The sequence below is a fragment of the Musca autumnalis genome, unplaced genomic scaffold, assembly GCF_047663935.1.
Source record: "Musca autumnalis isolate F117 unplaced genomic scaffold, ASM4766393v1 scaffold_1, whole genome shotgun sequence".
Lineage (NCBI taxonomy): Eukaryota > Metazoa > Arthropoda > Insecta > Diptera > Muscidae > Musca > Musca autumnalis.
Genome location: NW_027411644.1, coordinates 186,171,355 through 186,296,422, shown reverse-complemented (window position 1 = coordinate 186,296,422; position 125,068 = coordinate 186,171,355). Strand labels below are relative to the sequence as shown.

At 37.0% G+C, this 125,068-nt stretch overlaps 4 protein-coding genes across 8 annotated transcripts in view; 1 reads left to right on the top strand and 3 right to left on the bottom strand.

The window, feature by feature from the left end:
* Positions 1-4,072: 4,072 nt before the first annotated feature.
* LOC141390987 (lon protease homolog, mitochondrial-like) lies at positions 4,073-7,068 on the bottom strand. 2 transcript variants are annotated; one of them, XR_012409540.1, is made up of 3 exons: positions 6,903-6,979; positions 6,397-6,824; positions 4,073-6,330 (listed from the first exon to the last, which is right to left on the bottom strand). XR_012409540.1 is itself a non-coding variant. In XM_073963903.1 (3 exons), exons 2-3 carry the CDS (start codon positions 6,540-6,542, stop codon positions 6,294-6,296), a joined length of 183 nt encoding a protein of 60 aa, XP_073820004.1. In that variant the 5' UTR covers positions 6,543-6,824; positions 6,924-7,068; the 3' UTR covers positions 5,812-6,293. The 2 variants fall into 2 exon arrangements, 1 of the variants encoding a protein (XP_073820004.1); XM_073963903.1 differs by having other exon boundaries at positions 5,812-6,330; positions 6,924-7,068.
* A 6,596-nt stretch (positions 7,069-13,664) lies between these two features.
* Positions 13,665-68,525, top strand: LOC141388813 (methylthioribose-1-phosphate isomerase). 3 transcript variants are annotated; one of them, XM_073959207.1, is made up of 6 exons: positions 13,665-13,883; positions 37,504-37,716; positions 67,077-67,312; positions 67,376-67,584; positions 67,646-67,809; positions 67,873-68,525. In XM_073959207.1, the coding sequence occupies exons 2-6, from the start codon at positions 37,585-37,587 to the stop codon at positions 68,200-68,202; spliced, it is 1,071 nt and encodes a 356-aa protein (XP_073815308.1). In that variant the 5' UTR covers positions 13,665-13,883; positions 37,504-37,584; the 3' UTR covers positions 68,203-68,525. The 3 variants fall into 3 exon arrangements, with proteins under 3 accessions (XP_073815308.1, XP_073815307.1, XP_073815310.1); XM_073959206.1 differs by lacking the exon at positions 13,665-13,883 and adding an exon at positions 27,587-27,775; XM_073959209.1 differs by lacking the exon at positions 13,665-13,883 and adding an exon at positions 27,699-27,984.
* An 11,508-nt stretch (positions 68,526-80,033) lies between these two features.
* On the bottom strand, positions 80,034-81,131 carry Loxl1 (Lysyl oxidase-like 1). Its single transcript, XM_073961724.1, has 2 exons — positions 80,339-81,131; positions 80,034-80,272 (listed from the first exon to the last, which is right to left on the bottom strand). The coding sequence occupies exons 1-2, from the start codon at positions 81,129-81,131 to the stop codon at positions 80,034-80,036; spliced, it is 1,032 nt and encodes a 343-aa protein (XP_073817825.1).
* A 14,612-nt stretch (positions 81,132-95,743) lies between these two features.
* Positions 95,744-125,068, bottom strand: part of Gprk2 (G protein-coupled receptor kinase 2) — a 581,675-nt gene continuing 552,350 nt past the window's right edge. The window contains exons 5-14 of one of the 2 annotated variants that reach the window (XM_073959204.1): positions 116,442-116,537; positions 115,077-115,197; positions 114,283-115,005; positions 110,582-110,687; positions 110,271-110,460; positions 102,112-102,357; positions 101,879-102,036; positions 101,604-101,807; positions 101,273-101,536; positions 95,744-95,984 (exon numbers count right to left, since the gene is read on the bottom strand). In XM_073959204.1, the coding sequence (XP_073815305.1) occupies positions 95,892-95,984; positions 101,273-101,536; positions 101,604-101,807; positions 101,879-102,036; positions 102,112-102,357; positions 110,271-110,460; positions 110,582-110,687; positions 114,283-115,005; positions 115,077-115,197; positions 116,442-116,537 (2,201 nt within the window). In that variant the 3' untranslated portion in view covers positions 95,744-95,891. The remainder of the gene's footprint in view (positions 95,985-101,272; positions 101,537-101,603; positions 101,808-101,878; positions 102,037-102,111; positions 102,358-110,270; positions 110,461-110,581; positions 110,688-114,282; positions 115,006-115,076; positions 115,198-116,441; positions 116,538-125,068) is intronic. The other variant, XM_073959205.1, reaches the window with a different exon arrangement.

The following is a 125,068-nucleotide window of genomic DNA, read 5'->3' as shown; positions in this document are numbered from 1 at the left end:
GATCAATTTGAAGCAACCAAAAATTCAATCCACCCTTCAATTCAATATTAAAGATTTTGTCGCCTTCATCGAATAATAATAAACAAATCGAAAAGATCGATCGAATTCTTATTCAAACACACAGCAAATACTCAGTACACTTGTCCTCTGACTTAAAGTAAAGCAAAAGAACCAAACGACATACACACAAACATATAATAAAGCTATCGTGGCTGCTGATCCAATGCAAAGCAAAAGGAACCAAACGACATACACACAAACATACAATAAACACAATGCCTCAACGATGGTCAATGCTTCATAATTAGATCAATCAACAGACAGACGGACAAACGAGACCACCCACATTGATTATGAACACGATCCAGCATGCTTACGGACAGACGGACGGACAAACGATGCCACCCACGTTGATAGTAGACATGCTTCCCCCCCAGCATAAGGAATTCCAAGAATTTCCCACGGTCACACATACATATCTTCTCAGTGTACCACCACAAACGCTATGCCTCAACAATGGTCATCGATTTCTCATTTGTACACATTGGTTCCCCTTTCCCCCTTAACTCTCTCAATCATATTTGCATACATATCCAAATCCATTGCAAAGATCAATTTGAAGCAACCAAAAATTCAATCCACCCTTCAATTCAATATTAAAGATTTTGTCGCCTTCATCGAATAATAATAAACAAATCGAAAAGATCGATCGAATTCTTATTCAAACACACAGCAAATACTCAGTACACTTGTCCTCTGACTTAAAGTAAAGCAAAAGAACCAAACGACATACACACAAACATATAATAAAGCTATCGTGGCTGCTGATCCAATGCAAAGCAAAAGGAACCAAACGACATACACACAAACATACAATAAACACAATGCCTCAACGATGGTCAATGCTTCATAATTAGATCAATCAACAGACAGGCGGACAAACGAGACCACCCACATTGATTATGAACACGATCCAGCATGCTTACGGACAGACGGACGGACAAACGATGCCACCCACGTTGATAGTAGACATGCTTCCCCCCCAGCATAAGGAATTCCAAGAATTTCCCACGGTCACCCCATCTCATGGTATGCTGTTTGTTTACTTTATAAATGAGTCTGCCACCCTTTTTACCCCATTTGTTTACTTAAGATATGTAATTTGATACTTTTAATTACTATATGACTTGTAATTTGAGTTTTTTAATGGATTTTGAATCCTTCTCAATACTCTACTCACACACATACAAACAATAACGTTCTGCCAAAGTTAAACTTTTTCAACTTACAAAAAGTATACGCTCGACGTATTTCGGTAGTTCTCATAAGAATACATGTGTTCTACTTTTTCACCACACACACCATGGGTATACGTCCGTATATAGGTATGGGCCTTAAAATTTCATCTATCAGTATACAATTACATATACACTGCACCCCGGTTATCTACCTCTCTGTTTAACTACCTTTCCCGTTTAATTGCCTCGCAACCAAAATCCCCAAAGTTTTTTCATATAAATAAGTTCAAACTGTCCCGGTTAATTACTTTTCTATAAGTACCCAATTCGGATATTTGCCCGTCAAATATTTTCCACAAAAGGAACATTTAATAATACTTTTATCGGTTTATTACCCGCACTGGTGTATTTCTGAGATAATCAATTTCGATGACTACCTGAATTGTGATGAATATGTCCAGTGCATGATGAAATAAGAAGGTGGCGTAAAATTACCAGATGATTGGTTTCAATCTGTCAAATTTTTTGTTATTGTGAATAAATTGTATGAAAACGTAAACAAACGTTTTGACATATTGAAGAACTTTTGGCAAAAACAGAGTTGTATTTGTGCTACTTACGTGACCTGTTAAATAGATCTTGGTCCAGTGCTATATTATGCTCACTGGTGACTAAATTTCTTATGCCATGTTTACACTTGCGCCCCAAAATCCACTGGATTTCACGAAATCCTGAAATACACCCCGGTGTTTACACTTATTTTTTGTTGATTTCAAACATATCACAATGATCAAGGTAGATGCATATGCGCAGCTGATCAAACATGAATTTTCAAAACAAGTTGTTGTAAATTGAATTAAACATCAGAAATATACGACAATATAGAACTTTATAACTTTAGCTTTGTTCCTTTACCTTTTTAATGGTAAGGGTGGTAAAAGAGAAAAATGTCAAAATTGCTCAAAATTGCTCTCTCATGAATATTTTTACCAGAAAAGTAAAGGAACGGAAAAATGGTAGATGTGGCAGCAATGTCAAAAAGAAACATAAAAAATCAATTTTCGTCTTTTATTTCACAGTTTTTCACATGGTAGAACAAATACAAGGTAAAGTTAATACTACAACAAATACAACTCGAACAACAACCACAAAGGAATTTGTTTTTGTTTGTAAACCTTAGTGTCAACGTAAATGTAAACAAAACAAGGAAATGTCTATAAATTATTGGAATTTAAAAAAACTAATAATTTTTCACATTTGATTGAATATTTTGGAAAACATGAATGAAAACTCGTTACATTTTCAATTTGAATGTTTCCATATCATTCCACTAAATGCATACTTTCTCGCAGAAAGTAGAATACTTGCAAAAATGTTTCGGGTCGCTGGTAATTCATTGAAAAAAGAGAAGCTGTTTCAATCATTTGCTTTTGAAAACAAAAAAGCACATGTTTATTAGGGCTTAATTCTTTTCAAGTTTAACAAAATTCCACACATATTAACAAATATTGTACCGCATCTATAAGCTGTGCTTTAGTGTGCGGCATGTCGTTCGGACCTGGCATGTCGTTCAATGATATGAAGCCGTCTTTATGGGAAATAGTTTTTTTTTCTGATGAATAAATTTGTTCTTCAAAAATATATATCCCTAATATACATCGAACATAGAAATAAATACATAAAATGTCGAATGGAATTTGACACTAACACTACAACCCAGTTCAGTCAGCTGGGTATTGCTGCTACCTTTTCTTGTTCTACCATGAGTTTTTCATTAGTTTTGGCAGCGTTCGACTCAAAAGTCGAAAAATCAGTTCTGCCATTTTTTACCTGCAGAAATTTTGCTGGTAGCCTGTGGTAGAAGAGAAAGCCATTCTCGCTCTCTCTCCATTCTCACTCTCTTAAAAATTGCTTCCAATTTTGCCACTTTTCGGGGTTAAGGAACGCTTTGCAAGTTAAAAATGGTAACAAATGGGAAAAATGGTAACCTCAAGTAAGTAAAGGAACACAGCTTTTATTACGAAAATTATCGTAAAATTATCTATATATCGTATTAATTGTGTATAGTACCAAAAAATACAAAAAAAAAATGATTTTATCGTTGAGACATCATAATAATAAATTTTGATAGATAAAAGTTGTGCTCAGAACCTGCAAAATATTAGTACTTGCAGTAGTTTTCCCGTTTAGTGCTAAAAATGCGTTCCGTACACCGAAATCTAGCAAGACTCGCAATTCTCTTTAGCGACGAATAACACCCTCTTCTCTTGTTTTCTGCCATAAAATGTTGGCCTAGTAGAAAACAGCAGCAAACATGTTCATTGGTATCTAATATTGTAACTGATACGTTGATTTTGACATTTCTGCTGGAGTTTTTGCAATTTCCGTCATTTTTCCGTTCCCGTATTTTTAAGGAAATTTGTATGGGGAAGCAATTTTTGACAATTCGCTCTATTTTCTAAAATTACCATTAAAAAAGTACGGGAACACAATGAAAAATAGCATTGTAATGTTTGGTTTACATTCGGCTTCGTTTCGTGATTTCAAAGGCTTTTCGTGATTTCAGCGAAATCAACATCGAAATCACAGTACACATGATATACAACCTTGCTTTTGCCTAAAAAAGTACCAAAAGTTGCAACACTTTTCACGTATGACAATAAACAAGGTAGATGTGCGAATTGCTGCAACAAAAAATGCATGATACAATGATACAAGGTAACCTCACGCTCACAGTACACAGAGTTGTATTCGCTTTGCCGTCCCTTCATTGACAAAATGATTTTGACAAACTTTGTATGTATATGTTAAAATATACATATGTATGTCAGTTTTATTTACACTTTCAATCTGATAAAAAATTTTATTATTTCAAATTAAATTTTTAAAACAATTTGGAATCGATTCTTCCATTTGGACTGAAGCTTAACTCTCGTACGGATCAGCCGATGTGGCACAACTTTGGGTATTTTCTGTGCTGTCGAGAAAAACGTGCAATTGTTTATTTACTTCCTGTTGTCAAAAAAATTCTTTCTTCCAAGGTCCTTTGGAAAGAATACCGATGATATTCAACCCCATAGCCAAGAACGATAACAAAAAGAAGAAAAATAAGGCAAAATCCACTAATGACGCACCTACTGGGGGAAAGGGCCACTCGAACCACCTTCTATGCCTATGGAATCTGATAAGGATGAAACAATGCAGTCATTGTAGGACGGGTTAAGGAGGGAAAAGAAGGAAAACAAACACAACAGCAAAAGCAGCACTAACTTTACTCGAAGCAGCTAAAGGCTCTTTAATAGAGGATGCCGAAGAAAAACAATTCACATCTTTTGCTGGACTGATGCCTTCGGCACATACGATCCGAGAACAAAGTTGACATCACTTACACATTATTTGTGTAGTTCTTGTTTTCGACGCGGAACGCGACTCATAGCCGACTGTATGTGCCGAGGCCTTAACTGCTTTTGAGGCCAAGTTTAAGGAACTACTAATGAGAGGACGTTCCGTTTCTTCAATGAACAACTATAGACTATTAACAGTAAGGAGGCAGGTACCTCAGAAAGTGTACTCCATGGATTTGATTAGTTGTCGAGATTATATAATTGCCTGTGATATGGTCAGCACACCGCTAAATACAGACTCTTAACATGTGACAGTCTATTTTTTGTATTTGATGGGTACAAATTTGAAGGATTACCTGCTGGAGGCGAATCGTGTACTGAAAATGGATGGCATGATGTATGTGGTCGAGATTCAATCACGTTTCTACAATGTCAAAGATTTTGTAAGACAACTAGACTCTTGGTTTCCAGTTGATAAGGAAAGATGTTGGTCAAAAAGTTTTTAAAAGGCTCGCAACGTTTGCAAAGTGGGCAATGTATCAGTACAGAAAACGATGAATCTATATGCTGTGCATTTTGGATTACATTAATGCTTAGGCATTTAGTTTAGAATGTGTATGTATATCGGTCCAACACAAAATTGTTGGTGCAGTTTGGACACACGTTTTGGATTGCTATAAAATTTTTGCAGCATTATTTCGTAGGCAAGTACATACTTCTTGAGATAATAATCCAAAGGTTCAAAAAATCCGTGACGGCCCCAATTAAAGTGACTGATGAGCACGATTACGAATATGGTATCCGCTTTGCCCGAAATTTGCACATCGAAAAGTTTTTGCAAACTTACCACAATTCAAAGAGGATGCTTACATCGATTTGAATTTTTTCCAAAGGTATTCCTTGTGATCCTTGTATTATTCTTAAAGGTAGAAACAGATTTCCATATAACGCATACACATTTTTTTTGTAATTGGCCAGTTATGGCGAATACGATTTTTAAAAATATATTTTATTAATTTCTTGTTGGAGCTATGCTGAATGGTCAATATGTTTTACAAATGGAAATAAAAATATCAAATAAAAATATCTTGTTTTCTTTTCCTTCGTTTCGTACTCAGTGTGGAAAAACCAACCAAAGCAACAGCATCCTTGGCCACAACCGAAGTAGAGACATTCAATTTGTTGGCATACGGATTCATGTTCATGGGTAGATGAACATTGACCAGTGGATTGGGACGGCGTAAGATCTTTGAACTCCTTTCCTTTAGCCTTTAGGCACACCTGGCGGAACAATTCGGTATTTTCACCATAGGTCATCTTTTAGGTCCTGATTCCAACGGTGTCCCGGAAATGTATACTTTCCGAGATATAGGCCTCGAAAGTTCCGCAAAAACCCTAACATGAACTTAAGTTAAACATATGCACTAATCTCGAATCCTTAGACATTTTGTTACAATATACAATATGTATGGGGAAAGTCCACAGAAATAGGACTATGGACAGGTGCCAATCTCGTGGATGGAAACAAAATTAACTTTTAATTGTAAATTTGTCTATAAATAGCCAGCCTTCGGCCGGGGTTTAGCCTTCCCCATACATGTGTATTGTATACTGGTTTGCTCAGGAGGACAATATTTATGTGCCTGTAATAAACAATTTTTGACACGGGTTGAATTTAGTAAATACGTTTAACATAAGTCCAAGTTGGAGTTTAGTTGGAGGCTGAAATGGGATCTCCTTCATTGCCACTGAAAGAAAGGGAAAATTGAAATAATAAATATCTATTTTGGGAAAAGTGGGAAAGTTTGTCTTACCATTCAATTCTATCGACCACATCAATAACTACCAGAGGATTCACAGTCTTGGTATTCTTAACACATGGTACCTTCCTAAAGGAAAGATAACCCAAGATCTTCTTGCATGGGTCACAAAGACGAGACAAATCGGAGTTTTTCATCATGCGTTGAGAAAGAGTTATTTAAGGCGAGCAATTCAGATTCGGTCGAGCCAATTTCACAAGTTCACCTTGTCAACATTCATAATTTCAATGACGGGAACGTTACAGAAGGCACAATCAAAACATTGGAAGGCGTACGATGGGAAATGCGACGACGATCGATCATGGTACAACGGCCAGTACGGTGGATTCAATTTTTTGATCTTTGTGCGAGGAAGAACTCGTTGCCGTGACCAGGGCGAACAGAAACCTTATACACTTCCTTGATTTCTATTTTTCTAAAATCTGTAATACCGCAAATAACGATACAACAACTTTCATGTTAGAACTCTTTTTACGGATTTTCACAGAATTTCGACATACATGTCCACACACACCGCTTACCATGTAATACATATTTTGTTCCAAATAGAATAGAACACCGAAAAAGTAAACTTTCCCACATTCTCGCGATATATGTAAATATTTATAAAAATATTAACAAAAAGTAAACAAATATGTTGTTTTGTTGTAATTGACATACAACAACAACATCTTTCATATTGTTTCGAATGCATGGTTGTATTTGGCAGCTCAAGGACGGTTTTTTCAAATGAGATTACCTTCTTATTCTGCCATGCAAAAAATGTTAGTATCAAAATTTGTAAACAATGTGAAAAAATATTAAACTACTTTGTTACAATGTTATTTTTCATTGTGTTCACGTACTTTTTTAATGGTAATTTTAGAAAATAGAGCGAATTGTCAAAACTTGCTTCCCCATACAAATTTCCTAAAAAATACGGGAACGGAAAAATGACGGAAATTGCAAAAGCTCCAGCAGAAATGTCAAAATTAACGTATCAGTTATAATATTAGATACCAATGAACATATGAACATGCTTGCTGCTGGTTTCTACTAGGACAAAATTTTATGGCAGAAAACAGGAGAAGAGGGTGTTATTCGTCGCTATTTTTGTTTAAAGAGAATTGAAAGTCTTGCTAGATTTCGGTGTACGGGAACGCATTTTTAGCACTAAACGGAAAAACTACTGGAAGTACTAATATTTTGCAGGTTCTGAGCACAACTTTTATCTATCAGAATTTATTATTATGATGTATAGATAATTTTACGATAATTTTTCAAATAAAGTTGTAAAGTTCTATATTGTCGTAAATTGTTGATGATTAATTTAATTTACAACAACTTGTTTTGAAAATTCATGTTCGATCAGCTGCATCTACCTTGATCATTGCGATATGTTTGAAATCAACAAAAAATAAGTGTAAACACCGGGGTGTATTTCAGGATTTCGTGAAATCCAGTGGATTTTGGAGCGCAAGTGTAAACTTGGCATAACAAAGTAATTTAATATTTTTTTACATTTGGCCTGTTCCCGTACTTTATGAAGTGGTAAAAGTCGTAAAAGTTGTAAAAGTCGTAAACGATTTTCATATAAATTTTGTGTACGGGAACGCAAAATGTGTAAAACTGGTAAAATTTGTAAAAACTTTTTAGTTCTGGAACAGAGCTATTGTTTACAAATTTTGATACTAACATTTTTTGTTGCAGCAATTCGCACATCTACCTTGTTTATTGTCATACGTGAAAAGTGTTGCAACTTTTGGTACTTTTTTAGGCAAAAGCAAGGTTGTATATCATGTGTACTGTGATTTCGATGTTGATTTCGCTGAAATCACGAAATGAGATGATTTCATTTTTGTATGCGAAATCATGATAAATTTTGCTTGATTCCGCACGAAATCACGAAACAGCTTCGAAATCACGAAACGTGGCCGAATGTAAACCAAACATTATTGGTAAAATAATATAACTTATATATTTTTGGACTATAAATGAACTATTCTACTACACATCATTTTGTTTTTCGACGATTATGTTCTAATTGGTGTCATTTTTCGTAAGTTTGAGATGAAATTTTTATAAATACTCATATGAGCATTATTAGGTAGCTATGCGGGTTTTCCTAACTACCTTTCCCGCATAACTGCCTCATTTCTTTGGAATTTTATAGAGAGGTAGTTAACCGGGGTGTAGTGTATATAATATATTACATTTTTTGAGATAAAACTAGAAGTATTGCAACAAATAGGTACTTTTTATATTTTTAGAGAAAAACGATTTAAGGCAAAAATATAGGAAAAGCCTTTTAGAAAGCAAAAGAGATATATTTATATTAAATACACACACAAATGTATTAATATTTATATTACAGTATTCTTATTTAATCATGCAGATTTTTTAGCAAGCGATAATTGGAATTTCTATTATGCTGGGTACACATTGTCAGTTTTGAATGACAGGTTTGTTTTTGCTTGCTAGTGTGGCCGTTCATTTTTGTCATTCATCATGCAACCACAAAATGTTTTGTGGTTGCTGGACGGTTTGACATTTATCGATAATTGCGAAATATGTATCGACATTCAAAACTGACAATGTGTACTGCGCTTTACGGAATTCAAAATTATTTGCAATTTTTTCAATGAATGCGATGATCCTCGTGGAACCTTTGATGTAGATGTTAAATAGAATATCGTTTGTTAAGATCATATATTATTTTTAGATTTTTATTTTGAATCATCTGCAACTTTTTTACATGTGTTTTGAACATAAACCATACCACACAGTATTGCCATATTAAAAATTTTAAATGCAGTTTAAATTCAGTTCGATTCTGTGCAATAAGTCCTTGGTCACACTAGATGGTTTCATTAAAACAATTTCATGAAATCCAGGGTTCCTAGGTCGATTTCCATACTAGAGCAAAATCATGAAGTTGCTGTAATGGGGAAATCGAAATCCCTAAAAGTTTCAATGAAACCACTCTAGTGTGACCTTCGACTGAGAATGTGGATAATGCAAGAAATAATTTGAATTAAGGGAGTTAATGCAAATTAACGCTGCCGCATGTCTAGGGTATAAGATTAAATGCAAATTAATGCTTGGTTTACATTTACGAAATCCACTCGATTTCAACTGTCAAATCCATAGGTTAAACGTCAAATGAAATCCAGATGAGATTTCATTTGACGTTTGAGCTATGGAATTGACAGTTGAAATCGAGTGGATTTCGTAAATGTAAACTTAGCATAAGGCTGCCGTCTGTCTATGCTATTAAGGCCGCCATCAGACCATCTGCTTTTTCACATGTATGGCATCAGCTGTTCTGTATATTAGGATACCCAAATTGACAACATACATGTGAAAAAGAAGATGGTCAGGTGGCCGCCTAAATAAAATTATTCCTCCCGCCCATAATGCTTTTTAATAGTAAAACTTGTAAAAGAGAGAAAAATTGTTTTCACTCAAAAGTTTTTTCAAAAATTTCGGGAACGCAAAAATGACAAAAAAAAAACATCAAAAAAGCTGGAACAAATGTCAAAGTCAACGTGCCAGCCAATCAGACGCCGGCAAACATGATTTTTTACACGCTCAATTTGTCGAGTAAAAAGTTTTTAAAGAGAGCGTCATTGAGCGCCATTTTTGTTTAAAGAGAACGGGAACGGGGTTTCGGGTAAAATGTGTAAATGTCGTAAGAATTGTAAAAACTTTTTAGTTCTGCGGCTGGATTCTTGTTCTATGAAAATTTAAAATGAAAAATATTTTCTTTAGGGCGAAACCTATAGCTGTGCGTGTTGCGTGTGCGTTCAAAAATACAAAATACATGTATTTCAAATTGAAAACAACAACAAATACATGTATTTTGTTTTTGTATTTTTGAACGCACACGCTACACGCAGAGCTATAGGTTTCGCCCTTATAATATTTTTCATTTGACAGTTTTTCCCTTTATAAAATTTTTCATTTCACAATTTCATAGTCCCGGGCCACACTATAGTAATTTCACTGAAATTTTGATATGAAATTATGCGTCTCTAGATCGACGTCCATAGTAGAGTAAAATCATTAAATTGCTGTAGAGGGGAATTCGATTTAAGAACACCTAATTTCATGAAATTTTTTAATGAAATTCACGCTAGTTTGGACCGGGACATAGAAACAGAATTGAGCCCCTGGAAAGGCCGCGGCACATACGGTCCGTTGAGCGTCGCGTTACAACAACCACATGAAAACTTCAAGAACAAACTTGGCATCACTAACAATTTTGCATGTGGTTGTTGTTATTAACGCTTGACGCGACGCACAACGGACCGTATGTGCCGGGGCCAGAACAAAGCTAAAAGCTTTGTTCCTTTACTTTTTTAATGGTAAGGGTGGTAAAATAGGAAGTGTCAAAATTGCTCTCTCATGAACATTTTTACCAGAAAAGTAAAGGAACGGAATAATCGTCATATAAAGGTCGAAAAATCAGTTCTGCCATTTTTTACCTGCAGAAATTTTGCTGGTAGCCTGTGGTAGATGAGAAAGCCATTTTCGCTCTCTCTCCACTCTCACTCTCTTAAAAATTGCTTCCAGTTTTGCCACTTTTCGGGGTTAAGGAACGCTCTGCAGATTAAAAATGGTAACAAATGGTAACCTCAGGTAAGTAAAGGAACACAGCTAAAAGCTCTGTTCCTTTACGTTCAAGAATCTTCAAGTTTTACCCCTTTTTACTCGGAAAGCGTTCCTTTACTTCAGACACAATACAATTCGTATGGGAGTAGTTTACAACTTTTACTACTTTTGCCGGTTTTGCCATTTTCACAAGTAAAGGAACAGACTAGACTAGAGTTGTACAATCTAGTTCATTTAAAAGATCTAGTTCAATAGCTCAGCTCTTTAAACTGAACTAGGTCAGTAATCTAGTTCATAGATAGTTCACTATCCAGTTCAATCATTCGGATAAAAATCGTTCACCGGCTCTTAATCGGTCGTTAGATGAAAACGTATACATACACCAAATACAAACAAACAAAAGACTAATATAATTTAACTACTTCATAACAAAAATATTACATTTACATAGTATTATTGCATTCTTAAAGAAAGATTAATTAATTTTAGAAAAAAAACATCCCCTTCATTTAGGTGGCTGGCAAAAAAATCTTATGTTGTGTGTGTGTGTAGAAATTGTCATTGCGAAAAAGTTTTGTGCGTGTGTGTTTCTTTTTATGTTTTCCCTTTTTTCTATCCAAAAAGGCAGATTCATTAGGTAATCGATTCGACATATTGTAATATGTTATGTCTCGTATGTTTTTGTAGAAATCGTAATTTTCGGACAGCTATTCCATGTATTCCATGATGATAAAGAAATCCGGTGCATTAGAAACTTATACTGGCAGCAAACTGCACAGATAAATGTCAATGGAAGTCTGACAGATGAGATATCAATATCGAGAGGAGTCAGACAAGGATGTATTTTATCTCCACTCCTATTTAATATATACTCAGAGAGAATTTTCCAAGAATCCACTACAAATATCCGGGAAGGAATACAAATAAACGGCACCTTTATAAACAACATTAGATATGCAGATGATACTACTATAATCGCTGATAGTATATCAGGACTCCAAAAATTAGTAACCCAACTCACCTTATGTAGCGAATCATATGGACTAAAAATTAATACTAACAAAACAAAGCTAATGATTGTTAGTAAGAAAAATCAACATAATGAAGCTAAATTAAAAATAAATAATGCATATGTCGAGAGAGTACATACCTTCAAATACCTGGGTGTACTTATTAATGACCAATGGGATTGCTCGAAGGAAATACGATGTCGGATAGAGATGGCAAGAGATGCATTTTTTAAATATAAGAAAATCCTTGTCAATCATGATATAAACATCGAAACAAAAGCAAGGTTTATAAAATGCTACATCTGGTCAGTTCTACTGTATGCCGTGGAGACGTGGACTATTAAAGCTGCTGATATACGACGATTGGAAGCCTTCGAAATGTGGGTCTACCGCAGAGTTTTAAAAATACCATGGACTGCGCACGTGACAAATGCCGAAGTATTGACAAGAATGAATCAAAGAAGAGAACTCATAGCTACAATCAAAAAACGAAAAACCTCATATCTGGGACACATCATGAGAAATGTAAAATATAGATTATTACAAAAAATCCTGAAAGCAACAGTTGAAGGTCGGCGTACCAGAGGCCGAAAAGAGATGACCTGGCTAAAGAATATAGAAGAATGGACAAAATATAATAATTCGGCAAACCTTCTAAATGCGGCAAGAAATAGAAACACTTTTGAGATAATTGTTAATAATTTATAAATATATAGTACTAAATAATATCAAATTTAATATGTATATAAATAAGTAAATGAAATGTACCTCGATATGTATTGTATTGTATGGTCGCTTACATTCGAAAATCGAATTAGCAAATAAAGAAGAAGAAGATTCCATGTACCTTGATCCAAAACATAAACAAACTGATCACCAGCGTACATAAAAATACTTTAAATAACATTTCCAATCGTTTCGTTTCGTATTTTCCATAGGAACAATACAAAACGAAACATAACCCACGTTGGTCGAGCTCGCTGTTTAGTTTTGTTTTGTTTACATTCGTGAGTGCGAACAAAACGAAAAGCGAAAAGAACTCAACTCCACAAGAGCAGATAGAAAACGGAATAGTACTAAACACATGTGAATAAATCAAAAACGTTTGGTGGTTGATAAAATTCACTGTGGTATGCTGATTGGTGGTTGATAAAATTCACTGTGGTATGCTGATGCTAACTCATAGGGCTGTTAAGCAATCACATGTGTGTGTGTGTCTGAGTGTGTCATTGACAATACGCACGGCAAACGTTTCCCAAAAATACTTCTTGTTTCGGTGGTGAATGAAACAACTCAACAAAGCATAGCCGAAGTTACATTTCAGCAAAATCTCATCTGGATTTCATTTGATGTTTAACCTATGGATTTGACAGTTGAAATCGAGTGGATTTCGTAAATGTAAACCAAGCATTAGACGCATAATTTCATGTCAAAATTTCAATGAAATTACTCTAGTGTGGCCCGGGACTTGATCGTACGGTCACCGACTGATTATAGTTCAGTGAACTATTGAACTATATCGACTGATCTAGTTCATACGCTCTTTTCAATGAATCGTTCAATTGAACTAGTTCGTTCATGAACTATACAACTCTAGAACAGACCAAAAGTTTTTAATTTTTTAACTACATATGGCAACTCTATGTGGTATTAACAAACATATGATATGATGAGTAATCGGTACAAAATTGCAAATCAAAACAAAATATGCCGGTAATGAAGTAAACAAAGGGATGCAGCAATAAAGACCGGATAGAGTGAAAAAGGACACACATTCATTAGAACAACAGCAGACTACACAATTAATTCAATAATAATTCAATAAAATTCCATAGGAGAAGTGGGTCAAGCACTCTGTCCATTAGCAAAATAGCTCAGGTAAGTAACTAAAGGTGCTTGAAAATCTATAAATAAAATATACATTCATTGAGGTACGCCGCACAGTTTGACATGTTCTCATTAAATCGTTGCGTTCTTTTTTCTTCTGTGTGTGGTAAATGGAAAGATATCATCCATATCCCCTTGTCACCCACTAAATTTCAAATATTTTTGGCATTGTTCCATTGAACGTCACAGTAGAGAAAATACATACTGACATACCAGCTACAATATGGGAGAAGTGGAAACGCTGTTCAGAGAATGCACATACATAACGTCGTATTACAACTGCTTGCTATGGTGCACTGAAATGGTATATATTGCACTTTTCTGTGATGTGTGCATTTTCTCTACAACCACCAGTTGATTCGCATGTCAGGAGGATTGCTTGTGTTTTTAGTTGACGACGTCAACGTCAATTGTTAATGTAATTTGTTATTATTTGTGGTGGGGTTGCTGCTGCTGACTACTGTTGTTTGTTTAAAAATAAGTTTTTGCACATTTCATGTCTTTAATAGGTTCATGTTGACCATCAATAATTTCTTGGCGTTGTCATTAATTAATGTCGATATATTTCATTTTACCACAACATCAGATTTGGTGTGACACTATCGTTGATGCTGTTGGCTGCTGTTGCAAACAGCGAACCAATAAATCCCTTCCCCAGATCTTTGTATTAACAAAGGGCATAGCGAAAGGTAAACGTGTAAGCGTGTTATACCATTTCAAATTATGTATTTAGATGTTATAAGATGCTGCATTAGTTATATTTTACACTATTTAAATATCAAGTTTTAATTCAGTTACATTGCAGATAACAGATATTAATACATAAAAGCTCTGTTCCTTTACGTGCAAGAATCTTCAAGTTTTACCACTTTTTACTCGAAAAGCGTTCCTTTACTTCATAGACCATACAATTCATATGGGAGCAGTTTACAACTTTTGCTACTTTTGCCGGTTTTACCACTTTCAAAAGTAAAGGAACAGACCAAAAGATTTATGGGCCGATTCCGTATAGCGAGGCGAGTCGGGTCGCGTTGTCAAATGCAATTTTTCGATTCCGTATGGCAATATCGCCTGACGTCGTCAAATTTTGTCGCCGAAATGTTCATTTTCCGGCGACAACAAATTAGCTGTCGCCGTACATTTTTACTAACGAATAAAAAAAAAATAAAAAAAAATAAAAATAACTTGTTATCGACGATTATTTTCTATCGCTGTACGTAGTGCATTTTTTAAATTTTGTCACAGAGACGATAGACGACGCGACATGACTCGCCTCGCTGTACGGAATCGGCCCATTAAAGTGAAACAAAGATATTATCATTTAATATACATAGACGTTGCTTTGGTTAGCGCAATCACTTCATATTTTGATCTAGTTAAATGCAATCCTTGGCATAAAAACAATTGTAGTTTTTAGCATGCTTTAATTCCTGTGTAGTCTTAGAGATCTTCTCAGAAGCCGGCCAAACCATAAAGTGTAAAGATTGTTTCTGACACTCTTGGCCCAATTGGCGGAATTCGGACAAACTGAATGACAAAAGGCTTATATTTCCTTTACCGACCCACCGCAGAAAATTATGAAAATTTTACTTCAGATAGTGCTTTTCATATTGATTCAAACGACGTATTACTTTTGTTGCGAGATATAGGCCTCCAAAGGTCCGAAAACTCTATTGTTAACATGGAAAAAATTTACGATTTAAAAGAAATTTTGTTCGCGTTGCCGAAATTTGCTCCTGTCCATAGGAGAAAGCTTTAAATCCCCGGCCGAAGACCGGCCACTTAAGAAACCTTACGATTTAAGGGAAATTTTTGTATTTTTTTCTGCGAAGGATTGGTAAAGGAAATTTTTTCTATTTTTTGTGATGCACAAAACTCATAAAAATACCGTCGCTGAAGGGAATTTAACACTTTTTTATATATTTCCTATCCTGTAGTTCAATTCTCTAACTCATCTAGTTTGTTTTCGGTAAGTAATGACATTTTTCGGGATGTTGGCGACCAAAATTATGTCGCTAAACTCTACTTCCAGCAACTCTTTTTATTAATTTTTTCATCATTATTATTAATGATTTTGAGTCTCAGAATAGCACTACCGATTTTCAAAATACGAACAAAAAAAAAAAAGATTATGAAAATAAATCTATCTGTTCAAAAATTACAGAGTTTCTATTTTTCTTTGGCTGGGGAGCCGCTTTTCCAGTTCATTTTTTAATTGTTTTCATTTGATTCTTTAAATATTATTGATCTCTGCTTTGCACTATAGGTAATTTGGACAACTTTTTTGAGTTATATCACTTTTTTGTAGGTGCCCTCCTTGTAGAAAAAAATATTTTCTTTTTTGGCTTTACCTAATTAATTGCGTGTGCGTACAAAAAAACAAAATACATGTATTTGTTTTTGGTTCATGTATTTTGTTTTTTTTTTTTAACGCACACGCAATTGATTGTGTAAAGGTTTGGTTAAGGAAATATTAAGGCAAAACCTACATATTATAATAGGGTCGTTCTAAAAATTTTCTCAGGAAAAAAAAAAATAAATACATTTTGAAAATTCTCTAAAATATGCTCAGTCTCATGATGTCTGAATGAGATCGTGTTATTTTGTGTTCGTTATATCTACTTTGCATAGCTGGGTTAATGAAATATTGTTTTTCTTTTGGTCCATTTTGTATTTTCTTTAATAATTTATTTATTTTTATTAAAATTTGTAATATGTATTATGTAATTTGTAATAATATTGGTCTGTTCCAGTACTGCAAGAATCTACTAATTTTTACTATTTTTTCCGATAACATAAAGGGAAAAATTCTATCGTAGTAAAAAGTAGTAGCTTCTTGCAGGTTCTGGAACAAAGCATATATTATGAAAATTGTTTGTATTCTTTTTTATGAGTAGTCAGCATTTTCGTGTGTCTTTTTTTAGGAAAATAATTTTTTTTTGCATTATCATGTATTTATTAGATTTAAGTTCTAATATAAGATTTGAGTGTAGTTTGTGTTAAGTTTGTTTTTGGCTTGGTTACCAATCTTGAAAATAAATTAAATTAAATGAAATAGAAAAAATTTAATCAAAATGTAAATATACAGAATTCAGAACTGTCGTAGGTAATTTTTATATACGTTTAGGACGAAAAGAATTTTTTATGGTAGCAAATTTCGAAGTTCAAATTTCATGAGTATACCCTATTACATTTTGAAGACCAAATTTCCAAAAAAGTAAATATACAGCTGATTGTAACTTCTACCTTATAAAAATGTGCCTTGACTGGGACGGAATGAAAAAAAGAAATAAGAATAGGGGGTAGGAACAACAAAAGTTGTTCGTTATATCCGACGTTCGTTGTAAACGTGTTCTTCTGTAAAATTCTTATTTCAGTTTACTTTTAAATGTTATATATTAAAATATTTTGAACCGTGATCAAATTCGTCGATATCTGCTTGTTCTCAGAAGCAGGCCTGTAAATACTAACAAATTGTAAAAAATTCTACTAGCGGGGTTTTTGTTCGTTATAATCGTGGTGCGCAAATCTTTAGGAAAATTCTATGGAAACAAAAACTTTGTTCGTTATAAGCGTATTTTCTTATAAGCGATGTTCGCTATAACCCAATTCTACTGTATAATTCTTTGTTTTAGTCCACTTTTGTATATAAATCATTAAAAATATATAAAAAGCATATAAGTCCACCGTTATTAATTTTTGCCTCAAAAACAGGCCAAATTTGTAATATGCTGTTTATATTAGAGCATTTTGCCGGGTTAACCTTCATTATCAGGATTTGTTTGACGTATATGTAAAGGAATTGACATTTTAAACCCAGTGGGGTTGTTAAATCCGGTTATATATAAACGTACTATTAGCTTTATTAAACATAAGTTTTAATTTGTATATGAAATTTAGGTAATGGTTATAAAATAATCAGCAAAAACAGCAAATTTTAGGTCTGTAAGACTTTTCGTATTCCAATGTATGAAATATAAATAAATAAAATAAAATAAAAAAACGATTCTGAACCACTGAGCGACGTAGCCAGTAGGTCCTTTCCCTACCGAAATGTTACAATCCCAAATCCCACTGTACTCATTCCGAACTGGTGTCCACATGTTTATCTGGTTACATCGTCTATGGCGTTAAATAGTGTTTTTATGTCTGCTTCAGTTTACATTTTTGTTTTAATATATTTTTTTACAGATAAGAGTTTATTTTTGCTCCATCATCGCCGCAATCATTGACAACAATGAAAGTGTTTATAAAGCAGCAGCAGTAGATTATAAATTTAGTTAATTCGTTGCTCAGTGTAAGGCTAAGTGTCCACGCGCTTCAGGCTTGATGTAATATGACTAAAATTCTGACAATGTTGATATTCAAACAGTTTAAATGGTATAAGACAAATTATTACTTCAATATACCGGCAGTAATTTTGTTCGTTTGTATATGAGATCCACTATAGAAGACATTTTATTTAAGTCAACAGTATAGTAGGCGATCATAAGGGGGAAGTGTCTAGATATCCTGAAGCAGTGGCAGATTCGAAAAGGTGCGTTTGCTATTTTAACCGGCAATTTATAGAGGATTAGAGGAGATTGCCACAGCTCGCCAGATACCACCATTGTGGCACCATGTCTGATAAATGACGTACCCTGGCAAAGTGTAATTTTCCTTGGCTTGGACCACCTGCCTATCATAGTCTCCGTAAATAGATCACCCGATTTCATAACTTTTGAATGCCGTACTTTGCTGAACAATAGGAAAGTTGATTGGCAAGGTTTGAGAGAACTTTCCCGGACATCAACTCTGCAGCAGTCGCACGCTACATATCTGCTGGTCGAATACCCGAAATAAGACCAAAATTCGCAGCAGAGGCGACGGGACTAGCAAATGAGCGTGGTGAGCTTCGTCGTACGAACCCTGAAGACCCGAGACTTGGAGAGCTTACTCTTCAAGTCAACAGGGTAGTTGGCGAACATAAGCGGAGAAAGTGGTTAGACCTAAAGCAATGCAACATTGGAATTGTGGGCAACGGCTGATACAACAGCTATTACTTTCAACGATGTGACAGTAACTAGCTCAAAGCGGTGCGCGTGTTATTTTAACCGGCAGTTTATAGAACACCCCGAGAGCGATAGGGCGAAGAGGTGTGCTACGCCGTATAAAAGCCCTCACAGCCCAGGATGTACAACAATTTACATTGACATTATAGAAATTATTCAAAGCGTGGGACCCACACGGAATCTCAGTGGTAATGCTAAGCAGTATTTGCTTATTGAGTATTTGACTTCAATCTATCGTTAGCCACCCATATTGTACCAGCAGTCGGACAGGGTGGCCCCGCTATTGATGCTAGCAGAGGCAAATCGTACAGGCCTATCTCCCTCTTGTCCACATTTTAGCAAAGATTCTAGAGGCACTTCTCCTCCCCATGATGTAAAGCAGTTTTCCTGTTGCCCAATATCAGCATGGATTCCGGAAAATGCACAGCACCACGACAGTATTACACGCCATATTCACATATATCGGTCGAGGACTGACGAACAGAACAGACCGTGTGACCGAACAGTTATGGTGGCTCTTGACCTATCGAAGGCCTTCAATACCGTCAACCATGCCAAGCTTTTTGTGGACGTAGTGAAGGATTCCCTCTAGCCTGTTTAACATCTATCTTTCTGATATTCCACAGGTCCCCGACGGCATAGCTATTTGCGACAAGCCGCCCACCTAGTTCCCGAAGTCTGGAAAATGGGAAGGTACTGAAGATTCCGGTGTTGTCGCCCATAGCAAACACCCTTGATTGTGGCGCTCGAATTATCAAAAACATTTGATATTGTCAATCACTCCACGCTGTTTATGTACAGTGTTGGTCACAGAATTAGCACACCCCTTTGGGGCAAAATGATTTCAGTCAGCTAAGAGTTTTGATAGGGTAAATTGAAATATTTTAGTAAACAAAATCCTTTTCTATAATGTATTTAACAGATTTAATGATATAAGTGAATAGTATTATCAGTGGTTTTTTTAAAATAAAAGTTTTGTTAAGACGCCCAAATTTTCAAGGGGACATATAATTAGCACACCCTATGATTTTTTAATTTAATTCAATTAATATACAAAAATTAATTTATATTGAAGTTAATTCATATTCAAAACGCATTGAACAAATCATTTTTTCAAAGAAAAAATAATTTATCACCCCGGAATCTCAAAATATATCCCAATAGCGGACCATTTTTCGTAATGTACACCTAAAGGTCAGAAAGTGGCCAAAACTTTAAAAACAAATGTACAATTGGATCTGAAATTATTGGAATTGTTAACCGATTACTGAAATTTAAATATAAAGTGCAAAAACTTTTCAACAAGTGTTTAAGGTAGATAATTCATTCAAGAAAATTTCCGATTTGGAAGGGGTTTATAGAATGAAAATCAATAAAATGCACCCTTATGTAAAGAAGGATCAAGTTATAACACCATTTGTTATTCAAAATTACAAGTCTGAACAACACCAAAGACTTATCACTACAAAACTGTCAACAAAGCGCTAGGTGAACACGTAGCATATGAGTATGTTTAAAGGTATAACCTCTTTCTAACAATAAAGGATTTTGAGGTTTGCTGAAATTGGTCAGAATCCATGAAAGTAGGCGTATACCATTCAAGATAAATGTTTTCTGGATTATTGATTTTAAATTTAATCGTTTTAAGCTCAGGGAAACATATTATCTTGCGGTCTCACTAGACTATCTCCAGTTTGCCTTATGCTTACAAAATTATTGAAATTTGCGTAGGTCCCATAGAGATGAAAATAGGTTTATCGTGGCATACATCACGACATATGGGTAAAATTAAGTCCAGATGGATAAGTATTTATGAAATCAATCGCTCAAACTATCATTTTACAGGTTTTTAAGGAACATTTTTGTGTCAAACGGACTTTACAAATGAACACTGCTGGTGGGTATATCCCACTATTCGCAAATTTACAAAGATGAACAAGAAGATGATGTTTTATTTGATGTTTTTGTGAACTACTTGCCTCATTGAATTTGTTTACATGTGCAAAAATCGATAAAAACACTAAAAAAACTGAAATTTCCATCAGTCCTTGGGACCCAAGGTGTACCCCATATAATTCCCTTCTGACAATGAAATTTCGGAGACTGGTGGAGAGTATAACTAGCAGACTGGAACTTATTCCCAAACGAAAGGTATTTAAAACTGAATATGGACGAACATATTGAAACTATTCACAATATTAGTGATTCTTTTAAGGTGTGCTAATTACGTGTCCAGTGAATTTAGGAAATTTTTTACATTTTTGGGGGTTAGTCAAATTGACAGTTATGCTTCAGTTTCTGTATTGCGTTGTATTCTTTAAGCATACTACTGAGTATATATTCGTACAAATACTTTATTCAATACAACTACTTTTGAAGGTCTTTTTAGGCAAAATAAATGTTGGTAGTGGGGTGTGCTAATTGTGTGACCAACACTGTACATTGAGCAGACTACCTTCTGGCCGAATTTGAAACGTTTCATAATAAACTATATTTAGGAACAAGAAGTTCAAGTCCCGTAGAGTGAAACAGGGAGTTCCTCTAGGTGAAATGGAGATATCACTGTTAACCTCTACCTCTCCTCTATCTCACCCGCTCTAGACGTAACGTATACGGATAATTTTACGATCAGGGCGTCGGTTATTTCACTGATGTCATTTGTGAAAGGTTGAACCACGCGAGGCCACTCAGTTCACCACATGGACGGCAGAAGTGAGCACTGAGTTGAATCCCACGACGGCCGGTTCTATGTACCGGATTGACCCGAGGAACCATCTTCTCGGCCAGGGGCCGTCACCTCAGCAACTACTTGTTCGTGTTCGTCTTTATTTGTATTTTGGGAGCGGCATGTCCCGGAATGCCTGCTTCGGATTCTTTTGGTCCGTGCCGGGATTGAGAGTAACCCCGGGCCATGGTTCTGCACCGTTTGTCAACGTCTCATCCACCATAGGTCGGTGTCAATGAGATGCAACGGGTGCCAAGGATGGGTGCATTTCAGAAACTGTTCAGGCCTCACCTACCTGAGGGAGTATTTTTTTTTCCTTTATTATTCCACTTGGGAACATAGGGCTTCTACAAGATTGTTCCAACTTATTCTATCGTTACATAATATTTTGATATCATCTAAAGTTGTGTTTGCTTTCTTCAGCTCTTTTAGTATGGTTCTGCGCCATGTAATTTTTGGGCGGCCAGGCGTCTGCTTCCTTGTGGGTTCCATTCCAAAGCCATCCTGGAAATGCTATTGTGTGGTTTTCGCAACGTATGCCCTATCCATTTCCATTTTCTCCTTGCAATCTGCCGGGCGATAGGTTCTTCATTTGCCATCTGGTATAGTGCTGGGTTTGAGATTTTGTTGGGCCAAAATATTTTGCTTACTATCCGGAGGCATTTGTTGACGAATACCTGGAGTTTTTGTGTTATGGCGTTTGTTACGGGCCAAGTTTCGCTTCCGTAAAGCAATGTGGATTTCACACATGCATTAAACAAACGCAGTTTTGTTTTATACGATATTTGGTTTGATCGCCAAGTTTTGCTGAGTCTTCCGAATGCGGATCTAGCTTTCTTAAGTCTATTGTCAACATCCTCTTCTACACCATTTTCTGATGACATAGTATTACGACAGGGTTTATGTTGCCTCGTGCTGCGCCAATATAAACCCCAGTGAGTCTTCATCATCAACATCATCGGATTATGAAACTCCCCCGCAATCTCCCAGACAGCAGTATCAGCAGCAGCCGTTAACACCGCGTATTGCTGTCCCAGTTCCTGAGGATGTGACATTCTTGCAGTTTAACTGCGATGGTCTTCGAACCAAGATCAATGAGATCGTGGACTTTATGAGTCGGAGAAATATCATGGTCGCGGCGATCCAGGAAACGAAGCTGAGCAACAACTGCAGTCTTCGGAGTTGTGATGGATACAACGTTCTTCGCCAGGATCGTAAGAGAAGTGGGGGTGGAGGGCTTGCATTCCTACTGCACCAGGATTTTAATGCACATCACGAGTTATGGCATTCAGCTCTAGGAAATTACCAGAGAGGTACAGAACTGGCTGAGCAAATAGATAGCTCCACATTCTGCACTGCGAACGAGGACGCACCCACCAGGATTAGAGGAGACTGCCACAGTTCGCCTGACATATCCATCGTGTCACCTGGTCTGACGAATGACGTGACATGGCAACCCGTTATTTCCCTTGGGTCGGACCATCTCCCAATCCTCATCTCCATAAACAGACCACCTGACTTCATAACCTCTGAACGCCGCACTTTCATTAATCATGGAAAAGCGGATTGGCAAGGTTTCAGAGAGTTCACTAATCAACGCTTCAGAGAACTGCCCAGTCCCTCTGATGTTCGGGTAGCAGAGAGGAAGTTCCGAGACATCATCACTGCTGCAGCCGCTCGCTTTATCCCTGCTGGTCGAATACCTGAAATAAGACCAAATTTCCCAGCAGAGGCGACGGGATTAGCTAATGAGCGTGATGAGCTTCGCCGTACGAACCCTAACGACCCCAGAGTCAGGGAACTGACAATGGAAGTCAATAGATTAGTCAGTGAACACAAGCGGAAAAAGTGGCTAGAACATCTGAAGTGCTGCAACATTGGAGCCGGCTGTAATAAATTGTGGACAACGGTTAAGGCGCTATCGAACCCTGGTAGGAGAGGCGATCGGACATCTGTCATGTTTAACGGCGTGGCTGTGACAGATCCGAAGAGGTGCGCTGGCTATTTCTGCCGACAATTTATCGAGCACACCGATAGCGACCGGGCGAAGAGGAGTGTTTTGCGTCGTTTGCGATCTCTTCCAGCCGAAGAAGAACCGCCACAATTTACGATGGATGATGTTGCAGATGTTATCCGAGGCGCAAAGTCATCCAAAGCGCTTGGACCTGACGGAATTTCTATGGTGATGCTAAAACAGCTGGATGGTTCCCGATGCCTGGAAGATGGGCAGGGTGGTCCCGCTGCTGAAACCTGGCAAAGATACCAGTAAAGGTGAGTCGTACAGGCCGATTTCACTTCTATCACCAGTAGCAAAGATACTCGAGGCATTACTCCTCCCCAGCATCAAAACGTGTTACCCAGTTGCAGATCATCAACACGGGTTTAGGAAGCAGCACAGTACCACAACAGCACTGCACGCCATTTCCACATATATTGGACGAGGGCTCAACCAGGACAAACCATGTCACAGAACAGTGATGGTAGCATTGGATCTGACCAAAGCGTTTGATACGGTCAGCCATGCTAGGCTGTTCGAGGATATCGAGAATACTACCCTCCGGCCTTGTCTGAAACGCTGGGTCATCAACTATTTGTGTGGTCGCCAGTCATACGTGGAATTCAGAGACGGGAAGTCCAAACCCCGTAGAGTGAAGCAGGGAGTTCCCCAAGGAGGGGTGATATCTCCGGAACTGTTTAACCTCTACCTCTCTGCAATTCCACGCCCTCCCGACGGCATTGAGTTAATTACGTACACGGATGATTGTACACTAGGACTATAACCAAAAAAATACCACCACATAGCCGTGTAGAGCATGGACAACTATTATGAAATGCGGTGTCAATTTTTCTCTATCGCGAAAAAAGTTTCCGCACCAAATGCACGGAAGTTCAGAAATGCATTTTTTAATTTTATCTGTTATAACAACATATTTGTTTTTCATTAAAATTTTTATTTTTTTGTAGTGTAATTTCAAATCATTATCAAAGCGTTCTGGACCAATTTGATCTCAAATCGCGCCATTTCGGAGCATATTAGGAATTTTTGACACTATTGCAATTTTTGGTTTTTCTTTATAAACTCGTGCATTTTATGTTTATATTTTTTGTACCTATCGGACAAGAGAATTTGGGGTCATTTGCAACGAATTCGCGAAAGTTACAGACTGTTTTTGTTGACCTTGCCTGTGAGAATTATATTCGTTTTCTACAAAAATACAACACCAGTACCATGTGGGGAATTTTGTCCTAATAATGAAAACGCGTTTCTAAGATCGATTCGATGAAAAAAGTTTCAGCACCGACCACAATTACTAAAACCCTTTTGGTATTTTTTCTACTTATAATTTTAAATTTGCTTTGTTTGAATAAATATTTATAGACAAAAATAAATTTCTCACAGGCAAAGTCATTAAAAACGGTCTGTAACTTTCGCGAATTTGTTGCAAATGACACCATATTCTCTTGTCCGATAGGTACAAAAAATATAAACATAAAATGCACGAGTTTATAAAGAAAAGCCAAAAATTGCAATAGTGTCAAAAATTCCTAATATGCTCCGAAATGGCGCGATTTGAGATCAAATTGGTCCAGAACGCTTTGATAATGATTTGAAATTACACTACAAAAAAATAAAAATTTTAATGAAAAACAAATATGTTGTTATAACAGATAAAATTAAAAAATGCATTACTGAACTTCAATGCATTTGGTGCGGAAACTTTTTTCGCGATAGCGAACAAATTACACCTTATTTCATAATAGTTTTTCATGCTCTACACGGCTATGTGGTGGTATTTTCGATATCTGCAAAAAAGTGCAAAAAGTTATATCCCTATTGTACACTCATGGCGTCAGGTCCCAATATCGGTAAAGTTTGTGAAAGGCTAAATGCCTATCTCATTGATCTTGTAGAGTTTTTCCACGCGAGGAATATGAAAATATCCAGCACTAAGTCAACAGCCACACTGTTCACCACATGGACGGCGCAAATGAAGCTCCCACTGAATGTGCAGGTCGACGGTGCAACTATTCCGACCACAAACTACCCCAAAGTCCTAGGGGTCACATTCGATAGCATGTATAAGTCGTCCCAGCATACTACAGTTATCTGCGATAAGCTGAGAAACAGGAACAAGGTCATCAAGTCCCTAGCCGGCAGCACTTGGGGTGCGGATAAAGAAACCTTGTTAACCACATACAACGCGATAGGCCGGTCTGTGGTAAGCTATGCGGCGCCAGCGTGGTTTGCTAACGTAAGTGATACGCAATGGGATAAACTACAAATCTGTCAGAATGCTGCCCTGAGAACAGCTACAGGGTGTCACCTCATGTCTGCAGTGGACCATTTACATGAGGAGACAAAGATCCTTCCTGTGAGTCATCACAACAGGATGTTGACGATGCAGTACTTGCTTGGATGCTATAAGCAAGACCACCCAAATCACCATCTGGTGGATATGCCTGAACCCCCCAGGCGAGTAAGGGAGGATTATAGAGATCTAGAGAGAGAGGTCCAAAGATATAAAAGAGAACCTCTAGATCAACGTGCATACCAGGCAGGTTTAAGAGACATTCATACTGATGCGGTGGCAGAGGCTCTGGCAGCCTACAGTGTGAATATAGTCCTTGAAGATCATCCACCACCCGTGGCAGCGGAAGAGCAGCAGCTGCCAAGACAAACGAGAGTCGTGTTGGCGCAACTTAGATCCGGTTGGTGCAGCCGCCTTAATTCTTAGTGGGCCAGGATTGATGGCACGCGGAATATCAGCCCAGCATGTGGCACCGGTCCGCATACTACGCAGCACCTGTTTAACTGCCCAGCCAACCCGACGGACTTAACTCCTCTCTCTCTTTGGACTAATCCAATTCAGGTGGCGTCCTTTCTGAGCTTGGAGCTGGAGGCAGAGCCGAATCAATAAAATAAAGATTTACATGTACTTGTAGAAGCTGATACAACAACAACAACAACTGAGTTGAATGTCATGGTCGATGGTAGCAGAATTCCGACATCCAACTAACCCAAGATTTCTGGGGGTTACATTTGACAGCATGTTAAAATCCTCAGTGCTTTTCACAGCTATCTGCGACAAGCTGAGATGTAGGAACAAAGTCTTTAAGTCTCTAGCCGGCAGCACTTGGGTACAGCTAAAGAAATGCCGCCCTGAGAACTGCAACCGGGTGCCTTCTCATGTCTTCGGTGGACCATCAACATGAGGAGACAAAAGAGAGGTCCGACGTTAAAAGAGAGATCCCTTAGATCAGCAAGCCTATCAAGCAGGTAGAATTTTCTGGAACTGATTGCGTCCATACATACATGGGGTCTAAGGCCATGTTTATATTATAGCCTTTTGCAGGGTTAACCTTCTTTTTGAGGATTTATTTGAAATATAAGCAATGGAATTGACATTTAAAATTCAGTGGGTTTGTTAAGTCCGGTTATATAAAAACATACTGTAAAGCCTTTATTTCGATGAGGCACAATTGTGGTCATATCATGGTGTATATACCCTCTTTATCCTTAATGCTGAGATTATAATAACAACAAAGTGAGGATATAAATCTGTCGGCAAAACTCACTGATACTTGTTTACCATGTTTTTCCTTAAGTGTGGATTTCAAACATGGTGCATCAACTCAACTTTTTATTTTCTTGAATACAAGTTGCGACAGTAGGAATCCTTCCCTTGAAGAAAGACATCCTGTTGTATAAAGAGCAATGATGAATGGATGTTAATTTTTATTAAGAAACGAATTCAGCTACAAATTGTACGTACATTCTTTGAAAAGCCAAAAAAACTCAAAACAAATTTGAAAACATTCAGTCGATGAGATTTCTTACGAGATTCCCTCACATCACAAAATGAATTGAAAGTGTAACTATCTGCCTCTTTTGGGGGATAGAAAAAAGCCAAACAGACAGACAGCTAAGTCACTTGTAGTGAGAGCGATGTGTTTATTATTTTTCTGTTATCTGCAATAGAAGAAAAAACACTTTCAAAAAGTGACAACAAATCAAGAGAATGTTCTTTTAGTTGTCGACAAAACGTTCAACGAGCGGTACAAAAAATCGCGCGCGATTTATTTTCATTTAAAAATCTCGTTTCTCGGTATGAAACAATTTTAATCAGTTTCTTTTTTTACTGACGAAAAACATTTAAAAAAATTTATTTAAGAATTTTTAATCTTTTGTCGTCGCCGTGGTTGTTATTGTGTTTCAATTGTTTTAAGAATATTTCAAAAATTTGTTTCACTACCGATTAGAAAATAAGAAAAAAATCAGAAATAAGAAACATAAAATTCTTGGCCATTGATCTCTGTACGTGATATGGAAGAGGGGAAAGTGTTGTTTGTTGCCGTCCCGTCCTGTATTTTCATTCAGGCATAACACTGTTCATGGCTTGGCATGTTTTTAATTATCAATACAAAAATATCAATGGGTCTTCTTCTTAAGTGTCTGACTTTGCAATCGAATTGACTGACTGTCGCTCAGTCCGTCTGTCTGGGGCTGCCATACGTTCAATGATCAACAGCAGCGTTTATAGGGCGCAAATTTAAAGCCAATAATCATTAATGCCAAAATATTCATGTGAAAGTGTTTTTATTTCAATTTAATTTGTTTTTTTTTTTTTTTATTTTTCATTACTTTTTGGCACGAAATTTACTTGTAGATGCAGCTACGCATGTTTAGGTCCGTTCTTAGATTTTTCCTTTGAAAAAAGAATTTTAGAGAAACAGGTTGTGTTGTTTATAACTGCATTTTTAATATTTGTGGATATTTGTATTTTTTTTTTTCTAAAGAAGGGAATGTAGTTCTTTGCTTGGAGAGGAGGCCAGATTGGATGGACCTTACAGATAGGTTCGTTGTGTCAAATCTGGCTGGCATTGTCTCGATATCTTTGGTCCAAATGCCGCATAAAATGGTACAAGGGTGGCATGATCAAGTTGTCGATTTCTATATCGGTTGACTCCGATACTCAGCAACGCACCAGTTCATCCGACATTTCATTTCCTTCGATGTTGTAACGACCCGGGACCGAACATAAGATAACGTTCGATTTTAGCGCTTCCAATGTGTTTTCTTTCAGACTTGATAGAGTGGGATCTAAGTGATATAAGGACCGCTTGACTATCTAATTTTCGTTCTCTCTCTCGTTCAACCAGAAGGAAGAATAAGTAAGAATTGAGCGTACTATGATCGTGAATGGAATTCCTGCACGAATAAATGACTATTAGACCTCTCTTGGAACATTCTTCGAGATTTCTTTTCCACGTTAATTGGTGGCTCAGGACGTTGTCGAGGTACTTGGCTTCCAAAGAGAGCTTTAGGGTGACTTCATCAAGAGTTGGTAGGGTGAATAGTTTGATTTTTCTCTTGTTCGTAAACAGAAGCAGCTCCGTCTTGGATGGGTTCATTCCAAGACCATTGTTTAGAAAATTTTGTTGTTGGCGTTTTTTTATTGTTGGACTGCAGAATTTTACATCTTTGTGTTTATTTCAGCTTGAGTCCATATTTTGTTGTAATTCAATTGTTTGAATAACAACAAAATATTTTAAAGTGGATATGAAATTGATTAGTTGCGGGCGAAGGGTAGGGAATATTATAGTTTCAGTTGTCACCAAACAACTTCATCATTTTATTTAAAATATTTTTTTGAAAGTAAAATTATGATTTTTTTTGCAATAATTTATAGTTCATTGCTTCAAATATAAGAAAATAAAAAGTTTTGACACGGTATACTGCTTTAAAATTTAATGGTCAAAACATATGCAATTGAACCATATCCTATCCAAAAATCTTCAAAATTTTGTAAAATATTATTTTTATATGATTCAAAGCATTTGTTTTTGTTCTGGGAATATTAAAAGTGAATTAAATTTTAAATTGTTTGTATTTTTGAACGCACACGCAACACGCAGAGTTATAGTTTGTGCCCTATGACAAAAAAGTTATTTATTGTTCGAAAAATAAAAAATACATTAAAAATTGCCAGTGGCGTGGATCGAAACTAGTCTTCCTTGCCGTACCCCTTGGCGAACAATGCCAAACCTTCTCCACTAATAAACTTGTTGTTTTAAATATTAAAACAACAAAAGGGATTAAGCCAGACTATTTTGAAAAATCAAAATTGTAACAGCTATCCCAATTAAATAAACGCCACCAATGTTCTAATTGTCAAAAAGAAATTTTGAAAAAAGAAAACATTGTGTTTGGAAAGAAATAAAAAATGTAAAGTTCATTCGTTTTTAGAGGAAACTTTGAAGATTTCGGTTGTTATTGTGTTCGTTTTGAAACACACCCAGCTAGCATTTGGAAGATTGTTTTTTTTTAGATTGATTAATACCCTAGACGGACGGCAGAGTTAATTTGCATTAAAAATGTTCTAATTTGAATTAATTTTTCACCCTGACAGACGATAGTATCTGCATTTATGAAACAGCTGTTTGTGTTGTTTGTTTGTACCCAGCAGACCATTTCATAAAGCTTTACAAAAGTTCGCCAAAATATGCGAAACAAATACACTTTCTACCTTTGATCTTTTCACCACGATGAACCAAAAATAAATTTACTTTATTCGCGATATTTTTGAGTCTTTTTAATATTATAAAAATATTGCAAAACTTTAAAAAACATTTGAGGAAGATATAATTTTCGATAGAATTGGTATGGTGGGTAATGAAATTTTCTGTGAAAATAAAAATTTGAAAAAGAGATTTGTTAAAAGGCGTGAAAAACGATTAGCTGCTATTCTACTCGCGAAAGACCACTACTTATTTTGAAGAAACGCGAAAATTGCTGATTTGCTTACCCTTTTTATTTTCTTAAACATGGAAATTTGACAAAAGACAATTGATTTTCAACAGCATTGCCATATTGAAATTGCTATATTCAGTTTAAATTTCCTTTGATTTTGTGCATAAAGAATGTGGATAATGCACGAATTAATTTGAATTAAGGCAGTTAATGCAAATTAACGCTGCCGTCTGTCTAGGGTATAAGTCGCTTGTATGATCAGAAGAGACTCTGAAGTGACTCCCTGTAATGATTAAAAAGAGTTCAATTTAAAATACAACAGCAAATGTGTAGGAGTTACAAATAAATCATTGAGGCGTTTAAAATGTGACTATTTTTTCGTTATTTGTTGTCACATTTTGATCATCTGATTGAAAAATGGTTAATCAAAAAATTATGTATCTTCTGATCATATTTTGAACAGCTAGGTTATTAAACACGGCTCCGCCATTAAATTTGTCATTCCGTTTGTAACACATCGAAATATTCTTCGGAGATCCTATAAAGTATATATATTATTGATCAGCATAAAATTCTATGTCGATTTAACCATATCCGTCTGTCGCAATTTTAAAGATAGAGAGTCAATATTTGGTACAGAAGTTTCTATTACTTGCAGGATGGTTGGTATTGAAAATGGGATATATCGGTCCACGTTTCGATAAAGCGTCCGTCTGTCGCAATTTTAAATATAGAGAGTCAATATTTGGTACAGAAGTTTCTATTACTTGCAGGATGGTTGGTATTGAAAATGGGATATATCGGTCCACGTTTCGATATAGCCCCCATAGAACGGTACCTCCCGATTTTCGGTATTTTTAAGGTTTTAGCTTCATTATCATACCAAAATGGCTGAAATTTGGTACGTAGTCTTCTTGTCGGTATCGGTCCACGCCTTCATATAGCCCCCATAGAGCGGTACCTCCCGATTTCCGGTATTTTGAAGGTTTTAGCTTCATTATCACACCGAAATGGCTGAAATTTGGTACTTAGTCTACGTTGGTGGTTTAAAACTTTCCCCCTGAACTTTGTCGGTATCGGTCCATGCCTTCATATAGCCCCCATAGAACGGTACCTCCCGATTTTCGGTATTTTGAACGTTGTGGCCTCAATATTCCACCGAAATGGCTGAAATTTTGTATTTAGACTTCGTTGGGGGTACTCAAACTTCCCCTTTAAATTTGTCGTTATAGGTCCACGCCTTCATATAGCCCCCATGGAAAGGTATCTCCCGATTTTCTGTGTTTTGAAGGATGTGGCTTTGGTATTTAGTCTTCAATGTGATACAAAACTGTTCGCCAGAAATTTGTCTGTACAGGTCCTCGCTTTCATATTGCCCCATTTCCTACTAAAATTCGTCGGTATAGGTCCTCGTTTCGATATATCCCCCTTAGAACGGTACCTCCCGATTTTCGTAAGACAGAAGATTGTTACGTCAATATCCCACCGAAATGGCTGAAATTCGTTATTTAGTCTTCCAAGAGTTATAAAATATTCAAGAAGAGTATTATCAGTATAAGTCCACGTCTTCCTATATCCCCATAGAAGCATACTTCTTGATTTTCGGTATTTTTTTAAGTTTTAGCCACATTCTGTTACCGAAACATAGGAAATTTGGTATTTAGTCTTCTTTGAGTCTAAAAACTTTCCGTCAGAAATTTGTCGGTATAGATGGACGTTTTTAAATAGCCCCTATAGAACGGTACCTCACAGATTTTGCCAAGTGAAATGAAGAAAGTGAATGAAGAAACAGTATACGAAAGGGATAAAAGTCACAACAAAGCAGAAAAGAAAACAAAACAAAGGAAAGGAAAGAAAAGAAACAAAAAACAATGAAGAATAAAAAAAAAACTAATGCGGCCCATACACTGTGGGCATGCAGGACAGCATTTGTAATAGTATTAGTAAATTTTGAAGTTTCTGTCAATGTATGTATGTAGGAGTATTTTTAGCTGGATTGAAATCAAAATAGTTTTGATTTTGTAAATGAAACGTTTTCAATCCGATGAATTTTGTTTATTTTCCAAGAAATCAAAAAACAGTTTTTGAAAATAATAAATATTGATTGTGACGAAATTAATTTTTTTATGAAAACTTCAACTAAAAGTCGCTTTTTTGAGGAAAACTTATCATTTTTGGAATATGGATTGAAGGAATGCCACACATTATTCAATCACACACGTACACAAGGGGTTCATCGGCAGCAGCAGCTTGGCAGTAAATGTATGGGCCGCATAAAGATTCATAAACGATTATAAACATGACTCAAAAAAGACTCGAAAAAGAGTAACAAATTAATCACCAAAAAATGATTAAAATACGACTCGAAAAAGACTTTTGGTCTGTTTCACTAAAATGATTCGAATACAAATTCGTTCGAACTACCACCAAACATATTTTTTTTTTTTGAAAAATATTTTAATTTTCTATTTTCAATCAAACAAGCATTTCCTACAACAACAGGAGTTTGATAGTAAATCGAGCGATTTTGAATTCGAATCTTAGAGAAACAGGCCATTTATATACCATCAGAAAATGGGCAAAAATGTGGAGCAAGACTCATTTGTGATTTGTTTAGAAGAGTCACCTGAGGTTAGGTTTTCCTCCCGACAAAGAAGTCATTTACACAGCCAGCATTTTTTGAAATTTTTAATCAAATTTGAGTATTTTTTGATCCAACTGCACGATTAAAAAGCTGGAATATGAGCTCATTTTCTGATCGAGCTCATATTCCAGCTTTTTAATCGTGCAGTTGGATCAAAAAATACTCAAATTTGATTAAAAATTTCAAAAAATGCTGGCTGGGTACACACACCGAGTGCACATGGGACCACTGCTGCTATAAAACAATGGTTAACCATTCAGACAAATTGGAGTCGATTTAGTTCTGTTCGTCTGTCTGCCTAGCTGACAATATTTTGTCCAAAAGTATATCAAATTCGAATATGGACAATATCGGTGCACTTCTTCGGGTACCTTCACCAAAAAAAGTTCAACATGATTGGCAAAATGGTACGCTTGTTACTCTCGAAGGGAGTTCAAACATTCGAATATGAACTATATTGGTCCAATCCTTTGGGTACCTCCCACAAAACATTTCCAAATTTTTAGGAAAAGTACAGTTTATTATCACCTCATGGATAGTTGCGAAATTTTCACAGCAGTTAGTCCTCGCGTCCGCTATTACAATGGTATATTTTTTGGGACAAGTTCATACTTCCTGAGATAATTATCCATAATCCGTAAAAAACCGACGGCAGCCTACTAAAATGTTTCGTGCACAAGTTATCTCTCTATTGTAGTACTCAGTTTGGTCCGAACTTTGCACAGCGTAATAATTCATCCAAACATACATATAATTCGAAGAGGGATTATATTGGTTCACTGCTTGAGGTACCTCCCTCACAGAATTTCAAACTTTTAGCCAACCGAATTAGCTGTTGATTGGACAATGTTTTAGTGCAGTCCCCATTAGCCAAATTTTCAATCGGCTTTTCGAGTTATCTATGGGGAGGTAATATCTCTATCAAATTTTTGAGAAAGATTCACATTAATTCGGAACGTCCACAATTTTCAGATTATGACCACAAAAGTTCCAAAAATACCATTCTAGAACAGTGTCTATAAAAACCATGGAATTGACAGAACACCTTTGATAAAAAAACAATCCTACAAAAATTTGAGAAAATCAGGTTGGATTTTTATTTTAGCTAAGGTTAATGGGCTCTGGTGAGCACTAAATGTTTTGGAAGATTTTCCTTTTGGTACTGTCGTTTCGTTTTTCTGGAAGTATCTATATGGTAAAATTCAAATTTCCTTTACAATTCCATCGAGAAAAAAATTAAAAAAATGTTGACAAGCACATTCACTATTTTTGTTACATGGGTTAAGAAAAAAATCGTGGTTTCAAATATGTTCGCGTTCACAAAATTGGATGCTGCGCCCAAAAGTTATGGGGGGTTTTATTCCCTTATAAAGAAAAAATATTTAAAAATTACCTTTGTGTTGCAATACCAAAATGTATATATAAATCGGTAACAACATTTAATATCTATCCGTAGACGCCTAAATATTAGCTAAATTTATTTTTATTTTCGCGGAAAATCAAAAAATAATGAAGGAATTTTGGAGTAAATTTTATTTATTCTTACTCAGAGTCCATAAAAATCTCTAAAAAATAAACTAAAAATACGTACAGAATCTTGACAATGTCCAGAAAAATGTGAGACCAAAATTTTATTGATTAGGATTTTAAATTGCATATTGCAGCTACAACAAAAGACAAAAGTTTATTGTTGGAACATTATTTCAAGAATATATTTTTTGGTTTAATACGAAAAATTTTAGAAAATTTTTTGGAGTTATTCTACTATTTCGCTAAATTTCCTAACAAAACCTGAATTATTTTGCTAAAACCTCTTCAAGGAAAATAGTTTATCATCGTGAAAGTATATTTGCATAGTGTGATAAGCAATAGAATTAGGAAATAAAGAGTGATATTGATATTACAATCAAAGAAAAAACATAAAAGTTTAAAACCGTATAACGCGCGAAATAGTTAAAATCAGTTGAGGCGCATGTGCTTTTCGCATAGAGCGAGTGCATCTCTGTCAATATGTTTGCATTTTTCCATGTTTCATTTAACCGCAAAAGTGTGCCATCAGTTGCATCTTACTACACCAAAATGCTTCATGTGGGTAAAAATAACGCGATGTTCATATGATTATAAGGCGCATCCGATTTCAGTGACCCCCTGTTAAAAATACGTCAATAAGACAAATTTTATACAGATTCGTCAAGAACCGCGGATGTGCTACCTGATTCTATTTTTGGTTAAATACGAATACTACTCCCGAATCTCTGAAATTCAAGACACACCTTTTTGACAAATATTATAATCGTGTATAAAGGATTCCATTTATGTAAAAAAATTTAAGGGCAATCGCGGTTAAGTATGCGGATTAGTCAAAATAAAATTTTGCTTATTTTCCTATTTTCAGGGTATCTATATCAGCGGTTTTAGTGGATGGATTCGATCGCGGTAGGGCTCAGTGAATCCGGCGCGGAAAAAAACTAAAATCACGCGGGGTTCAAGGGTACCTGAGTCATAGTTGTAAATTTTGAAGCCAACAAATAGGTTTTTAAAGAAAAATTACACACCAAAAATTCGACTTTGGACTCCTATTACTAGGAAGCTGTGGGGAGCACACTCATGAGATATACATCAAACGACGTGGAATCACGAGTTCTACAATCCAATAAATAGATTAGGTCGTTATCTGGTTGCGCCCTCCAATTATAAGAAAAATTCAAAAAACCCCGATTTCAAAACTTCAAAATGTCAGCATCGATTTAAGAGGGATGCACTGTATATATCGAGAAGTCACACATTAGCATCATGTTGCCCAAGGGGTATTCTTCAATCCTATCTTTGAGCTCAGGTCTGAATTTTTCCTCGTTTGACCAGAAATCAAGAAAAAACACAAAAAAGCTTGCTAACTTCAACACATTTTTACCCAGTTTTTTATATTACCACCAACGCAGCTTCCACGAAAATTATTTGTTATGGTCCATATTATAAGATCGTGGCTAAAACACTTCAGTTCATGTAAATATATTCATATTTTATAAAATATATTAACAGTTCGCGACTTATTAAATGGTGAACCTCAACTTCAACGATTGTAAAACATTTTTGAATATTACCATATACTCAATGTATGTGTTTAATTCTAATCTGATAAGCTTTCTAAAACTTTTTAAATTCGTATGGCAGTAATATTGACCTTATATTTTTCAAGTATACCTGCCAGTGCGTAAACTGCACGTTCGCAGATCATGGACTTCGCGAATAATAGACTTACAAGTTTGAGGGGGTGCTTTTTTGTTTTTTTTTTTTCGTAGTATGTATTTTGCTTTTTGGAGGTATGGGTTACTAGCCCAACGCTCAACATAAGTTGTTAACGTTCTTATGAGTGAACGCGCGGCACATGTTAGCTGACTACCTATAAAGGCGCTCCCCAGGTGTCAACACGGGGAGGTCAATATCCACTTGAGATGAAAGAGGCATCAGGGCCGTTGCGTAGTTATGCTAGTTGCTCAAAATCCGACAAATTCTTGGCATAATCTTCAAAAATCTCCCCTAATTTCGTGTATGCAATTTTATGTTACACTGTGCAATATATCCCCCAAAATATGTACGACATCAATAAACACACCAATATAAATTTGTTATTTGTTGCTTAATTTGTAATAATTTCATTTTAATTTCCATTCCCACATAATTTTAATGATTTATTAAATTGCTGATAGCCTTCTCAATATAAATGTGCAATCCTACGCGCATAACGTATGTATTTGCATTTACATACATTCATACATATTTGTTTGTACGTTTGTGATGTAATCAGGTGGGTCGAAAAAAGAAATTTCGATGTTTCACTTAATAAAAAATGTTAGAAGCCGAATTAGCACTCCATTCTTTTATCTTCCCCTTTCTTTTATCTACGAAGAATGTCAAACAAACCAAGTACCGCCTTATAAACTTGTTCATGTAGTCGTGGTCGTATCACTGTATTGTAGAGTGTAAAATTTGCCTGACGAAAGAAGCATCTGTTGTTCAATTTTATTCTTCTTTGTTGTATATATTTCGACATATACGAAGTCATTAACTACCTCAAATTTGCAGTTACCAAATTCCACAGCTGCGCATTACATTGCGATTTTTACAAATTATACATTTATGGTAACCTCAGGACTCCATTGTTATTATCTTCACACTAGATTATTTCTAGTAGTCATATTCAAGCAAAGGTTATGGCTATTTATCGTTGGTTTAAACCTAAAAAAATACTAAGTACATTTTCCGAGTATTACCGGTTTGTATAACTTCTCTAAATGTGGTTTCGATCTTCGGTTATCTTTTACACAATGTTCCGATATTCCATTTAAGCTTACCAAAATTGTTTTCCTCGTCTAATGTATCCAAATGCCAACAGCAATTTATCTAAAATAATATTTGTGTATATGTGTGTTTTTTTGCAGTTTATATTGACTATTCGGTGTGTAAATAGTGTAAACAAATCAAAAGACAACAACAACAAGAAAAGCAACAAAATTGTAAATATGTCTTTACAATCAATTAAATACTCAGTCGGAAAATTGGAAATATTGGATCAGCTACTACTTCCGGTACAATCGAAATATGTAGCTGTTAAAGGTGTGGAGGATGGTTGGAAAGTTATCAATAAAATGCAGGTGAGTAGTATTAATTTTCTGCAAGTAAATTTGCTAAAGCGGATAACTATAGCTTCGTTCCAGTATACATTAAATGGTAAAAGTGTCAAAAGAGCAAACATTCGATTTTTCCAAAATCTACGGAAACGGAAAAATGACAGAAAAGTAAAAAAACTGGAACAAATGTCAAAGTCGGCGTGTTTTTGCTCGCCCAAATTTGAAGTGTAAAAAGTTTCTAAAGAGAAAGCTATTTTGTTCAAAGAGAAGTGAACATTTTGCAACTCTTTTGGTGTACGGGAACGCATTTTGGGGAAAAATGTGCAAAATGTGTTAAATGTGTAAAAACTTTTTAGTTCTGGAACGAAGCTTATATAAAATATTCCTAATTAGAAACTTGTTGTTTTTCTAATATTGGTCGTTCCTCATGTCGTATGAGAAATCTACATTTATAATATTTATGAGAATCATACGCACCATCGATCTACACCGTGCGTCTTAACTAACTTTAAATGAAAGGTGCTTACACATGGGAAATTTTTTGCGGATTCTTAAACAATGTTCATAGTTGAGAAAAATCAGAAAAGCAAAAAAAAAAAAAAAAAAATCGCCGGAGGGATTTTCAAATAAATCGCGGTCAAAGTTCATATTTTTAGATTTTCACGATTTTAGGACAATGCAGTGACTGTATAAAAAATGTCATGTACGGTGCGCCTTAACTAACTTTAAATGAAAACCGCTTACACCTGGGAAGATTTTGTGGATTTTAAAACAGTAATGTTCATAGATGAGAAAAATCCAAAAACAAGAAAAAATCGCTGAAGGAATTTACAAAAAATTGCGTTCAAAGTTCAAATTTTTGGTTTATTCTAGGTTTTCGGGATTTTGCTTGGAAGCGGCAAGTCCTATTGAAATGGGACTAAAGAAAATGTTGTAGATGATTTTCATATACATATTCTTTAGAGCCATTTTGATAGGATTTTCCGCTTCCAAGAAAAATCCAAAAAACCTAAAATAAAACTAAAAACGCGAACTTTGACCGCGATTTATTTAAAAATCCCTTCGGAGATTTTTATTTTTTTTTTTATTTTTCTCATATATGAACATTGCAGAATCATTTAAAGTTAGTTAGTTATGGAGGCGATACAGTCGGTGCATTGCACAGTGTCAAATTTTACGAAAAACCTGGCCAAAACTCTAAAACTGAATGGATTTTGACCCAACCTTGGGTCCTTATGTTTTTCGGTTCGCTGGTTTCATTTTTCATATTTTTTTACCCCTCAGGCGGTCATCAAAGGGGTCTTTTTGCCACCTTCTCCTATAAAATGGGATCGTATCAGATCAAAATATTCAACAAATTTGTTCGCCATCAATTTTATTATAGGTCCTAGAATACACGAAAACACTATGTCTTACTTAAACTCCAGAAATATGCAAAATTAAAAACACATTTTAGGGTTAAGGTCGTACTTCATGTGAGTTTTGGCACAATTGTAATACAAAATGTCATTTTAGAAGGACAGCGTCAGAGACAAAAATGTTTTCCGCTAAATTTCACTATAAGTCACCAAATAAATGAAATCTCTATTTGCATTACATACCAACGAAACATCGGTATCAATTTTGCCAAAAAACCAAGAAACTAAAATGGGGGTGCAAGCTTCTACCATTTCTACAGTTTTGGAAATAATTGAGTTAATATTACTTTAAAATCCTTGCACTTTAAGTATATAGTGTCTTTGGCAACTTTACTGACAAGAATGCGAGGAATATTTTTCTTAAAAAAATTAACCCTAACGGGATTCAAAAAGGGTCCGTTTTGGTCCCTTGCTCCACAAATCGCTAAAATTTCCTATAAAATGTGATCGTATCGGACCAAAATATTCTAGAAATTTGTTCGCCATAAAATTTTACTATAGGTCCTAGAATACATCGAAACTCTAAATTTTACCTAAACGCCAGGAAGTTACCCTATACTATATTCTGACATTCTGAATCAACGAAAATATGTATGTATATATCTGCAAGACAAAATGTCACATACCATCTTTTATAAAGGAAAATATGAAAAAAACCAAAAAGTTGAAACACAAAAAATGCCATAACGCATTTATTTTTCAACGGATTTCGTTGGTTTTCCCCATTTTGGAAAGCCAACTAAATTTGCTACTGGTTAAAAGTAAACAATTGTACTGTTAGGTGTCGTTTACGCCGCCTAGAGCATAAGGAAAAACATTTTGCTGTTTTTTAATGCGTTTTTGTCACACTTAAACCACTATTACTTAGCCATTTGGTAACCGATTTTAATAATCTATGGCTTGTTCGAAAGGCATTACTCTCCCCTTTATAATGAAAAAGTGTGTGTGCAAATCGGTTGTGGAAAAAAGAAGTAATGTCCGTTTAAACTTGAAAATCCAAGAAAGCCCATTTTTCACTACATTTACCGTTATAAAATGAAAAACCGAAGTGACCCAAAGAAACCAAAGGTATTTTCGTATCCTGTGGACTCCCACAAAACCGAATTTATGCATTAGAACCCCTGCAAATTTTCACTGTAGCACAGTGTTATTAAAGAACGCACACTTCGTTGGCGACACTGAACATTTTAAATACGTTTCACATACCTTTCATTAAAATTACCAAAATATTTACAACCCGTTGTTTATTTTATCATCATATCATTATCATAGTTTTATAAACAACTTAAATATTGAGACAACAAAAAAATCCAAATAGGGTCAATTTGACCAGTTTTTATACCCACTTATTTCATCCCACTGTAGTGATCCTATAAAAAATATTTAACCATATTTAGTGTAAATTGATAATTTTTTTCGATTTCTGGCCAGATTTTTCGGAAAATTTGACACTGCGCATTGTCCCATTTTGAACTTCTATATCTCAAAAATGGTAAAACCTAGGAAAAAGTAATGAAGGTCAATCTTGTAGAGAATTTCGCATTTTGATAGTATTTGCAGCTTCCAAGCTAAATCGTAAAAACCTAAAAAAACCTAAAAAGGTTGAACTTTGACCGCGATTTATTTGAAAATCCTTTCGGCGATTTTTCTTTTTTCTCATCTATGAACATTGTAGTTTCAGAATCCGCAAAAACTTCCCAGGTGTAAGCACCTTTCGTTTAAAGTTAGGTAAGGCGCACCATGTCCATCAATACCTGTCTACTAAAATTGTAATTTGGAAATACGCTGAAATGTTTCGTGTGAAATGTATAGCCCAGCCAAAATAGACATGCGTATAAAGGGGAAATAGCAGAAGTTCCCACAAAGCTGAATTTTGGTGGGGAGCTAGGGTTTGCCATTAAAAGCAAAGTCCCCATCGATTCCATGAGTGCAAAAAAACTATTCGGGGAAAGGCCAATTTTTGGAGCCTTATTCAGTTTTTTTATTTTTCTCAAAAACGTCTTACCGTCTATCGTTCAATTGAACGATCCGGATCACTAACTCGTTCAATGGACACCGGTAATTTCTTTGACAAACTGCGTATACTTAATTTCACACGTTGGTTTTTATGATGTTACTCATTCGTCTTTGAACGAGGACAGTGATCCGGATCGTTCAATTGAATTGAATTGATTGCCCAACTCTACTGAAAACATGAGAAGACGTCCCTGTTACAGTTCTCAGGGCGTCATTCTGACAGATTTGAATATTTTTCCATCGCATTGAACTTATTTTCGTGGACCATACTGGCGCCGCATAGCTTACCACAGATCGACCTATCGTGTTATACATACATACATACAGTTTATCAACTAATGAATTGCAAAAACATTGTAACAGATTGCATATTAATTGTACATTTCTGTTCATTATGTAAAAAAAAACAAATTATGTATAAAACTATATTATAATTCTTCCACAAAGATCCCAGAAGGGACAAGGGAGGCTTCTCTCATACATTGAGTGCACCCTGATTCATATTAGCTCAATGATAAGAGATCTACTGTTTATCGCCGACTCCGAACGGCGTGTATTAAGACACGACTTGTAGAGAAGTTTTACATGGATGAAATGTCGCCAACATTACTGAGGGGTATTTTGCCACCGTTGAAAATTTGATGTTATTTGGCCTGGGAATCGAACTGCAGACCTTCTGAATGAAAGGCGCGTGTGCATACTATTGCACCGCTGCGGAACTCAATATTCCGTCAAAATATACTAAGTTGATTTACTTTGCCATAAATGAACAATTAATATGCAATTTGTTACTATTTCGGTTTTTGCAAAACATTAGTTGACAAACTTATGTGGTTAACTAGGTTTCTTTATCTACACCCCAAGTGATGCCGGCTTGAGAACGTTGTTCCTGCATCTCAGTTTGTCAGATCAGTCAAAAATAACTTCAGCCTTTCACTAATAACATCAGGGAAGTTCGTACAATCATCCACATATGTTACTATCTCGACGTCGCACAATGTTGCCGCGTGGACAAAAATCAAAAATTGTGATGTTAACTTTTACATATGTTTATGATTTCTTCTTACAGTAAACACATCCCATACAACGAATCTGAAAGAATTTTGTCGATATGTGCATCCATAATGAAGTTATAGCCCTTTAAATATGAAAAATATTTCCCAGGTAATCTAAAGCGGTAATCATATGAAAATTAGACAATTTTTAAAATAACATTTTCTGAAAAGTTTGTTGATAAAATTAAAAGTTTTGGATGGGGATTTGATGGGTGGGGTATAAATATAAAATTTTAGTACAAAAAGTTGACATCAACTGCACATGGGCAATGTACCGTTATCAAGAAATCAAAACTTAAATTTGATAAAAAAATCAAATTCTTATTATTTAGTAGAGCAGATCTGTTGATTGCCACCTATTGCCACCTCGGCTCTTGTTTTCCGGTTATTGGACATCTCTTCCAAATAAAAATGTACAAAAACGTTCTGCCCATCCCTCCAACCTTCTGAGATATATCGGTTCAGATTTTATATAATCCCCATATATATCTTTTCCCAATTTAGCTATAACTTGTTCAATTTTGATCGGATATCCTACAAATTTAGTACGTGTTATTTTCTTGGGCCCCTGAATAGCTACACCGATTTTCACAAAAATCGGTTCAGATTTGGATATAGCCCCCATATCTATCTATCCCCGATTTTGCTATAACTCGGTCAATTTTAATCGAATAGGCTTCAAATTTCTTCTTAGGCCCCTGAATAGATTTACCGATTTTCGTAAAAATCGGTTCAGATTTGGATATAGCCCCCATATATAACTTCCCCCGATTTTGCTATAATTAGCTCAATTTTTGATGAATAGCCTTCAAATTTAACATGGGATGTTCCTCAGGCCCTGTTCAGTTTTACCGTTGACTTAGGTTAATGAATGTTTGCACAAGTACTTATGAGGGCACAGGAATGAAAGAAATAAACTTTGGTCCATATCGGTTCAGGTTCGAAAATGGCTTCGATATATAATTTCGCCCGATGTCACTCAATTACGAAAAATTACGTCATATTTTCCGAATTTAATCAATATCTCACATACATTGCGTGTTTAGTGAAAATATATATGAGAGCTATATCCAAATCTAAACCGATTTTTGTCAAAATCGGTAGAGCTACTTAGGGGCCTAAGAAAATATTACATATTAAATTTGAAGGCTATTAGACAAAATTGACCGAGTTATAGCAAAATCGGGGAAAGATATATATGGGGGCTATATCCTAATCTGAACCGATATGGACCAAAGTTGAAATTTTTCATTCCTATGCCCTTATAAATACTTGTGCAAAAAATCATCAGCGTAGGTCAACTCCTTCTATTTTTGTCCACATTTGTATGGAAGCGGCAACACTGTGCGTCGTCTGGTGGTGGTGGAATACAGGGGAGATATAGTATAAACAGTTCCGGAGATATCACCCCAACTTGGATTTTATTGTTCCTGAATTCCACGACAGACTGCAATCCACACATATAATTGATTATCCAACGTTTTAAACTTGGCCGGAGGGTAGTCTGCTAAATGTCCCTAAACAGCGTGGAGTGCTTGACAGTATCAAACGCTTTTGATACTATCGCACCGTGTCCTATCGCACCGCTTGCTCTGATTGAGTCCTTGACTAATATGTGTGGAGATAACGTGCAGCCTGTTGACGTACTGCGCTTCTTACGGAACTCATGCTGATGATCGGTAACTGAAAAAAGCGAAATAAGTTTGTATGATTCGGCGTGTTTTTGCTCGCCCAAATTTGAAGTGTAAAAAGTTTCTAAAGAGAAAGCTATTTTGTTCAAAGAGAAGTGAACATTTTGCAACTCTTTTGGTGTACGGGAACGCATTTTGGGGAAAAATGTGCAAAATGTGTTAAATGTGTAAAAACTTTTTAGTTCTGGAACGAAGCTTATATAAAATATTCCTAATTAGAAACTTGTTGTTTTTCTAATATTGGTCGTTCCTCATGTCGTATGAGAAATATAAATTTATAATATTTATGAGAATCATACGCACCATCGATCTACACCGTGCGACTTAACATTAAATGAAAGGTGCTTAAACTATAATGTTCATACATGAGACAAATCGGAAAAACAAAAAAATAATAGCCGGAGGGATTTTCAAATAAATCGCAGTCAAAGTTCATATTTTTAGGGTTTTTTAGATTGTCACGATTTTGGGACAATGCATTGACTGTATCGCCTCCTTATAAAACAATGTCATGTACGGCGCGCCTTAACTAACTTTAAAGGAAAACCGCTTACACCTGGGAAATTTTTGCGGATTTTGAAACAGTAATGTTCATAGATGAGAAAAAATCCAAAAACAAGAAAAAATCGCTGACGGAATTTTTAAATAAATCGCGGTCAAAGTTCACATAAATGAACAATTAATATGCAATTTGTTAGAATTTGGGTTTTTGCAATACTTTAGTTGTTGTTGTTGTAACAGTGTTTATTATTATGTTTGTATGTTCGTTCTTCTGTTCAATCTGGCTCTGGGTCTACCTCCAGTTGCAGGAAATGGCTGCTTCGATGGGATGTAGCCTCAGATCTACTGAGCCAAAACTACTCTGGTTTGTCGTGGCAGGTGACGCATGCTCCTCAGCTGCGATAGATCGGGGATGTACTCCGATAACTTTGTTTACAGTATATTTGCTTGTGGCCTTAGCAACTGCATCCGTGTGAATACTATTTAAAACTGCTTGTTGATCTAGGGGTACTATATTGTTGGACCTCCCTCTCTAGAGCATGAATATCCTTCCTGATATGCCTGAATGTGTCGGGTCTAGCCAGCAGATGGTGATTGGGATGGCTCTCACGGTAACACCCAAGCAAGTACTGCAACGACAGTATCTCATTGTGTTGCTTTACTGGAAGAATTTTTGCCACCCGATGTAGATGGTCCACTGAAGACTTGTGGAGGCACCCTGTTGCTGTTCTCAGGGCGGCGTTCTGGCAAATTTGAATCTTATCCCACTGCGTGTCACATAAATTCGGGGACCAAACTGGCGCCGCATAGCTTACCACAGACCGACCTATCGCGTTATACGTGGCCAACAAGGTTTCTTTATCTGCACCCCAAGTGCTGCCGGCAACGGACTTTGAGGCCCTTGTTCCTACTTTTCAACTTGTCGCAGATAGCTGTGGCGTGTGTGCACGACGTGAATGTAGTGTCGAATGTGACCCCTAAAATTTTAGGGCAGTTTGTGGTCGGAATTCTGCTACCGTCGACCATGACATTAAACTCTCGTCCAAACTGCGCTGTCCATGTGGTGAACAGAGTGGCTGTAGATTTTGTGGCGGAAATCTGCATATTCCTCGAGTGGAAAAATGTGGTAAGATCGGTTAAACAGGTGTTCAGTCTCTCACAGATGTCATCAGGGAAGGTATCTGACGCCAGGATCGTGCAATTATCCGCATACGTTACGATCTCGATGCCGTCTGGAGGGGGCGGAATACAGGAGAGGAAGAGGTTAAACAGTTCCGGATATGTCACCCCACCTTGGAGAACTCCCTGTTTTACTCTACAGTGTTTGGACTTCTTGTTCCTGAATTCCACGTACGACTGGCGTCCACACATATAATTGATTATCCAACGTTTAAAACGTGGCCGGAGGGTAGTCTGCCTTATGTCCCAACCAGCGTTGAGTGCTCGACAGTATGAAACGCTTTTGATAAGTCGAGCGCCACCACCGTGTCCTATCCCACGGATTGCTCTGGTAATATGTGTGGAGATGGCTGTTGTTACGGAACTCATGCTGATGTTCGGTAACTGAAAAAAAAAACGAATCAGGTTTGTATGATTGCCTGGCTTCAGCACCGGAACCACCTTGCCCATTTTCCAGACTTTGGGAACGATGTGAGTGGTTAGACACAGGTTGAGAACTTTGGTGAAATACTCTACTCCCGGTTCATAAAACTGTCTCAGCATTATTATGGGCAACACCCCAAGCTCCTAACGCTTTGTATGAGTTAGCGTTCCCGATGACATTCCCAATATCATCCATTGTGAATTGTGGTGGTTCTTCCTCAGCAGGAAGGAATCTAATGCGTTCCTCAACAAACTGCTGATTAAACTGCTCCTCTTTGGATCAGTCAGCGTAATGTGATAAAAGTGATCCAATATTGCAACTCTTCAGATGATGTAACCACTTGTTCCGTTTATGCTCACCGACCAACCTGCTAACATCCAGTGTCATCTCCCTGACTCTGGGGTCACTGGGGTTGGCACGACGAAACTCATCACGCACATATGCTAATCCCATCGTCTCTGCTGGGAAATTTGGTCTCACTTCGGGTATTCTTACTTACTTACTTAGCTGGCCCATTACAGAACATTTGTTCTATAGGCCGAACTAAGAAGAGATCTCCATTCCTCTCTAATTGTTGCTTTGCACTCTGGAATACCGCGCCTTTTCATCTCATCATCCACTTGCTTGCGCCATCTATTCCTTGGCCTGCCAATTCTGCGTGCACCGCCATGTGGCATGTATTCATACGCCTTTTTAGCGGGTTCATCATCGCTCATTCTTATGATATGGCCTAGCCAACGCAATCGCTGCATCTCGATACGTTTAACAATATTGATGTCGTTGTATAGCAGATACAGCTCGTGGTTCATGCGACGTCGATATTCACCGTCAACGCAGATTGGTCCGTAGATCTTTCGAAGAATTTTTCTCTCAAACACACCAAGCACTGCCATGTCTGCTTGCGCAAGTACCCAGGCTTCGGAGCCATACATCAGCACGGGTAGTATCAGTGTTTTGTAGAGCGTTATTTTTGTTTGACGAGATGTGGCTTTGTTTTTAAACTGCTTACTTAATCCAAAGTAGCATCTGTTGGCCAATACAATTCTTCTTTTTATTTCACAACTGATGTCGTTTGTTGTGTTGACGGAGGTGCCGAGGTAGACGAAGTCTTTTACTACCTCAATATTATAGGAACCAACTTCCACAGTCGGTCCGAGCTCAATGGACGCATTGCGCGTCGACACCATCAACTTGGTCTTCTCACCGTTTACCGCCAGACCCACTTTAGCAGATTCTCCTTCGACCTTTATAAAGGTATCAGTTACCTCTTTTACTGATCGACCCATGATGTCTATATCATCAGCATAAGCAAGTAACATGTGACTATTGGTGTAGATTGTGCCACTTCTTTTGACGTTTGCCTCTCGTATAACCTTTTCTAGCAGGATGTTGAAGAGGTCACACGAAAGGCTGTCTCCTTGTCTGAAACCTCTTTTGGTACCAAACTCTTCGGAGAGGTTCTTTCCTATTTTAACTGAGGACCTCGTGTCAGTTAAAGTCATTTTACAAAGCCGGATGAGCTTTGCGGGAATACCAAATTCAGACATGGCTTGGAATACCTTTGAGCGCAGCGGACTGTCGAAGGCTGCTTTATAATCGACAAAAAGGTGGTAGGTGTCGATCTGCATCTCTTGGGTCTTCTCCAGGATTTGCCGCAGGGTAAATATCTGGTCAATGGTGGACTTGCCAGGTCTAAAGCCGCATTGGTATGGTCCAATAATCTCGTTGACCATTGGCTTTAGTCGTTCGCACAATATCCCTGACACGATCTTGTAGGCAATAGGGAGTAGACTTATGCCCCTATAGTTAGAGCATACAGTCTTATCTCCCTTCTTGTGGACGGGGCACAGGATACTCAGGTTCCAATCGTCGGGTACTCGTTCTTCCTGCCAGATGGTGCTAACTAGCTGATGAATACACCTTATCAGCGTGTCGCCTCCGGTTTTGAACAGCTCCGCTGGTAAGCAATCGGCCCCTGCAGCCTTATTATTCTTCAGCCGATTTATTGCTGTCTTTACCTCATCTTGGCTGGGCGGTATACATTCAATACCATCTTCTGGGATTGGGACTGTGGTATCTTCGTCGTCTTCGCTGCTATTGGATACCAACAGATTTGAAAAATGTTCTTTCCATATCCTGAGTACACTATCTGTATCAGTTACCAAATTACCTTGCTGGTCTCTACAGGAGGATGTGCCTGTACCAAAGCCATCAGTTTGATGCTTGACTCTTTGGTAGAATTTTCGGACTTCATTCTGGCTTCTGTACATCTCGATTTTTTCACACTCCCGCTTTTCCATCTCTCTCTTTTTCCTGCGGAAAAGACGTTTCTCCTCTCTCCTTTTCTCCCTGTATCTCTCTCGTGCGCTACGCGTTGCTACGGATTGTAAAGTAGCCTTATATGCCGCATTTTTCTCTTCGGTGGCAGCACGACACTCCTCATCATACCATGGATTCCTTGGTGGAGGTCTCTGGTATCCAAGTATGGATTTTGCGGCTGTTTGCATGGAGTGGGCAATGCTTTGCCATTGCGCTGATATGTTATCGGGATGAGGATGGCTTTGATTAAGCAATTGGGCTAGTTGAGTGGAATATGCTGTGGCTATCTGTTGTGATTGCAGCTTACCGATGTCTAACTTTCGTGTTGTGTCTGTTCGTACTTTGTTTGCTACGTTTAAGCGGGTGCGTACCTTTGCTGCAACAAGGTAGTGGTCCGAATCAATGTTTGCCCCTCGGAACGATCGTACATCCAACACACTCGATGAATGTCTTCCATCTATCACAACATGATCAATTTGGTTTCTTGTTTTCTGATCTGGAGACAGCCAGGTGCCCTTATGAATATCGAGATGATTAAATCTGGTACTGCTAACTACCATGTTTTTTGCAGCTGCAAAGTCTATCAGTCTCATACCATTGTCAGATGTTTCACTGTGGAGACTGAATTTCCCGACTGTTGGGCCAAAGATATTCTCCTTTCCAATTTTGGCATTAAAATCGCCTAGAATGATTTTAATGTCATGGGCAGGGCAACGGTCATATGTTTCTTCTAAGCGCTCGTAAAATATATCTTTGGTCTGTTCGTCCTTTTCTTCAGTGGGAGCATGAGCGCAAATAAAGCTGATGTTGAAGAATTTAGCTTTTATTCGAATTGCAGCAAGTCTTTCATTCACTGGAGTGAAGCTGGATACAAGATGTTTTAGTCTCCGACTAACTACGAATCCACAACCAAACTCATGCTTTACGTCATGGCAGCTATAATACAGTGCGTCACCTTTAGGTGTTGTTGTGACGCCTTTCCCAATCCATCGTATTTCCTGTATGGCAGTAATATCGGTCTTGTACTTTTCAAGTACGTCTGCCAATGCGAAGACTGCACCTTCTCTATAAAGAGTGCGAATATTCCAGGTGCAGATTCGCAGATCATGGTCCTTAAAACGTTTGCGGGGTTCGTCAACTTTAGAGGGGTTTGTTTTTCTTTTCTTTCGTTTTTTCATAGTAGGCTGTTTTTTCTAGGGGAGGGTTACTAACCCGACGCCCAAACCCAAGTTTTTAACGTTCTTATGGGTGAACGCGCGGCACATGTTAGCTCACTACCTTTAACGGGTGTTAAAGGCAGTTCCCCAGGTGACACCACGGGGAGGTCAGTGTCCACTTGGGATGAAAGAGGGACCAAGATAAATCCTGGGCTTTGCCATGTTAAAACCGGTCAGGACCGTTCCTTGGTATCTTCCATCCCCTACGTCACCAGCATATATATGTCAAGCAGCTGCAGCAGTCAGTGATGATGTCTCGGAACGTTAGGCAAATTAGCTTTCGCATGATTGGTGAAAGTTCGACGTTCAGAGGTAATGAAATCGGGCGGTCTGCTGATGAAGACAATTATGGGAAAATGATCTGACCCAAGAGAAACGACGGGTTGCCAGGTGACGTCATTTATCAGACCACATGACACGATAATTATATCTTGCGAACTGTGGCACTCTTCGCTAATTTTGGTAGGGGCGTCCTCATTGACCGTGCAAAATATAGATATATCAATCTGCTCAGCCAGGACTATACCCCTCTGGTAATCAAATAGAGGATTAAATGCCACAATTCACGATGAGAAAAATGTCACCCAAAAGACCTATAAGCTGGAGTACAGCTATTTATTGTCGGAATTATACGTTCAGCATCTCTACCTTGGAAGTTCCACACCTGACTGCTACCCCCATACATTCCATGAACGGGTCATTAGAGCCAGGCTCAAGAGAGAATAATCTGTATTGAACAGACTGGTGCAATAAGAAAGCTTATCCCCCACCTCCACTTCTGGTGCGATCCTTCCTCATTAAGTTGTGACCAATCACATCGTGGTAAGCTGCAGTTGCAAGTCCTGAACAACCCCTTAGATGCACCCACTTCCAACATCTATTGGATCTCACCGTAGCTTGGATGCGGATGTGACAAACCGAGCACAGAAAAACGATACACTGAGGTGACAGCCGCTGGCCGGAACACGGTTGTTGAGTGGTTCCGGATCAATCCGGTATCGAAGAACCCGCAGCCATGGGACTGTTGTTCCCGTCCTTGTCTTCGGCGGGATCATGGCCTCAGATAAAACTGATGTTGAAGAATTTGGTTGAAGAGCAGATGTTTTAACCTCCGACTAACTACAAACATTACAGGTGCAAATTCGCAGATTAAAGTCCTTAAAACGTTTGAGGTGGATTTCAACATTAGAGGGGTTTTTCCATAGTATTTAGAATGTTTTTATAGGGGTGTGTTACTAAACCGACGCCCAACCAAAATTTGTATCATTTATATGAATGAAAGCACGGCAAATGCTAGCTCACTACCTTTAAGCGGTGTTAAAGGTAGTTCCGCAGGCGATTCTTTGGCGAGGCCAGTGTTTACATAAAATAAAAACAAGTAAAATGTCAGGCATTGCCGAAAGAGATATAACCTCAGTCTCGATCGAATACCGTTTATACAATCGAAATCCTATTCCCTCAAAATTATGTATTCAGGGGATTTTCAGAATTTTGTGGCCCTTTTTGGACGTATGAACTTTCGGACAAAAATAAGGATTTGGATTAAAGGTTAAACGTGTTGCGTAAGTGGTACCTGAAGAAATAGACCAAATTGTCTATATTGGAAGTGGATCTTGTTTTGGGAGTCATTCCTTGCTATAGATACTGTTGGTCACTGTATAATTTAGAGCTTTTGGACCATTATATCAGTAAGAATGGGTTTGCTAAACAGGACCACAACAACAATTTTGAACTTTTGTGAGGGAGGTACCCTAAGGAGTGGCCGTATATGGCCCATCTTCGAAAAATATTTCGAGATCCAAAGATAGGACCAAATTGAAATCCGGTTTGAAAGTTGTCCTTTCAAGAAGTATGGACTTGCTCGTCAAAAAACTTGTACCCTAGTGATAGGGGCCTGGAATACAACCTGTTGCAAGAAAAATAAAAACAATTCAAGAGGAGGTTTTAAACTGGACTTTCCGAAATTTTGTGTGGGAAGTTCCAGAAGGAGTGGACCGATATAGTTCATATTCGAACCTGATTTACATATGTCTGGTAGAAATATTACGATGCGCAATGTATGGACCAAATCGATTACTCCCTTTTGACAGTTATCGTTCGCACCATTATAGCTCCAGCCAGACAGACAGAGGATGGACTCCAAATTGTCTGAAACGAATTTCCTCCAAACATACCTGGTGTATAAAACTATTATTTCTATGAGGCACATTTTGGTTGTATGAAAGTGTATATACCCGTTTTACCTAGAGGCAGAGGGTATATAGAGACCATGTTAAAGCCGGTCAGGGCAGTTCCTTGGTACCTTTCATTCTCTACGTAAAATTTATTGGTTCTGGGAGAAATAGGAACCAACTTCAAAGTTTTTAAACATAATAGCCGTTTTATATTTTTTGAAGTATTCCGCCACAATCATGGCGTCGCATAAGGATTGGGCGTCTTTTTGAAGCTGTTAAAATTTGGTAATCGGAATGAATCGTAATGTATGCTTGATAGCATGATGTTAAAATTGGCAGTTACAAAGTGCTGGGTTAAAGGTAATTGTAGGACACCTCATCAGGACACCTCAGGTCATCGTGTTCCATAAGTTGCATCTTAAATAACGCCACATTCCCTTTAACCGAACAGTAAAGGCAATGAAGGGTACCACGTAGCAAAATAAAATCCCTAGCATCATCTGCACTGTTTAGACTAGCCTCGCTAATTGTCTTGCAATTGTATTTAGAGTGTCATCACTTATGTTTTGACGCTGATTATGATGTATTCACCATCAAAATAAACATACCAAAGAATAGATAAATAATATCAGATATGAAGATGAGCAATGACTTGACATGTGTTGTGGATGATGGCGTTGAAGATGATGAGGTGCTTTGGCCTGTGTTGCTTATTGTGAAAGTGCTTTTTATTTTCCTGCTATTTTTGTTCTTCCCTTCCCTTTACCCCATAATTTGCATATTGTTGGGTAATTAGAAGGTAAATTGATTATTTAAAACAGTTTACAAACAAATTATAATGTATTTTGCATAGCGTCTCTAGGTATTCAATTCACAGTGGGTTTAAACATACATAGAATATATTTCATATTTTGAACTAAGAATCGATTTCTTAGTTGTGTCTTACTTTGCCCTAGTTTTCAGACGTTCCCTTATGCTAAGTTTACATTTACGAAATCCACTCGATTTCAACTGTCAATTCCATAGCTCAAACGTCAAATGAAATCGCATCTGGATTTCATTTGACGTCTAACCTATGGATTTGATAGTTGAAATCGAGTGGATTTCGTAAATGTAAACCAAGCATTAGTTTCCATTATGTTAAAGAATTTCTGCTCTAGTTGTAATATTTTTAAAATTGCTCTCACCACTGTGCATTGCACATATGTATGTATGTACCATCCATCACATTAGTAAAGTTGCCATAAATACCGACAACAATGAAGATTAATATTTATTGTAGAGGTTCTTTGACTTGGCGCTATTTCTTCTTCATACATGTGTATATATTAAACAAGAATTCAAAATATGTCAACCAGAAATATAAAGAAATGTCAGCGACAGTTTTTTTTCTATTAAACAATTGCATATTGTTTGATAGAACAAATTCAAACGTTATATTTTTAGTAGCATTTCAAATACAATTCACATCAAACGAAATAAAAAATCTTTTTTTAGTAACCAGACGACAATAAAGAAAAATGTTTCTATGCCAGAAAATAGATTGTTGTTGTTTGTCTGTCTGTCTGTCTACGGACGAACGAACACCCGTTCATATAACAATTAAATGAAGAAATATGATGACGATGATGATAAATGTGAATGGGATTTGAATACAATCTCATATAAGTGGGGGATATTCGAAGATGGCATACAAATTAATTAATTGCTCAATTGTTGAGTAAAGAAATGTGAGGAATTGGTCATTTAAGTGAATGATTCAGCAATTACTTAGCGTGACGAAATAAAATATGTTGGGTATTTAAAATAAGTATTTGAAAATTAAAACAATGTGGACAAAAAATAGTTAAGAAAATATTATAAAAATATTAATTAATGAATCATGTAATTTATTTATTTATCTCATTTAGTCTAGAGAACAGAGTTCCTTACAGACTAAGCTTAAATATAATGGCTTATTGTATATATAAATTAATAAACAAATATAGTTCATATATAATTAAGAAATAAGTTGTTTTATATTATCCTTATATGACTGCTTTGTTGCCCTAAATTCAATAGGAGACAACTGATTAAGTGTATTGAAATTTATTAGTACCCTAATAATAGGACCATTTAAGACATAATTGTTGCGATAGCAATCACAATACATACAATAAAAATAAATGGTGTGCTTTTAGAACCAGTGTTTGAATTTGCTACCAGCATGGCACTGAAAACGCCAAAAACTGTTGCTGTGCTGGAAAACTGTTACCCATTTGTTAGATATTCACAGTACAGCAGTTAGTCACAGTCATTCGAAACAATAACAAAAACTGTTGCTATGATGTGCTGTTATGGATATGAAGTGCTTGGTATGTACAAATCATCTATGGAATCGGGCAAACGTAAAGATCACAGACGATTACACATTGTATTATAGCTGCCATAAAACAAAACATGAGTTAGGTGTTGGATTTATTAAAAAATCGGAGGCTTGAGAGGCCAAGAAAAAATATTCTTTAAAAAAAACCACACATTGAAGGGCCAAGTAAAAATATTCTTTAAAAAAATCCACACATTGATGGGCCAAGTAAAAATATTCTTTAAAAAAATCCAGGCCTTGAAGGGCCAAGTAGAAATATTCTTTAATAAATCCACGACTTGAAGGGCCAAGTAGAAATATTCTTTAATAAATGCACGACTTGAAGGGCCAAGTAGAAATATTCTTTAATAAATGCACGACTTGAAGGGTCAAGTACCAATATTCTTTAATAAATGCACGACTTGAAGGGTCAAGTACAAATATTCTTTAATAAATCCACGCCTTGAAAGGCCAAGTAAAAAATTCTTTAATAAATCCACGCCTTGAAAGGCCAAGTAAAAAAATTCTTTAATAAATCCACGCCTTGAAGGGCGAAGTAAAAATATTCTTTAAAAAAATCCACCGCCTTGAAGGGCCAAGTGAAAATATTCTTTAAAAAATCCACGCCTTGAAGGGCTAAGTAAAAATATTCTTTAATAAATCCAAGCCTTGAAAGGCCAAGTAAAAATATTCTTTAATAAATGCACGACTTGAAGGGGCAAGTAAAAATATTCTTTAATAAATCCACGACTTGAAGGGCCAAGTAGAAATATTCTTTAATAAATGCACGACTTGAAGGGCCAAGTAGAAATATTTTTTAATAAATGCACGACTTGAAGGGCCAAGTAGAAATATTCTTTAATAAATGCACGACTTGAAGGGCCAAGTAAAAATATTCTTTGATAAATCCACGCCTTGAAGGGCCAAGTACAAATATGCTTTAATAAATCCACGACTTGAGAGGCCAAGTAAAATAATTCTTTAATAAATCCACGCCTTGAAGGGCGAAGTAAAAATATTCTTTAAAAAATCCACGCCTTGAAGGGCCAAGTAAAAATATTCTTTAATAAATCCACGCCTTGAAGGGCCAAGTAAAAAATTCTTTAATAAATCCAGTGTTTGAATTTGCTACTAGTTTTTCACAGCATAGCACAAGGTCTATGCTGGTGCTGTGAAAGTGACGCAGCATAGCACATATCACAGCATCAAAAATAAAAACGAGTGCTATTGCTATGCTGTGCTGTTTTCAAAAACAAAATCGAAAACTGTTGCTGTGCTATGCTGCGAACATAAACGTAGCATAGCACAAGGTCTATGCTGTGCTTCTGAAATCTTCACAGCACATAGCATAGCATAGTCATCAAAATCAAAAACGAGTGCTATTGCTATGCTGTGCTGTTTTCAAAAACAAAAGCGAAAACTGTTGCTGTGCTATGCTGCGAACATAAAAGTAGCATAGCACATAGCATAGTCATGAAATCGAAAAACGATTGCTGTGCTCTGCTATGCTGTAAACATTTCTACATAGCATAGCATAATTAATGTTAACCCAGCATACTCACTAACGCCCATTATTATAAAGCCTTCTTTGGTTATAGTTTGGATTTTTCGATCATATTTTTTAGCGTTCCGGTTAAAATAATATTAAAAGGGATCATTCAATTTCAAGGAGAACTTTCTTGGCATTAACTTATAATGTGAAAATTATATTTTTAATGTCTTCAAATACGTTTATTTTGCGTTTTCAAATACATCCAATAGTAAAAGAAAACTTATAATAATGGCCCTATGAGTTGTTCAGTGTTGTTTATTGCTTACAAGGTACATACATGGTACTTTTTTTATCGATTTGATAATAAATGTGGTCTATAGAGTGATTTTGTGAAAATTGGCCCTATAAAATGGGGACCAATTTTAATTTTAATTTGTATTGGCAAATTTTCACAAAATCACTTTACAGATCACATTTATTTTCTAACGGATGAAAACAGTTTACAAGTTCCTAAACAAGTAATCCCACAAACATTTTTGAAAATCGGGTCAGATTTTAATTTTGGCTATATAAAGGTCCATGGAAACTTTGAGGCCCCAGTGGCACGTGTTAACATACTCCGATTGAGCTCAAACTCTGACAATCTTAATTTTTAACAAAACTAAAAGTTTTAGGAGGGTGCCGCATAAAAAATCCGATATCGATTTTTAAAACCACTCTAGTACATATATTAAAAAAGGTACAAGTGGCAATAACATGCATTTAGAAACTCGAAATTCGCTTTATAAAGGAAAAGTGTCAACATTTCAAAAATAGTAGACTGTTGCAGGTTGCGGTCAAAATAATAGTAGTGTGTTAAAAATATCGAAATGTGCAATTAGTCATGGTTTCACAGCTCAATAACAAATTCTGTTATATTTCAAATACATACTTCTTTGCCATCAAACATTTTTCTGGGTTATGTTTGATGCTATGCTGTTGATTTTGTTCACAGCACTGTACAGCAATAGTTTAGCTGTTAAAATGTCTGCAGAACAGCATAGCAATAGCATTCGTTTTTGATTTTGATGACTATGCTATGCTATGTGCTTCGCAGATTTCAGAAGCACAGCATAGACCATGTGCTGTGCTACTTTTAAGTTCGCAGCATAGCAACAGTTTTCGATTATATTTTTGAAAACAGCACAGCAGAGCAAGTAAAAAAAATTTTTAATAAATCCACGCTTTGAAGGGCCAAGTAAAAAAAATCTTTAATAAATCCACGCTTGAAGGGCCAAGTAAAAAATCTTTAATAAATCCACGCTTTGAAGGGCCAAGTAAAAAAAATCTTTAATAAATCCACGCCTTGAAGGGCCAAGTAAAAAAAAATCTTTAATAAATCCACGCCTTGAAGGGCCAAGTAAAAAAAATCTTTAATAAATCCACGCCTTGAAGGGCCAAGTAAAAACATCTTTAATAAATCCACGACTTGAAGGGCCATGTAAAAAAAAATCTTTAATAAATCCACGCTTGAAGGGCCAAGTAAAAAAAATCTTTAATAAATCCACGACTTGAAGGGCCAAGTAAAAATATTCTTTAATAAATCCACGCCATGAAAGGCCAAGTTAAAATATTCTTTAATAAATCCAGGCTTTGAAGGGCCAAGTAAAAATATTCTTTAATAAATCCAGGCCTTGAAGGGCCAAGTAAAAATATTCTTTAATAAATGTACGACTTGAAAGGGCAAGTAAAAATATTCTTTAATAAATCCACGACTTGAAGGGCCAAGTAGAAATATTCTTTAATAAATGCACGACTTGAAGGGGCAAGTAAAAATATTCTTTAATAAATCCACGACTTGAAGGGCCAAGTAGAAATATCCTTTAATAAATGCACGACTTGAAGGGCCAAGTAAAAATATTCTTTAATAAATCCAGGCTTTGAAGGGCCAAGTACAAATATTCTTTAATAAATCCAGGCTTTGAAGGGCCAAGTAAAAATATTCTTTAATAAATCCAGGCTTTGAAGGGCCAAGTAAAAATATTCTTTAATAAATCCAGGCTTTGAAGGGCCAAGTAAAAAAAATCTTTAATAAATCCACGCCTTGAAGGGCCAAGTAAAAAAAAAATCTTTAATAAATCCACGCCTTGAAGGGCCAAGTAAAAATATTCTTTAATAAATGCACGACTTGAAGGGGCAAGTAAAAATATTCTTTAATAAATCCACGACTTGAAGGGCCAAGTAAAAATATTCTTTAATAAATCCAGGCCTTGAAAGGCCAAGTAAAAATGTACGTATACATCCCGTAGATATATAGCTGTACTCCATATATAGACCCAACATTGCTTGCTCGGGTGTTACCGTGCGAGCTATCCTAATCACCATATGGTGGGTAGGACTCCCCACCATGACATGACAGGATGGATGTTCATGGTCTAGAAAGAGAAGTCCAACGTTAGAAGTTAGAGTTGTGTCAAAGGAACTAGCTCGTTCACTTCGCAGTTCCAATGGACCATATTTTTTCTTTGAACATACTGCGTATACTTAATATCACACGTTATATTTCATGATGTTACTCATACGTTTTGGAACTAGTACAAGGAACTAGGAACTAGATTACCCAACTCTATTTATTAGATCAGCAAGTTTATAAAGCAATTTTGAATAGCATTCACACAGGTGAAGTCGCAGATGCCACAACAACTATTGTGTGAATGCGGTCCTCAATCGCAGCTGAGGAGCGTCAGCTGCCACGACAAACCAGAGTAGTTTTTTGCCCAACTACGCCAGGGGTGGTGCAGCCGTCTAAATTCCTATTTGGCAATAATCACAAAACATCTGACAAGGATGCGGCGCAAGCCCGCACGACACTCGGCGCCTTTTCCACTGCCCTACTAAACCTACACAACTAACTCCATTAGCCATGTGGCTACAACCCATCGAAAAAACTACATTTCTAGAACTGGAGATAGACCCAGAGCCAGATTAAGCAGAAAAACAAACACACAAACATATAATAAATATACTGTTGCAACAACAAAAATGGTAGTGAGCAGGACCAGTTTCCAACACCTGGAAAAAAAATTGCCACGAGAATGTCCTCCGATGGAAAAACCGATTATATTGAAATAGACGGAAGACACTCTCCCAGTGGGTTAGGTGTACGATCGATTCGAGTAGCGAACATCGATTCGAACAATTTTTTTGTAGGATCCAAGATACCCACTTGTCTTAAAGTTGCGCAAAAGTGTGACCTAACACAGGGCGGAAGCTGGATATCGAGAAGCTGCAAACACAAGAGATAGTACACGCCTACTTCGCTCAACTTAAGCACATGCTGGAAGACGGCACTCCTTGTCGCGATAATGTTAAAATGCATTGGCGAAGAACAGCCCACTCTTTTCAAACAGCCGCAATATTTATACTTTGGTACCAAAAGCTACCACCTTAAAATCCATGGTCTGATTAGGAGTGTTGTGAGACTACTGAGGAAAAGAACCCGAAAAAGCAAAGCCACCTTTCGTCAAAGAAAGGCTGACTTAAATGCAGTATTTATGTACATTGCAAAAAATGACAATATCTCAAAAATATGAAGTAAATATGTGTGGCAACACTGACATTGTCGAAAAAGAGACGTGTATTTTGCTGCATTCATTAACACATTGCTTTTTGTAAAATTCCGTTTTTTTTTTAATTATTATATTGAATAATTACCAAAAATCCGCCATTTCTAATAGTTTCCTATGTATTTTTCCTATTTTCTTTGCAAATGTCAGTTGGCATAACAGTACTAAAGAAATGTCAATTGTTGTGCAGTCCACTTGGAAACACTGCACAAATTCGGAAATTGCTGCGCAGTGTGATGTGTCGCATGACATTTATGAAGTCGCGACGATGTCAATAAAAATACATGCTACATTTATGAAGTCGCGACGATGTCATTTGACGCATCATATTGCATTTATGAAGTCAGCCTAAAATCCCACTTTGGCAGACACTGATACCAAATTATATTAAAATTCCGTGAACAAATTTTTGGTAACCGCAAATCGTGGATGTTTTAAAGAATTTTTCAAGGAGACTTGAGACCGCAAACGTATATTTTTAACAACTTTTTCAAGGAGACCTCAGACCACGAAAAGTATATATTTTAAGATTTTTACGTAGACTTCAGACCACGAATCGTGGATCTTTTAAAAACTTTTTCAAGGAGACCACATAACGTGGATTTTTTAAAGATTTTTTCAAGGAGACCTCAGACCGCAAAATGTGGATTTTTTCAAGGACACCTCAGACCACGAATCGTGGATTTTAAAGAAGTCCTCCGACCACAATGCGTGTAGGGTATCACATGATCGGACTCGTTTGACTAAGGTCCTCATTTACTTGTTTTTTTATTTGATTTGTTCTCATTTATCATTTCATTTCGTTCCAAGAATATAGAAAATAAATTATATCTTATCTCTATTCTCCTCTGGTCGCATGCCTTATATAAATTCATCTTATTCGGTATATCATTTTCATTAGCATATAATATCACATGGATGTCATATATTACACCCTTTCCCAGTGTACAGTATCAGAGGTGTGTGATGGACAGTTTCTTCTTTTGCTGACTGTGAGATTTATTTATGGTTTGATAATGTTTGACATTATCTCTCTCATCTTTATTTATTTAGAAATTTGTATTTTTTTAATTTGTTGAATATATTTTTTATATTTATATTTTTAATATGGAATGACTCATGAATTGAACATGGTTGATAAATTATTACAAGACTTGGAGCTGTTGGCAATTATTATATAACTTTTTTAGAGTCTGTAGTTAAAACTATTGAGGACGTCGTGTCGTAAAATTATTGCACTTTCTAATGATGACAGCAATCATAAAGGAATCCTCAAGAGATTTGATGAATTCTTTATATTTTATTAATCAATTATTTTACCCCACCACTTATCTGGTAAGTCTCATCTTGATTAAAGAAATATAAATCAAGTTTTTCCAGCGCAAGCTATTTTTATATCGTCTGTAGTTTTTGTTATTGTTTTCCACTGGTCTATACTGCACTTTTGCGGAAGATAGTAAATCGAAATTCGAATAGGTTTCTTTTTTTTTTTTGGCCTACAGCAGCCAAACCATTGAGATTTTCGATCCAATAATAACACTATACAACACTGAAAATGCAAACAACTTCTAGTAAGCATTTTTTGAAAGCTCATATTGAGACTACAAAAACCCTAGTAGGATTTTGTACTGTCAGATCCATTCTGAAATTCTAAAATGCTTACTTCATATTGTTCCAGCGATATTTTGCATCATATCTTTTACAACACGTATTTCAAACACAGTTCACACCAACAGTTTATTCTTGCATTTCGGATTTCACCACATTATTGACATATTTATTAAATCGTCGTTGAAAAATATACTCAAAACAACGTGATAGATGCACTTTACAACAATGACATGTTTTGAAGAGTTGTGCATTACATTCCAGGGAATATTTTTCCAAAAGAAAACATTAAGAAGAAATTAATTATTTTTGAAGATATGGTGCGAAATGTATACAAATTATGGCAATTTTCGATTTTTATCCAATTTGAGGCAATAAATGTAATTTTTCGAGTTCATTATTTCTCGAAATGTGTATTCTTTCCCATATCTACAAATTTGCTTCAGTGGTCAGATAAAGATGAACATGTGTTTCAGAGATATAGCCTAGAATTGCTTTAAAAAGTCAATATTTAACCATATTTAGATGGGGCCATAAAATCCAATCTGGATCTGACACGACAAAACCCAACTAGGGGTTTTGTCGTTTGGGTCTGAACTTTCAAAAAATCCTCAGTTCAAATTGTTTGCACAAGATTACCTTAAAAATGTTGCACAGTGTAATAATTGTTCCACAACATCCCAGAAGGGACAAGGGAAACTTGTCAATGAGTGCACCACGAATCATATCAGCTCAATGATATGAGACCTACTGTTAATCGTGTAGGTGACTGCTTCACCTAACTTATCGAGTGCAAGAAGGGAGGTCGATCTATGTCGATGAGAGATCATAGGCCAGATGCCGATGTACATACATTAACGACTGGCAGATTCATTAACTAGTAGACCGAAAGACTTATAGCCACCTAAAGCTAGTTCATTTGCTAATTCGTTTAGCATTAAATTACTATGTTTTGGAATCCAGCAAAATTCAATGATACACATATGACCAAATAATAAGTACAACATAGTTTATGTTTGATGTTGTGCTTCATTTTCAGTTTTTTTTTTCTGTAGAAAGATGGGAACTGCGTTAAATTTCGAAACTTCTATTTGTAACCAATGATGCAACAAGCATTGCTTGGCAAAAAAATAAATACATTTTTGATTTTTTTTTTTATTATTTACCAATAATCGAGTAAATGTTAATAAAAGTTGGTTACTAATTTAACTGTGCTAATAATATTAAACAAAAATAAAATAAAAATTAATTGATGGATCGAAATAAGCACTATTACCCTGAAGAGAGGAGATTGGCGTCAAAATTAAGAAATGAGGGGAAAAAATCTTCGACAACACTGTACAACAAAGAGGACCGAAAAAAAGAAGACACGTGTATCGGCGTTTTGAAAGTTTACGTCGGGAAGTAACCTAAATAGGCGTGGCAAGTTCCGCCCATTTGTACAGGTTTTGAAATATTCGACATCAGATTCCTTGGAATCCTTGCATTTTAGGTATAAAGTGTCTTTGGGAATATTACTGACAACAATACGGGGTATCTTTTTGTGTAAAAAATTTTAAAAAAATTCCCTTTTGTTAAAAACGTTTAAAACCTCGTTTAAAATGTGATCGTATCAGATCAAAATATTCTACAAAATTATTTGTCATAAAATTTTACTATAGGTCCCCGAATTCACCAAAACTCTAAATCGTACCTTAACGCCAGGAATCTGGCAAAAGTAAAATCACGTTTTAGGCTTAATGTTGTACTTTATCTGAGTCTATTAAGTTTTGTCCCACAAATCTTCATTCTAGATAGAAAACGTCAAAGACAAAAATAATCTCCATAATATTTCAATATAAGTCGCCAAATGAATTAAATAAGTATTTGTAATATATATCAAGAAAATATCGACACCTCCAAATAATAGTATGCTAAGTCTAAAAAGTGAGTTTTGCAGGAGAAGCTCTCAAAGTGTGGAATTTTTTTTGAACTTCAGTACTATGCTAAGTCTATATTTGTTTATAACTTTTGTTCGGATTGACCGATCATTACCACAATTTGACAGAATTTAATTTAAAGGACGTTCGACACTTCCAAATAATAGTTTGCTAATTCTGAACAGTGAGTTTTGGAGGACAAGCTCTAAAAGTTTGGAAATTTCTTTGACCTTCAGTACTATGCTAAGTTAATATTTGTTTATAACTTCTGTTCGGATTGTCCGATTATTACCAAAATTTGACAGAATTTAAGTTAAAGGACGTTAAATATAAAAATGTAAAGAACTTGAAAACATGCTAAGTCGACTTAGCATACTATTGTTTTTAGGCGTCGATATATGTATACATCAAGTTTTCCAACAAAACACCCAAATATTTTTTGAATAAATTTGTTTCGTTCTTTTTTCGAGTTGATGCATGAAAGTAACATGAAATTTAGTTTTAGACGAAAGGTGTTAAAAGGAGAAATATTCTACACAACATTTCATTGTGTCCTAGAACAAACTAGGGATAGGTAATGGAAGGCAATAACCGATTTTTCGACTTTTCGATTTTGGTCTAAAACTAAAAATGCGATTTTTCGGTCTTGCGATTATTTCAGTTGTTTTAAAACTCGACTTTCGACTTTTTCATAACCGCAGAAAATCGATTATAATCGACTATTCGTCGATTTTCGAGTTTTCTTTTGAAACTGTAAAACCGCCAAAAGTGTAAAACCGCCAAGTCCACAATCTATGGGCAAACTCGAAAATCGATCACAAGATAATCGATTATGCGATTTTCCCTCCAGACAAAAGTCGACTACGATTTTTAGATTTTTGACTGCAAAAAGTCGATTAATCGATTAACCGAAAGTCGACTTACCTATCCCTAGAACAAACTATATATCTAAGTAAAATACTTTGTTATGATAATGACGTTACAAAATTAGGTATTATAGGTAGAAATTATTCGTTAAACTTTTAGACTCTTAATTACAATTTATTCCATACTGAGTCACTTTTTAAGGGTTGTGTCAAAAGAAGAAATGTTCCAAATCAAATTTCATTATGAGTCCCTGTAGTGCGATTCTGTAACTCCTTAACGACAGAATTAACGACGAATGTCGGTAGTTAACGATAATTTTCGGTAAGTGCTATTCTGTAACCAATTTTAACAATTTTTGTCGGTAAATTTTGTCGTTAATTACCGAAAATTATTGTTAAGTTAACAACCAAAAAAAAGTAGTTGTTAAGTCTTAACGACAGTAAATAATTGCAATATTTTGTTGAATTCTTTTAACAACGGCGTTTTATATGAACATATGCTATGTCAATAAAGACGGTACACAAGGTAAATTCCGCCTTATTGAGAAAAATCTTTTTAAGGCATTTACATAAGGGTTAACTATGTAGGATAACAGGGGGAAGCTTCGCCACTGTTGTGCTTTCGCCGGCGCCGATTTTATTGAAGCTGCATAAAGATCACCAAAGAGAATGTTGTCGATCTTCGATTAACTCATAACTTTCCCTTGGAAGATCTACATGTAGCATCAATTAAATCGGCGCTGACGAAGGCGCAACATTGGCGAAGCTGCCCCATGCTACTACCCTACGTATGAAGACTGCGCTAACCTTTGTTTTACTTATTAAAGAGGAAAAACGTTAGCTAATGCTTCAAAAGAACTCAAGTGTGGTACTGCTGTGTAAGACCTATACCAATGTCCTTAACACTATCTTTCTAGGAGGCGCGTGACGTGAATAAAATAGTACGTGACACGTGAAGAGTATTACTATAACCTACTTTGTTCTATGATAATCTCATAGATTTAAACCCAGCATCACTAACAATCAGAATGCTAAACATGGCGTATAAGCTTGTATTTTCGAACTTTTCATACTCTCCGCTATGAGAAATTTCTTTTAATGTGGGCGTGAATTGAATATGTGAATATATAAACTCAAATGACGGTAACGTGGATCCACGATCACTGAAGGGGCTTAAGTCATGTCAAATATCACGGCTGAATTTTGATACAGAGCACCACAACCCAAAATATGATCCCAACTTTTAAATAAAAAATACAACTGCGCTTTTAAAAAGATTAATGGTGGTTTTATCACTTTTATTACTTTTAAATCACACACACAATAAAAACATCTTAAGAAATGCTTCATTACTGGCATCCGTAGCCATCCAAAAGACACACATTTGAGCCACATTCCTTCAAAAGTCTGAATTGTTTCCTTCTTAAACGCTTCATGTTTTGTATTCGCGACGAAGTAATGTTTTCAGCTTCAAAATATATTTTAATTAATATTAAAATATAATATTTGACATTTCCTTCCAATCGATATTCGTCGGTATGAGTTAACGATTTATACAATCGGTAACATAAAGTTACAGAATAGGACATTCGTTAACTCAACCGAATATTTTCGTTAACTACCGATGTCGGTTCGTTATTAAAAAAAGTTACAGAATCGCACTACTGAACAAAAGAAATTTGTAGCTATAATATTTAACATCTCCAGAAGCGTTCACTTTTTATTATTTATATATGATTTAGGACCATATTCTACAGTTTTTATTCACATTTTCGTTATCTGCGGTCACAAAATATATTTTATTGAAGTTTTTTGATAATAAATTCTTTCAAAAGATTATGTGTGCTCGATAAGGAGCACTATATAAGGAAAATATTGATAACCCAGATCGGACTTTGGAAAATTACGTATTTTAGTACTATAAACAAAAATAACGTCATCAGGATAAGCCATAGGTTCCTGATATTGTATGTGAAAATGCGGGGATAGTCTACGGCTATTGTCCAGTGAATATATATCTGACACACGAGTCCTAACATCCATGATATTGGCATGGTCCTACATACTATAATGATGGCAGCTACTCCTGCTCTGATAAAATTGACTGAAATTAAAATAAATAAAATATGTATTTTTATTCTGTAATAATTACGGCAACATGAATCTCAAGGGAAAGGAATTTCATGTAATGGAACAAAAATGCACTTAAACACGGAGGTTAGGTTAGGTGGTGTGAGGCTGATTGATTTCCTGATATGGTCTTCATGCAATATATCACATTACAGATGCTGGAACCCATTTCCAATACAAAACATATTGGACAACCCAATGTTGCTACAAACAGAAGAAAAAATGTTTTTTAAAAGGATTTTTCAGCAAAATAACGATTCAAAACATGCAACTCCATATGCCAAGGATTTGTTCCAGGACAATATAATGAAGTTACTTGACTCGCATAGGCAGTAATCGGACATGAATCCAATAGTAAACCTTTGGGGACACTTAAAACAGTGCATTGGTACATAATCGTATGAAATAACTTTGTAAAATTTGAGCAAACTTCTAAGCAATATACCAAAAAGAATACAAAAAGGAATTCAAAATATAGGTGGAAACACCAAAAAGTAATAATATAAACATCCTAAATAACAATCTATCCTAAACAAATGAATATACTAATATTAATTAATGATTTCCAAAATGTACTTATTATTTTGTCCATCAATTTGTTTGCTGACAAAGAAACCTTGTTGACCGATTTAAAAATCCGTAGGCCGGTGGTAAGCAATTCGGCGCCAGTGTGGTATACAAATGTTAGCGTTACGCAGTGGCAAAATATTCAATCCTGCTAGAATGACGACGTGAGGAGTGCAACAGTGTGCACCCTCATGACACCAGTGGACCATTCATGAGGAGACGAAGCCTTTACCGAAACATCAACACGATACAGTATCTGCTGGACGCATACTTATCACGACCTAGTCTACAGACTTTACCACTCAGGCACGTCAGGAGCGATCTTCATGACCTGCAGAGAGTTGTTCAAAGGTATAACCGAGAACCTCTAGATCAGTGCCGATCAGTGGTCAGTCGCACTTTATCGTTCTCAAAATGTCATGTAGAACGGAAGTAAAGAAATTGCGACCTAAGTCCCTGCATCGCGTCAAGATGTTTACTCCTGGCATATAGATAGAATACGCTTAAAATGTCTTAGCATTCAGATTGATGTAGTTGCACTTGACAGTACAAAGGTACATTGTGAATGCCACACTCGCAGCCTACCCCCATTTATCGCAGCAAAGAACGCCAGCAACCAAGGCAAACAAACACTAGAGGTTTAACTCAGTTAACATCCGGAAGATGCATGTTTTTCGTAGCCGAAGCACCCAGAAAATGTGTCTGCCATCATGTTGTGGAGATTTAGCCACCTACGAAAAAATCGGAATAAAAATGTTATATTCAATGATATTCTTTAAGAGCTGTAGTCTGACGCTTTTTATTTCTATTAGAAAATTATAACTGCAATTCTTTCTTGTTCTTCTTCTTATTATTACAGGTTCGTGGTGCTCCTGCCATTGCCATTGTAGGCTGTTTATCATTAGCAGTCGAAATATTTCCAGAAACATATGAATCTAAGAAAACATTGCGGCAAGAAATTGAGGGTAAACTGAATTATCTGGTTTCGGCAAGACCCACAGCTGTCAATATGAAAATTGCTGCTGACGAATTGATTAGTTTGGCCAATGAATTGACAAAAGATGAAAGTGTTAACGTAGAAGAAATGAAACAAAAGTAAGTTCGTATGTATAAAAACCCAAATGGAAGCTTACTAAAGTATATATTATTTTATTGTAGATTCCTTGATATCACTGAAGCCATGCTACAAAAGGATATATCAGACAATAAAGCCATTGGAACAAATGGTGCAAAGGCTGTATTAGAAAATGCCGGTAAAGATGGCCCGGTGAGGGTATTGACACACTGCAACACAGGGTCATTGGCCACAGCTGGATATGGTACAGCGCTTGGTGTTGTTAGAAAATTACACGAACTTAAGAAATTGGGTAATAACTCTTATAATAATATGTATTTACCTATTTTAAAACATTAATAAATGTTTTTTAGAACACGTTTATTGCACGGAAACACGTCCCTATAATCAGGGTGCACGCTTAACAGCCTATGAACTTGTCCATGATAAACTACCAGCCACATTGGTACTGGACAGTATGGTGGCAGCATTGTTGCGAGCCAAAAATGTGGCAGCTGTTGTGGTAGGAGCCGATCGAGTAAGTTCCATGTTGCATCTCTTCTCATATCTCAAAAATAATTTTGCGTTCGGTGTATTTCAGGTTGCTGCCAATGGTGATACAGCAAATAAAATTGGCACCTATCAAATAGCTGTTGTTGCCAAACATCACGGCGTGCCATTCTTTGTTGCCGCTCCCCTAACATCCATTGATTTACAAATACCCAGTGGTGATCATATTATCATTGAAGAACGACCCGATCGTGAAATGACTCACGTTGGTGAACATAGAATAGCTGCACCTGGTATTAATTGTTGGAATCCCGCCTTTGATGTTACGCCCGCTTCCCTAATTACTGGCATAATTACAGAACGTGGCGTCTTTAAGCCACAACAATTAAAGGAAGAAATTAGTGCTTTATTAGATTTGTAATTAAGCTACACCTAAAATAAGTGATAAGTTCAAAAGAAAAACAAAAAACCAAACTATGAAAATACTACAAAAAGTTCCCCTAAAAAGAAATAAAATCAATTTAGATGCTTCCTTTACAAATCCAAATTTGCAAGACATTAAATATACAATAATAATATACATACATATAAATTACAGTTTTATAGCACCATTTTTATATACATACATAAATACACTTTAATCAATTTTAGTTGTGATATTGTTAATCAATATTTGTACTTTATTTTGCTAAAAATAAATATTGCTCAACACTTTTTTTGTAATAAATATGAGCCAAGACTAAATAATTGTTTTTATATATCCTTAATTATTTATTAATGATTACTTACGATTAAATGTATTGAATCATTACAATCCGACGGACCAGCTGAGATTAGAATCTGGACTGCCTCTGGAAACGTGCATTCATGTTATTTTATTTTCAAAAAGGGCGACGAGACGTTTCAAATGCAAATTTTTGTAGAAAGCTGAAATGGAATATATCTTGGAAAAACTTGAAATTGATTGAAATCGGACAGTGATGAGCCGTTTTTGTGAGTCCCAATTTTGTTTGCTAGTCTTGAATTTTTTGGTAAATCCTTGTCCTTTCTAATTGAAGGATCGCATCTCCTAGTAAATTTGCAAGGACCCAGAATCATCTAGTATGAGATGGTACCGTCCTTTGGGGCATATATCTATACTTATAAAAGAGTTGAGTAATGATGACTCACTGACTCACTGACTGACTGATTCATAATCAACGCCCAGGCTAAACGGCTGGAGCTAGAATCTTGAAATTTTGAGGGAGTGTCACTCTTGGTCCAAAGGTGTCAGATAAGGCTGGATTTTTGGAAATTCGAACTAGAACGGTACTAAAAGTACTAAAAGGTACTAAATATGGTACCCTTATTATTAGGCAAACGCGAAGAGCTAGAATTCTGAAATTTGGAATGAGGTTCACTGATGGAGAGTTAGAAAGGTGTACCAAAGGGTTTTTGGAAATTCGAACTATAAGTGTACGAAAAGTACTGAAAGTTACTAAATTTAGTACCATTTGGTATTACATGAACGGATAGAGCAAAAATCTTAAAATTCGGAATGAAAATCAAGGTTTAGAAGATGAATTGATATAAGGAGGTGGTTTTGAAAATGTGTACTCATGTGTACGAATAGTACTAAATGGTACCAAATTTGGTACAATTTGAATTTGGGCGAAACGATTCTGAAATTTGGAATTACTATTACTGTTGGAGTGTAGGTTTGAGATATGGAGGTAGTTTTCGAAATTCGTACATATGGGTACGAAAGGTACTAAATAGTACCAAATAAGGTACAATTTGGATTTGGGGGAACGGCTGGAGCTGAAATCCTGAAATTTAGAATTAGAATAACTGTCGGAGTGTAGGATAGAGGTATTTTGGAAATTCGTACTTTTGGGTACGAAAAGTACTAAATGGTACCAAATTTGGTACAATATGAATTTTAGTGATCGGATAGAGCTGGAATAGTGAAATTTGGAATTAAGATTACTATTGGAGCGTGGGATTGGGATACTTTTTGAAAATTCGTACTTATGGCAACGAAAAGTACTAAATTCGTACTTGTGGGTACAAAAAGTACTGAGTGGCACTAAATTTTGTATAATTTGGATTTGGGTGAACGGATATAGCAGGAATTCTGAAATTTGGAATTAAGATTACTGTTGGAGTGTAGGATAGAGGTAGTTTTGGAAATTTTTGGTTATGGGTACGAAAAGTACTAAATGGTACCAAATCTTGTACAATTTGGATTTGAGTGATCGGATAGAGCAGCAATATTGAAATTTGAAATTATGATTACTATTGGAGTGTGGGATTGGGATACTTTTGAAAATTCGTACTTATGGCTACGAAAAGTACTAAATTGTACCAAATTTGGTACAATCTGTATTTGGGTGATCGGATACATTTGGAATCCTGAAATTCGAAATTAAGATTACTGTTGGAGTGTTGGATAGAGGTAGGTTTGGAAATTCGGACCTATGGGAACAAAAAGTACTAAATGGTACTAAATTTGGTACAATTTGGATTACGGTGATCTGATGCAGCTGTAATTCTGAAATTTGGAATTAAGATTACTGTTGGCGTGTAGGATTGAGGTAGTTGTTGATATTCGTATTTTTGGGTACGAATAGTACAAAATAGCACCAAATTTGGTACAATTTGGATTTGGGTGAACGGATATAGCAGGAATTCTGAAATTTGGAATTAAGATTACTGTTGGAGTGTTTGATATAGGTAGGTTTGGAAATTGGGAACTGTGGGAACAAAAAGTACTAAATGGTACTAAATTTGGTACAATGTGGATTACGGTGGTAGGATGCCGCTGTAATCCTGAAATTTGGAATTAAGATTACTGTTGGCGTGTAGGGTTGAGGTAGTTGTGGAAATTCGTACTCATGGGTACGAATAGTACTAAATAGTACCAAATTTGGTACAATTTGGATTTGGGTGAACGGATATAGCAGGAATTCTGAAATTTGGAATTAAGATTACTGTTGGAGTGTTTGATATAGGTAGGTTTGGAAATTGGGACCTGTGGGAACAAAAAGTACCAAATGGTACTAAATTTGGTACAATGTGGATTACGGTGGTAGGATGCCGCTGTAATCCTGAAATTTGGAATTAAGATTACTGTTGGAGTGTAGGGTTGAGGTAGTTGTGGAAATTCGTACTCATGGGTACGAATTTGAAATCCTGAATTTCGAAATTAAGATTACTTTTGGAGTGTTGGATAGAGGTAGGTTTGGAAATTCGGACCTATGGGAACAAAGGTACTAAATGGTACTAAATTTGGATTACGGTGATCGGATGCAGCTGTAATCCTGAAATTTGAAATTAAGATTACTGTTGGCGTGTAGGGTTGAGGTAGTTGTGGAAATTCGTACTCATGGGTACGAATAGTAGTAAATAGTACCAAATTTGGTACAATTTGGATTTGGGTGAACGGATATAGCAGGAATTCTGAAATTCGAAATTAAGATTACTGTTGGAGTGTTGGATAGAGGTAGGTTTGGAAATTCGGACCTATGGGAAAAAAAGTACTAAATGGTACTAAATTTGGTACAATTTGGATTACGGTGATCTGATGCAGCTGTAATTCTGAAATTTGGAATTAAGATTACTGTTGGCGTGTAGGATTGAGGTAGTTGTTGATATTCGTATTTTTGGGTACGAATAGTACTAAATAGCACCAAATTTGGTACAATTTGGATTTGGGTGAACGGATATAGCAGGAATTCTGAAATTTGGAATTAAGATTACTGTTGGAGTGTTTGATATAGGTAGGTTTGGAAATTGGGAACTGTGGGAACAAAAAGTACTAAATGGTACTAAATTTGGTACAATGTGGATTACGGTGGTAGGATGCCGCTGTAATCCTGAAATTTGGAATTAAGATTACTGTTGGCGTGTAGGGTTGAGGTAGTTGTGGAAATTCGTACTCATGGGTACGAATAGTACTAAATAGTACCAAATTTGGTACAATTTGGATTTGGGTGAACGGATATAGCAGGAATTCTGAAATTTGGAATTAAGATTACTGTTGGAGTGTTTGATATAGGTAGGTTTGGAAATTGGGACCTGTGGGAACAAAAAGTACTAAATGGTACTAAATTTGGTACAATGTGGATTACGGTGGTAGGATGCCGCTGTAATCCTGAAATTTGGAATTAAGATTACTGTTGGAGTGTAGGGTTGAGGTAGTTGTGGAAATTCGTACTCATGGGTACGAATAATAGTAAATAGTACCAAATTTGGTACAATTTGGATTTGGGTGAACGGATATAGCAAGAATTCTGAAATTTGGAATTAAGATTACTGTTGGAGTGTTTGATATAGGTAGGTTTGGAAATTGGGACCTGTGGGAACAAAAAGTACTAAATGGTACTAAATTTGGTACAATGTGGATTACGGTGGTAGGATGCCGCTGTAATCCTGAAATTTGGAATTAAGATTACTGTTGGCGTGTAGGGTTGAGGTAGTTGTGGAAATTCGTACTCATGGGTACGAATAGTACTAAGTAGTACCAAATTTGGTACAATTTGGATTTGGGTGAATGGATGGAGCTGAAATCCTGAAATTTAGAATTAGAATAACTGTCGGAGTGTAGGATAGAGGTATTTTGGTAATTCGTACTTTTGGGTACGAAAAGTATTAAATGGTACCAAATTTGGTACAATATGAATTTAAGTGATCAGATAGAGCTGGAATAGTGAAATTTGGAATTAAGATTACTATTGGAGTGTGGGATTGGGATACTTTTGGAAATTCGTACTTATGGCAACGAAAGGTACTAAATGGTACCAAATTTGGTACAATTTGGATTTGGGTGATCAGATACATTTGAAATCCTGAATTTCGAAATTAAGATTACTTTTGGAGTGTTGGATAGAGGTAGGTTTGGAAATTCGGACCTATGGGAACAAAGGTACTAAATGGTACTAAATTTGGATTACGGTGATCGGATGCAGCTGTAATCCTGAAATTTGAAATTAAGATTACTGTTGGCGTGTAGGGTTGAGGTAGTTGTGGAAATTCGTACTCATGGGTACGAATAGTAGTAAATAGTACCAAATTTGGTACAATTTGGATTTGGGTGAACGGATATAGCAGGAATTCTGAAATTTGGAATTAAGATTACTGTTGGAGTGTTTGATATAGGTAGGTTTGGAAATTGGGACCTGTGGGAACAAAAAGTACTAAATGGTACTAAATTTGGTACAATGTGGATTACGGTGGTAGGATGCCGCTGTAATCCTGAAATTTGGAATTAAGATTACTGTTGGCGTGTAGGGTTGAGGTAGTTGTGGAAATTCGTACTCATGGGTACGAATAGTACTAAATAGTACCAAATTTGGTACAATTTGGATTTGGGTGAACGGATATAGCTGGAATCCCGAAATTTGGAATACTGTTGGAGTGTAGGATTGATAAAGTTTTGGAAATTTTTAGTTATGGGTAGGAAAAGTACTAAATGGTACACAATTTGGATTTCAGTGATAAGATACATTTGGAATCGTGAAATTCGGAATTAAGCTTATTGTTTGAACTTAGCACTGAGTTTTGAAAATTTGTAATTATGGGTACGAAAAGTACTAAATTTGGTACAATTTGGATTTCGGTGCTCTGATGCAGCTGCAATCCTCAAATTTGGAATTAAAATACCTGTGGAAGTGTAGGATTGAGGTAGTTTTGGAAATTTTGGTTATAAGTGCGAAAAGTACTAAATGGTACCAAATTTGGCACAACTTGGATTTGAGCGAACGGCTAGAGCTGTAATCTTGAAAATTGGAATTGAGATTACTGTTGGAGTTTGTTTTGGAAATTCGTACTTATGTTTACAAAGAGTACTAAATTTGGTAAAATTAGGATTTGGTAGTCTTAGGGATGCAAAGATGGTTCAATGCATGGTACAATATTGTATTGGACTAACGAATAGACCTGGATTCGTGAGATTTTGAATTAAGATTACTGTTATTATTTGGTAATAACGTCAGATTTAGGAAATATGTACCATAAATGTACGAATTGTACTATATGGTACAGGATGTGGTACAATTTGTTATTGTGTAAAGAGAATTTTTAAATATTAGGTGGAGGTTCGTATTTATATGTGAAGTACCTAATAGTACTATAAATGATTTTGGGGGAACAGATAGAGCTGGATATGAGGATCGCGGTTGGTGGGTTAAGCCGCTGAGCACCCCAATTAAAATATCTCAACAATTATGGCTGGCTCTTGATGTGTAGGCGTAAGGAAAATATCACTTACGTACTTACATGGAAATAAATATCAATTAAAATAGGTATTTGTAAAAAAAAATGTTCTATGTTCACCGTTCTAAATTATATATTTTTTATTTGTTTTGTATATCCTTTCCGCATACGAAGTAGCGGGTACTTTGCTAGTATTATATATTTGAGTTTGGTAATTAGTGAATGACTGACTCATCATCAACGCCCAGCTAAAACGGCTAAAGCTAGGAGCTTGAAATTTTACCAGTAGATCTCTGTTGGTGCAAATGTGCGAGATAAGATCGGGTTTTGCAAAATTCGTCCTGGAACCACAAAAAATAACAATAACAAAAATCCTTATTATTCACTGTTATTACTTACTTATGTACTTAGTTGGCAACACATTTCGTCGGTGTCATGCTTAAGTGTTCCATGCGCCATTTGCCCGTTTTAAGATAATCGCATTTTAATGTTTTGCGTCACAACTGTGTGGAGCTGACTAAAGCAAATATTTATATTTTTGACTTGAAATATTAATAATAGTATATAGAACATATTTGCAAAAATTTGGAAGAATATGTATTGAAATATAAAAGTTATAGAGATTTTTTTAAGAAAAAGAATTTTTGTCGATTTGTTCCATATCCGCACTTATGACACAAATGTGGAATATTGTAAATCACATGGAACAAAGTGACAAAAATTTTTTTCTATATTTGCCTCAATAAATTAAATACTTCTAAATCGAAAATTAAAATTCTGATTTTTGAAATGTGTCTTTAAACTTCTCAGTTTTTAAAATAATAATTTCATAACTGAAAAAAGTTTATGCTTTTCCGTCGAGGCGTGGATATCTCGGAAACTAGAGCAGATAGGAGAAAGCCGGCTAGAAATTCAGAAAGAGCATACCTGAAAACGCTAGAAACAACCTGTATCTCAAAAAGTCAAAAATGGCGTATGGAACACTTAAGCATGACACCGACGATTTGTCAAATTAAATGCTATAATTTCTTAATACCGTAAAATATCACAAACAATTTCAAATTTTGTAGTTTACTTCTAGGCGCATTTATTTTATCGTAAACCAATATATATTGGAAAGACAGTGAAGGTTGTTATTTTCCATTGCAATGGATGTCGCAGTTGGTGATAATGGTATAAACTTCAAGGAAGCTATACAATTTTGTTATAAGCTATATAATTTTGTTTTCACATAACAGGTGTCGCACAAAAGATTTTCTTTCGCTAAAATCCAGTTAGACAAAAAATGATTACAAACGATGAATTTGTAAAAATTTAGATTTTCAATTTCAAATTAAAACAAAAATTCTTTTAATAATGTTTGGTAGGTTAGGGGGTACTAAATTCAGAAATCTGTCAGAAATAGATTAGATTAGATTATTTTATTGAGACTTCCTTTTTTTCCATCATAGCATTACTAATAACAATAACATTTCGTAAAACTTAAAACTAAAGTGTATTGTTTTAATAACTATTAAGTGGATTTGAAATGCGACATGCTTATACAATTTTAAGTGTATTAAAAATTAAATAATTATCCCATAACTAATTAAGTTAAAACAGTGTTTGCTCCCGACACTTGATGTTGCGCATAGAGTTGTATCTATTATGGTAAAAAAACTTAAAACTAAAAACTTAAACTAAACAAAAAAATATTAAACTTACACTAAAAACTATCCCCTATGAGTGCCGGGAGTAGAACATAAATAAAAATTTGGAACAGGACCATCAAATTGTTCTTGGAGAATGCCAATAGCTGAAAGATAATTGGTGTTTGACCAGCTATATTCTTCTTCACGGTTCAAAATACATTGAATCAATTCCCCATCATAATGAAACAGATTTTCTACAAACCGTTTCATTAGATTAAGAGCGTAAACAGATAACGGAGTAATATTGCTCTCCATATAAATATATTCATTTGAAAAACGTTTTTGGGCAACTGAAAATTTCGACCTATGCATTTACGAAGTACATGTCGTTCAAAAATTTCTAAATTTTTCATTGTCGTAGGCGATATGCTAAACCAAATTGTAAAAGCATAAAGGAGAAGAGGTCTTAAACTTACTTTGTATATTAATAACTTAGTTTCTCTGGACAAGAATTTATTATTAAATAAACTGGCAAATGCGCCTTTTACCTTATTTGCTCTTTCTAAATTATATGCGGCGTGTTTGTTAAACTTAAGTAATTTAGTAAAAACCACCCCTAAGTATTTCAGGCTATCTTTAAACTCTATTCTGTTTCCATTCAAAACCAAGTCTAGTCTTTTACTTTCCGGAACTACTGTATATTTGCATTTACCGGAAGCATTACGGATACAGATAGCATTACTTTTAGATACATTAATTTTTATACCCCAATGAGAGTAAAAATGATTTACTTGATCCAGATGCGACGACGCACGCTGTAGTGCAACCAACGGAGATTCATCATGGGTCTGTCAGAAATAACAAAAATAATTTCTATTAAAAAATAGTTTTAAAGTTGAGATTTTCTTTATAATTGTGTCACTTCCGCTAACGAAGTAGCGGGCACATGATAGTTATATCAGAATTGGATTTATACAAGCGATCTTTTGTATCAGTTGGAAATTGTGGCTAAAAGCAAGTAAAAATGTATCGATCGGCTTGGCGACAGAGATATATTCTCAGCCTGTGTGAATTGAAGCTTATTTTGTTCCTTAACAATTACATATGTATATAGAGGGGTTTCAGAATTTTTTTCGTATGAACTTGCCGACAAACATGGATTTGGATTAAACTCAAAAGCAGAGTACGTAAAAATACTTTAAATAAAATTTCCAATCGTTTCGTTTCGTATTTTCCATAGGAACAATACAAAACGAAACATAACCCTCGTTGGCCGAGCTCGCTGTTTAGTTTCGTTTTGTTTACATTCGTGAGTACGAACAAAACGAAAAGCGAAAAGTACTCAACTCCACAACAACAGATAGAAAACTAAATAGTACTTAACACATGTGAATAAATCAAAAACGTTTGCTGGTTGATAAAATTCACTGTGGAATGCTAATGCTAACTTATAGGGTTGTTAAGCAATCACATGTGTGTGTGTCTGAGAGTGTCATTGACCATAACGCACGGCAAACGTTTCCCAAAAATACTTGTCGTTTCGGTGGTGAATGAAACAACTCGGCAAAGCATAGCCGAAGTTACATTTCACCAATCGTACGGTTTCCATCTTTTTACGTTGAAAAGTTTGTGTTTTTGTTTTGGTTGTGAGAATGAAACGATTCAGAGAAGCTGAAAAGTTTGTGGCTTTGTGTGATTGGTACGGGAATCGTTTTGTTTCTTTTCGTTCATTGCTCAAAAGTGTTGCGGAGGTTGCACTTGAGTTTAGAGCTTTTGGACCATTATGTGAGGAAGCATGGACTTGCCCACTAAAAACATAATATCCCTTTCAACAAAATCACAAAGATTACCTTTGGTAAAAATTTCCAAAGGATCCGAGAACAGACCTCAAACTGCACCTAAAAAAATGTTGGAGTTTTGTGAGGCAGGTAACCTAAGGAGTGGACCGATATTGCCCATTTTCGAACTTAAACTAAGTTTGGAAAAAATATTACGAGATCGAAAGTTTGAACCAAATCGGTTGCTCCCTTTATGAAATGTCGCTCGTACCTTAGTGGGGGAGATACCGGAAGGAGTGGACCGATAAGTACCATCTTCGAACTTTGTCTAAGATTTGCAGACTCGATCGAATCGAATGTCGTAATTAGGTCCCTGATCTATATCTGGTAGAAATATTACAAAGTGCAAAGATGGTCAATACTTTGTAATATTTCTATTCTTTGTAATATTTCTATCGGTCACTGCCTTCGATAGTTATCGTTTGGTCGTATGAAAGTGTATATACCCTCGTTAGCCTGAAGGCTGAGGGTATAAAAAACAAAACGAAACCGTAGCGTTTTATGGTACGTGGACCTAGTTAGACCAGACAAGGGGCGAATGTCAGATTTCAGTCACAATGTAAAAAAAGTTTTCAATCTACAATATATAGAACGGTATCGTCTATATAAAAATCTATTTGAGGCACTTCGAAAGGTACTATGTACCTGCACGTTGTGTGAACGTGTCCCTTAGTAAGTCGGTATCGGCGTCATCAGCATATGAGACTCCCAGGCACGACGAAATTCCCACAATTCTATACAACGGATTGATTCGGAAAAGTCTTCGAGCAGGAGCATCGCAACACCCGTGTTCCGGCCATCAGCTACCACCTGAGTGTATTTGTATCGTTTTCTGTATTGGGAGCTGTATGTACAAGGGTATGTGCTTCGGATTCTTTTGTGTGCCGTTTGTCATTCGCATCCACAACACTCAAACTTCGATGAGATAATAGATGCCGGGAGTGGGTGCATCTGGATGTTGCTGCGTGAACACAGCCCACCGTGAGTCGTCGACATCAGATTACGAGATTCCGGCAGTTCCTCACACAACTGAGGCACATGCGTTGCAATCACCGAAAATTCATCACTTTTGCCATTTAATTGCACCACAACTTACAATGGATGATTTTGCAAAGGCCGTCAGGAACTCTAAAGCGTTGGGCTATGATGGAATCAGCGTGGTAATGCTCAAACAGTTGGATGTGACGGGAGTCGAGTATATAACCAAAGTTCTCAACCTGTCGCTAACCATCCAGATCATGTACGAAATCTGGAAAATGGGCAGGGTGGTCTTGCTACTGAAACCAGGTTAGAATGCCAGCAAAGGTGTAGCGTACACACCCCCAATTTCGCTTTTGTCACAGGTAGCAAAGACCCTTGAGGCTTTAGTCTTGTCCAGTGTCAGAAATAGCTATCCAGCATGGGTTCCGTCAGCAGCACAGTACGAAAACAGCCAACACATATTAGTGGAGGATTGTACAGTGACGGTGGCGCTCGACTTATCAAAATCCTTTTATACTGTCAATCACTCCACGCTCTTTGAGGACCTTGAGCAGACTACCCTCCGGCCAAGTTTGAAACGTTGGATAATCAATTATATGTGTGAACCCCAGTTGTACTTGGAATTAAGGAACAATAAGTCCATGCCCGGAGAGTAAAACAGTGAGTTCCCAAGGTGGGGTGATATCTCCTGAACTGTTTAACTTTTACCTTTTCAGTAACCTCCGCCCACTTTGCAGACGGCATTGAGATCGATACGTATGCTGATGATTGTACGATCTTATCATTTGATACCTTCCCCAATGTCATTCTTGAAAGGTCTAAAACGGCGTCTGGATTATAGCATTTTGCCGGGTTAACCTTCTTTATGAGGATTTATTTGACGTTTGCGCTATGGAATTAGCATTTGAAGCCCAGTGGGTTTATTAAATCCGGTTAAGTGCAAACGGGAAAGAACACCTTTTTGACCGATCTTATCTTCCGCGCAAGGAGTATGAAGAAGTATATATTTTTTCGTCACTAAATCTACGGCCACTCTGTTCACATATATTGCTGAGATGAGCACAGAGTTGAATGAACTTACTACTGAACTTACTACACCAAGTTCCTACTGGTCACATTCGATATGTCTCACGTCTTCCTCACATGCCTCAGCTGCCTGCGACAAGCTCATGAGAACAGCAACAGGGTGCATTCTCATGTTATCAGTGGGCCGTTTGATTGAGGAGATAAAGATGTTTCCAGTCAGGTAAATCGTAATCACCGATAGAACACTCCAAGACAAATTTATGCGATCTTCATGATCTATAGGGAGGTCTAACATTATAAGATAGAATCCTTAGATCATCAGGTCTATTGGACACGAATAGTATTCACAAAAGAACAGTCATTGATGCCCTAAAAAATTTCGTGTGAATGCGGACTTCGAAGTACATCCCCCATTTATCATAGCTGAAGAAAGGCAGCCGAGTTCGGGATGATGAATGCGGTACAGGCCAGCATGACTCAACTGCCCTAACAAACCTATCCAACTATCTAATATGATCTTACAACAACAACCCCAAACCACCATAATCAAAATACAACTGTAAAGAATTTATGTGATTATTTTATTTTGCATACCACAGAGGAGTTTGGGTACAATTTCTTAGTCTAGTAGTAATACGTTCTCCCGTATAGTCCAACAAACATTCAGCGCCATTATTTTCGAAAGATTCCTCACCGATAGCATAGTTAGGATTAATGGCAACACGCAGGATATAGGTGCGATGTGGTGGTAAATTGGTAACATCAACCCATTGACAATCGAGTCGAGCGTTATAGGTATCAGCACAGCCAACTGAAATTCCTGTTAAGAAAAGAAATAAATATATTTATTTTTATTAAAATGTTTCGTTTCACTACATGTATGTACCTTGATCCCGATTTCCACAGGTATATTTTCGACGTACACCCGGTCGACATGAGGTATCCATAAGGCAAAATGATGCCTTGTGTCCCTGGGCCATTTTGCGATAGCTAAAATCATAAATATCAAAACTGGCAAATGCCTCCATACTGTGATAATGCAAATGACACTGATGCCATTGCCACTGATCATAGTTCGCATAGGGACTGAAGTCTGCACTACCAACATTTTCCGCCTTTGTTTCGAATCTCAGCAGTTTTCTCAATGCACCCGGTTGGGTGCGTACCAATTCATAGGCATCTCGCGATAGACAATTTTCTTCCATGGCACATTTTAACTTGGCCAACGGTTGGGTATCCAAGTAGGCATGTCTTTGTATTTCTTCTAAGCCCAATTTTAAATCAGATATTTTAGCGATACATTTCACAACGGCAACATTTGGATTTGAGGCATTACATATTTTTGGATATGTTGATTCACGATAACAATCTCTTAACAATTTTTCACTGCCACGACACAAAGTACCCACTATGCCCCATGGATGAGTGGTACTATTACCGAATTGTGTGGTTTGATTTGTAGCTACAGCATAACCTAAGTTCAGTTGGCGGCACACCACATTTGCCTCACGAAAACTCCAATGTGTGGCACATACTGTACCCCAAGAGCGACCAAAATCTGTACTTATTTCAACACGACCTTCTCTTATGTTGGGCAATGGTTTTGGATTATCTACAGCATTGTTGAGACGTACTCGCATATTGCGAAAATTCGTTTCAAGTCTTTGTGGTTGCCTCATGATATCGGCTAGAAGGGTATATTCGTAATTTTATCATAAAAAATAAATCAGTTAGTGTATAAATTCAAGGTAAATTATTATTAGCGGATAGGGCAGTAACTCCAAAATTCTGATTGGACCAGAATTCGTTGGAATTTCATAATACAAGATGTTTCTGATCTACCAAGGCATTCCCTCACCATTTTTTATATCCTCAGGTTAATGAGGGTATAGGTTAGGTTAATGAGGGTATATACGATATAAACGATTTGGTCCAAAAATTGGTCTTCGTAATATTTTGTCCAAACTTAGATGAAGTTTGAAGATGGGCCATATCGGTCCACTACTTCGGCTACCTCCCACACAAAAGTCCACATTTTTCGCTAAAATGGTGAGTACGATAAATCTCAATGGGAGAACCCGATTTGTCAAAACTTTCCACATTGTAATATTTGTTCCACTTTTGGGTATCTCCCACACAAATTTTCAAATATTTTTGGCGGTAAAGTAGTTTAAGAACTCATGGATCGTCATGATTTTTTACGACGGTAAAATTTGTTTCGGTTGCCAGTCCATACTTCCTGAGATAATGCCAAAAAACTACAACTACAAAAAACCCTTACGAACTCAAATCATTGATGTGTTGGAAAACTTAAATAAAACATCAAATTTGGCCGAAACTTTGCATATCGTAAAATTTCTTCCAAACGTACATCAAATTCAGGGTGACGTAGGGGATGAATGATACCAAGCAACGGTCCTGACCGCCACCTGGGGAGCTGCCTTTAACACCCGTTAAATGTAATGAGCCAACATGTGCCTTTAGCTTTTGATATACACAAGGCCACATGCATATGGGAACATCGAATTCGGATCATTTCCTTGTAACAGCCAATGTACGCGCTCGTCTTAATGTGGTGGCAAAAGTGCGCACCAACATTGGACGGAAGCCGCATGTCGAGAAACTGCAAAGACATCAGATAGCACGAGCCTACTCCGCTCAACTGACCCGCATGCTGGAAGATGATACTTCTTGCCCGATAATGTGGGAGCGCAGTGGTAAAGAATAACCACCTCTCTTCAAATTGTTCCAAGATCTATACTTGGTACGATCAGTAGTATCGTAAGGCTACTAAAGAGCCCTAAGAAAGCGTATTTTCAGAAGAAGAAAGAACAGAAAAAGGTGAGCGTGAGAAACTCGAGATGTTCAGGAGTCAGAATGAAGTCCAACAATTTTACCATAGAGTAGAACACCAGACTGAAAGGTATGGTGCAGGCACATTATCCTGCAAAAATGATAAATTGAACCTGGTAACTGATATACATATATGGCGTGCTGAGGATCTGGAAGGAGCATTTCATTAAGTTTTTTATCAAATGTGGGCGGCGATGAAGATACCCCAGAACCGATTCCAAACGACGGCATTGAGATGTTTATGCTAAGATTGGATGGAAAATATCCTTGGCAACCCGGTCGAGAAGTTTAGCCTTTGACATACACAAGGCCACGTGCATATCCCCAGATGGGAACATCGAACTCGCATAATTTCCTTGTAACAGCCAATGTACGCGCTCATCTTAATGTAGTGGCAAAAGAGCGCACCAACACAGAACGGAAACATCATGTCGAGAAACTGCAAACACAACAGATAGCACGAGCCTACTCCGCTCAACTGACCCACATGCAGGAAGATGATACTTCTTGCCCGATAATGTGGGAGTGCAGTGGCAAATAATCGTCACCTCTCTTCAAACTGTTCCAAGATCTATACTTGGGTACCAAAAGCCACCACCTAAAAATCCATGGTACGATCAGTAGTATCGTAAGGCTACTGAAAAGCACCAAGAATGCGTATTTTCAGAAGAAGAAAGAACAGAAAAAGGTGAGCGTGAAAAACTCGAGATGTTCAGGAGTCAGAATGAAGTCCAAAAATTGTAACATAGTGTAAAACACCAAAGTGAAAGGCATGGTGCAGGCACATTATCTTGCAAAAATGATAAATTGAACCTGGTAAGTGATATATATAGCGTGCTGAGAATCTGGAAGGAACATTTCATCAAGTTTTTTTTATCAAATGTGGGCGGCGTTGAAGATACCCCAGAACCAATTCCAAACGTCGGCATTGAGTTCTTGCGAGTGAGTTCAAGACAGCTATTAATTGGCTAAACCGAACTGATCAAGATCGGTGGCGACGTACTGATAAGGAGTATGGATTAGTTAATTAGCAAAATGTGGCTTGAGGAATGCATACGATTAGAACCTCAGTTTGCTATGTCACGTGCACAAGAAAGGAGGCAAAACGGGTTGTGCCAACCACAAAGGCATACTTCTCCTATCCATTGCATATAAAGTGCTGTCGGACGTATTGCTTGAACGGCTAAATCCTATGACCAATGGATTAGTTGGCTCATACCGATGCTGTTTAGAATCTGGCATATCGTACGCCAAAGCCTAGAGAAGATCCATAAAAACATGTCGATACATACCACATATTCGTCGATTGCAAAGACGCCTTCGACACCCCAATACGGTTAAACGTGTTCCAAAACATGTCTGAGTTTGGTAAAACGGCGATAAGATCAAGTTTATGTATGGATCAGATGATCCATATTTATATTTAGAAAAATGTGTATAAAAAAAAACCAAAATTCATCTCAAATGCTGATGAAAAGATCGGATCTTTCACGACTTCCTTTGCATGGGTTCAAATGCTGATCGGATCTTTAACGACTTCCTTTGCATTGGTTCAAATGCTAATGAAAAGATCGGATCTTTCACGACTTCGTTTGAACCAATGCAAAAGATGCCATTAAATCACATCATCGCATGGAACCTCTTCCTTCAAATTTTGCTGGGTAATTACATCAAATTCCAAGAGAAGAAAAGTTCACATTTTTGCTTAAGTGCAGTTTAAGGGCTGTTCGAGGATCGTTTACAAATGTTTAAAGTAATTATTGTGGTCCTGTTTACAGCAATATAATGTTTTTTCGTGGGCAAGTCCATGCTTTCGGTCATAAAAGTCCAAAAGTTCTAAAAAAATCTAAAGGTCGCTAATCCAACTAAAGTGCCTGATGTGCATGATAACTATCGAATGGAGTGATTCACATTGGTTCAAACTTTGCGCATCGTAATATTTCTTTCACCCTTAAATCATGTTCGAATATAGACAATATCGGTACACTCCTTCTGATACCTAGCACACAACATTTAAACCTTTTTTTTTGGTCGAATCCATGCAAATCGTAATCTTTCTTCCAAACTTACGTCAAATTCGAAGATGGACTATATCGGCCCACTTCTTACGGTACCTCCCCACAAAAGTTTAAACATTTAGTCTTAAGAACAGGTTCAGACCTGTTCGCGGGATAAATTTTAAATGTTATTTCGTATTGTTATGGCAGTACTCATTACAACGGTAAAGTTTTGGAAACACATCCCATACTTGGTTGGCACCTTTTAATTATGTTATAAGCTGAGAGTATGTAATCTATGTCAGCAAAGAAGACGACCGATACTTCTTTAACTTGTTTTATATATAAATAAATGGAAAGATAGATGGAGGAAAGTGTTTGGAATATCTCTTTTCAAGTTCATATGTGATGGGTCACAAATGGCGCCCAATTTCAACTTTCATTTTTACTCACAATTGATTTCCGTAAATCCCAACAATATCACAAATATCGCGAATAACATTTTCTTGCAAGTGTTTTGTCTAAAAACTCGAACTAAACCGGACGTTCAATAAGAAACGCGCTTTTATTTAAAAATTGTATCACTTTTGTTGAATGTTTTGTAAGAATAAAGAATGAAACAGATGTTTTTCTCCCAAAGCCTTCATTATTTTAGTGAAGTCGGTTATCTAGAACAACAAATAATAGACATGTTTTGTTTTGACTGATATAATCCATGCCAGAGACATAATTCATGCATGAGATATAATCCATACCTTGACTATGGTAATTATAACCTCAGCCTTTAGGCTAACGACGTTAGCGAACACACTTTTATACGTTCTAAAATGTGTCTCATAGATATATTGTTTTTAGACCCCACACATGATATGACAAACCCGTTTCAAACGATTTGGAGTCGCTTTAGCAATGTCCGACTGTCTGGCCGGTAGGTACAATCATTTTCGAACACCCCAAATTGGTCTAAACTCTGCCCCTAGTAATATTTTGTCTTAAAAGGTTAAATTTTCCGGTAAAAGGTTACAATGTTAAACGATTTGTTCCGTACATAGCACATTGTAATATTTCTACCATACATAGATCAGGTTCGAATATATACTATATCCACCCCTTCGGGTACCTTTTATGTCCCGGAAAACGGACAAAAATCACAGGATCTATTGAAGAGAGATCAGTGAGGGTAGAACTTTCATAATCACCTAATAGTCGCTGCCTCATGCCTCTGAACATAGGGCAAATTGTTGCCTATGCTTCTTCCGATCCGATCAAAGTCTCTGAGTATATTATTTATTACTAGGCGTCATAAGGTGACAGCACACCTCCCTGGAGAATGCTCTTCTTGACAGACTTTCTAATTAAATTCATACCTAATTGTGATTTGATAATTCTGCCCTCCAGCATCCTATTGATCTATTCAGTGTTGAGAGAGGCGATACTTATATCCTATACAGACGGTAGCGTTAATTTGCATTAACTGCCCTTATTCAAATTAATTCGTGCATTATTCACATTCTTAATGTACAAAATCAAAGTGAATTTAAACTGAATTTAGTTATTTCAATATGGCAATACTGTAGAAGAGAGCCCATATTTATGTAAGGGAGAGAGCATGTGGCAACCCTATTGTATGCATACCAGTTACATTTGTATGACAAGTATACGATTTTCAAGTATTGTAACCTTTTTTGAACGACACTAACTGCGCCATTGTATTATATTTTCCTTTCGAGTCAGCTAAGTGTTTCTAAAGCTATTTTAATAAATTCAAATAAATATTAAACAAAAAGCATATTCTTTGTCATCACATGGTTTTTTCATTTTATGGAAGATATAAGAAATTAATCTTCCAAAGTGGTGACCCCGAATACGACCTGTGGTGTAAAAGGAAAACATTTGCCGGCCGGCGTGTGTTACATAATTTTTTGCAGCATCTTCGCAAATTTTTTAGCACGTTTTTTAACCTCACTTATTGTGATGTCGGAGGAAAACGATCCTGCAGCTGCTGGTAATGATAGTGGTATCTCCCAAGCGACTAATTCGTCAATGGGTAATGTTTCAGCGGTTTATGCTAGATTACCTGTCCCCCAGATGTCAAACACGAATATAGAAGCGTGGTTTACTACCATGGACTTCTGGTTCACCGCGTCTGGCATAGTGGCAGACAAACAGAAGACAGCAACGATATTGGCAGCTCTGGATCCAAATCTTATCTCGCAATTGGCAGACGTTATTGCTAGCATACCACTCACAGACAAATACAGCTACATTAAACAAAAGATCACTGAACACTTTGCTGACAGCGAACAACGTCGCCTCAATCGCCTTTTATCAGAGCTTCCACTTGGAGACAAAAGACCGTCGGAGCTATACTTCGAGATGAAGCGGGTTGACGGAAACACTCTAGGTGATGCGGCTTTAAAAGGTTTGTGGACAAAGCGGCTACCAGATTTCGCTCAGCCCGTAGTGGCAGCTTCAACAGGAACTCCAGCCGAGTTTACGAAGATTGCAGATTCAATTGTGGACGCCATGACATGTACCCAAATTAATAGGGTACAGAGTTCCTCGAATGAACTTAGTGAGCTTCGGTTAGCCGTCGTAGAGTTAAGGAAAAAGTTTGAGCAATTGTCCACCCGCTCTCGTTCCCGCTCTCGTAGGTCAACAATGCGACGCAACAGATCACAAAGTCGCCCAGCAACCACTAACAACACCGCAAGTGACGAATGTTGGTATCACAAAAAGTATGGCCGAAATGCTCACAAGTGACGCAGTCCATGTTGCCATAGACGTCAAAGAGTAAATGGCGTGTCTGCAGAAGCTCCGTCTTTTTCCAATTGACTATATGAGTCAGTGGAGGGTAATGGCGTAAAAGCCCCCACTAAAAACCAATTATTTCGCCTCCAGTAGGCCTATTCTGTAACTTTTATCGATTGAAAAGTTGTTAAAATTTCTTTTGTTTTTGTAACAACTACAAAACAAACAAATGAAATAGTTGTAAAATAAACAATGAGTAAAGTTGTTAAAAAGTTACAGAATAGGTCTACAGGTAAGGGAAAGGTACACACAAAAAAATTTTCTCGTTGATAGTGGCGCTGATGTGTGTTCTGCCTATGATGTGTAAGACGTTCGATGTCCGCCCTACCGCAATAACTCTCTATGCTGCAAACGGGTCCCCCATAAAGGTGATTGGAGAGAAACGCATAAAATTGGATCTTGGTTTGCGCCGTGAATTCCTCTGGTCATTCGTTATTGCAGATGTAACGTAATCGGATCCGATTTCATAAAGCACTACGATCTTCTTATCGATCTGCGACGCAATCGGCTAGTTGACAATATTACTGGTCTGGTGGCTCATCTTTCCTCATCAGAGTTCGGCAAAGCCGTTGAAGTTAAAACGTTTAATTCAGCTGATACTTTTGCCGACATTTTGGAAATATTTCCCGAAATTATGAAGCTTTCGCCATATGGATCAACAACAAAGTCATCGATCACTCACAGAATAGAAACATCAGGCCAACCAGCATTTTGTCGACCCCGGCGTCTTTGTCCGGAGAAACTAGCAGCTGCGAAAAAGGAATTCGAATTTTTAATGAAAGCCGGTATTTGTCAACCTTCGAAAAGCAATTGGTCCAGCCCGCTACACCTTGTCAAGAAAAGCGACGGTACTTGGCGCCCTTGTGGTGATTACCGCGCCCTTAATTCTAAAACATTGCCAGATAGGTATCCACTGCCGTACTTAACCGACTTCACGGCTAATCTTCGAGGTAAGACCGTGTTCTCCAAGATTGACCTGCAGAAAGCTTTCCATCAGGTGCCGATACATCCGGAGGATATACCGAAGACCGCTATTAGTACTCCATTTGGATTGTTTGAGTTCAAATACATGACGTTTGGACTTTGTAACGCCGCCCAAACTTTCCAGCGGCTTATAAACGAGGTTTTGCGTGGTTTAGATTTCGTTTTCCCATACATAGATGACATATTTGTTGCATCGTCTTCAATTGAGCAACACCGTAGCGATCTCACCGAAGTCTTTAAGCGACTTTCTGAGAACCATCTCACAATCAATTTAAAAAAATGCGAGTTTGGGAAAAGTGAGATAACATTTTTAGGCCATCTGGTCAATTCTGAAGGCATTCGACCCTTGCCCGAAAAAGTGGCTGTCGTACGAGAATTTCCTAAGCCTAAGGTGGCTCAAGAGCTCAAACGATTTATTGCCATGATAAATTTTTACAAAAAGTTCGTGCCACATGCGGCGACATATCAAATGCATTTGCAGAAGTTAATTATTGGAAACAAAAAAATGACTTAACACCGTTGTCCTGGAACCAAGATGAGGAAGTTGCCTTCGATCGATGCAAGGAAGAGCTGGCAAATGCGACGCTTTTAGCTCATCCTGCTGCTGACGCCGAGCTATCGATATATACAGACGCTTCTGATACAGCTGTTGGGGCAGCCCTCCACCAAATTGTCGACAATGAACTTCAACCATTGGCTTTTTATTCAAAAAAGTTTACGAGTGCCCAACGTAAGTACTCTACATATGATCGAGAGTTAGCCGCCGTGTACCAATCCATTTGCCATTTCCGATACATGATTGAAGGACGAAGATGTCATGTGGTTACGGATCATAGGCCACTGATTTTTGCGTTTTCACAGAAGATGGAGAAGGCATCACCTCGTCGTATACGCCAGTTAGACTTTATTAGCCAGTTTACGTGCGACATTCGCCATACGCCTGGTGTTGATAACGTAACGGCAGATGCACTTTCCCGCATTGAGTCCGTCAGTCAGCTAATGGACTACACAGCTGTAGCAGTTGCACAAGAAAACGACAACGAGCTGAATCAATTAATTCAAAGCAACAATTCGCTAAATCTTAAAAACGTACAAATTCCCGGTTGTGAAGTCCAGTTGGTGTGCGATACATCAACTTCACGCATTCGCCCGTACATTCCGAAAGAGTTCCGTCAGAAAACACTCGAATTATTACACAATTTGTCACATCCTGGAGTTAGAGCTACTACCAGACTAGTGACAAGCAGATTTTGTTGGCCTGGAATTCGCAAAGACTCGGCAACATTCGTGAGAAATTGTTTGCAATGTCAAAGGTCGAAAGTGCAGCGTCACACCAAGTCCGCTCCAGCTATGTATGAGCCACCTAAAGAACGTTTCGCCCATATTAATATTGACATCGTTGGCCCGTTTCCACCATGTGAAGGGCAACGTTACTGTCTAACTACAATCGATCGTTTTACGCGCTGGCCAGAAGCCGTTCCAATTCCAGATATGTGTGCCGAAACAATAGTAAAAGCCCTCTTGGCCCAGTGGATTTCTAGGTTTGGTGTTCCAGCACGAATTACGTCAGACCGTGGTCGTCAGTTTGATTCTTCAATTTTCGCTGAACTGGTTAAAACAATCAGAGCTACGCACTTACGCACTACTCCGTACCACCCCCAATCGAATGGAATAATTGAAAGGTGGCACAGGACGTTCAAGACTGCCATTTTATGTCATAATCCAACCAAATGGGTTTATCATTTGCCTACAATTTTGCTGGGACTACGAGTTGCTTTCAAACCAGATATTAATGCATCTCCAGCAGAGTTAGTGTATGGTTCAACTTTATCAATCCCAGGAGAATTTTTTCATCAAACATGTGTTCGAGACTCCTCAAACGATTTTGTCTCCGAATTTCGCACAGCGATGCAAAAGTTGAAACCAACAAACACCGCCCATCATGCATCACAGCAAACCTTTGTCTCAAAAAGACTGATAGAGTCCTCACATGTTTTTGTACGCAACGATTCTATCCGTCCTGCACTTACTCACCCATATGATGGTCCATATTTGGTTTTAAAAAGATTCGACAAGTTTTTTACAATTTTGGTTCGGGGACGGCGAACAAATATTAGCATAGATCGACTCAAACCAGCCTTTATTTCAAATAATGATCTCAGCTGTACTACAAATTCTGAAGATCCCGGATTTAAATCTTCAAACAGTAAGACTGAGTGTTCAACAAGTACTGAAGTTTCCAGTCCTGTCGAGAGTTGTTCACCTGATATATCTAATCCGAAGACTACTGCAAGCGGTAGACAAGTCACTATTCCGAAGAGGTTCAGGTGAACCTGCTCTAGCGGGGGAATATTGTGGCAACCCTATTGTATGCATACCAGTTACATTTGTATGACAAGTATTCGATTTTCAAGTATTGTAACCTTTTTTGAACGACACTAACTGCGCCATTGTATTATCTTTTCCTTTCGAGTCAGCTAAGTGTTTCTAAAGCTATTTTAATAAATTCAAATAAATATTAAACAAAAAGCATATTCTTTGTCATCACATGGTTTTTTCATTTTATGGAAGATATAAGAAATTAATCTTCCAAAAGCATATTCATGCTCTGAGACACAATTTACATAGCAAACAACAAGAAAACAGTTGTTTACTAACAATCAGCTGTTTCGTAAATGCAGAAACTGTCGTCTGTAACGGTAAAATTAAATGCAGTTCTTATTGCAAATTAACGCTGCCGTCTAGGGTATTACATAAGAAGGTGCATAGCGAATTGACTCGAGCTTGACATTGTTAAATGTCTCCTCCTCCATGTCTATGAACGCCACTAGTGTAGTGCGGCTTCTATAGACTTGCTCCTAAGATAAGCTTATTCGATTAGGATTTAGGTTGGATCTTATGGGTCTATTCCGTATTGCGACAAGTGCCGAGTCGCGTAGCCAGTTGCAATTTTTACATTACGAATGGCAACAGTCGCCCGACGCCTTCAAATTCTGTCGCCATAAAATTCATTTTCGGCGACAACGAATTAGCTGTCGCCGTGCATATTTCCAAGTGAATAAAAACTAGAAATTGAAACATAGGTAACATTTTCATTTATTTTAAGTGAATTTGTTTAATACGGTTTGTTTATAAGGGTAAAAATTAATACAAAACAGCAGTTTGAAATGCTGGTTGAAAAAATGGAAACCAAACCAAAAGTAGCTGGTGGAGTCAGATTTTTTGGCGAAACTAAGGCCACCTTTAAGTAGGTATGGAAGAAAATATTGCTGTTAACTTAAGTTGGTTCTATTATTTTTAACAGCTCCTTAAAGGCCCAATAATATCGCAGCGCTGCCCAATACATTATCGAATCCCAAATTGGACAAATGATTTTTTTTATGGGATAGTGTTAATATTATAAAAGCTGGTAGTAATTTTTATGAACCCCAACAAATTAGGTTTTTGTTGAAGGAAGCCAATACTTCGTGAGATTAGGCCTGCGAATATTTTCATACATTTCTCGCACTAAAGTTTTTAGTAGTTTTTTTTTTACAATGCTATATATAATTTTATACTGTATATCACCAATATTTTTGAAAATTTAACATAGTTGAAGCCAAGGTTTACCCTTTTAGAACACGCGACTTGTGATTGTATAATATACAAATTAAATGTTTTTGGCTAAAATGAGATGTTTTTGGACGTGGCAAAAAATATTGGTATCAAAAGTTAATTTGCGTGGAAGCTGTGGCTATATTTATTTTAAAAAATAGGTAAAAATGAGTTGATGCCAACGTGTCTTTTTTTGTTTTCTCTTGATTTGTGAATAAACCAAACGTTTCCCGATTTTCCTGTCAAAATAAAAGTAGAAGCAAACTAAATAAGGATCATATCACTAATGTATTACTTTTCAAAATTTGATCTGCTTTTACCATTAAATGATGCTGATATTTTGAAGCCAGATTTACTGTGTTTTTTGACATTCTCTTCTAATTTCATTCCGCAAACAGGTTTTTCAAAATATCATATATAGGATTGTAGAACTCGCGATTCTGAGTTATTTGATATATGTGCCGTGAATGTAGTCTACACAGCTTCTTAGAAATCTGCATCCAAATACGGAAATTTTGTGTGAACATTTTTCTAAAAATCATATTTTTCGGGCCTAATTTTTGCAATTGTCATTCGAATTCCTCGTACTTGATTGCACATTTTAGTTTTTTACATTCCGGATAAAATAAATCATTTCGCGTGAAAATCCATTTACTAAAACGCGAGTTACGAGAAATTCCAAAGTAGAAAAATCACATAAAAATGTTTTTGAAAATATCGCGTATTTTATCGCGTTTTCTGCGGTTTGTTTCCACTGCAATGAAACAACTAGTACAGCATCTTCGTTTTAGCGGAAACAGAGATTTGAAAATTTCAATGATAAGGGAGCTACCTTCATTTTATCCCAAAAAATAGTGTGGGATGTTACATCCACGGTTCTCGATTGATCGCCTTGAAATAGATATATATCGATGTAGATTTTCATGGTGGACATTGAAATCGGATGCGGACAAAAATTGTATTCACTTTGCGCAAATTAGCGATATTTTATAGGTTTTTTAGTGCTAAGATGCAGCCGATGCTACATCTTAGCCTCCAAATCAAATTTCGAAAAATGTATACAAATTAAAAGATATAGTCTTGCTGTACATGAAAATCACATGCGGACAAAATGATTATGATAATTACGCGATTTACACGTATTTTCAAATGCATATAAATTAGAATGGGTTATGTGACCCCTATTTCCATTTCAGAAGCCTTGAGATATATCCCCAGCAACCCAATTATCTTCCTCAATAGGAAAGCTTTTATATGAATGTCTTTAAAGCAAAATCCGTATATTTTAATGGAAGATTTAAGCAAAATGAAGGAAGTATTCCTATAGATTTTTCCATACATATACTACATATTGAATGTGAAAAAATATTTTTTTAAACAAAAATTATTTTTTTTTAACCAAAATATGTGTTTATTTTGGCTGTGACATCGAAACTATAATACCAATCTGTATGATTTTAGTCTCATTTGAGTCGCCATGAAGTTTTGCTCCCATACGAATTTTTTCGTAATTTTATAGCGGGTAAATGGACCTTTATTTTGAAAAAAGTTGACTTACAATAAAAATTTATCAATTTATTATACATTTCGCGAGTACTGAGTAACATTTAAAAAATATTATGCAATCTACTAACTCAAGCCACTTCCAGATAACTGTTTAGTAGCAATTGCTCGCGGTAAAATAATTAGCGTTTTTATAATAATTTTTTCTTTAAAACGAAAATAAAACCGCCATAACTGTTGTCCGCATCAACAAAAAACAGGCTCGCGAGCGGATTCTTACTGGGAATTTTTTTCTTAACCTATGTACCAAAAATCTTTGATGTAGCGCGAAAAAAAATTTAACATTTTTTTTGATATGGAATATGAAATATTTGACAACATTCGTGATATATTGATTGGGTCTTTCAGTTGAAAATCTACGCCCACTGTTTATGATACCTACCACACAATCGCCCAAAAATGTACGCTGAAAACTTCAAAAACGTTTTTTGTCAGATAGAAAAACTACTCTTTTTAAAATTAGCTATCTGTTCATAGTACATTTAGGTCTAAAACTCCTATTGTGGGATTTTTGTATATTCACAGTCTGAGGGTATATATCTGTGGGCAAAGCTGACTGATGCTTATTTAAATTTCGTTTTTATGGATGAATGCGGGACAAATGTTAGCTCACTGATTTTAACGATAGTTAAAGGTAGTTCCGCAGGAAATATCATCAGGACCGTTGCTTGGTATCTTCCATGAGTTACTAGAAATCCTACAATAATGGTACTTCAACAAAACTTTCCGTAACACAGCTTTCATTGAGTTGGCAATCCCTGACTCGGGTCGTTTTGGAGTGCAAATGTGAGAGTCGTGGGATCGCATATTATATTACTTACTATTTTGGAGCAGCATCATCGAAATGGCGATAAATTGCAAGCAATCGATTCCATGCCATTCACTTTCCCACCTAATAACCAAACAAACATTTAAAGAAATTAAACACATTTTCATTTTTTTTAGATTATTGCTGACGATATTATTATTATTGTTGTTATTATTATTTAACTGACATTTATGGCAAAAAATTTTTCATTTTTTTAACAATAAAATATTTTACAATTATATGGGGGGTCCAGATATTAATCAATTTTGTTTGTGTGTGTGTTAAAAATATATTTTGTATTCTATAACCAATTCTCATTTAGAATTTTTAATACAATTTGTTTCTAAAATTATTAAAAAAAAATTATATAATTTCTAGAATTTATTTGTTTAAAGTAATTTAAAGAACAGAAGAAAATTATATATAAATATTATTTTATAATTTGTTGTTGCTTGTTTTTGTTTTTGTTTTAATTTTTATTTTTTTGTAAAAATAGAGTATAAATTATGCGTTTATGTTTCTTTTTGTTTGCTCATTTTGTAAATATGCAATAAATTTGTAATATGTTTTGTTTTTTTTTATTATTGGATATTTTATGTTTATATTATTATTTTTTTAAAAAAAGAAGTCTTTTACATTTCGTAAATAATATTAAAAAATACACAACTTATATTTAGGTATATATAAATGGGAACAGAAGAAAAGAAAATACAAATTAGAAAAAAAAGAAAGAAATAATAATAATGTACAAACAAATAACACATGGACTAGTTTTTAAAAAAGTTTATGGTGAAGTTATTGAATGAATTTAAAAGGTCTAAACATAGTGCGAGTTAAGCTTTAAACTGATTCTCGATTGGAAATATTGACCCTCAATTTGCTTACAAAGACCATTGGCTATATTTCAATACCTATAGCGTTTGTAAGAAGCATTATTTTCTTTGTCAAGTCCATGTGTTATATAGTATATAATTTTACATACATACATATAGAACTGTATATAGTTGTATTTGTTGTTTACAATAAAGTCATATTTACTTATTAAAAAAAAACAATTCTAAAAAATGAAAAAGTTAATCCTAAAGAAATTAAACAGGACTCCTAAAACATTAGGAGAACGACTATTCACGACTGTATTGTTCTTAGCACTCTATATGATTGAGGAAGGGGGTGTATGGATATTGTTGTATTCATCAAAGGAATAAGGGTCGGTCTCTTATTCTTTATAATTATTTGTATACGAAATTAGTCTCCTTCACAGAGGATGAAGGAGAAAATCTCTACAAGAAGAACAAGAATACTTGGAATATGCATTTTTGTTTGTTTGCATGAATCTCTTTGTGTTGTACCTATTCTTACATTTAGATGGCAAACAAAAAAAGGATTCCTATTATGATTTCCATAAAATATATATTTTTTGTTTTCTTGTTGTTGTAGATGTAATTTCAGTATGTTACGTTAGATTATTTAAAGATAAGATGATTATTTTTATAGGGTGTATTTATTAGATGTATGATTTTGTGCGATTGTTTGTTTGTATGCGCATGGCTTATGTGCCAAAGAGGGAGGAGGGGTGTGTGTTCATGGGTGAGTTTTATTTCCGATTAAAATTATTTTTTTTTTATATTCCGTTATTTTTGTTTTCGTCATTTAAAGTAATGTTTTTTTCCTTCATAAAGAGTTTATTTATTTTTTTTCTAAAGTGGGGTTAAGTAGAATTTTGGTAGTTAATTGTTTGTTATGGTTGTTGATGGTGTTGTTGTTTTAGAAGTAGTGTCAGTAGTACTTGTTATTGTTGTAATTATTATGGAATTATTAGTTTTCTTCTATCAGCTCTCAACAGTTGTTGAACTAACACTATGACTAGTGGTTAACAAATGTTCAGGAATGGGAATGGGTTGAGTTCTAGCCGGTTGTTTCTTCTGAAATATAAAGTTAAGAATGGAGAATAGGTTAGAAATTTAATAGAAACATTCAATAGTAAACAACAAGACATTACAAATTTCTAAAAAAATCAGTGTGATTTAAGGTTAGGTTGTAAAGCACTTTTTGCACATCACCGCAATGTGCATCAATACAACTAAGGACTAAACATTGTGTTTGTATTGTCCCAGCAAACCAAATGTAGGATGTCCGACACGTCTGAACAATTTCAGAAGCAACATCGTTCACATTTCGTTCCGATTTCTAAAAGATTTTTCGGAGTGGAAATAGTTCAGATTTTGTACCGCTTTCGTTCCGATTTCTGAGCGAATGTCGGAAAGAAATTTGCTTTCCGAATTTCCAAAGGATTTCCTTCTGATTTCATTACGAAATCGGACTGAAATCGACTTCATACAACTTTCGTTAAGACATCGTTACGATTTCGGATCCGACATCGGACGTAGCATCCGAATTTTGTTCCGATGTCGGTACGATTGGTTTGCTGGGGTGTTAAATAAAAAATGCATCAACCGAACGAAAGCACGCGATGTTGGTTATAGTGTATGTGTGCTTCTGTTCGCCTCCCAATGCTCAGGAGCATAGGCGATGCATCCACCGGGGCAGCATAATTGAAGACAGAGCGTCAAATAGCCTCGTATGTTCCTATCAAAGATTCCTTATGTTTGCCCCCAGGCGATGGCAGCTAATGCATTTAGGACTTCGATCTTGGATTTCGCCTTTTGGTTGATTTGGGTGGCGTTCAAAGAGAAGTGGGGAAGATTGTCGAATACAACCCCAAGGATCTTTAGATTATCCCCACCTGTGTTATCGATAAAATATCTAGTTGTGCATGAACTTTTCTTGTCTAGGAAGTGAATAAAGCTACTGACGTAAGGCTATTTCCCAACGTAGAACCCTTTCCCTTTTCTCACTCGATAAGACCACTGTGGGACTTATTACGGGTCACAGTAGGGTTACATGTCTAATTTCAATAAGAGATGGCAGCACCCAATCTGCTTGAGTTTATGATACAGTCCCTGAGTTGTTTGTCTGTTATTTTATTGTAGTTTTAAAGTTGAGTAAGGTGGCACTCCTTGGTCGATTGACACGTGGTGGTATTTGACCGATCGATGTGGATTATACTGATATAAGGTGACAGACGTTGTTGTAACAGTGTTTATTATTGTATTTTTGTGTGTTTGTTCTTCTGCTCACTCTGGCTCTGGGTCTATCTTAAGTTCCAGGAAAGTGGCCGCTTCGATGGGATGTAACCACAAATCCACTGGAGTTAGACGAGTAGGTTTGGCAGGGCAGTTGAACAGATGCTGTGTGTTGTGCGGGGTCATTCCGCATACTGGGCAGATGTTTTACACGGTGCTATCGATACTTGCCCAATAGGGATTTAAGCGACTGCAGTATCCTGAGCGTAGTTGAGCCAAAACTACGCTCCTCAGCTGCGATAGATGGGGGATGTCTTCCGAGGACTTGATTCACACTATATTTGCTTATGGCCTTTGCGTGCTTGATATGCCTAGGGGTTCTCTCCTGTATCGTTGGACCTCTGCTTCAAGATTGTGGATATTCTCCTTGATTTGCTTGAACGTGTCGGATCTACCCACCATATGGTTATTGGGATGGCTCTCACGGAAGCATCCAAGCAAGTACTGCAACCACAGCATCTCATTGTGTTGATTTACTGGAAGAATCTTTGCCTCTTCATGTAGATGGTCCACTGAAGACTTGAGCAAGCACCCTCTTGCAGTTCTCATGGCGGCATTCTGACAAGCTTGAATCTTATTCTAATGCGTATCACATAAATTCAGGGACCAAACTGGGGCCGTATAGCTTACCACAGACCGACCTATCCCCAGCAAAATGTTTGTAGCCAAAGAAGTAGTTTAATCATGAGTGCAAGTGATTTCGGACTACATCTTTTTACGTGAAAGAAGTCATGATTTTTACAAGGGCATGGTGCAGTGAGGATACTGTCTAATTTGCTTCTTAAGCACACATTTTTCATTATTTCTTTGTAGTGGATAAATATAGATTCCATGGAAAGTATTTTGAATTGATTTTTCGATTCATTTAAAAATTGATTCGCAAGCGAGGATATAGGAAAAATTAATATCTATTAAGCGAGGATTTTTCACTGATTTGAGACCTCAGGGCCATTTGGAAAAAATATGTAAAACAGTTGTAACTTTTAATTAATATTTATGGCCTGTTTATCTAGGACGATTCGAATTAAAATTCGTTCAAATTACTACCAAATTCATGTTTTTGTAGAACATTTATGTTTGAAAAAACAGTAGTTTGCTAATAGTTCGATCAAAATATAATATAATATAATGAATATAAAACAATGGAATATCTCAAATAAATCATTATAAAAAGCGACTGAGTGCAAAATCAAATACTTTTATTCTAAAAAGTTAGCTTTTATTACTCAAAAATACCCAAAAACATCTTAAAATACTTCTTGCATAGAGTCATCTAAAATTGATTGCATTCTAGCTGCACCATGTCCTTGTAAAAATCAAGACTTCTTTCACGTAAAAAGACATAGTCACTTGCACTCATGATTCAACTACTTTTTGGGTACAAACAAATATTCAGTCTGATATTTCTTGCAACCATGATTATCTTTTTGGATACAAACATTTTGCTGAGTAGTTAAATTCAATAAAATAAATTGTTTCTTGTGTTCTTAAGAATTTTATTTGCAAAAAGTTATTATAAATGTAAACATTGCTAAAATGTGAAAATTTTATGAAATGGATTCAAATCGGACATTGTCAAAATGTGAAGAACGGAATGCATTTTTCATAACTCTGCGTGGACTGCTTCTAAAAAGCTATTCAATCACTACTTCACATAGAACAACTTCAAATAAATTTTGCTGGGTCGCGTTATATGTGGTCAACAAGCTTTCTTCGTCTGCACCCCAGTGCTGCCGGCTAGGGACTTGAGGACCTTGTTCCTACATTTCAGTTTGTCGCAGATAGCTGCGGCATGCGCGGACGACGTGAACGAATTGTTGAATGTGACCCCTAGAATTTTGGTGGGAGTGTGTGGTCGGAATTCTGCTACCATCGACCACGACATTCAACTCTCTTCTATACTGTGCCGTCCATGTGGTGAACAAAGTGGCCGCAGATTTAGTGGCGGATATCTGCATATTCCTCGCGTGCAAAAAAGTGGTAAGATCGGTTAAATATGAGTTCAGTGTCTCACAGATGTCACCAGGATAGGTACCTGACGCCAAGATCGTACAATCATCCGCATACGTTACGATCTCAATGCCGTCTGGAGGTGGCGGAATACAGGAGAGGTCGAGGTTAAACAGTTCCGGAAATATCACGTTGGGTAACTCCCTGTTTCACTCTACGCGGTTTGGACTTCCTGTTCCTGAATTCCACGTACGACTGGCGTCCACACATATAATTGATTATCCAACGTTTCAAGTTTAGCCGGAGGGTTGCCTGCTCTATGTCCTCAAACAGCGTGGAGTGCCTGACAGTATCAAAGGCATTTGATAAGTCAAGCGCCACCATTACTATTATGCTACACGGCGGTCTCTGGTTGAGCCCTCGACAAATATGTATGTGTGGAGATGGCGTGCAGTGCTGCTTGCGGAATCCATGCTGATGATCGGCAACTAGATATCTATTTCAGACACGGGGGAGGACTATGGCCTTAAGGGTCTTTGCTACGGGCGACAAAAGCGAACTCGGCCTGTACGATTCACCTTTGCTGGCATCCTTGCCTGGCTTCCGTAGCGGGACCACCCTGCCCGTTTTCCAGACTTCGGGAACAATGAGGGTGGCTAGCGACAAGATGAGAACTTTAGTGAGATACTCCACTCCCGGCTCATCCAGCTGCTTCAGCATTGCCATGGAGATTCCATCAGGGCCCAATGCTTTGTAAACTGTGGTGGTTCATCCTCGGCAGGAAGAGATCTGATGCGACGTAATACTCTTCTCTTCGCCCTGTCATTCCAGGGGTGCTCGACAAACTGTCGATTGAAATAACTTGCGCACCTCTTCGGGTCAGTCAACGTAACGTCGCCAAACGTGACTGAGGTCCTATCTTCCATCCTTCCAGTGTTCGAGAGTGACAAAACCGTTGCCCACAATTTACTTATACCGGCTCCAATGTTGCAACTCTTCAGATGATTTAACCACTTGTTCCGCTCATGTTTGCCGACCAGCCTGATAACTTCCAGTGTCAGCTCCCTGACTCTGGTGTCATTGGGGTTGGCTCGACGACTAGGGTTGACAGACGTGGACAGATAGGACAATGTCTGTCTGAGTCTATAGATAATTCGGATGTTCGCCCAAGAATTTCTTAGGTGAAGCTAATATCAGTGAGGATCACTTCCGAGTAGACTGTTGTCGGAGGAAGGTGCTCTTGTCTGGCAGAGCTGGCATGTAGTATATATGCAGAGTAGGTTTCAGGTAGTGCGGTCCCTCTCCCCGAAATCAACAATTTGCCTACACATTCTGAACACTTTGCTTCAAAATAGTCATATTTAGCCTAGCGCCCCCCGAAATGAATTTATATGCACGTAGGTATCGTTGGTTGGTAGTGTTTATGTCATTGATACGAGCGAAGTCTCCTTTGTCCCTTTGGCGTTGTTTCTAAAAATTCCCAACTGTTAGTGTATAAAGGCTATCTTCTACTCGTTTATAAAGACACCTATCGGCTTCTTTATAAAAAAAACTTCTTTCTGCTCTATAAAGTGTGCCTTATGTTCTTCTATAAAGACGTCCTTTTATTTATATATAAAGATTATCTTCTACACATCCATAAATACTCCATTCCGGTCATCTGTAAGACTCCATTCACTTCGTTTATAAAGAGATCCTTCTGCTTGTCTGTAAAAACTTTCTTCTGTTCGTTTAAAACAAACTTACTTTGGGACTTACTTAGGATCGGCGCGACTATAAAAGCTAACTTCGTCTTGTTTATAAAGAATCCCATCGGTTCGCCTAAAAAGACTACCTTCATCTCATTTAATAGCTTTCTGCATATCCATACCAAATAATGGTTGTTCCTCTTAAGGAGTAATCGTTTCTAAACACTAACTTCTTCTCGTCTTAAAAGTCTCAAATTTCAACGAATTCTAAACCTTTTGTTCATTACGTCATGAATATGCCCCTATTTCGTGTAGATAAAAACACATTAATTTGTATCTGCGCGTCTTCCAAATTATCTGCCTTCGAGTTCAAATTGTCAGAAATACCTAATCAGAATAACCTACATCACATCACATTTTCATTCTTACCTTTCTTCGGAATGGGAAACATCCAGTTGTATCTGGTTGAGGTATGGCATTTATTAATAAATCCGGTGTTGGATTATCATCCGGTCCAAATACATTTAGTTCTCTAAAACAATCGGTTTCCATCATTTCATTTTGCCATGAAATTGATACAGAACCGGTATTAAATTTCGTATAGAAATTTGAATCAGATTCATCAATATTAACACCTTTGACCGTAGAGAATTGTTCAATATCCAAGACATCTTTGGCATAAACTGCATGGGGCTATAAGAATTTAAAACATAATACAATTAAAAGATGACAACATTTTTATAGACTTAACACAACTTACATCTGGTACAAATGGTGGCTCAACCATACCAGCCTCTAAACGTTTCCAATTGATACAATTAAAGAACGGATGCAGTTTGACTTCACGAGCACCATAACGGCCATTGCGACAGCCTAAACGTAATTTTATTGATTTGGCGAGTAATTGTTGGCATAATGAACGGGCCTCATCGGTAAATTTACTGGAATACTTTTCAGGATCCTCCTAAAAGTGTTGAACAAACAAGATTAATGAAAGGGTTCACATTTCCATTGATGTGAGTAGCTCTCACTTACCTTAACCCTTCGGTCAACTTCTTCACGTTTGACTTTTTCCTTGCGTGCTCTAAACGGAGCCTGGCCCTCAATCATTTCATATAACAGACAGCCAAAACTAAACCAATCCGGTGAAAATGAGTATTTTTCATTATCAATTACTTCGGGCGACATATAACCTTGAGAAAGAAGGAAACAGTGTTAGTGGAATTTTGTTAAAGTTTTTTTTTTTTTTTAATAAAATGAATACATACCCACTGTTCCTACACGACCTCGTACCATTTCACCATCAATTTCCACCGCTAAACCCAAATCAGAAATACGTACATGCCCATGATCATCTAGTAGTATATTCTCCGGCTTACAATCTCTATAGACAATGCCTTGTTGATGTAAATGCTCCAGACCGCAGACAACTTCGGCAGCATAAAATCTTGCTCTAGCCATTTCAAAACCCGGTTCACCACCCATATTGTAAATGTGGAATTTTAAGTCACCACCTATAAATAATAGATTTAAGAAATAAACAAGTATTACCTAAAGATATAATAGAAAATATTTGTAGAAATATGGAGGAGCAGAAGGGAGTCTTTATAGACGAGCTGAAGGGAGTCTTTGTAGACGACCTGAAGGGAGTCTTTTTAGTCGAGGTGAGGGGAGTCTTTACAGACGAGCTGGAGGCAGTCTTTACAGTCGAGCTGAATGGAGTCTTTATAGATGAGCTGAAGGGAGTCTTTATAGACGAGCTGAAGAGTCTTTATAGACGAGCTGAAGGGAGTCTTTATAGTCGAGCTGAAGGGAGTCTTTATAGACGAGCTGAAGGGAGTCTTTATAGTCGAGCTGAAGGGAGTCTTTATAGACGAGCTGAAGAGAGTCTTTATAGTCGAGCTGAAGGGAGTCTTTATAGACGAGCTGAAGGGAGTATTTATAGACGAGCTGAAGGGAGTCTTTATAGTCGTGCTGAAGGGAGTCTTTATAGACGAGCTGAAGGGAGTCTTTATAGACGAGCTGAAGGGAGTCTTTATAGACGAGCTGAAGGGAGTCTTTATAGACGAGCTGAAGGGAGTCTTTATAGACGAGCTGAAGGGAGTCTTTATAGACGAGCTGAAGAGAGTCTTTATAGACGAGCTGAAGAGAGTCTTTATAGACGAGCTGAAGGGAGTCTTTGTAGACGAGCTGAAGGGAGTCTTTATAGACGCGGTGAAGGGAGTCTTTGTAGACGAGCTGAAGGGATTCTTTGTAGACGAGATGAAGGGAGTCTTTATAGACCAGCTGAATGGAGTATTTATAGACGAGCTGAAGGGAGTCTTTATAGACGAGCTGAAGGCAGTCTTTATAGACGGGCTGAAGGGAGCTTTTAAAACAGCTGCAGTTTACAGCATTCTGATTGGTACAACGTACTGCGGAAGGATCGCACCAGAAGTGGAGGTGACGATTAGGTTTCCTATTGCACCAGTCTGTCTTATGACCCAGAAGTGGAGGTGAGGATTAGGTTTCCTAATGCACCAGTCTGTCCTTTGACCCATATGAATGTATGGTGGTAGCAATCTCCATCAACAGACCGCCAGATTTCATCACCTCTGGACGCCGCATTTTCATCAAACATGGGAAAGCTAATTGGCCAAGTTTCAGAAAATTCACTAATCACCGCTTCATAGATCTGATCCACCCTTCTGATACAATCAGACGGCAGCGGTTTCTATGTATCGAATTGACCCGACACCAAATGCGTTACGGCCAGCGGCTACCAACCCAGCATCAAACCTATGCTGCTACAACAACAACCATTATAATGTTCCGGTAGCAAAGAGGACATTTAGTGCTGAATACGCTCGCCATATACTACCGGAAGTGAGTTCAAGATTTTCAGGAGATGCGTCGGGATTAGCAAATGATTGCGATGAGCTTCGTCGAGCCAACCCCAGTCAGGTAACTGACTCTAGAAGTTAATAGGTATATCGGCAAGAATGAGCAGAATAAGTTGATAGATCGTCTGAAGAGTTGCAACATTGGATACGGAAATAGTGAATGGTGGGCTACGATCAAGTCACTCTCGAACCCTGAACCACAGTCACGCTTTGGCGACGTAACGCTGACTGATCCGAAAAGATGCACAAGCTATTTTATTCGACAGCTTGTAGAGCACTCCGTGAGTGAGAGGGCGAAGAGAAGAGTACTACGTCGTGTTAGATATCTTCCTACCGAGAAGGAACCACCACAATACAAAATGGATGATGTTGCGAATGTCATCAGGAACGCTAAATCTTCCAAAGCGTTGGGCCCTAATGGAATCCCCACGGTAATGCTGAAACAGCTGAATGACACGGCTGTCGAGTATCTCACCAAAGTTCTCAACCTGTCGCCACCCACTTCGTCCCGTACTCTCGAAAATGGGCAGGTGGTCCTGCATCTGACGCCAGTCAAGGATGCCAGCAAAGGTGAATCGTAGATACCGATTTCGCCTTTGTCGCACGTAGCAAAGACCTTTGAGGCATTATTCCTCCCCAGCATCAGAATAGGTATTTAGTTGCCGGCGATCAGCATGGGTTCCGTAAGCAGCACAACTCGACAACAGCGCTGCGGATGATTGCACGATCCTGGCGTCAGGTAGCTATCCTGATGACATCTGTGAGAGACTGAACAACTATTTAAACGATCTTACCACCTTTTTCCATTCGAGGAATATGCAGATTTCCGCCACAAAATCAACAGCCTCTCTGTTCATCACATTAACAGCGCAGTTAGGAACAGAAATGAATGCCGTGGTCGACGGTAGCAGAATTCCGACCACAAACTGCCCCAAAATTGTAGGGGTCACATTCGACACTACTTTCAAGCTGTGCGCGCACGCCACAGCTAGCTGCGACTAACTGAAATGTAGGAACAAGGTCCTCAAGTCCCTAGCCGGCAGCACTTGGGGTGCAGATAAAGAAACCTTACTTACTTACTTAGCTGACCCATTACAGAACATTTGTTCCATAGACCGAACTAAGAAAAGATTTCCAATCCTCTCTGTTTTTTGCTTCGCTTTTTGGAATACCGCGCCTTTTTAAAAGAAACCTTGTTAACCACATATAATGCGATAGGTCAGTCTGTGGTAAGCTATGCGGCGCCAGTTTGGTCTCCGGGATTATGTGATACGAATTGGAAAAAGATTCAAACCTGCAAAAATGCCGCCCTGAGAACAGCTACAGGGTGCCCCTCAAGTCTTCAGTGGACCATCTACATGAGGAAGCAAAGATTCTTCCAGTAAAGCAACACAATGAGATGCTTTCGTTGCAGTACTTGCTTGGGTGTTACCGTGAGAGCCATCCCAATCACCATCTGCTGGCTGGGCCCGACACATTCAGGCATATCAGGAAGGATATTCATGCTCTAGAGAGGGAGGTCCAACAATATAGGAGAGAACCCCTAGATCAACAGGCATATCAAGCAGGTTTAAATAGTATTCACATGGATGCAGTTGCTAAGGCCATAAGCAAATATAGTGTGAATAAAGTCTTGAAATACATCCCCATCTATCGCAGCTGAGGAGCGTCAGCTGCCACGACAAACTAGAGTAGTTTTGGCTCAACTAAGCTCGGGATATTGCAGTCGCCTAAATTCGTATTGGGCGGAAATCGACCGTGCCGTGCAAGACATCTGCCCAGTATGCCGCATGGGCCCGCACGACACAAAACACCTTTTCAACTGCCCAGCCAAACCTACTCATCTAACTCCAGTGTATCTGTGGTTACATCCCATCGAATCAGCCACTTTCCTGGAACTGGAGATAGACCCAGAGCCAGATTGAACAGAGGAACGAACATACAAACATAATAATAAACACTGTTACAACAACAACATCGCTGCACGCCATATCCACACATATTAGTCGTCGTACGTGAAATTCAGGAACAAGAAGCCCCATAGAGCGAAACAGGGGGTTCCCCAGGGCGGGTGATATTTCCGGAACTGTTGAACTTCTACGTCTCTCGTACTCCACCCCCTTCAGATGGCATTGAGATCTTAAAGTACGCAGATGATGGTAACAGAATTTCGACCACTAACCCCAAGATTCTAGGGGTAATATTCGAAAGCATCGTCACGTTTTTCGCGCATGCCACAGCTATCTGCGAAAAGCTGAGATGTAGAAACAAGGTCCTCAAACACCTAGACAAGTCCCTAGACGGCAACACTTGGGGTTCAGATAAGGAAACCTTGTTGACCACATATAACACGATAATTCGGTCTGTTGTAAGCTATGTGGCCAGTATGGGTGCCATTTAACCTAACCTACTGTTGTGTCCGATTAAAGAATCTTCTACCAAAAAGAAATGAGGAATATCGACAATTGTGTGATGATATAGGCGATGATGTATCCCACACATAACATAGCCCCAAGCTTGATGAATCTATTGATGTCTTTACAGTTGGTGATAACCATAATGTTGTTTCTACTAAATCCAATTGATTACAGTAACGTTTATGATAGGCAAATATATTTTTGCTGAATATAATAGAAATTGTTACAATGAGCCAGCTGGAATACCCACACTTCTAGGCTTGTAGTTGGAACATGTATTTACTAAGTAACATATTATGTGGTTGGTTGGAGTTTGTTGGTCATGACTTTTATAGTAGGTTTGTTTGTTTGGTCATCCATTGAACCAAAAAATGGAAAAACATCCCCAATGAAAAGAAATTCAATTATTATGTTATACAATAACAAAAACAACACAATCTATAAAAATGTTATATAATTGTATTTTAGTTATCAAAACTAACATGAATTGAATGAATTTCTATGGCATCGAATTGTATCAGTTCTGTGATTAGTTTGAAAACTACATCCGTACATACATACATTTGTATGTATTCAATGAGGGATATTAGTGTACAAATTGTATGAAATTCAATTAGAAGCCCTAAACATCATCAGACCACATTGCATCACACTACAATAATAAAACTAACAATGAATAACATTAGCAACATCAACAACAACAACAGCAATCAAATAAATGAATGAAGAGGAAGAATCACTAGTGTAGTGTAAACATCAAAAATGGAAATTCAATAATCAAAATTCATGAATATCGTCATATCAACGAATAGTCCAACAAAATTATTCAATGGCAATCATTTACCAAATAAAAGGACTTTCCTTTTAACCTAAAAGAATACATATTTACCCAACATGAATAATACACACACATAGTACATGTAAATAGATCGAACTCATACAAACGGACAAACATACATACATATCTGTGAATTTGTGTAAAGTAATTTAATGTTACAAACGTAAAGCCTACTTAAAGAAGCTTAACATTATGCAACATTTGCGGAGGTATTTTAAGTAAATCAAAGAAGAATGAATACAAGAACATTTCTTTTAGTGCCAATGAAGTGTAAAAGTGACAAATTGACATAATATTGAAAAACTGTTGTACAAATGTACATCAATAGTGTTAGGTTAAAAAGGTAAGGTGTTGTGAATACAACAAATCGGTGATAATGTACAATAAACAAAAAGCAAGTAAAATGTGTCAGCCGGCTTTGCAGACAGAAATATACCCTCAGCCTATGTGAATTGAAACTTTCATCTACGGACAGATCGAATTTATTTTGGATCTTTTCAGAATTTTTGGACCTTTTTGAACAGTTGCCGAGAAAAATGTGGATTAGGATTACAGGTCAACAAGTAAAAAAGTATCAGTCGGCTTTGCCGACAGAGATATACCCTCAGCCTGTGCAAAATGAAACACTTTTTTTCACAAAAAACTTATGTATTTAGGGGGTTTCAAAATTTTGGTCGTATGAACCGACAAAAATGTTGATTAGGATTAAAGTTCAAAAATTTTGTGGAAAAGGTACTTAAAGGAATGGACCGACATAGACCATAGGGGTGCCATAGGGGGTTTTTACACTCTTCGGGCTGTTTTCTCAAGAAGTATGGACTTGCCCCTGAAACAACTTTTACCATTGTAATTGAGGCAGCGATAGTAAGTTGCTTCAACAAAAATCAAAGTGATTCAATAGCAGGTCTTAAAGTGAACTTATCCAAAATTTTGTGTGGGAGGTACGGGATGGAGTGGACAAATATAGTCTATATTCGAACCTGATCTATATCTGGTAGATATTATGGGAATGTGTAAAGTATGGACCAAATCGGTCACTCCCATCAAGAGTTATCGTGCGCACAATTTTTCCGAATATTTTTGAACTTTTGTGGGGTAAGTACCTGAAGGAGTGGACCGATATGGCTTATCTACGAACTTAAACTAAGTTTGGAAACAATATTACGAAGCCCAATTTTTGGCCGGAATCGGCATATCTGTTCGAGAATTGTCTTGCGGTTCCACCCATAAACATGGTGTCATAGGGTTTGTTTTTTAACTTTCAGGCTATTTTTTCAGGAAGTATGGACTTGCCCCTGGGAAAACTTGTACCTTCGTATAGGGGACAGTGAATACAATATGTTACAACAAAAACCAAGGCGATTCGAGAGCAGGTCCTAAACTGAACTTTTCCGAAATTTTGTGTGGGAGGTACCAGAAGGAGTTTACCGATTGAGTCCATATTGGAACCTCATCTAAGTCTGGTAGAAATTTCATAATGTGCAAAGCATGGACCATATCTGTTACTCCCTTCAAGAGTTATCGTACGCACAAATTTTCCGAACATTTTCGAACTTCTGTGGGGGAGGTACCGGAAGGAGTGGACCGATATAATCCATCTTTGAACTTGAACTAAGTTTGGACAAAATATTACGAAAGCCAAATTTTGGACCGAATCGGCATATCCGTTCCAGAGTTATCTTGCGCTCCAACCACTACACACGGTGTCATAGGGGTGTTTTGCACCTTTCAGGCTCTTTTCTAAGGAAGTATAGACTTGCTCCTGATGAAACTTGAATCGTCGTATGGGGTGCAGTGAATACAAGTTGTTGCAACAAAAAACAAAGCGATTTGAGAGCAGGTCCTAAACCGAACTTTTAAGAAATTTTGTGTGGGAGGTACCCGAAGGAGTAAACCGATTGAGCCCATATTGCAACCTCATCTAAGTCTGCTAGAAATTTTACGATGTGCAAAGTATGAACCAAATCGGTTACTCACTTCAAGAGTTATCGTGCGCACAAATTTTCGGAACATTTTTTAACTTTTGTGGAGGAGATACCTGAAGGAGTAGACCGATATGGTCATGCTATTTTCTCAGGAAGTATGGACTTGCCCCTGATAAAATTTGTACCGTCGAATGCAAGTTATTACAACAAAAATCAAAGCGATTCGAGAGCAGTTCCTAAACTAAACTTTTCAGACATTTTGTGTGGGAGGTACCCGAAGGACTGGACCGATTGCGTCCATCTAAGTCTGGAAGAAATTTTACGATGCGCAAAGTATGGACCAAATCGGTTATAGTACGATTACATTAGAGTTTTTTGCCGGGTTAACCCACTTCAGTAGGATTTATTTGACGTTTGCGCTATGGAATTGACATTTGAAACCCAAACCCACTGGGTTAATCCGGTTAAGTGTAACCGGGGTAGTACTCCCTTTTTTACAACATTTTCGAACCTTTGTGGGGGAGATATCGGAAGGAGTGGACTGATATAACCCACCTTCGAACTTAAGCTAAGTTTGGACAAAATATTACGAAAACCAAATTATGGACCGAATCGGTTGATCCGTTCGATGGACGGACATGGCTAAATCAACACCAAACTCTCTGAAACGGATTTCGTCCAAACATACTTGGGGTTAAAACCATTATTTCGATGAGGCACATTTTGCCCATATGAAAGTGTATATACCCTCGTTAGCATAAATGCTGAGGGTATAATGAATCCTAATAGAAAATTTAGAGGGCGTAAAACCTGTATCACCACATCGCCACTACCTTAATCCCCATAGGGCCAAGTTTGATTAGCAGTTATATAGTAGGTCTTGTCAGAGAGTAAACAGGGCCTATTTCCAAGTGTTTGCGGCTATCTCAAACTAAGGTGGTTCACATTAACAGTGCTTTGTAAGCAGTGATCGAAGTACGGAACTCATGTTTCGTTCCGAGGCACAAAAGTTGTTAAATACAATTATCTATATGCCACCGTGGTGCAATGGTATGCACGCCCGCCTTGCACGCAGAAGGTCGTGGGTCCGATTCCCCGGCCAGGCAACATCAAAAATTTCCAACGGTGGCAAAATATCCCTCAGTAATGTTGGCGACATTTCCTGAGTATTTCACCCTTGAAAAACTTCTCCACATGTGGTGTCTTAAGACACGCCGTTCGGACTCGGCGATAAACAGTAGGTCCCATATCATTGAGCTAAATATGAATCGGGGTGCACTCATTGATATGAGAGAAGCCTCCCTTGTCCCGTATGGGATGTTGTGGAACAATGTTTTTGTTTATGTTATATCCTAAGATACTTACCATTCATAATAGTTAGCACCAAGCATAGAGCATCCTTCGTTTCATAGGCATATGCCAGATTGACAACAAAACGTGAATTGATTTTTTGCAATATTTGCTTTTCAGTCAAGACCATCGATTCACCTTTGCGTTTCTTAATACGTTTCTTTTCTAATTTTTTGCAAGCATACATTTTGCCTGTGGCACGTACCTAAAAAGAAAAAAAATAAAATATAAATAAGAAAATATTAAATTATAATAATTGGTGAAAAACAACAATAAATAAATATATATTAAATATTTATCTTTCTTTTAAATAACTTTCAACTTACCTGACATGCACACACTTCACCAAAGCCTCCTTTACCTAGGACACGATACATGCGAAATGTTTTGTACGTAATAGGCTGGGCCTCCAGCCATTTCCATTGTAAATAACTACAAATTAAATAGAGAAAAAGAAAAACACAAAAATATTATTAAAACCACAAAGATAAATATTTAACAATAAATAAAAATAAAATTATCTTCGAGCTTGAGGACACTGACAATGCAGCTTACTGCTATCGATTCCTAACTCAAAAGAGAATGTGCAATACGTAAAAACCTTTCAGTGCAATATTTACATCAGACAATTGTAGTGAAACTACGCTAGATCTTAAGTAATATTTGACAACATAGTTTTTACGTATATGTAAGCGAATCTTTTGATGTTTTTATTATTTTTAATTTTTAGTCTTTAGAATGCTGTGATATTTTTCTGTATAATTTATATCTTTAATTATACAATATAATTGTTATTTTGTAGATCTACCCCTGAAGATGCAATTTTATAATTGCGAAATATTCTGACCTCAAGCTCGAAGATAAAATTATTTTTATTAATTGGATAAAAAGGTCGAAAAACATAACAAAGTTATTTAACAATAAAATAATTTAAATTCAATTTAAAAAACAAATTCCAACGAACTATTTATTTATTGGTTATGATATGGCATAATTTTTAGGAATTATTATTCTAAATATTTTTTGATTTATATGTACATACATATGTACGTATGTATGTATTTGCACAAATGTTATTGGGGGGGTTTATTTATAAATGTTTTCATTTGGGAAACCCCTTTGACGCAATTTATGTTTAATCACCCGCAACAATGTATGAAGCTCTTTAGTCATTGGCATTTTTGTCGATAGCAACAACGATAGAAAAATAATTTGCTAAATTAGAATTTATGTGTATGGTCACGTAGGGCAGGAAGCAGTATTTGTGAAAACATATTTGTATTTACACAATTTGTGAAAAAAAAAACAATAACAAACGAATATATAATTGAAAGCCATTAGCCGTTCTTAAAACATTTTTATAATCAAAACTGAAGTCCATGTCGAAGGGTGTGTTGTAATAAGATCTGCGAGATGTAATAATTTGATGTAAGTTCGGAAGACCTGTTACAATTCCCAAAGATTGGATCAAATCGGGAGGTATGTTATGCACTAACCACTTTAGTTGGTGGCCTTATGTTTAAAGCCTTAGAGTAATTATCTCGGGATGTATGCCCCCCTCAATTTAATCGTAATAAAGACCACGATGACTACATAAATACTAGCTGTAAAAATTTTAAAACAACCATAAGTGCTGCCGGCTATGGACTTGAGAACATTGTCCTCACATCTCAGTCTGTAGCAGATAGCTGTGGCATGCACGAACGAAGTCAACATGCTGTCGACTGTGACCCTTAGAATCTTGGGGTAGTTGGTGGTCGGCCGCTCTGCAGTCCATGTAGTGAACAAAGTGACCGTAGATTTAGTGGCGGATATTTGCATATTCCTCACGAGGATAAAGGTGGTAAGATCGGTTAAATAGGAGTTCAGTCTTTCACATATGACATCAGGGAAGATACGTAACGCCAAGATCGTGCAATCATCCGAATACGTTATGATCTCAATGGCGTCAGGAGGGGTTGGAATACAGGAGAGGTAGAGGTTAAAAAGTTTCGGCGATATCTTCCCACTTTGGGGAACTCCCTGTTTCACTCTAAGGGATTTGGACATATTGTTCCTGAATGCCAGTGTCATTATCCGAATACGATACGATCTCAATGCAGTCTGGAGGTGATAGAATACAGGAAAGGTAGATGTTAAACAGTTACGGAGCTATCAACACGCCTTGAGGAACTCCCTGTTTCACTATACGGGGCGTGGACTTCTTGCTGATGAATTTCACGAACGACTGGCATCCGCCCCTATAATTGTCCAATGTTTCAAACTTGGCCGGAGGATAATCTGTTGAATGTCCTCAAATAGAGTGCTTGACAGTATCCAAGGCTTTTGATAAGTCGAGCGCCAACATCAGTGTTATATCGCACGGCTTGCTCTGGTTGAGTCCCCGAGTAATGTGTGGAGATGGCGTGCAAGGCCGTCATGCTGTGTTGCTTACGGGAGCCTGGGGAAAAGTAAAGCCTCAGTAGTCTTTGGTACGAGCGACAAAAGGGAAATCGGTCTGTATGATTCACCCTTGTTGGCAGCCCTGCCCTGTCCATTCTCCAGACTTGGGTGGCTAGCGATATGTTCAGAATTTTGAGATACTTGGCTCCCGGCTCACCCAGTGGTTTCAGCACTACTATCAGGGCCCAAAGGTTTGGCTGAATTAGCCTTCCTGATGGCATTCGCAACATTATCCATTGTGTACTGTGTTGGTTCAACATCGACAAGAGGAGATATAATGCGACGTAGTACTTGACGAACTGTCGATTAAAATAACTTGCGCACCTCTTCGAATCAGTCAGCGTAACGTCGCCAAACATGACTGAAGTCCTATCTTGGTTCTTCTAGGGTTCAAGAGTGACTTAACCTTTGTCCACAATTCATTTATTCCGGCTCCAATGTTGCAAATCTTCAGATGCTTTAGCCACTCGCATCGCTTATGCTTACCGACCAACCTGTTTATTTCCAGTATCAGCTTCCTGACTTGGCACGATGAATCTCATCACGCTCATTTGAAAATTCGTTCGGCTTTGCTTGGAAATTTGGTCTCACTTCGGATATTCGACCAGCAGATATAAAGTGAGCGGCTGTAGCGGAACATCCTCTCATCTACCCGAACATCAGAAGGGTTGGGCAGATTTCTGAAGCGGTGATTAGTGAACTCTCTGAAACTATGGTCAATTAACTTTCCCATGATTGATGGAAGTGTGGCGTTCAGAGGTCATTATAAAGCCCAATAGAAATGACGGCTTGCCAGGTGACGTCAATTGTCAAACCAGGTGACTCGATGGTTATATCTGGCGAACTGTGACGCCGCTAATTTTGGTAGGGGTATCCCCATTGACCATGCAAAAGGAAGAGCTATCAATCTGCCCCAGCCAGTACTATACCCTTCTGGTCATTGTCGAGGACAGAATGCTACAACTCATGGTGAGCATTAAAGTCCCCTCAATACCAGTCGATTATGACCTTCCAAAAGCGGACTAATGTTGGGCTCATAATCTGGAGTACAGATATTTATCGGCGGTATACAACACTATCTGACTGGCTCACCAGACAGGTGCAATAGAAAAGCTAATCCCTCACCTCAACTTTTGGTTCGATCCTTCCCCCAGTACTTTGGACCCATCGGAACGTAGCTGCAGTTGTTGTTGAGCTTAGTTTCTCGAACCGCCGCGACCATTATATTCTTCTGATTCATAAAATCCACTTATTCTTGATCTTACCTCGATCTTTCCTTGACCTTCACATTTTGATATATTTAACCCGTTAAATATTTTTTCGGTCACCACCAATTTCTAAAAGTGTATGATTGGAAACCGAAATCCGTTCAACATTTCATAAGATTCGGTTCATAATTGATGTCTAAGTTATAATTTATAATGGACAGACTGACGGATGGACATAAAAAACCAGTTCATTTTATCCACCTAGATATGAATATAGATCGACGAAAAGGGTGTTCCAGGACCAATATTTTTGGACAAAAACAGAGATTGCAATGTGGTACAGGTTATAAAAAATAACTGAAATCTATTCCACTTACCGATGAAAATACATTGAAGTTTCAAATTCTCGGAATGGTTCACCGGCTAAAAATGCTTTAACAGCCTTGACGCAGGGTTCAAATAACTCCTTACTGCCGCTGGTGATTTTACTGCGCACCCTTGAAATGAGATCATCATTAAGGACATCCAAAACAAACTCATCGGGACAGAGGGGTGTCTTATTGGCATTTGTGGTGGAATTTCCATTTAGTTGTGGCAACACCGTTGTTGAATCTATGCAATTTTTGACCCGATCAACTTCATCGGTACCACCACCGCCGCCACCACTGTCACCACCACCTCCATCATTATAAGTGTCACCAACATCATCATCATTATGATCCTCACCATTGTGATGATGAAAATTTTTATGATTACTGCTACTACTGGTTGTAGTTGTTGTTGTTGGTGGTGTTGTAATATTGGCGGTGGTATTGTTACATAATTCAGTCTCTACAAGATTTGTTGTTGATGTTGTAGTGATATTCTCTGGATCAGAGGTGAGAATTTTTTCATCATCCTGTTGTTGCTGGTGCTGCTGTTGCGGCTGCTCTTCACCATTTCCCTCTCCATCCAAGGCGTTGCCATTGCCATTGTTAAGTGACCCCGCCGTTGAAGGAATATCCAAAAATCTACATCCAATATCATGGGCTATTGTTATACGATTCTCATCGTATTCTACTTCATATCTACAAATTTTATTTGGAAGAATACAATATGAACTTAATTTTAGATTGGCAAAATAGACAACTCGGAAGTCGGGAGAATTTCGATATGTGTTTGAAAAACTTACTTTTGCACCTGATCCAAAAATGATATATAACGAAAGTATAGGGGCCGCTTACTTTCACAAAACTGTCGAAACAGTTCGCGTCCGATGGGTTGTTGGTCAATAACATAACCATAGCTTATGTCTGGAAGGAAAAATATATTTTGTTAAAATGTTTGTAAAATAAGGGGGAAGGGTTACAGTCGCAGTTCTCTATATCGAATCTGTTGGAACGAAAAAATAATACGTTGCAGAGAAACTCATTTACAAAAAAACTTATTTACTGTCAACTTATTTACTAGGCGTTTACACACGGACAGTATTGGCAAGACAATAGCAAAGTTACAAACCATTTTCACCAATACATTCATACTTTTCTCTATACATATTTAAAAATTTATAAATCGACACCTCCAAATAATAGTATGCTAAGTCTAAAAAGTGAGTTTTGCAGGAGAAGCTCTCAAAGTGTGGACATTTTTTTGAACTTCAGTACTATGCTAAGTCAATATTTGTTTATAACTTCTGTTCGGATTGACCGATCATTACCAAAATTTGACAGAATTTAAGTTAAAGGACGTTCGACCTCCAAATAACAGTTTGCTAATTCTGAACAGTGAGTTTTGCAGGACAAGCTCTAAAAGTTTGGAAATTTCTTTGACCTTCAGTACTATGCTAAGTAAATATTTGTTTATAACTTCTGTTCGGATTGACCGATTATTACCAAAATTTGACAGAATTTAAGTTAAAGGACGTTAAATATAAAAATGTAAAGAACTTGAAAACATGCTAAGTCGACTTAGCATACTATTGATTGGAGGCGTCGAAATGTATTTGTGAAAAAGGTTTGTATTTTTGCTATTGTCTTGCCAGTACTGGCATTTGTAAACGCCGGGTTACTGTCGTTGACAGTGCTTACCACAACTTGGAGTCTACATCAGACAATTTTGAACAGTCAATAGCTACAATACAAACCTTTTTCACCAATCCATTTATAAATGTTTAAATATATATTGCGAATTGTATAAATGTATTGGTTAGAAAGGTTCCCAGCAAAAACACACATTTCAAAACCCCCTACTTAAGCATTATTTTAACAAGGGCATGCCGCGCGAACTAAGTAGTTAAAATAAAATAATGGGTTAGTAGGGGATTTTGTAATGAGTGTTTTTGTTGGGTTAGTATTTTTGCTATTGTCTTCTCAAAATTGTCTGTGTTTCAACGACACGTTAAGTGGTTTAATTAGTTTACTAAAATAAACGTTTATAGTTTACAATGAAATCATTAAAATTTAAATTTTAAACATTTTTAGATCCGAAATTCAAAGGCTGTCATTATTTTGTTGGTACTTTAAATAACATTTACCACTTTAAAGAAAATATTACTCACCTAATTTGTCTTTCAGGTGTATACACTGTGATATGTGAGGGAATTGTAGAATTTTTCGCCATTTTTTACTTTTCCCTTTGTTGCTATCCGAACCACCTGTAAAGAATTTACAAACGAAATATAAGCATTAGTCTAGGTTGGAATCAACTAAATAAACACACACACACAGAGACACAATGGAATAAAGAAAATATCAAATTATTCAAATATTCTCAAGTTCTTCAAAGGATTTTTCCTGCACGAAAAAATATACCCTTGGATACAACAACATCAAAGAGTCGTGTTTAAATTTTAAGTACACATGACACAAATTCTTAAACAGCTAAACCAATTGTAAGGTAATAGTTCAGAAGCAAGTAAACTGAGTATACACGGAGGAGCCAGCGAACATTCGACACCCTATACGAACAAAAAATTCCATTTAAAAAAAAGTATACACGGTGCTCTTGAAGCTACTTTAAATGGAAGGTGCTTACATCTGGGAAGTTTTTGCGGATTCTGAAACTACAATATTCATAGATGAGAAAAATAAAAAAAAAAAAAAAAAAAAACAAAAAAATTGCCGGAATAAATTTTAAATAAATCGCGATTCAAGTTGACATTTTTAAGGGTTTGTTAGGTCTTCGAAATGGTACTAAAGAAAATGTTGTAGCTATGAAAATTCTCTACAAGATTGACCTTTATGATAATTCCGTAAATTTTACTGTTGTTGAGATATAGAAGTTCAAATTGGGACAATGCATTGACTGTATCGCCTCCTTATAAAACAATGTCATGACTTCAATTTCCCAACTTAAACTTATATATCTCGAAAATGGTACAACCTAGGAAAAAATTACGAAAGCCAATCTCGTAGATAATTTTCACAGCTAAAAGATTCTTTCTTAGTCCCATCAATAAGACTTACGGTTTTCAAGCAGGAAAAAATTACGAAAGCCAATCTCGTAGATAATTTTCACAGCTAAAAGATTCTCTCTTAGTCCCATTTCAATAAGACTTACCGTTTTCAAGCAAATCCTGAAAACCTAACAAAAAACTACAAATGTGACATAGGAACAAATCATAACGGTCAATTCTCTAGAGAATTTTCACAGCTACAATATTTTCTTTAGCCCCATTTCGATAAGACTTGCGGTCTCTAACCAAATCGCGAAAACCTAAAATGAAACTAAAAAGGTGAATTTTGACGGCGATTTATTTAAAAATTCCTCCAGCGTTATTTTCTTGTTTTTGGATTTTTCTCACCTATGAACATTGCTGTTTCAAAATAAGCAAATACCTAAAATCAGGCGAAGATATATATGGGATCTATATCCAAATCTGAACCGATTTCAATATAATTTGGCAAACTTTTTTTCCAGACCTAATTTAGTCACACATTTCAAATTTTATCAAAATTTAACATACGTAGCGTGATTGTTGTCCCAAATATCTGTGGGAACTATATCCAAATCGGAACCGACTTTTACCAAAATAAATAGTGTTCGTCCTTTGAAAAAATTTGTACGTCGTAACTAGGACTTGCCCCTGAAAAAAAAACTTTACCATCGTAATTGAGGCAGCGAATGAAAGTTGCTTCAGCAAAAGCCAAATTGATTCCAGAGCAGTTCTTAACGTGAACTTATCCAAAATTTTGAGTGGGAGGTACCCGAAGGAGTGGACAAATATAGTCCATATTCAAACCTTATATATATTTGGTAGATATATTGGGATGTGTAGAGTATGGACCAAATCGGTCACTACCATCAAGAGTTATCATGCGCACAATTTTCTGAACATTTTTGAACTCTTGGGGGGAGGTACCTGAAGGAGTGGACTGATATGGCTTATCTTCGAACTTAAACCAAGTTTGGACAAAATATTACGAAGGCCAAATGTTGGACCGAATCGGCAGATCCGTTGAAGAGTTATCTTGCGCTGCAACCACTACACACGGTGTCATACGGGTTTTTTGCACCTTTCCGGCTATTTTCTCAGAAAGTATAAACTTGCCCCTGATAAAACTTGTACTGAACTTTTCCGAAATTTTCTGTGGGAGGAACCCGAAGGAGTGGACGGATTGGGTCCATATTGGAACCTCATCTAGGTCTAGTAGAAATTTCACGATGTGCAAAGTAGGGACCAAATTGGTTACTCCCTTCAAGAGTTATCGTCCACACAAATTTTCCGAACATTTCCGAAGTTTTGTGGGGGAGGTACCGGAAGGAGTGGACCGATATAACCCATCTCCGAATTTAAACTAAGTTTGGACAAAATATTACTAAAGTCAAATTTTGGACCGAATCGGTTGATCCGTTCAAGAGTTATCGTGCGCTCTAACCAGCCAGACAGACAGACAGACGGACGGACATGGCTAAACCAACTCCAAATTGTCTGAAACACATTTCGTCCAAACACACTTGGGGTCTAAAACCATTATTTCGATGAGGCACATTTTGCCCGTATGAAAGTGTATATAGTACATACCCTCGTTAGCATACATGCTGAGGGTATAAAAAATGTGGAAACAAATCTAAGTTTAATTCCGGTATGTTCTGAGACACATTTCACCTCTCACTTCACGCCACAAGCATTTTGTTCGCCCAATTTACGCTTATTTTTTGAGTATTTTGTGAACAAACTAGGGTGTACTCTTCGTTTTAAATATTTTGGCCCCAAGAAATTCCCAAAAAATAGGAGTAGATGAGGTGAACTAAATGCTTGAGGCGTGAAGTGAGAGGTGAAGTGTGTCTTAGAGTATACCCGATTACATCGGAGTCCGCATAAACCCGGCTGGGATTTGAACCCACGTCCTTGAAAAACATATCAAAAAATGTTGTCATGGCGTGTTAGCGTTCAAAGCCAACTCATAACTTCAAAGTCAGCGCAAAAAGCGTTTGTCATGAAGAAAATACATTTCTGTGGCCAAGTATCCGCGTTAATGTACAAAAACACATTTGCATTTGAAAAACGATAAGTTCTAGGACAGAGAAGCCATTACATAGTCGATACGTCCGAAGATTTGCTTTACCACCAATGAAACCAGGTAACGTAATTTGGTGACTATGTGGGTTCGAGTCCTTGGCTTTCCTTTTTCACTTGCAAATAATTTCAGATCATCAAGCTTAACTCTAAACGAGAAAATTAACAAAAATCATTAAAAAATGATCTTCGCCCTAAAAAGGCAAAATTTCAAAAAATAAATAAATAAATAAATCAAAAAAACATGTCCAAAAGTCTAAAACTAAATGGATTTTTACTTTATCTTGGGTACTTATATTTTTGGGGTCTCTGATTTCATTTTACATATTATTAACTCTCATGCGGGTCATTAAAGGGGTATTTTCGGTCCTTTCTCCTATAAAATCGTATCGGATCAAAATATTCTACAAAATTTGTTCGCCATAAAAGTTTACTATAGGTCATAGAGTACATTCAAATTCTATCTCTTGATTATACTCCAGAAATATGTAAAAATCAAAAACAGATTTTAAGGTTAAAGGTTTGACAGTAAATATGACTAAAGAAACAAATGACGCTCTAAGATCAAAAATACTTCTTCCAAATATGACTTACGTGGCTGATACGTGTCTTCCAGGAACAACGCTATAAGATCTAAATTAAAATTTTTACCAATTTTCAGACAAAAATGTTGGTCTTTTTTTACTTGCTAAATTGGTTGGTTTTTATGTTGTTTTGGATATTATTTTGTTTCCCCATGCTATTTTTGCATCACAAGATAATCGGTATTTTTGTTCATGACAATATACATCTGTTTCAAATATGTAGATTAGGGTGTGGGCGATTTGAACACCACCACGGGCGCCCGGATTTTCTGATTATTGGGATTGTACTGAGCAAAAAAGTCCACTAGACCATATGTCTACGGTGAAAATCGAGCCCCCGGATTTTGATTTGAAGTTTTTTTTCAAGGTTTTTTGGATATTTTGGCATATATGTAACAGCTAAACCACTGAGATTTTCGATCCAACACAAAGACAAAAATTGTAGCCAAGACAATAATTAAGAACTCTCTAGTACACATCAAAATCATTGGAACGCTCCTTCAGGCAGTTATGGCCCCGAGAATGTGCAAATTCTTCGGAAAATATCGATAAATTACACTGTGCTACAAAATTTGACTCAAAGTCAGTGGGTGGAAATTGCTCAGTACAATCCCAATAATCAGAAACTCCAGGCGCCCACTATCACATTTTTCCTTCCATACGAATCGCCCCGGAATAATGTAGATTCTTCATAAACCGCGGATGTGCTTACACATTCTATTTTGAGCAAAAGACCCATATTACCCATATTCCCAAATACTTTACCACAAAATATGGCAATCTCCTCTCAGGGGAGGAAATGTGTAAATTTTCTAACTAATATTTATGACCATATTAAAAACATTTTTTTTTTTTTGAAATTGTTCTCTATCGTTGAAACATATTTTCCTGTTAATACAATTTTGTTCCATGCTTATACCTTCACGCTGGTATGTTGGATGGGTAAACACTTAAAAAGAAAGGTGATAGTAAATATTTCACTTTAAATTAAAATCCAGTGAGGAGAAATACAGGAAAGCAACGGTTAAGAGAAGGACACAGTCAAGAGGGAAGCAGATTGGAATACTCGCAACTCAACGTCTTCATTAAGATGTTCTTATTACAATTATTTTCTTTATATTGTCATCCCATGAGTTCACCTTTATTGTTGACTTTCATTAGCTCTGGGCTTCTTTTATTGTTCAAATTGCTTCCAACTAAGCTTGTCGTTGTGTAAATAATATCAACAGCACTATAACCACAACCTAACAATCATCATTGATGGTGGCATCATCAGTAAAACTAAGTTAAAATGCTTTTCAAGCGGTTATACATATTTGACTTTCAGTATCTCCATTATCATTCTAATTTTTGAATTTTCTGTTACAGTTGCAGAAATTGAACAGAAATGGCATTACTTTGAACAATTATACAGCAAAAGAGATAATAATTAAGTTAGATCCTTTACGTATCATTTTGCTGCCAAATTATGCGGTTCAGTGTACTGGTAAAATTTGCCGCCACATTGAACAGAAGTGGCATTCCTTTGAACAATTATACAGCAAAAGAGAAAAATAATGAAGTTAGATCCTGTACGTATCATTTTGCTTCCAAATAATGTATGCGGTTCAGTGTAGTGGTAAATTTTGCCGCCACATCCTTTGACTTTGAAGAAAGCATGAACGATTTGGCTTCTAAATAATTTTGTCACTGCTGTATTGTAGTCTCTAAAAAATATCAAGTGTTAACAAACCGTTTTCCTTTTGTACAAATAATTCTTGCAGAACAAATAAGTATTTCAAAGTGTTACAAACTTTTTGGTTCAAAAATAAACAAGGAATTTTTCCTTCTCCTTAAGGAGAATGACATAATGTAAATATTTATTTAAACGAAAATTCATTATTTTCATTATGGCATTCTCCCCTCTTTTTTAAGTTTTTTTCCGTTTTTGTTTTCAACTACCCAACATTATTCAGATTCCTTTTTTCGTATCATTTTCTGCTCTTTTAGCAATTTTGTGGTTGTTTCAAAATTACTTAATTTGTATTAAACAAAATTTGTTAGCATTTACATTTTTAACTTTTTTTTGCTGACTTAGCATTCTAAATAAAGAGCTAAATATGTGTATCCAAATGTATATGTTGTGTGTGTGGAGTATATATTTTTGTAGGTATGTAGGAGTTCATACAAATCTAGTTAACAAAGTTACCCTTTTTGTTCATTTAGTTACAGTTTGCCTTCACAAATTTTATCAAATGGTTTGAAACATTTTCAAAGGATGACTAGAATATCAGATTAACTGGTGCTGTAAACATACTACTGCAGGATGTGAAGGGGAACTTTTTAAAACCAATTTTTTTGTAAATTGGTTTACTGGAAGAGCAAAAAAAATATATAAATTCTTTTTAAAGTCTTGAAAATAAAGACCTCATAATTTGAACATATTCACAGATTTTTTTTTTTTAAATTACGGTCTATAGATTTCAAAGCTATTATATTGAACTTGTATTAAAAGGTTACTAGGGACGGAACATGGGTGAGTAGGGGATGGAAGATACCAAGCAACGGTCCTGACCGGTTTTCACATGGCAAAGCCCAGGATTTATCTTGGTCCCTCTTTCATCCCAAGTGGACACTGACCTCCCCGTGGTGTCACCTGGGGAACTGCCTTTAACACCCGTTAAATGTAGTGAGCTAACATGTGCCGCGTGTTCACCCATAAGAACGTTAAAAACTTGGGTTTGGGCGTCGGGTTAGTAACCCTCCCCTAGAAAAAACAGCCTACTATGAAAAAACGAACAAACCCCTCTAAAGTTGACGAACCCCGCAAACGTTTTAAGGACCATGATCTGCGAATCTGCACCTGGAATGTTCGCACTCTTTATAGAGAAGGTGCAGTCTTCGCATTGGCAGACGTACTTGAAAATTACAAGACCGATAGTACTGCCATACAGGAAATACGATGGATTGGGAAAGGCGTCACAACAACACCATGACGTAAAGCATGAGTTTGGTTGTGGATTCGTAGTTAGTCGGAGACTAAAACATCTGGTATCCAGCTTCACCCCAGTGAATGAAAGACTTGCTGCAATTCGAATAAAAGCTAAATTCTTCAACATCAGCTTTATTTGCGCTCATGCTCCCACTGAAGAAAAGGACGAACAGACCAAAGATATATTTTACGAGCGCTTAGAATAAACATATGACCGTTGCCCTGCCCATGACATTAAAATCATTCTAGGCGATTTTAATGCCAAAATTGGAAAGGAGAATATCTTTGGCCCAACAGTCGGGAAATTCAGTCTCCACAGTAAACATCTGACAATGGTATGAGGCTGATAGACTTTGCAGCTGCAAAAAACATGGTAGTTAGCAGTACCAGATTTAATCATCTCGATATTCATAAGGGCAACTGGCTGTCTCCAGATCAGAAAACAAGAAACCAAATTGATCATGTTGTGATAGATGGAAGACATTCATCCAGCGTGTTGGATGTACGATCGTTCCGAGGCGCAAACATTGATTCGGACCACTACCTTGTTGCAGCAAAGGTACGCACCCGCTTAAACGTAGCAAACAAAGTACGAACAGACACAACACGAAAATTAGACATCGGTAAGCTGCAATCACAACAGATAGCCACAGAATATTCCACTCAACTAGCCCAATTGCTTAATGAAAGCACTCCTCATCCCGATAACATATCAGCGCAATGGCAAAGCATTGCCCACTCCATGCAAACAGCCGCAAAATAAATACTTGGATACCAGAGACCTCCACCAAGGAATCCATGGTATGATCAGGAGTGTCGTGCTGCCACCGAAGAGAAAAATGCGGCATATAGGGCTACTTTACAATCCGTATAAACGCGTAGCGCACGAGAGAAATACAGGGAGAAAAGGAGAGAGGAGAAACGTCTTTTCCGCAGGAAAAAGAGAAAGATGGAAAAGCGGGAGTGTGAAAAAATCGAGATGTACAGGAGCCAGAATGAAGTCCGAAAATTCTACCAAAGAGTCAAGCATCTAACTGATGGCTTTGGAACTGGCACATCCTCCTGTAGAGACCAGCAAGGTAATCTGGTAACTGATACAGATAGTGTGCTGAGGATATGGAAAGAACATTTGTCCAAACTGTTGGTATCCAATAGCAGAGAAGTCGACGAAGATACCACAGATCCAATCCCAGAAGATGGTATGCATGTATACCACCCGGCCAAGATGAGGTAAAGACAGCAATAAATCGGCTGAAGAATAATAAGGCAGCAGGAGCTGATGGCCTACCAGCCGAGCTATTTAAAACCGGAGGCGACACGCTGATAAGGTGTATGCATCAGGTAGTTAGCTCCATCTGGCAGGAAGAACGCGTACCCGACGATTGGAACCTGAGCATCCTGTGTTCCGTCCATAAGAAAGGAGATAAGACTTTATGCTCCAACTATAGGGGCATAAGTCTACTCCCTATTGCCTACAAGATCGTGTCAGGGCCTATGGTCAACGAGATAATTGGACCATACCAATGCGGCTTTAGACCTGGCAAGTCCACCATTCACCAGATATTTACCCTGCGGCAAATCCTGGAGAAGGCCCAAGAGATGCAGATCGACACCTACCACCTTTTTGTCGATTATAAAGCAGCCTTCGACAGCCCGCTGCGTTCAAAGGTATTCCAAGCCATGTCTGAATTTGGTATCCCTGCAAAGCTCATCCGGCTTTGTAAAATGACTTTAACTGACACGAGGTCCTCAGTTAAAATAGGAAAGAGCCACTCCGAAGAATTTGGTACCAAAAGAGGTTTCAGACAAGGAGACAGCCTTTCGTGTGCCCTCTTCAACATCCTGCTAGAAAAGGTTATACGCGAGGCAAACGTCAATATAGACATCATGGGCCGATCAGTAAAAGAAGTAACTGATACCTTTATAAAGGTCGAAGGAGAATCTGCTAAAGTGGGTCTGGCGGTAAACGGTGAGAAGAGCAAGTTGATGGTGTCGACGCGCAATGCGTCCATTGAGCTCGGACCGACTGTGGAAGTTGGTTCCTATAATATTGAGGTAGTAAAAGACTTCGTCTACCTCGGCACCTCCGTAAACATAACAAACGACATCAG

Bases quoted from the DNA above. Each gene is read 5' to 3' on its own strand.
- LOC141390987 (XM_073963903.1), bottom strand. From the start codon at position 6,542: ATGATGAAAAACTCCGATTTGTCTCGTCTTTGTGACCCATGCAAGAAG. The intron at 6,331-6,396 runs GTAAGACAAACT...CCTTTCTTTCAG, and splicing joins GTGGTCGATAGAATTGAATG to TGGCAATGAAGGAGATCCCA.
- LOC141388813 (XM_073959207.1), top strand. From the start codon at position 37,585: ATGTCTTTACAATCAATTAAATACTCAGTCGGAAAATTGGAAATATTG. The intron at 37,717-67,076 runs GTGAGTAGTATT...TTATTATTACAG, and splicing joins AAGTTATCAATAAAATGCAG to GTTCGTGGTGCTCCTGCCAT. The intron at 67,810-67,872 runs GTAAGTTCCATG...GGTGTATTTCAG, and splicing joins TTGTGGTAGGAGCCGATCGA to GTTGCTGCCAATGGTGATAC.
- Loxl1 (XM_073961724.1), bottom strand. From the start codon at position 81,131: ATGAGGCAACCACAAAGACTTGAAACGAATTTTCGCAATATGCGAGTA. The intron at 80,273-80,338 runs GTACATACATGT...TTTTCTTAACAG, and splicing joins CTGTGGAAATCGGGATCAAG to GAATTTCAGTTGGCTGTGCT.